Consider the following 144,179-nt stretch of genomic DNA (forward strand, 5'->3'; position numbering starts at 1 on the left):
TCAGGATCACTGCAACAGGATTTTAGGAGCAATGAATGAAAGGATAAAACAGCAGGGGAAAACATTGATTAAACATGCACAGAGCAGAGACGTGCCTGAATAATGCTATTTTAGTAGGATAAAGGGGAGTCAGGCAGGATGCTCAGTTGGTGAGCTTGTGTGGCCTGCTTAACAGAGGATCGGCTATCAAGCTGCAGTCCTCATGATCTATGATTGATAAAGCCGCTAAGACTGGAAGGCTTATAACATTATGATCATCAAAGCCCATTAAAACACTGAAATATTCTACTATCCACTTGTAACCCAATATTAAAATATTTAAAAGACACATCAATAATTCACATGGGATAAAACATATTTGATGTCAACACACTTTAACACATTACTTGGCATCATACCCATGCCTCTTTTTAACATTGCAATCGACTGTAGTTTAATTTTATCTTGAGCAATGCAGATCACTTTTTCCCTTTCTGTGCACTAAGAGGCAAGCATATAACAGTTATTATATCAGTAATTCTGGTTCCTAATTTTGACAGGAAGGCAAATTTAGGCAACTGTCATCTTCTTGGAAGCAGACAAATTTTGCAGCAGCTTCTCATGCCCACAGGACCCTGCTCTGTGCCTCCTTGACATCACACTGGCTTCAGCTCTGACTGAGGAAAGCAGACAAACAGGCAGCTGACTTCTCTCTTTTTCTCTTTCGGGCTTACTAGACCCTTAAAAAGCTTGAAAGCAACTACAAGCTAACACATTTTTAGTGGATACAATCATGAAGCCCTTTTAGCAATTGCCTCAGTCTATGGCCAAAGAATTACACAGAATCATGGAATAGCTAAATGTGTGTTTCATGCAGCATGAATATTAACACACACTTAAACATTTGGTTTGTTTTGTCTGTATATTAACTATATTTGTATTTCAAATGCAAGGTGTCACAAAGGGAGTAAATTAAAGGTTTTCCATAAAGAATTTAGTAGGTAAGCGTCAAAGCAGTAGTACTGATGTTCAAAGGCATACTTTACTGTATCTGAATATTAATGGAAGCAGAAAATGCAAGAATTGTTTTTCATTCTCTCCTTTGCATAGAAGAAATGTTCTAAACCTTTTAAAAACTGAAAAGTTTAAAAGGTTTTCTATCAACATGATCTCCAAATTCAGGTCTACCAGTCACATAGCACTAGATATCCATAGATGCTGCTGCAGTAAGGATACAACTAGCCATTCACTAAAGGTGGCTTCATCAATTAAAAAACCCAAGAAGTTGCATTATGTTTTGCCCAATATTTCTGATAGGTATCTGCTAGAATATTTATGCAGTAAACATAGATATCTACAGTAGATACAGTACAGTACAGTAGATATACAGTGGTGGAGGCCCAGTAGATTGGGACATTTTAAGCAGTAAAAGGAAGCACGGTATATAGGCAGGGCCCAGTATGGCCCTAGGAAAGTGTATAAAGCATCAGGAGCAACACATGTCATTCTAGTGAAAAAGAAACAGCATATCTGGGAGCAATGTATACTCTTTCAGAACTGGATACCCTAGAAGAGCTATGGACAGAAGAACTATGGAGTAAAAGACAATGTGTACATTAAAGTTAAGAGGGATGTCATGCATGAAAGTGAGCTACCAGATCAGATTGCTGGTTAAATAGAGATCCCCATTTAACCGAGTAGTACAACCAGCAGTTGTAGACTTAGAATGTGTGGCCGATCTTACAGATAGACAGACAAAGAAAAGAAGAGAAAGAGAGAAAGGCCATATAGGGCTGGAGGAAATCTTGGAGATTATCTTTAATAGAGTGCACTCTTTAGCCATCTCTGTACAAAGAATTAAAACCAAGGAGACCAAAGTACTAGAAAAAATGGTGTTTGATTAACAAAGGAAGGGAATAAACACAATACCAGCAGAAGAGTAGAAAAAATAAAACCAAACAAAGCTCTGTCTATCCAACTGGGCCTAACTAAACACAGGCTTTATAAAGTGAACTTTGCAGTGGGTATTGACTGCATTTTATTCTTGATCTACTCACTACCCAAGTAAATGTTCAGTTAACAATGGACAGAGAGCATTTTTAAATCCCAGGCAGACACTAAGTTCAACATCCCAAAGATAACCGGCAAGAAAAGGATTAATCTAGGGCTTAGAGGGTGCTGGAGCTGTCCTTTCAAGACTCCCCCTAGCACCCTTAGGACTCCTTGCAAACCTGAACTGGATTTCTCATTTAAAGATCCAGGTCACCCCCAAGGTAGTAGGGGTCCATGTGGGCATAGGGCCTCCCTGCTGCCATCTATCAGAGTACAGGACACCTACACTCTTAATCAATGCTTCACAAAGTTCTTTTGTGTTGTTGTACCCAGGACAACACTGTGATTTCAGTGTTTTATGACCAGAAATGTTTTTTGGGCATCTTACAGCAAACAACTACAATCCTGGACCCTACTGGACCTGGCAAGTAAGGGCCATTATGACCCATGAAACTGGGCGTAATTTCAGAGATAAGATGGAAATGACCTTGGGAAAGGTTGAAGGTGAAATAAAGGAATGTTTGTAAGTATTTAAGGTGAGCATGTGAATGAGCCACATCATTTGGTAAAGATAGCTGATCACCAGTGAGAACAGAGCTAGGGGAGCTACAGGTTTTGTTCCTTTGGAAAGCAATCTCCTCAGTCATGCACAAAGACAGCAACTGAATTTAAACTATCACTCATTTTTCAAAGTGCTACAGTATCTCTGCACTGAGATTTGAAAATATTCAACAGTTTAATTTACAGTGTAATACTATATGACTTCTATCAAAGCAGTTCACGTACATGCCATGATAAAAAACAAATATAAATGTAAAAATTCAGTTGCATTCATTTTATTTACTAACACTTTTTATTTACAGCTCACAGTGTTATACCAAACACATTTTCAAATATACTGTACCAGTATGTAGTACAAAGTTGAAACAAAACACAAAATGACATTGTTTTCTTCTACATTTCACAGTCTCACAGCCTGGATTTTTAATTCATGACTTTCTTTCTTCTTCTCTCTTTTCCATCCTTTTCTCTATTCTAATCTGCCGCCTCGTCTCCTCTCCTCTCCTCTCCTCTCCTCTCCTCTCCTCTTCTGCATGCTCTGTCCTCTGATTCTGGCTCATTGAAAGGAGTAAGGCAGCCTCTTTTATAGTTCACCCAGATGTGCTCCAGGTGCTCCTTGATGACCTTCCTGTAGCACTTCCTGGTATGGCGGAAGTGCTCCACTCCATGGACCCGTAACCATCTGGGCACCCCCTGGCAGTGGCCACAGGCACCAACAGGGTTGAGCTTCTAAGCTCCGATCCCATGGCCCTGATGTAAACCAGGGAGGCTGGCCTCTTGTGTCCTGGGGGAGGTATTGTCCCTCTCCGGGTCCTTCCACTTTCCAGGCATCCTGGCTTGGCTAGGCAGAAGCCCCAGCTGTCCACCACAATATATATATAAAAGAAAATCCTGGAATGGAAAGCAAATGCAAGGCTACGATACGTGATAATCTCGAAAGACATTTTAAAGACCCGCAAGACCAAGGAGACTTGCCACGATGCGTCTCGTGGGGATCGTAAACATGAGACTTGGAGCCAAGAGATTGTCCCAGGGCCGTAGCAAAAAGGACAGCGGCTGTAACGGCTTTAAAAAGATCGAAGGGCAGCGCGACAGCAGCTACCCCAACCGAACACGAGCAGTGTTATACATCCTGCAAGAAAGAATTCAACCACGCCCGGGGCCAGAAAAGAAGAGACAGGTATTGCTTTTACAACGTCACGTGAGACCAGGCAGTGAGCCATCATTTAAAACAAGTCAACAGACCTCTGAGCTAGCAGTTGTTGGATTGCTTTTGGCAGGCAAGCATCATGTACTCTGAGCTCTTAAAACAACGACATGCGACAGGCAGAAGAGGCAGCTAGCAAGCAGCAAAAAGACAGCAAATGATCCAAAGGCATATCCTTAGCGTACATTCAGCCGCAGCACCCTTCACAACACGAGCAGTATTATACAGGGCTCTCAGCGCATATATAAAGCGTATAAGGACTGTACGTTATAAATTAAACGTCGACATCTGAGCGAAGAAGAAAGCAGCGCGGAGAAAAGAGACTCAAATGCGTTGGGACAGACAAAAGAGCAAAAAAGAATAATCGAGGTGCAAATTCAGAAAATAAGGAAAGTAATTATCAGCCCGGAACAAGTGGAATTGAAAAAAAAAATCACGTCCAATCCGGCTCAGAATTAAAAGACAATGAGTAAATGACAAAGTAGAACTTCATAAAGACGTTTACAAACGTTGGCGCTGAACACATGCAGAGCAGGTTAGAGACTATGAAACCAGTGAAATTAGAAAGGCTCAAAAAAAAAAAAAAAAAAAAACGCCATTATACACATGTGGAGAAAGTTAAACGATATGAAAGTAGGAAAATTAGAAAATATAAAAAAAGAAAGTAAAGATCGCAGTAGCGCAAGCAAACAAACTGCCTCATTTAACTATGCACCAGTCTAACTTTGGTTTTGCACAATAATTACTACACTATTGCACCTTAACACTTAATTTTACTTTATTCACATAATTTTACTCATTTATTATGTTCTACTATACTGTTATCTTTCAATCTATGACTTTTTGTTAATCTAACTGATATTCTTCTAATTTTGCACAGTTTTTGATAAGCGTATCAGGATGCATTTCACTGCGTGTTGTCCTGTATAACTATGCATGTGACAAATAAAGAATCTTGAGAATTTCAAAAACGGAGTTTACCACACATGCATTTATTGGTTACTTTGTTAATGTATATATATTTATCTGTCTGCTTATTTAAAAACCTAAATTTAGCCCAGGAGTCAAAAACGTTCTGTCTAGCCCTTGTACAAAAACCTAGACAAAAGCTGGGGTATCACCTTGGTAACCCCATGTACTTTTGGAACTGTGAGAGGAAAATAGCACGACTTTACAGACAGGAGTCCAATGCAGAACTCTACTTACTTTTTTACTTTGTAAAAAAAAAAATTATTAACTGCTGATGATATAGATTGTTTTGTCTGTGCTGAAATTCCAGGGAAACCTATCCTGACCTCATTAAAAAGATTCAGCATATTGGGACTTGCAAGATTACAAATATTGTTTTTACAGAAGTTCTGAAATAAAAGTGAAAATAATGAAATAGCAACAATTCAAAGAAAAAAAAAATCTTAAAAGTGTGTATCCGCTAAACCAAACATGGGGGTTGGCGAGCGAAGTGAGCAGGGGGCGAAGCCCCCTAGTATATATGTATATTGTGACAGATTAAGGTCTCCGTGACCCCTTGAACCCTCAGACCAGATGTCAGACACCAGATAAAAGTCCAAATAATGGTTTATTATTAATAATAATAATAATAATAATAATAAATGTGCACAAAACACCGTCCACTCCACAATACTCAAATAATAATAATTCCAATAAACAATACAATAATCAATCCTCCACTCCCAGACGCGTTGCCACCCTTCCACCCAGCTCAGCTCAACGTCTGGGATTTCCCATCGTTCTTTTATATTCCCTGACCCGGAAGTGTTTCCCAACTTACAGTCCATATGATTTCTTATCCCTTCCGGGTCAGATAAAGAGTCCTTCTTTTCAACCCGGAAACACGTCGTTCCCTCTGGTCATATGATTATGACGTGCTTCCGGGTTATAGGGCACGTATAAGTCCTTGAGCCTCCCTGCAGCGACTCCTGGCAGCCCCGACGTTATCCAGCAGGGCTGTGTATTAAAACTCCATAGTCCATGATGCCCTGCTGGAATTCGGGGCATCTCCACGTTGCAAGGACAGCTCCATCTACCGGCCTGGGGGTATTGGCCGGGATGAATGGCCGGCCATCCCTCACAATATATATATATATATATATATATATATATATATATATATATATATATATATATATATATATATATATATATATACACATGGCATTCATAGTGTGAATCACAATCTGATTGTATGGGTGGTTACCTACCAAGTAACACTTGTAGTTGGTCAGCAAGGCGACTGTCAAATAATGCAAAGAGTATGCGACACGTGTTTCGCCCTAATTCCGGGCTCATCAGGCGTACACACTCACTGCACTCCCTCTTGGGAATCGAACCTCGGATGTCAGCGCTAGAGGCGAAGCCCCTAACTTTGTGCCACGGCGTGTGGTTTGTTCATTTGACAGCATGTAGATCAGGGTAATTACATTCATGGCATTCGTAGTCTGAATCACAATCTGATTGTATGGGTGGTTACCTACCAGGTAACGCTTGTGACCAACCACCCATACAATCAGATTGTGATTCAGACTACGAATGCCTTTTATATTATATATATATATATATATATATATATATATATATATATATATAAATAAATAAATAAATAAAGTGGTCCAGATCTAACTATGCAACTTTTAATGGAATGCAATGCAATAACTGCATAATTATATCTAGACCGACCTGTATATACTAGGTGGTTATAGATAGATAGATACAGTGCATCCAGAAAGTATTCACAGCGCATCACTTTTTCCACATTTTGTGATGTTACAGCCTTATTCAAAAATGGATTAAATTCATTTTTTTCCTCAGAATTCTGCACACAACACCCCATAATGACAACGTGAAAAAAGTTTACTTGAGGTTTTTTGCAAATTTATTAAAAATAAAAAAACTGAGAAATCACATGTACATAAGTATTTACAGCCTTTGCTCAATACTTTGTCGATGCACCTTTGGCAGCAATTACAGCCTCAAGTCTTTTTGAATATGATGCCACAAGCTTGGCACACCTATCCTTGGCCAGTTTCGCCCATTCCTCTTTGCAGCACCTCTCAAGCTCCATCAGGTTGGATGGGAAGTGTTGGTGCACAGCCATTTTAAGATCTCTCCAGAGATGTTCAATCGGATTCAAGTCTGGGCTCTGGCTGGGCCACTCAAGGACATTCACAGGGTTGTCCTAAAGCCACTCCTTTGATATCTTGGCTGTGTGCTTAGGGTTGTTGTCCTGCTGAAAGATGAACCGTCGCCCCAGTCTGAGGTCAAGAGCACTCTGGAGCAATTTTTCATCCAGGATGTCTCTGTACATTGCTGCAGTCATCTTTCCCTTTATCCTGACTAGTCTCCCAGTCCCTGCCGCTGAAAAACACCCCCACAGCATGATGCTGCCACCACCATGCTTCACTGTAGGGATGGTATTGGCCTGGTGATGAGTGGTGCCTGGTTTCCTCCAAGCGTGACACCTGGCATTCACACCAAAGAGTTCAATCTTTGTCTCATCAGACCAGAGAATTTTCTTTCTCATGGTCTGAGAGTCCTTTAGATGCCTTTTGGCAAACTCCAGGCGGGCTGCCATGTGCCTTTTACTAAGGAATGGCTTCCGTCTGACCACTCTACCATACAGGCCTGATTGGTGGATTGCTGCAGAGATGATTGCCCTTCTGGAAGGTTCTCCTCTCTCCACAGAGGACCTCTGGAGCTCTGACAGAGTGACCATCGGGTTCTTGGTCACATCCCTGACTAAGGCCCTTCTCCCCCGATCGCTCAGTTTAGATGGCCGGCCAGCTCTAGGAAGAGTCCTGGTGGTTTCGAACTTCTTCCACTTACGGATGTTGGAGGCCACTGTGCTCATTGGGACCTACAAAGCAGCAGAAATTTTTCTGTAACCTTCCCCAGATTTGTGCCTCGAAACAATCCTGTCTCGGAGGTCCACAGACAATTCCTTTGACTTCATGCTTGGTTTGTGCTCTGACATGAACTGTCAACTGTGGGACCTTATATAGACAGGTGTGTGCCTTTCCAAATCATGTCCAGTCAACTGAATTTACCACAAGTGAACTCCAATTAAGCTGCAGAAACATCTCAAGGATGATCAGGGGAAACAGGATGCACCTCAGCTCAGTTTTGAGCTTCATGGCAAAGGCTGTGAATACTTATGTACATGTGCTTTGTCAATTTTTTTATTTTTAATAAATTTGCAAAAATCTCAAGTAAACTTTTTTCACGTTGTCATTATGGGATGTTGTGTGTAGAATTCTGAGGAAAAAAATGAATTTAATCAATTTTGGAATAAGACTGTAACATAACAAAATGTGGAAAAAGTGATGTGCTGTGAATACTTTACAGATGCACTGTAGATAGATAGATTAGTCCATAAACACAGAGGTACCAATACTAGGTGGAATTTTACTGCAAGGTTAAGATATCTGGGTTGTCATGTTATTTCTTCTAAATTAAAGTGGGGCGTGATTAGTATCTTCAGCTATGGTAGTAATCAGAGCATGCCTTTGCGGAAAGTCTTTTTATAGCTCTTAATAAGAACTTTCCATTAATCCATTCTGATGTTCTTTAGGTTCATCATTACAGATTTGGAAGCCCTGTTCTTTTGGTTAAGACCCTATATGAATAAATACGGGGGGACCCAGAATTGGACTACGCAAGTTCGACTGGGTATGATTATTCAATCACGAAGATACCCTTTTTCACGAGACTTACCCGTGCTGGTATTCAGACTTTGATCTGTTTCGGGTAGAAGCGCTCCCCCCACTTTGTTTTGATCGACTTCGTCCGTGCTTTATGTCACCAGGCTGAAGGCGAGTCCTATGCTAAACACGCGACGCGCTCTGCCCGCGGATGAAGCCGAAGACACGAGTTTGGGAGAAGTGCGCCTCCCAGGCGTAGTTGCTTCACTTCCTGCTGTAGCTCACCGACCCTTCTTTCACTTTCAGTTCACTGTGCGTCGTTCGCGAACTGGTCGGAAATCTAAGTGCTCTGGAGGTCAGTGTGAAAACAAGCGAACAGCTCGGGACACTCAACTGGCATTCGTCTGTGGCAAACCCCGCATTCGTTGAACGGCGACAGCTTGAGAGTGCATGGCGTAGGGAAGTGTGCCCACAGTTTACCTGTGGATTCTGAGCGACGGTAATCTATGACACGAAGTGCAGGTATTGCTCAAAGTTATAGCTTCGTTTTACTTTTCCAGCTTCAAGCTGTTTTTTTCTTTGTATTGTCATGTCTTTTTCTCACTTTATTGCCTCTTTTAGACATACAGTGACCAACGATGGCAACTGCTCAAAGTCCAGGAATTTCCTCTTCAGAAACGGCCTTATCAGGTAAGCCCTCTGAGTTTCATGTCGGTGTTTTGCCTGGAATAGGAGTTGATAATGGAGAACAGGGGGCAGACACAACCCTGATACACTTCAGTCTATCAGCCACATGAATAACAACAGAAACACAAAGGTAGTCCCACCACAAACAGACTGAACAGTAAGTCTAAGTCCAGTCTGATCATTTGTGTAGAATGGGCGTTTGGCCCCAGTTATCCTGGAAAATATACTGTATGTATGTATGTATGTATGTTGAGGGGGTCTCTGGGCTTTAACTATTCCTAGGATTTTTTTGCCTTATTAGTGGGATACCCTTTTTTTTCCCAGAGTCAATTGGACAGTTGTACATAAAATCATTTCCAATCAGACATGAAAGGTATTTGTTTATTTGTCAGAACAGATGAGTGAAACAGATTAAAAAAAAAACAAAAAAAAACTTGCCATTTGATGTAAACCATCCAATGAATATGGGAATATCAAGTAACCCTTTGAATCTTTTATTGAGAAGTACAGCATCCTTTTGCAGGAATGTAATGGGTTTTCGTTAAAAGAGGAGAATTTAATTAAGCAAACTTGTACTAATCAGTAAGTGGTGAGTAAAAAAATCGGAGCCTAGCAATAATAGCACTAGATCCAGGGTCATCAGTAGCTTGTGGGCCAGGACCTCCAATAAACATAATTTTTCAGGTATATTTACATTATGTAGAATCTATAAACACTGGGCATCAATAAAGTCAGACCAGACAAAGGGTTTGAAAAGAGCAGGTGCTGGATACACATTAGCAAGGGATGCAAGGTATTGGAGAGAATTTGTAACAAAATTAAATAATTCACTCAGTGTTTGCTGCTTAGATTTCGGAGTCTGTGCTTTACTGTTTACAAGTTAATTAAATATTCACTCCATGTTTGCTGATCCAATTAACAATCGATTGCCTAGAAGTGGGATCCCTTCTGAAGCAATAGGTGCAAATTGCTCAAAAACTGCACTTACAGCAATAGGGGCAGGGTTTCAGGGACCCTCAAACCCCCACCCCAATCCTCTCTGAAATCTGCTACATCAAAATAGTGGACATAAATGGTTTGTCCCACTACATCTGGGTTGCCTTTTAGTTTATCAAAGGTTTAGTCTGATCATACATCTATAACCAATCTACTACCCAACTTTGGATATTCTCTGTTAATACTTGACCTGAATGTGGTGTCATATCAGCTGACAGGTATCTGTTTTCAACAAGATTCAATTAACTTTATCAATGAATTTGCACTCTGGTAAAATGCATATGAAAAAAACATACAAATTTTAATATGTGAAGGCTTTATTATGCTTAGCTTGTATCCATGTAGCTTGGGGGGAAGCACTTGTTGCTCACGTTTGTTCATTTATTTAGCAACATGAAGTTGTGCCATGGAGACAGCAAAAAAAGGGGAACATTAAAGGCAGAAAGAGTTGACTTTTTATGGTTCTAAAACAAAAATCGGAAGCAAAGTAAATCAGCTGAATCAAAATAAAAAAGCTGAAGGAGATTTTGTAAAAGACCAGGTAATCCATTGCTCTGGAACCTCTGCTTGTTTTATTTACAGTGTACCTCCCTATCATATGACTGCTGTACATTTAATTGTGCTGAGCAATTTCGGTCACTAGTATAATATCAGGGGTAGTGGTTCAGGGTGGTTAAAGACAGATCTCATTTGCCTACCTGACAGAAGTAGTCATAAGCAACACATCCATCTTAAGGAAAAAGAGCTATCATCCCATTCCCATGTCATTCTCATTATTTTTTTTGGCCATGTACACAGTACTGTGAATGTCTTAACTTGCCTGTCTTTACTGACTAGTGACAGAGGTATAGTCTCCATTTCCAGAAGATGACATGCTTTCCTCCAAAAGGGTGTGGACAACAGCCATTTCTGGAGCATTTTGATTTCTAGCTCAACTCTAGTACCAGAAGCTGATTTAGTAAAGTAAATTCACTTAATTCTCAGGAATGTAGTTATTTTTTTTATTTTTTGTCGAATCTATTAAAAACATATAACATTCCATGCAATCAAGTCAAAACTTATAAGACTAAATTCAAATCATCCCCCACCCATGAAAAAGAGAAGGCGGCCAATAGCCAGAGTAAAACAACTGAGAGAAGTAAAGAGAGAAATGAGTCTTTTCCCCAATATAAATGCTTATTCTAAAATATTATTGAATAAGTCCTGCCAGGTTTTAAAAAAGTTTTGATCAGATCCTCCAAGTGAAAATTTGTGGGTTAGGGTTAGTCTACGTGCTAATAGTGAAGTAAAGGCAATTACAGTTTGTCTGTCCTTCTCCATGTTAAGCCCGTCTGGGAGTACACTAAACACAGCTGTTAATGGGTTAGGTGGGATTGTGATCCCAAGGCTGTCTGATAGGCTTTAAAATTTGTCCAGAGAGATGTGGCCTAGTGAAGCTGGAGCTCTATAGCAACGTTTGCAGGTTGGATCTTGCCCTGGAAACATTTTGGACAATTTTAAGCAAGATAGATGTGCTCAATAAAAGATTTTTAATTGAATAAATAAATGCTTTGCACATACAGAATGAGCTAGAGTGAATTTTGTGCCTGGCTGCCTTCCACTCTGTTTCTGAAATGTCGAGTAAGAGATCCTTTTCCCACTGTACTCTGGGATCTTTAAAAGGAGGGGACTTTAAAATGTTTTTATATATTATAGAAATGCTGTCTGAGTCCCCATGACTGATCAGTATCACTTCTGGAATAGAAATAGGTGGGCGATAAGGAAAATTGGACAGATTTCATTTAGGAAAGTTTCTAATTTGGAGATAGTCTCCCATCAACACAATTTTTCCACTAAATTTGAAGTTTCATTGTTCATAGGATGTGAAGACATTAGTGCCACAGATACAATATTCTGTAACTTAAAGTGCTTCCTACATTTGTTCCGTATTCTGAGTGAATGAAGGATAATTGTTGTTAGTATATTGACAATACCTTGTATTTACTGGTGTACAAAGTAAGGAATATAAATTAAGTACTACAGGATTTCATTTTTATTGCAGACCAAGCTAGTGTGTGTTCAACTGTTTGTGTCAATGTCCATGTTGTTATAGCTTGTATGTTTGCTGCCCAGAAATAAAACTGAAAATTAGGTAGAGCCATGCTGCCTTCTGATTTAGGTCGTTGTAGAGCCGCCTTTTGAATGCATGGGTTTTTCAAATTCCAAATAAATGAGGTTATGATTGAATCTAATTTCTTAAAAATGATTTATTAATGTATATGGGGATGTTTTGAAATAGGAACAGAAGCTTAGGGAGGATACTCATCTTGACAATGTTAATTCTCCCTGCTAATGGGGGCTAGACCATCTATGCATGTGTTGTTTAATTTTGTCCATGCAAACAGGAAAATTTTGTTGAAAAAGAGCTTTATATTTACTTGTGATGTGGACCCCTAGGTATTTAAACGGATCTGCAATTATAAAAGGGAAGGTGTCCAATCTAGTGTTGTTTGCTAGAGAATTCACTGGAAAAAGCACACTTTTGTTCAAATTAATTTTGAGTCCAGATATCTTTTGAAATTCTATCTAGTACATTTAAGGGCTTTAGGCACACAATTATGTGGGTCTGATGTATACAGTATCATATCATCTGCAAATAATGATAGTTTCTGTTCAAGTCCTTCTCTAAAAATCCCCTTTATCTCTGATGCATTTCAAAAGTCCAATGGCTCAATGGTGATTGCAAATAGCAGTGGCGACAAGGGGCATCATGTCTAGTACCACGTTCTAGTTTGAAGTTGTCTGAAATAATGTTGTTAATACAAAGTGAAGCTTCTGGACTGGTATACAGTAGTTTGATCCATGCACATATGTTCTGGCCAAACCCAAATTTATGCAAAGTGGTAAACAGGTAATCCCATACAACCATATCAAATGCTTTTTCTGCATCCAAAGATAATATGATCTCTGGAGTGTTTGAATTTATGGGTGAATATATTACATTAAATAGGTGTTGAAAATTGGAAGCCAAATGTCTACCTTTTAATAAATCCAGTTTGGTCTTGTGATATTACTGAAGGGTGCACTTTCTCACTCCTTCTAGCTAGAGTTTTAGAGAATAGCTTAACATCATTATTCAGAAGTGAGATTGGTCTGTATGATGCACCTTGTAATAAGTCCTTGTTTGTCTTAGGGAAAATGGTAATTAATGCTTGGCAAAAAGTTTGAGGTGGAATTTTTTTGTCTCTGGCTATAAATGTTGCTAATAAGAGGGGAGCTAACTTAACTGTCGAGATTTAAATATTAGTTGTTTTGTTTCTTTTGTTGTCAAGAGATTGAGTTCTGATTGTAAAGCCTGTCTTTTCCTAAAAAGTGCCTCATTTGGAGACCTGGCATGTTCTTGGTTTATTTTTGTAATTTCAGTGATTAACTCTGAGGCCTTCTTGGTTTCCGATTTATGGTTTTGGGAAAGATATGAGATAATCTCTTAAAAATGCCTTTAGAGTTTCCTAGAATATTCCTGCAGAATCCTCAGAGGATGCATTTGTCTGTTAAAAAAAAAAAAAAAATTATATATATATCTCAATTTGCTTGGAAATAAATTCTGTACAGTTGACAGGGGGTTATGACGTCAGCTGCGAGATGGGTATGTGGGGCATAGTATGTGAGCTCCATGATCAGAAGGGCATGGTCGGAGAGAACAATAGCGTCTAATTTGGAAGATTTAATCGTGGGCAAGAAATTATTATCTATAAAGAAATAATCAATTCTTGAGTAACAATGATGTAATGGTGAGAAGAAGGAATATGCTCTTATGTATGGATTTAGTAACCTCCATGGGTCTGATAAGTTATGATCAATTAAAAACTGTGATTATTTTTGCACTGTTCGATGTTGTCACTCCTGTAGCTGAAGACCTATCCAGGTCTGGATTTAAAACACAATTAAAGTCTCCGGCCATTGTAATTTTGTGAGTGTTCAAATTAGGAATGGATGCAAATACATTTTGGATGAAGTCTCTATCATCCACATTGGATGTGTAGATATTTATCAAAATCACTTTATAATTAAATAAATTAGCCATAACCATCACTAATCGCCCTTCAGGATCTGATACTACATCTGATACCACAAATTAAATTGTTCTATGAATTAAGATTCCCATACCTCTAGTTTTCTTTGCATAGCTGGAGTGGAATATTTGTCCAGTCCAGTCTCTTTGCACCCGAAGCTGATTCTTGTTGATTAAGTGAGTCTCCTATAAAAGTGCTATTTTGACATTTAGACCTGTTAGGTGAGAGAATACTTTCTTCCTCTTTAGTACGTGATTGAGACCTTTGACATTCCAGCTCACAAAGTTTACTGTTTGGTCATAGAGGCATTTCCTGTGATGTTTTGTTGTCATTTTATACTCTTTAAGGTTGTACATTATTACATATGAGAGCTTTTAACTTTAATGTCCAGTATTGCAAGGAGTTGTGGCTATGAAGCCTGTTGTTGTGTTGGCACTAACAATTGCAGGGATGAAAAAGATAGATCAGAAATAGCTTGCTCTCTTTTTCTGTCCTCCGCCAACCACTCCCTCCCCATTTTGCCTCCCCAAATGAAGCAAGATCACACTTCCCAGTCCTCTGACATGCCTAGAGACAGAGCACGTCCAGAACAAAACAAGCCCCCAAGCAGTGGTGTAGAAGGAATAAAGTAGAAATATCTATTGGCAGTACAGTCTAAATACTATAAGCCTAGAATAATATCTTAAACAGTCTTGAAAAATAAACCCAGGATATACTGTTAAACAGTACCCATAGAGATGCAGATAGTGTATGATAATACACTCCTAATACAATAAACCAAGGGTGTGAAGTTAAACAGTCCCGTTTTAAAAAGAAAAAAAAATGTGTACATACACATATATTCATGCACACAATGCATATATATATATATATATATATATATATATATATATATATACACATACAATTATAATTGTATTAAAACATTAAAGTAGCAGGAAAAGAAATAAAATTTCTAATAAAATGTATAATTACAGCAGAAGTCTCACTGCAAATAGACCAAATTTCAGGTAAGTCTTCTTTGCCTTGCCAGGACACAATGTGATTCACAATCGTATTTCAAAAAGTGTCTGGATCAATTTTTATAGCTCTTTTTCTGCTTCATCCGGAGAACTAAAATGTAAGACTTGCTTTGAATATCCACTCTCAATTTTGCAGGATGCAAGAGGCTGTATCTGATTTCGACTTTGCGTAAATGCTGTTTAATGCTTTAAAATGCGGCACATTTAGTAGCTGTTGAAGGTGAAAAATCAAGGAAAATGTGAATATGGTTATCTTCAAATATAATCTCTTGTTTCAGTCTGAAAAGTGACATCAGATTAGTCTTTGATTGTAATTCATTGAAGCGTACAATGAAGCTTCTAGGTTTTGAGGCATTCGATCCACGTAAGCTGCTGATATCCTGGTGTCTAATTTGAAGTCCTCTCCAATTATTTGAGAGAATAATTCTGCAATGAATTTCACTGGGTTTGGGCATTCACAGTTTTCAGGGAGACCTTCAATTCATTTGTTTTATTTTTAGTATTCATTACTTTCAGTTTTAGTAATTCTGGTGTGGTTAAAAAGCAACTATGGAGTTTAGTTTTGTGTCAGTCAGGCAGAACTGTACGCTTAACGGGTTTGAATATAATAGAAGTTTAATGTTAGTGGAAGCTTACTACACTACATGGGTTACTACCTTTGTTTTTGTCTGATTAAAATCAAGCATAATTAAAACAAGATACTGAATATGAACAATTATATACAATTTTAGCATTTTTAAAATATTTTTGTATGTAATTTGTGCTAAACAAATGTGAACTGACTGTTGGCATTTTTCACCTTTTCCTTTTTCTTGTCTAGAATGAGCCAGTCAGTAAAGAAATTTAGGTGAATTGTAAGGTTTGAGGGTTTTTTACTCTAAATGTCTACAGCACACAACATATGCTGCTCCCAGACAATGTGCTTATAATTAATGTCTTCAATATTGCATTCAAAAATCTCCCATACTAGGTTTTATTTTCTATCAGCCATATTGATGTCTGATTCCATTTCAGGCACATAAAATTTATAGACAGAATTTTGCCACCCGAAGGCCTGAACAGATATCAAAAATCAGAAAATAGCTTCTACTGTGTTCTGACAGGTGTAATCATGAAAAGTATGGGGGCTTAGGAAGAACAGAACTCTGAGGGTTGAATCAGCACTCCAACCGCCATAAAAAAACCTCACACTGTTCCAGTGTGGTGCTGAGGTGTTACCCAATGCACTCGGGTCCCAATCCAAGTATTTCATCGTGCGGTGGGTGCAGGAATATGCTATTAGCCCTTGCTCCCAGCCATCCCATTTACTTAACTTGCTTAAGGCAGATTACATGGTTAAAGGGAATGTAAAGTCTACAACAACAGTATTGTTCACCAGGTAGGAACAATTCCTGGGCAGGATACTATTCTGTCACAGGGCACACTTTATAATTAAGAGCCAGTTTAGAATGTTCTATCAATTCTTGATAGAAGGGGTGGGTTGAGCATACAGACATGAGGAGAATGTGCATACATAACAAGTATAGCAACCAGGCCAGTATTCATACTTTGTGAAGCAGTATTGCTAACCATTCTTTCACAATGTGCCTGCCTATTACACTTTTACTTCTGTATTCTGCTGTTATTGCCTAACACCACAGTTAAGACAGTGTATTTCTACCACTGAAAGAACCATATTATACAGAATACAAAAGCATTTTTGAAACACAATTTGATAACTCTGTAGAGGATTAAAATAAGACCGGCAGCTGAAGCAAACATATCCTGTAACTAGAACCTTGCAAGCATTTTGAAGGGAGGTGTGTGAATGATACAGTTGATGTTCATACAAACCAGTATTGTATGTTAATAAATTGCTTGTAAGAAAACTAATTAATTATAAATGTTAGAATAATTTAATTATACTTTACCAAACACTCCTGAAATTATTTTCAGTAACAGGATGTGCTAATAAACTGCCTTGATCAATAATAATTATATACAGTAGCTGAGATGGGCTGAGATTCACAACTGCACAATGTAAGAGATACATGGGGGAAGCTACTGAATTCTCAGCACAAAGCTTCCACCTTTACTGTCATGATGGACAAGTTTCTTTTTGGAAAGGGATGAAATAGGCAGGTGTGTGGGTTACTTAACAGCTTTCCTGAGACCTTTTTTTATATCAGCAGAGGCACTGGCAAACACATTTTCACAAGCTGTAAAACTAGGTGATAAAGATGAAGCCCTACGATGTGCAACAGAACTTGCAGAAATGCACGCTTCACTGACAGTTAGCATTGCCAAGGAAATGTATCCATCATATGAAATCAAGTAAGTGAACATGTATTAGTTGTGTGCAACAATGCAATGGTTCACCTCTGTCTATGAGATTTAAGTATTTCGTTGGGTCTTCTTTGTGAAAATACCTGCTGCTTAAACACCACGTAATTGGGCTATTTCAGACTGAAGGTGGGTGTGGAAGATGCTCATTCAATGGCCACTGTACCAGTCACAATGGTAGTTCAACCCGACATGACAATTGAAGCCCTCAAGAATAAGGTAAATTCTAAACATGCAGTAGCAGTGCAAAATATGTTTTATTGGCCAGATCTTCTAGTTGCACTGTCTCATGTTTACTTCTTAGAATAGTTGTATTTCACTTTGTATACATTCTAATCAGTTCAAAGAAACATATAAAGAATCAGTTAAACCTAGTAACTACTGCATGTTTCAGTCTCCATCCAAGTTTTGTTCTACAGGTGCAAATGTTGACATGAGTTGGAACAGTAATGTCAAAGTTCCACTTATACACAGGTTATGCATATTTGAGAGTTCCATTCATTTTCTATTGCACATTACATTGACAAAGTGAGCATTTTACACATTATAAAAATAATTTGTGTAATATTCAATAAAACACAAAACAACATATACTGCGATTTGCACACTTATTTACAAACATACAGTGCATCCGGAAAGTATTCCCAACGCATCACTTTTTCCACATTTTGTTATGTTACAGCCTTATTCCAAAATGGATTAAATTCATTTTTTTCCTCAGAATTCTACACACAACACCCCATAATGACAATGTGAAAAAAGTTTACTTGAGGTTTTTGCAAATTTATTAAAAATAAAAAAACTGAAAAATCACACGTACGTAAGTATTCATAGCCTTTGCCATGAAGCTCAAAATTGAGCTCAGGTGCGTCCTGTTTCCCCTGATCATCCTTGAGATGTTTCTGCAGCTTAATTGTAGTCCACCTGTGGTAAATTCAGTTGATTGGACATGATTTGGAAAGGCACACACCTGTCTATATAAGGTCCCGCAGTTCACAGTTCATGTCAGAGCACAAACTAAGCATGAAGTCAAAGGAATTGTCTGTAGACCTCCGAGACAGGATTGTCTTGAGGCACAAATCTGGGGAAGGTTACAGAAAAATGTCTGCTGCTTTGAAGGTCCCAATGAGCACAGTGGCCTCCATCATCCGTAAGTGGAAGAAGTTCGAAACCACCAGGACTCTTCCTAGACCTGGCCGGCCATCTAAACTGATCGATTGGGGGAGAAGGGCCTTAGTCAGGGAGGTGACCAAGAACCCGATGGTCACTCTGTCAGAGCTCCAGAGGTCCTCTGTGGAGAGAGGAGAACCTTCCAGAAGGACAACCATCTCTGCAGCAATCCACCAATCAGGCCTGTATGGTAGAGTGGCCAGACGGAAGCCACTCCTTAGTAAAAGGCACATGGCAGCCCGCCTGGAGTTTGCCAAAAGGCACCTGAAGGACTCTCACACCATGAGAAAGAAAATTATCTGGTCTGATGAGATTGAACTTTTTGGTGTGAATGCCAGGCGTCATGTTTGGACGAAACCAGGCACCATCCCTACAGTGAAGCATGGTGGTGGCAGCATCATGCTGTGGGGATGTTTTTCAGCGGCAGGGACTGGGAGACTAGTCAGGGTATAGGGAAGGATGACTGCAGCAATGTACAGAGACATCCTGGATGAAAAACTGCTCCAGAGCGCTCTTGACCTCAGACTGGGGCGACGGTTCATCTTTCAGCAGGACAACGACCCTAAGCACACAGCCAAGATATCAAAGGAGTTGCTTCAGGACAACTCTGTGAATGTCCTTGAGTGGCCCAGCCAGAGCCCAGACTTGAATCCGATTGAACATCTCTGGAGAGATCTTAAAATGGCTGTGCACCGACGCTTCCCATCCAACCTGATGGAGCTTGAGAGGTGCTGCAAAGAGGAATGGGCGAAACTGGCCAAGGATAGGTGTGCCAAGCTTGTGGCATCATATTCAAAAAGACTTGAGGCTGTAATTGCTGCCAAAGGTGCATCGACAAAGTATTGAGCAAAGGCTGTGAATACTTATGTACATGTGATTTCTCAGTTTTTTTATTTTTAATAAATTTGCAAAAACCTCAAGTAAACTTTTTTCACGTTGTCATTAGGGGGTGTTGTGTGTAGAATTCTGAGGAAAAAAATGAATTTAATCCATTTTGGAATAAGGTTGTAACATAACAAAATGTGGAAAAAGTGATGCGCTGTGAATACTTTCCGGATGCACTGTACATGTGTCCACTTCCTGGAACTTCTGAAGTGTCCTGTAATTAACAGTGTAACATTGTCCATGATACTGGTGAAATATTAGGAAAGTCTAATACCTCAATCCTGATACCTTGAGCAGATATTTGTCAATTGTTTAAATTTCTCCATCCACATTTTGTTAAGCATAATAGCAGGGTTTTTTATATTTATACATTTAGAGTAATGGTACTTTTACAATTGATACACCTTTTTGAGCTTTATATTGAGACAGGAAACCTTGAGTTATTCATTTGTACAGAAGCAGAAACAACGTACCTTAAATCATCTGGAGTGACTAAATTCTTCTGTAATTTGCAAATCATGTATGTTAGGACAGTTTATTTTAGGATTTTAGGGATCAAGTGCTGTTCTATATTTATTTAAGTTTACTTGTACTTGTAACTCATTTTAATTACACCTTCCTGCCTTTGTTGCCAGTGAAGAATTCTCTGAAAGGTAAAGTTACTATCTCAGATATCTGGCCTATGTACTGTAAAACAGAGAGTGCATTTTATCTGCTAAGAAACAGTGTTAGAACTAGCAACAGCACTTTGGTAATATATTTCAAGTGAATGTACAAAGAATGGTAAATGGGGTTGGTCTCAATGATTATTTTTAATTGTTAAAGAAGGATATGCTAAATCTCTCTTTTTTTTTTTTTTACCAAATCAAGTTTTTATTGCATTTTTATTAGAATATGCCTGAAATAAGTTCCAAGTATATGGGAAACTTAAATTGCTTTTCTACTTTTAAAATGTACTTTTGCAAGAGGAGGAAACATGCACAGCAAAATTTGGAAGTATTACATTTTTTATTTTTTTTGCATCCAAACAAGGTGTGCGAAGATTATGGGTTTCACCCTTATCTTCAAACCTGGGTGATTGGGAAGCGGCTGGCTAAGAGCCACGAAACTCTCTACAGCCATGGTGTGCACAGAGATGGCGACTATGCATTCCTTTACATCCAGACAGCCAAGAAAGCAAAATTAACTAAGGAACTTCTTCAGCAGGAGAAACAGCAGAAAGTCCTGGGAGGTGTGTACTGAATATCATAGGGTATTTCATATGCTCCAACCAACATTCAAGATGAAAGCACTAAAGTACTGTTCATATTGGTTCACCCTTTTATTTGTTTCATTTCAGAAATTATAAAAGCAGTGGATGGAGTTTCATTCGAGCAACAAGCCATGGGTAACCTCCCTGCCAAACTGAAAAAAATAGATTTGAGAGAGGAAGCTGGTAACTGGAGTTCTGAACAAGTCTCAGGTGTGGATGCAGAACTTGATGTTGTGTTGCCAATAGTAAGTGCAATATAATAACTTAAAAGTTGTATCTGGCAATGGGCTCTATGGTTTTGGCAGGGAAATAATATTTGTGGTTTTTGGTTAACTCAGTGGGGTTCTCACAGTATAACTGGATGTGATGTACTGGGAGTGCTGCTGATCTCTAAATGATGAAACAGAATGTATACACTATATTAGCCATGCCGTATAACTTCATCAAAAGGTAAAAAAATTTGTTTTAATACTGATTTAGCAATTTGTAATTAAGATTATACTTTCAAGAAATCCTCAGAGATTGAAAAGCATGATACCCTAAGTTCTTGTCTATAAGCCGGACTCATGTATTAGCCGGAGACCAAAAATCATACGAATTTTTAAAATAAAATCGTATCATAGATAAGCCGGACTCATGGATAAGCCGAACGTACTATAACCTATAACTAATAGAAGGGAGGGAGGTCAGTGGTCTCACTCGCGCCCATTTAATTTCTTTAAGGGGGGAGAGAGTGTGAGATATTGCCGTCTCTCTCACTCCCCGCATGGCGCGGTTGGAGCGGCCGGAGCGCGTTCTTTCTGCTCTGGGCGTCGCCGAGTCAACACGAGCGCGTAGCGGTCATTTAAATTGTGATTTTATATGTAAGCATATTTAAATATATATCGCGGATTTCTGCGGACAACGGGTCTTTTAATTTCTGGTACATGCTTCCTCAGTTGGTTTGCCCAGTTGATTTCATACAAGGGACGCTATTGGCAGATGGCTGAGAAGCTACCCGGCTTACTGTTCTCTCTCTCTTGCGCTGACTATCTGTGATCCTGACGTATGGGGATTGAGCAGGGGGGCTGTTTGCACACCTAGACGATACGGACGCTCGTCTAAAAATGCTGAAAGATTATCTTCACGTTGCTATCTTTTGTAAAGCTGACTCCTGAAAAGACATGCTGCACAGTGCTTCGCATACTTAAAAGCTCGAAGGGCACGTATTGATTTTTGACTGAAAAACAAACTCTCCCTCTCTCTCTCTTAGTCTGCTCCTGACGGAGGGGGTGTGAGCTGCCGCCTTCAACAGCTTTGTGCCGCCGGTGCTTCGCATACTTAAAAGCCAAACAGACATATTGATTTGTTTGCTTCACTCCTTTGAAGAGGAAGATATGTTTGCATTCTTTTAATTGTGAGACGGAACTGTCATCTCTGTCTTGTCATGGAGCACAGTTTAAACTTTTGAAAAAGAGACAAATGTTTGTTTGCAGTGTTTGAATAACGTTCCTGTCTCTCTACAACCTCCTGTGTTTCTGCGCAAATCTGTGACCCAAGCATGACAATATAAAAATAACCATATACACATATGGTTTCTACTTCGCGGATATTCTTATTTCGCGGGTGGCTCTGGAACGCAACCCCCGCGATGGATGTATAAGCCGGACTTATGTATAAGCCGATATTCTATTTTTTCATTTTCACAACTTTTTTCCTTAGATAAGCTGCGGCTTATTGACAAGAACTTAGGGTATTATTATATGAAAGGTATATTTGAAAAATGCTTTTCAAAACTGTGTGACACCTCTGGAGCTTCTGTACAGACCGTGTGAGGTAATTGTAATAAATAGGGAGAAAAAATTTGCTGCACGTCTGACTTGTCAAATTTAGAAATTCGGGAATACAAAGAATTTGGCATGTTTATACATCTTTGCATTAAAAATGGATCCTGAAGTGGATGACTAGGGGAAATAGTAAAGTAGGCTTCCCAAAAATCAACTGAATAGCTGCAAATAAAAGGATCAGTTCATACCATGTGATTGAAAATATCAACCCCACGCTGACAGCTGGAATAATTAAATGTTAGGAGTTCAAAAGATTTAAAAAGTATAATGTAAAAGGCTCACATTAAATTCTGTTACAACATAAGATTGTACATAATGATATGACATACACTCTGTTGAATTTAATTTCTAGTGAGAAAAAGACTTCCAGTAGACTGTTGTGCTGTATGTCCTTGCCTATACCTTTTTAAAACCATAATCCAGTTCGTTTGTATTTGTTTCAGATTTTTAAACTGAGACCAGTATTATGTTTAAGTATCTTGCTATGTGAATTCTTAGTCCATGAAACTATTCAAAGAGCTTTTGTAACTTTGCTACCTGACAAGATATGCAGCATTGAGACCTTTTATTGTAGACTGGCTGGAAATGTGAAAAGTGCACATTCATCAACAAGCCTAGCAGACCAGGGTGTGAGATTTGCAGTGCTGAGCGACCCAAGAACTATGAAGTGCCTGAAGAGTATGAGCTGGATCAAGAAGAAATTAAAAGGATGCGAGATGAGGAGATATCTTTGATGCTGTATAAGCAAGTAAGAGTTTATTTGATTTTACAACATAGCTGCAGCATGCAGCATCGTGGTCTTCTGTAGTTTCAAAAATCTAATTTCTTTTCTGCCTTACCTGCAGGCCATGGAACTGGAGAGAATGGAGAACTTCAAGAGGCTTATTGACACTGAAGATCATGGTCTAGTCCCCAACTCGGAGGAGATGGAGTGCCCCATCTGTTACTCCATCATAGAGCCGGGAACAGGTGCAACACTCCGGGAGTGTCTGCACAATTTTTGCAAGTAAGTGAGTATGGTAAAGAGTACAGATTAGACTGAGATCTTCTGAGTGATCTACTGATAATTCGGGCTCCGGGCTACAGAAATGTATATGTATATAAAAACGTATTTATTTTATTAATCCCCTGATACAGAGAATGCTTGAAGGGAACAATCATTAACTGCTTGGATGCAGAGGTTTCTTGCCCCTATAGGGACAATGAATATGCCTGTGACAAAAAACTGCTTGACCGGGAGATCAGATTTGTAAGTTTTTCTCATGAAATCCATAAACATTTGGTGCATCTCTATTACTAGCGGTTCCTTACTATTCTGCTTGTATTTGCCCTGCCAGATTCTGTCTCCGGAGGAGTACCAGAAGGTTCTAGCAATGCGTCTTACTATTGCAGAGAACCAGAGTGAAAACAGTTACCACTGCAAGACTGCAGACTGCACAGGCTGGTGCATCTTTGAAGACCAAGTCAATGAGTTCATGTGCCCTTTGTGTAATAAGAACAACTGTTTGCTGTGTAAGGTCAGTAAGTATAGACACCTCAGTCCACAACATAGGATCTAATGTGAAATAACCAGCATGTACATTGTAGATAAATGAGAAGCTTGCAGCAATGCCTAATAATAAAAAAAAATCCAGCTTGATATTGTGCTGGGCCTTCATGATGAAAGACATGGCTACTGTTGGAACTCACCTAGTCACCTTCTTTTCATTATTAGTGTAATGCTTGTGCCTCTATACATTTTAAGTATGCTATATCAAGCAGTATAAAGGGGGTATAGACTTTTAATATTTTAAGCTTTTACACTATAGATTAAGGGCACCTTTTTTATCACTTAATATTTCTTGGCTATAGGCAATCCATGAGGGAATGAACTGTAAGCAATATCAGGATGACCTAAGAATCCGAGCAGAGAATGACTTAGCAGCCAAGCAAACTAACGACATGTTGCAGGTAAGTAGTCCACTTTAATTTTGCTTGCATAAGTTTCTGCTTTTGTAAAATACCAAATTGGTAATTGACATGTACAACTTGTGTGGGGAGTCTAGTATAGTTTGACATGTAAACTAGGAAACGTTGTAAGCAGAGAACAGAAAAGGGTTTTGCAACAAAGTAAATGATTCTGGGGAACAAGACTAATAAGATCAAATTGGAAATAGACATTCACTGTAAGCTATTCTGGAGGATCACCACAATCTAAACATGTTCATTATTAAATGTCTAACATCTGCAAAGTAATTGGATAAGGATTTTTTAATATGACATTCCAAATTATCAGTTTGTCAATTTATTATAAAAATAGATGCATTTGGTAATAAGATTTTTGTCTACAAAATTAACAAAAGCTTTTATGTACCTACTGTATATAACTCTCCTAAAACTAACCAATTTGCATAATTTACTGTTAAAGTTTCATATTTATCTTATTTTGCATTTTATAATTTTAAACAACACACATCCATGTGAGCTGTTTGTTGAGTTATAAATTTGTGTAAAATACCAAAAAAAAAACTTCTTCTTTTTAAAGATTTAAAAAATTTTAAGATAATGCCTGGGCGGCCCGGTAGTGCTGCTGCTGCTGCCTCGCAGTTAGGAGACCCGGATTCGCTTCCCAGGTCCTCCCTGCGTGGAGTTTGCATGTTCTCCCCGTGGGTTTCCTCCCACAGTCCAACAACATGCAGGTTACAGTAGGTACATTGGCGATACGGATATTAGGATATAGCGGGTTGGATAATGGATGGATGGAAGATAATGCCTTTGTAAATCCTGTAGTCAGGCACCTGCTTGGGCAAGAGCATTGACATTTTTTGGGTTGACCAATAGCATACTGCTTAAGATAGCTTTCTTTATAAATGTCATTTTGAAAGGAAACCACAAAGTTGGACAAGCGGGTGAAGGACAGTTGTATATGAAAGAACATGTTGTTTTGCTTTTGCTACTTGCAAGTGCCTTTCCAACACTTTGCTTCATTGTGTATCACCTTCTACCTTTGAATTTTTGCTTTTCCATAAAGCACTGCCTCTTGTCTTTATTTGACTCCGTTGTGTCAGAATTTTATCACCAAATCACCTTGAGGTTTTGGTGATCCTTCTGTCCAACCGAAGTACATCTTGCACTGTTTTTTCATTTACACCAACTACTGAAATGTCATTTATCCAGTTTCCGGTCCTTCATCCTTAGTGTTACTAAATCATCAAACTTTGAAAGTAAGCAATGAAAGATGCATGAAAGACGATTATGAAAAGAAATAGGGGATCAAGTGAAAGACAGCAAAAATACATTTTGGTTTTGTGTCTAGGAAATAGTTACTCAAATATTTATCAGGTAAATTAGCCTAAGGAAAGCTGAACTTATGTGATAGGCTGCTCTTTGGAAATTGAGGCGGTCACTGAAAAGTATAGTTTGTACAGTGATGTAACACTGTTACAAATCGTGGTTAGAAGGATGGCAGATGGGAATAGTGCAAGGCTGAGGATTCGTCTGTAATTTGTCTGATATTCATAATAGTGGGTGGAGGTAGTAAAGTGAAATATCTGTGAAACTTGATTGTAATAATGATAATAATAATTCTTTGCATTTATAAAGCGCTTTTCTCACTACTCAAAGCACTCAGCAATTGCAGGTTAAGGGCCTTGCTGAAGGGCCCAACAGAGCAGAATCCCTATTGGCATTTATGGGATTCGAACCGGCAACAGTCTTGTATGCTCATGCCAACTAAGATAATGATAACCAACCCCAGATTTAAGGAATATAATGAAATGGTGATATAGGGGTGGGCGGTATGACCAAAATTCTATATCACGGTATTTTTCTAAATTATCCCGGTTTCACTGTATTCTACGGTATTTTTTTCCCATGCATGAGTGGATGTTAACCACATTTTCCACTGCAATTACTGCAGTAGACTGGCTAAGAATAACCTATTCCACTATCATGAGAATTGTACATTGTACAAAAAAAAAAAAATTTAATGTGCACACAAGTATTAATACAGGTTTGCATGGCCCCATAAAGTGATAGTTTTCAAGGAGGTGGCACTATGGCACTAATGAAGAGAAGGAATCGCATTGCATGACAGATACAGTCAAAATATAGAACCTTTTTATGGAACAAATTTTGCAAAAACTTAAACTATAATTTTGACAACATATTTTCAACCATCCAAAGAGGCATTTAGACTTAGTAAAATATCCAGAGGTGCTTGTCAAAAGTTGTATTGCACTGAACATGTCTTAGAAAAGGATAAATAGTAAGTATTTTTTGTAAACCAACTACACTTTCTGTTAATGTTAACCATCTCTGTCCACTGACATGTTAAAGTGACTTTTTAAACAGCTTTACCATCATTAAACTGCATATTTAAACTAATAAATAATAACAATAAAATAAATAATAGTAGTATTATTACTGATAGTTGCACTATTATTTCAACTCGGTGATGACATCTTTACCAACTGAACCATCATTAAGACAAAATGCATTAATAAGGACCTTGCTTCAAGCTAAGGTATATACATAAATAATAAAACTGCAACTTGCATTTATAATGCTATTTGTGGTATAGCCCTACGGAATCGTATTGGGGCCACGGTGAAGAAAAAAAAATACGGATACAGGGAAGAAAAAAAACAAACTATATGTCAAGAATAAAGTTGACATGTTGACTTTATTTTCGACATTTCCACTTTAATTTTGATGTTTATGTCGAGATTAAAGTTGACATTTCCACTTTATTCTCATAGTTTATTTTATAATTAAAGTAGAATGTCGAAAACTAAACTTCATCCTAAAACCAATGTGTAATTTACTAGATTTTCTCAAACCCTGTCATAAGTTAATGCAGCACATTAAATGCTTTGTGTTGTGTTCCCCGACCCAGTTGTTAATCACTATGCTTCTTAAACTGACTTCCTCCGCACTAAGAGGAGGCGCCGGCAGCAGTCACCGCACAGAATCCATTCACTTCATGATATTTCTGCTCTCTGAATATTTAGAATGCTAAGATAAATACTTGATATCATTTTCATGATGAAATGCATTAAAGCAAGTATTAAACATGCAAGGTAGTGAGGCGGTAGTGCTGCTCCCTCGCAGTAAGGGGTCCCCAGGTGTAAGTTTAGTGTAAAGAACTTTATGGCAGGTGTGACGAGGCTCGAAAAAACTGGATGTATGAATGGGCATCGCACAGGTTTAACTTAAATATTGTGTAAATGTTGGGTTTGTGATCTGGTGGTCGGAGACAACGAACACAGAATTCAGTGGATGTTCTTCTGAGCAGGCTTTCTTTATTGCACGCGTGCTGTCTGTCTGACGTACCAAAACCCCAGTTCCTATCCTTCCTTTTTCTTTCTCCACATAACCAATCACCACACGATAAACGTCTTTGTGAAATTAAAACTAGTTATACATTTAGCCCACGGAGTGTTCAGAACTTTTAAAATATCTTCATTATACATGTTTAATTATGCCATCCATTCAGGGTTGCGCCCATCCCAGTAAGCATTGTGTGTGAGGCAGGAGTAAATCCTGAACGAGTCGCCAGCACATCGCAGGGTGAATATGAGCAAAACATACACTAGCAGGGTCAATATAACTTAACAAAACCCCACATCCTACATGACTTTGAAAGGAAACTGAAGCATGCCGAGTAAACCCACCAGAAAAACATGCAAATTCAACGCAGGGTACACCCGAGACACCCTTGCTGTTGTGAGGCAGCAGTGCAACCTTCATTCCACCGTGCCCCCACATGATTAATACATGCTTTAATGCATTTCATCATGAAAATGATATCAAGTATTTATCTTAGCATTCTAAATGTTCAGAGAGCAGGAATATCATGAAGTGAATGTATTCTGTGCGGCGATCGCTGTGGCGCCTCCTCAGTACAAGAGGAAGTCAGTTTAAGAAGCACGTACCGATTTAACATGGCTCGGGGAACACTTAACAAAAAGCATTTAATGTGTTACATAACTTATGACAGGGTTTGAGAAGATCTAGTAAATTAAATATTCATTTTACGATGAAGTTTAGTTTACGATGTTCTACTTTAATGACAGATTACGAGAATAAAGTCAACATGTCGACTTTAATCTTGACATAAACGGCGAGAATAAAGTAGAAATGTCGAGAATAAAGTCAACATGTCGTCACACTATTACACAGTACCCAGGTACATTTCACTGATTGAAGCAAATAAAACAAATGCAACTTGGCTTGCAGTGTTATCCAGTAGTATAGAAACAGTATGTACACATTTGAACATAATGGTCCACATCCGACCTTTTAAAACCAAAGTATCTCCAGGCAATGGATGTGACTCCTTTTTTTCGGCAAAATTTCTTCTGTATCATCATGTTCAACTTTATCATCCGCTACAGCTTCAGTTTCGGAATGTTCTCTGTCCATTTTCACCGCGCAATACCTACACAACCTATTCAGCGGTGTAGCAGTGAAATAGAGCCCCCGCGCAACACCTCTGTGATTAGTGGTGTAGAAGTGAAAAAGGTCCCCACTTGAACAGTTTCCCGCTGTGCCACGTTCCGAACGTCGTTTAGGCAATTTAAACCGGTGTTGTGGTATAAGAAAAATCCATATCATAACAAAAATAAAAAATGGTTTTCGGTATGAACCGGTATACCGTCCAGCACTATAGTGCTGGCTTGATGATAAACAGAGGGAAAAACTGCATGCTGACAATTAAATGTCAAACGTAACGGGCATGGAGAGGATGGACGTAAACCACTGTGGCATGTGTAGTAAAGCTGTCGAAAGGAACTTTTTCTACTATACAGACCATTTATATTATTCTTTTGTGACTTGTGTGGTGGGTGAAATGATATAAAGTTAAATGTAGCTATCAACAATGGAGCTGTTTTGGACAATTAATATGGGTGTAAGTACAAGGACTGAGGTTTGAGCAGAGGTGTAATGTTTAAGGATCTGGAAGGCTGCCTTTCATTCTTACTTTTAAAATGACCTTCTCTGGCACTAAAGAAATGTATTCAAGTAGCTTGTGATACAAAAGTGAATCAGATGTGAGCATTGAAAAGAGAACATGAATGAGAGTTACAGAGGTGGAAAAAACAAGAAGGTCTAAGAGTGGTGAGAATTGCATAAAGACAAATGAGTTGAAGTTGTTTTGGTTTGCGCAAAAACACTGAGCATGATGCACTGAAATAGTATAAGGAGTAAGAAGCAAGCTAAGGATCACCAAAACTGCACAAAATACTGGAAGGCAGTTTGGGAGATATGCTGCCGATCTGTGTTAAACTAATGGTAGTTTTGTATTATTAATTAAACTAATTATTATCCATCCATCCATTTTCTAACTCGCTGAATCCGAACACAGGGTCACGGGGGTCTGCTGGAGCCAATCCCAGCCAACACAGGGCACAAGGCAGGAAACAATCCTGGGCAGGGTGCCAACCCACCGCAGGACACACACAAACACACCAAGCTAATTAAACTAAAAGTAGTTTGTAACATGTATGTTTATAGCATGCAAAAATGGAAATGGTGCTTTCTTATAATTGGGGGAATTTAAATACTGTGTCCAAGATATTGATTCTGCATTGCACAGCTGTGCAGTATTCTATCAGCACTAACTATTTTGTCCTTAATTTTTTTACGCAGAATTACGGGTCTTTTACAAAGACACTATTTTTACATTCAAGCAATACAAATACATTTATTATGTTACTAGGCTAATGCCCTATTACTTGGAACAACACATTATTAAAATGTAGCTTTTTCAGTATAAAATGGTTTATTGCAATTAATTAAGTAATTTGTAGTATGATTCAGATTTTTGCAATTAACAAGGCTGTACTAATTATCCTACACTGCACAGCACTTACATTACATTTATATTAACCACTGTCTGTATGTTAAGAATACGCGGTTTTAACGTAAACTGAGCAGCAAATAGTTTCAAAGAAATTCCCAAGCCACACAACTTGCAACATCCAGCAGAAGAGAGGAATTTTAGGCATCTTTGTATTACATTCTTTCTTCATACTATGAACTTTAATACAAAATCTGACAAGAATAAAAATAATGGGGTTTTTGTATTGTTTATGAAATAAGATGACATTAAGGATATGCAAGTAGGAATTTTACTTAATATGTTAAATACACTTGGTATTCTTTTCAGTAAGCAATCAATTTTCTGTAGCATTAGCTTATACAGTATTATACATTGTAGTTAAGTGATTTTAATATGCACTGATTTACGCGTGCGTGACCTTACAATAAGTAGACCTTAGAACGTCTGTTTGATATTCTTCCATCCAGCTGTTGCAGTAAAGTATTTGGGGGGAAAAAATCATTACCCGAGCTACCTACTGTAGGTATTCATTTATATAGCACAAGAAGGGAGTGTGGTAAGGACTGAACTGTTCTGGTGTAGTGGAAATGTGACATTGCATTTGGCAAAACAGCAAATAGTAGCTCACCAACACATAAGTTGGAACTTAATAAAATGAGCTCCTTTCCAGTCTATCTTGGCAGTGATCTCATCAGACCTGCCTCTACTGTAAAAAATCTTGGTCTCATTTTTGATTCCTCCCTCTCTTATTCTGCCCACATAAATCACATTAAGAAACTTTCTTATTTTCACCTCCGTAACATATCCCATGTTCGCTCCTTCCTCTCCTTTTCTAACGCTGAGAAACTTGTCCATGCTTTTATCACATCCCGCATCGATTATTGTAATTCCCTACTGGCAGGTGCCCCTTCTAATCTTATATCACAGCTCCAGCTTATTCAAAATTCGGCTGCAAGAGTCCTTAAATGAACCAGCGCATCACACCCAATCTGCCTCGCCTTCACTGGCTCCCTCTGTCTTACAAAATCGAATATAAAATCCTACTAATAACTTACAAATCCTTAAATAACCTCGCGCCAAACTACATCAGTGACCTTCTCCATCACTATGTGCCTGCCCGCCCACTAAGGTCCTCTGATTCTGGCAATCTTGTTGTGCCCCTCACTAATCTACATTCCATGGGTGACAGGGCCTTCAGCTGTATAGCGCCCAGACTCTGGAATGACCTACCGAAATTAATCAGGTCAGCTGACTCCATGAATTCTTTTAAAAAACAACTCAAAACTCATCTGTTCAGGAAGGCTTTTAGCTCTACTTGACTTTATTACCCTTCTCTCAGTTTACATGAGCATCTTGATAGAGAGGTAATCTGTGTGTGTGTGCGCGAGACCATCAATTATGTTGTCTGTTTCTTTTTTTTTTTCAGAATTCACTGTCTTAATCTTCTTTATTTATTTAGCTGGTTTGTGCAATGCTATATACTGTATATGCTGCCATTCTTTATTATATTCTGTAAGTGCCTTGAGCATGGGAAAGGCGCTATATAAATAAAATGTATTATTATTATTATTAAGTGGCCTTAGCCACTTAACTGTGTGAGCAGGACAGGTGTATGAGGAAGGTATCTATGAAATCTGCCTGTGCTTAAAGCAGTAAAGGTCAACCACTCTCCTTCATGTTAAATAAATATTTTAGATCCCAAATTGATTCCAGTTCTGATGTGTGTCTTGGCAGACCCTTGTCCAGACTGGGGAGGCAATGCATTGTCCAAAGTGCAGAGTCATTGTCCAAAAGAAAGATGGTTGTGATTGGATCTGCTGTCTCATGTGCAAAACCGAAATCTGCTGGGTGACCAAAGGTCCACGCTGGGGCCCAAATGTAAGTACCTATTGTGTAGAAGGAAAATGCGCTTCATATCCATTGTTTTCTAATGCCAAGTGTTATTGAGAAACAAGTCTATTCAACAAAATAATGTCACCAAATCATGGTTTGATAAATGGTAGTACATGTACATTCTGTGAAAAATGAGGTGTACACAAACACTGGATTCAGTTTCATTAGCTTATTATTTTTAATACTACAGATACTGTTTGTGTTTCTATGTCCAAATATTTTGACTGTGGTGGGTGTTTGCCAACCACCATTCCTGAGCTGTGAACCAACAACTTTTGGATTACAGATGGGACAGTTCACAAGTAGCGAGGGTGACATAAGGCCGAGTTCTCTGTCAGTACCCTGCTCCTTTGTGCATTGCCAGATAGTAACACTGTAAATATGATCTACAGTACATGCATCTGTATAACACAAGTCTCAAACCTGCTTAATTCAGTTTAGGCTCACGTGGCTTGAAGCCTTCTGCAGCAGCACTGAGAACATTTCAGGAAGAAACTGTGGGCCATGTAAGAGTCTGTAATAGGCCTGTTCACTCACTCACTCTATAAACAAACATAACATTTTCAAACCTGCTTAATGCAATTCAAGATTGCAAGAATTGACCTTGGACACAGTACTGGGCAAAAGATTAACCTACCATAATTACAGAGAGCATGATTGCTGTTGAATTTCAAAAACATAAACATTCTCTTGCAGTTTTTGTTATTTTTATATATGCAATAACAGGGAACATCCAAATAATGTGTTGGGTTAAGGAAAGTCTGTTGGTTTTACTTAAAAATCACATGATTTCTCATTATATGAAGTAGTAATAAAAAATTATTGCTATGGTCAAGGAAGGAGGAAATAAGAGAGTTTTAAAACTGTTATTACATAAGCATGCTAAAAGTATGTTAATTATAAAATGCCAGCATTGCTTAATTTCACCCACCCACATGGAACCAAAATATCCTGCAAGAACCTGGCCAAAAGGATATTGGCCAATTAATGCTACCAATGATATTGCAGGTATAATTTGAAGTGGGACCAGAGATGAGATGTAGTACATTTGCCTAGCCAGGTTCAGTCCTATTATTTACCAGTACCAAATTAGAATCCATAGTTGGCAGCAGTAACTCAAAGCACTAAACTGGGAATTGGAAAGCCTAACCAAAACAAAGAAAACCCAGTTACAATTCTTGGAATGTATGCAATCTCAGATGATCAGGAAGTGCACAGTGCTGACCTTTATACCATCATGACAATGATATAAAGGCCAGCACCTTTATACTAGCAGCCACCAAAATTTAAGAAAATGGAATACCTTTGGGTGTTAAAACCGTATTTCAAACATGGAATATTTGTCTAAAGCATAAGGGGAACCCAGAAAGATAAAACTGCTAATCACAAACGAATGTATCTGGGTGAGCTTATATTCAGTAACCTTATTTTAGAATAAAGCCAAGGACTATAGAAAAACCTACAGTGATGCAGTCAGTTTGCATTATATGGGAAAAGCCTTAATTGTGAATGACAACTTGGAGACCGTTAAGGCTGGTATCTAAAGATTTAAGAATATATTTGAAAATCTCAGAAATCTACATTTGTTTTTTTATCATTTTGTTTTGGAAGTTAGTTGACATGTTTCAAGAGTGTATACACAATACAACCAGAACAAGCTTCCATTTCCATAACCTCAAAAACAAAAGCTGTATCCCCTAAGCTTAGACTGGTGGACATAACTTGGTAAGGACTTTTTCTTTTCAATTTAAACTGAGTAAGAAACGGTACTAGCAATGAAGAGGCAGCTGTGAGGTGGGCAAAAGTATTTCTTACTAGCCCAGCAATGGAATTTTTTACTTTATTTAAAACAAGACAAACTCTTCATTGTGTTTAAAAAAATCATTAGTTGCTGTTTGTAAGTACAGAAAACACTCATTTATCTCTGACTGGTAAAATTCTGGTTTGCCTTCACTACAGAGGTTCTGTGCTAAATTTAAAAGAACACACTACTGGTCAAAAGTTTTAGAAGACCTCGGTTTTTATGGGAATGCACGCAGTTTAATGTTTTGTTTGCTTTCACTTACTCAGAACCATCTTGCCTTTGCAGGGGGCTGGAGACACTTCTGGAGGCTGTCGCTGTAGGATTAATGGAGTGCCATGCCACCAAAACTGTCACAACTGTCACTAAATTCTACATGTATTTGTTTGCTCCATGCCAGCTATTGTTGGTAGTGTTTGTACGATGGGGTCCATGCTACACTGCTGAAAAACCTGGAGAACAGATGTGTAAACACAAGACCTTCTTGCTTCTAGACCTTCTTGCATTCTTGGGGGAAAAAACTGCTTTTGTTGCAAATTCTGCCTGGCATGGTGTTTCGTTTACGGTATTGGACATTTAGAAAACTGAGGATATTTAGTTCAGGAAACCCCCATTTAGAATAACAGGCGTAATCAGGGCGGTACGTGTGTTTTTGTCTTGTGTTGAATGTGGTGGTCACTGCATTTGGAGACTCTGTGCAGACGTACTGGATTGTCCAAAACCTGGGAGTGGTCTTATTGAGATCACCAGTGCTAGGTGCATCTGTGAGAGTATCAGCTGTAGCTGCTACCTGTATATTTTAACAAGTCACTGTTCTGTGTTAAAGACAGATAAACACTAATCAGAATAAATGGTGACCTACTCCTCAAACGTGCTGTGACATGGTGAACCAGCTGGAAGTAGACCTTAAATAACTTTAAAAGTGATGCACTTTATCAACGCTAAATTACCTTGTTAATGTAGACTTTTCCAAGTCACTGACATTATATATTTTGGTAATTGAAGAATTAACACTTTGGCTGTTTGTTTTATTATTTATTGTGCATCAGTGAAAAAAGTCTTTGTATCTGGGGTCTGACAATCACAGAACATAGCTAGGCTGAGGAAGTGAGTCAGATTTACATTATATACTGTAAATAGTTCTGAAAAACTTACATTTTACCTTGACTATACATAACTGCAACAACAAACCAGCAGAGATCACTGACTTAATGCACACCTCCAGGATTTACCACTGGACAAAACAATTACAGTATAAAACATTCTTAAAATATCAACAAGCCAGATATGTGCTGGCAAACCTCTTTTCTAATGTCAAAAGGGGGCAAGGTATTTATTGCAGCAGACTGCTTACTTGGTGAAATGGGTGAACCTTTTTATGGCATTTTTTTTTTCCTTTGACTGTTCAGTATTTAATGAGTTGACACTGCTTAAGGAAAGTAAAGCCTCACCACTGCTTAAAAGTAAAAATTAAGAGCAGTCTAGGCCCACTTCATGACAAGTAGTTTTAAAAGAACCAAGCAGTGGATGACAGTGCCCAAATCTGAGTGACCGTCAGACAAAGAAACAGAACTCTGTCTTTATGTGACTTAGATGATGTTTGTAATGGAATGATTCCACAGAAAGGGAACCTGCTGCTTGCACTGCTCCATTTTCTTGGAGACACGCACGGTAATGTTTTCACACAGGAAACCAATTAAAATAGGAGGTCTGAAACCTTCAACGGTTCCACGGCATCAATTTTTGCATTTCTGAGAGACAGTTCTCTGCTAAAGAATCTGCACCAATAAACCATATTACCATTCAAGAGCAGGCGCCAACCCATATTAAAAATCCTGCAAACTTATTTTAACAAACAGGAGCAAAAAGAGTAACAAATGATTGCCAGGATGTCTATAGCTACTGTGACTTGCCTAATTAGCTTGCGGACATGCAGAGAGCACTAAGCAAGAGTAGCTGCCTGATAAGGTCCTAGCAACATGGCCAATAAGCAAAAAATGTAAGTTTGCAGGACATAGCCTAGATAATGTCACTCTTTAAATGATACATGATAATTCTTCCCTTGCAGAGCATACTCAGAATTGTGAAGATATACATATAAAGTGCACAGACAGTGTGATGTGGAGCAAAAAAAATGACGAACAGTGCTTATTGTGTCAGTGAAAAGTCATCAAAAGGTACAAAAGTGAGACACAAAGCTTCCTTTGAGATGAAGGATAAATTTCAGTTTCATTGTCCTCTCAAGGCAAACTGAGGCATTTTATTTTAAAATCAAGAGAAAAAGGAAGACAAATTCCTGCTGTTAAGGAAAAATCTGCAGGTCAATCTTGGGTGCCCACTCCAATGCTGTATTGACCACTGCAAGTGCTGCTGCACCCAGGGCCACGGTTAGTCCCATAACTGCCAGTTTCATAAAGCGATTAGTCCGTGGCTTTACTATGACACCTCTGGCTTTAGCCTCTTGACTAGCCTGCTCCCGAAAGCGCTGTCTGAGAACCATGTCTGGTCTCTGCTGGGCAGACGCCAGCTCAAAGTCTTTGAAGGTAGATGCTGCAGTCCTGTCAGGAGAAGCAATGCACACAGCATTAGGTATGAAAAGAAAGTTGTGCTTATTTGTTGTGAGTTTTTAGGTATAACATCATAGGTAGGGTAGAAAGATAACATACATTCAGCTTTACAGACGCATTATTAGTATTATCGCTTGTTGTTACAAACTGAACATACTTTATATGGTGGTAAGTAGGATTTCCACAAAAATGGAAGCTACTGAGCCTTTGAGGCTTAGTACACACATAATAAAAATGAGCTGCCATGAAAATTACTGCCATGTTCAGTTTTTTTTTCTGCATTATAGACCCTAACTGCATCTCACTGTGTCTTTGAGTATGAGCTTCTATATTTATACCCAAATTTGTCCTGCTGCTTTTATTTTCTTACCGTTGACTCTGCTGCAGAGCAGCCTCTCGAGCAAGCTCAGAAGGGGGAAACTGGACAAAAAGGTCTCCCGCTCGACTGATGAGGGTCTCATAAGGTAGGTCCTGAGGAATTTGTGAGAGGAGATGATGAACCGCAGCCATATCACATTCACTTTCCAAAACTTCATTTTCCCGGTACAAAACAATCTGGGGGAAAGAGGAGACATTAAACAGACTGAAAAATGCAGTTCATCATAAACGCATGACAGACAACACTTGCATGCAGCTACTGGTCTGTTAGCTAGTCTGGAAGCCAAAGCAAAGTGTGAATGTGACTCTGGTAGATGACTCACTTGAGCCAGACTTTTTGCCCAGTTTTAGAATTTTTTCAAAGAGAATTAAAAGCATGTCCATCTTCCAAAAATAGCACACATTCCAAGAATTTTATCTGCACTGACTTTACCGATTACTGCCTACATTAGTAAACCTTCCCCCAAATTAATATTATAGACAGAAAACAATCCTTTTGCATTTAAGTACAGTGGATCCTTGGATTGCGAGCATAATTCGTTCTGGAAACGTGCTTGTAATCCAAAGCACTCATATATCAAAGTGAATTTCCCCATAAGAAATAATGGAAACTCAGATGATTCGTTCCACAACCCAACAAAATAGAAAATAAAAATACATAAAATAAATTAACCTGCACTTTACCTTTGAAAAGAATCATGGCTGGTGTGAGGGAGACGAGAGAGAGGAGGGTTATTGCGTGGACAACTTTCACGCTAACTAATGGAATCCCTGCTATCTGTTGGCTCACTGGAATCTTCTTTTTTTGCGACTTTAACAAGGAAACCTATCCAATGACCATTACTTTTGCCTGAAGAGTCACTACACTTGGGCACAAAATTAAAAAAATGCTTTATGCACTATAAGGTCTCTAAATGCTTTTGGGATTCCAGCCAACAGGATGACACACAGAAGAGCATCCTGAAGCAACCGCAGGCTCCCAGCGCTGTAGCAGTTTCCCGTAAAAGCAAATCCGAAAAGATCGTAGACATGCTATAAGCACCTGCTGTTGATGGGCGATACTGTGCCATGCATTTATAATATTCCTTGTATTACTCAGCCACTAACCTGGGCATGACCCTGACTACTGTGTCTGTGTATTGGAGAGTGGCAGATCCCGCTCCAATAAATAACCGTGCTGTTCCTGTTTCAAGCTGAATTAAGCTGGTGTGGCTAAAGTACTGAGACTCATCTTCGTGTTTTGGGGTGCAAGACAGGGATTCACCCGTTACAACACACACATGTCGTCACAATGCTGTAGTAAATGGTATACACTTGTACGGATGTTGACTATATGATGCTGGAGTATGTGAATTTCCCCTTGAGATTAATAAAGTATCTATCTATCTATCTATATGAGTGAGACACGATGACAGAGAATGGGAGACGATTATGCACAATTCCACAGCGAGAGAGAGAAGAAGCATTAGCTTAGTTGTGATCACGTGACGCTCGGCAGACAAAGCGTACATGTACTACTCGTAGTGCAAGACTTCGCTCGTTTATCAAGTTAAAATTTATTAAAAATTTTAGCTTGTCTTGCAAAACACTCGCAGACCAAGTTACTCGCAATCCAAGGTTTTACTGTATATAACTCAAAATAATTCTTTTTAAAACAGTCAAGATAGTTGATACATATCCATTGTACTAAATGTAAGTATCAAATCTTGCATATTTTTTGAGAACCATGTATTACACACTAAACCAGGGGTCGCCAAGTCCGGTCCTGGAGGACCACCGTGGCTGCAGGTTTTCATTCTAACCCTTTTTTTAATGAGTGCCCTGTTTGTGCTACTAATTAACTTCTTGTGAATTAATTTTAATTGAATTGCTTTTTTAAGATTTATTCCCCTGATCTTTCCTCTGAATTGCTTCATTTCTTTCCTTAATGTGACGTGAGTGAGCCAACAGAAGACCAACTAAGTCAGGGTCTCAAACTCCAACCAGTTACTTAATGGGTCTTGTTGTTAATTAAACCCGTTCTTTTATTCCGTGGCTTGTTGCTGCTCTCCTTGTGCAATGGCAGACATTTCTGAAATTGTTGATTTTTATCTTTTCTAAGAGCTCTGTTAAAATGTTTTGGGGACCTGAGCAGACCAACATTCCTGAGACCTTCATCTTTCTTTATTTTCAGATATTGTATAATGGACACCAGTTGTTTTGGCTCATTTTGTATCTCATTGTTTGGCTGCTAATTAAGGAAAAAGAAACAATTAAGGCTGCGGTGGGTTGGCACCCTGCCCGGGATTGGTTCCTGTCTTGTGCCCTGTGTTGGCTGGGATTGGCTCCAGCAGACCCCCTGTGACCCTGTGTTCGGATTCAGCGGGTTGGAAAATGGATGGATGGATGGATGCAACAATTAAGGGGTCTGAGTCTTCAAGTTCAAAAGAAGTTCATTAGCAGCAAAAACAGGTCACTCATTAAGAAAAGGGTTAGAATGAAAAACTGCAGCCAGGGTGGTCCTCCAGGACTGGAATTGGCGACTCCTGCACTAAACCAAATCACACTGTGGAAGTCTGACTCCTTTTTTTTAACTTGTACTTTGTGAGTTTGTGGAAATTACATGATTCAACAATTTTACTTTTTCTCCTGTAAATCTCCAAAAAAGTTGCTTAACAACTAAACAAAACACAAATTTTACGATCAGCATTGACACACATTTTTTTCAGTGCTGCTAAAACTAGAAATACTTTTTCAGCCACAAATTTCCATTTTTTAGGCACCATCTCTCATCTGGTTCAGCTTCAGAACTGACAACCGAGGCATTTTTAAATAATGATTAATGCTTTTACTAAACAAGTGATTCCAGTACATCATCTGAATCAGAACTCCTATTTCTAAATATCCCCGTTTACTATCTATTAATACATACATTAACATACTCCAGGTTTTTTTTTTTTTTTTTTTTACCTCAGTAGATTAAAGCCAAGCAAAATGACACCTTTTATTGGCTAACTAAAAAGATTACAATATGCAAGCTTTCGAGGCAACTCAGGCCCATTCTTCAGGCAAGATGTAATCAGTAAATTCTTTACCTCAGTAAATTCTTTTAAATTGTTCCAGTTTTATCAATTTACTAGTCATAATAAGAACAACAGTCATAGTTAAACCATCTTATGAAAAATGGTAAGAGTTTTCAGGCACAGAGCTAGGAGAGGAGTGACTATGGAATACCGGCAACTGCCAGCAATGCTAAATCGGATATTCTCAGTGTTTACCTAAAGTCATCTAAGCAGCATATGAATACAAAATACCTACCACAGCAGCAAAATAAATAGGCATTAAGGGGTGACAGGCCAAGAAGAAATCGTATAACCGCACAACATGCCTGAAGTCTGAAAGAACATGTCCAAACCAAGTAATAAGCCAACTGAGAGCAAAGATGGTGCCCACTTCAGCTCTGGAACAAAGAATGAAACAGATATTTATTACATGTTGTCTACTGTAATGGAGATATTTTTAGTAAAGTAAGTATTTTAGAACTCCACATGGTGTGCACAACATCAGAGTCACACTGGGAGACAGCACCTGAGCTATGAGATGAATAGCCGCTGAATGAGGCATATTGAAACTGGAGCTGCTTGGGATTAATTCTGTTTTTCTACCACTACATCACAAATGCAATTAAGAATAATAATTTACTACGTCCACTCCTGGTAGTAAAATCTAATACATTTTTAAAACTCTACATACATTACAGAAACCTATAACTTTTTACCTCTGCATAAAATCGTGCACTTCTGGATTCACTCTCTCAATGATGGGCATGAGATAATTTAAAATATGCTTTGTGTTGTCCATTGTGGGGTCCATAAAATCCCTAAAAAACAAAATGTGAGGTGCACAGGCATCTCTGTTACTGTTTAAGGCTCTTCAATTGGATATATTTCCCAGCTATACAGCACAAAACAGGCTCATGTAAGGCATCAGATTGATTGTTGTGCTAAGCAGAAACAAACTGAACAGAAACCAGCAGTGACTTATGCTAGAAATAGGGCAGACATGACAGAGTTGGGGAAGAAAAGAAGAAGAGGTGGTCGTTTCACAGGACAACAGTTAACAAAAAAATCATGGGCCGTGAAACACATGGCAAACATTTTGTATAATGAGACTCAATATGACATGTCAGAAATCCAACAAAATTACATCAAGAAATTTTAATGCTTTCAGTTAATTTACACAGGGTGTATAAATTGTGAAAAGAACTGTTGTGGTCAAAAAAGTGACTTCACAAATAACTGAAAATGGTGCAAAATGTAATTAATAAATACCAAAGATGCACATATTGGAAGAATCAGTGAAGAAAATATGATAATTCCATGTTGGAGATTCAAAATGCATGGTAAACAGATGGGCTCTGCAATCTGTGTGCGGCCCTGCTTTATTTAAAAAATGCACGCACACAAACAATAAAACATCTGGCCACAGGGAATAAAGTTTGTGCTGTTCCCTGGTGCATGGCCTTCACTTGTGCTTGCCTCCAGTACACCATACTAAGTTGTGAAAAGACTTGATACACCATGATACCGAGAATCAGATATCACTTTAAACACAAGTGGGCCTGAAATACCATTAAGTAATCTAATTTGAAATCGCAGTAAAAGGTTGTATGTTTGCATTGCTTTTAAAAGCCACATTGATTTAAGGTGAAATAAAGAAATACAGCACCTACTAAACATAGGAAAAAGAACATGAGGCATAATCCTATGAACATTAAGTGCATTCAATAACAAAGATGATAGAACTCAAAAGCTTGAACCCACCAACATGGCAATCAGTGCATCCTAAATGATTCTTTTACTCAAGACAAGCCGGATGCTTACTTAGTAAGGAACTGAAATACTTAAACAAAAAGGAAAAAAAAAAACGTACATTTCTTCTACGTATCTGTCGAGATTGTAAGGAGGACATGACCAACTAGCTTTCATAGTGTTTTATCACCCCATGAGGACATCCTTGCATGGTCTCCTAGCAGTATCAGCTCCGTGGAATCTAAACCCCTTGGAGAGAGCTGTGTGCATGTGTGAGATGTTGACAGATATGAATTGGTGATTCTGCATATTATATATATATATATAAAAAAGTATACTGTCATGTGAACAATGCAAATTTGAAATGGGGGGAGTTGTATTTTAGTTACTCTCTAAAGCAGCTACAGCCAATACCTGAGATGATGAGTGGACAGTTTCTCCACCAGTGGGGTTGCCAGCTCCTCACCTAGTACAAGTAGGAATGTGACCACTATATCATGGTAGCCCTGATAATAGTGCAACTGAGGGTTCTTCTTTAGAACCAACAAAATGATATCTATTAGCTTCTCCTGTAAATCCTCTCGCTGGTCATCTGGCATTCCTGCAGACCAACCAAAGAAAAAATGTAAAGGTAGAGATTAATTACTCTGTCGAAGTTGAAGAAAAATTGTATCCGGATTGAAAAACCAAAAATTCCACCATATCTATGTCTCACATCATATGAAACAAAAGAGAAGACCTTCAGCTCTGCTGACAGTAGTACTGACCAGGAGGAAAGCGGCGCAGGGAGCGACGTACATCTAGAAGAACCTGGTTGTAGTCCTTGTTGTTTTCCCGTAACTCCTTTCCTAAATAAGAAACAAAGGTCTGTCAAATAAGCTAAATCTTAGCTTGTCTAGTTGATTACATAAAAAAAGAAAATCACAGCAGCTAGATGAGAAACACTCAAACTGAGCTGCCACTCAGCAAAACAATTTCAGTGAAGAGGAACCCAGCATCCTTATCGTGATGCACACGCACTGTAATAACACATGGAGAAGTATGTGGGAGTCATAGTTGAAGTCAATAATACAACAGCAAGCCTTAAAACAAACTAAGGCTACTATTGTTCACCTTAAAATAATGAAGAATTATTTAATGAGTTTTGTCTCTCAGACCAGCCACAATCTAAGCAACCTTTGTAATCTCCCCCATGTATGTAAGCATTCCAGATCGCTCTCAATTCCCAGAGATACATGTGTTAAGTTAATTGTTGAGTTGGATGGCACAGTGTGAGCTGCAACAAAAGGTTATCCAGTCCAGTACTGGTCTCTGTGTTGTGCTTGATGATATGCCAAGATAGGCTATAGAACCCAGCTCTTACGTGTACAGGCAGATACTTGAAATGGATGGATTTGTTGTATTAAATAAATAAATACATCAAAAGCTTACCTACTAACCATTTACAATTTCCCTCTACCCTCCAAGTCTTGAGTGTCCTAAGCACCATGACCATGAAGCACAGACAATGGGAGAAATAGGAAATAGCACCACCTTAGACTTTACTGCTTTTCACGGTCCATTGTCCAGGCAAACAAGCTAGCACAGGTCCAGCAAACATTAACTTGAATTTTTCATCAATGATGCAGTTACCATTTCATCTATCTATCTATCTTCTCCATTGCCACCTGACCTTACATTATGCATGCGGGATGTTTTCTGCTATTTTTTCTGTGTTTATTGCTAACATCTGTGTTGCTTTCTGCATAGTAATTTGTGCACTACTCTGATTCAACCAACAAAAACCAAACTGAATATTAAATAGTATGTTTACATAAACTGAGCTGAATATTAAATAGCACGTTTAAGGACGCTATTGTGCTGAGCAGCAAATCTGGGACAAAAGGCATTAACAGATTTGAGGCCATGCTTGTTAGTGGTGATGAAGAAATGGAAAGAGCGACTCATTTTGCAACAGGCAATGTGGGTAAGATTATGTAAGCCCTCTAGGGTGATGGGGATGCTGCTTTGTGAATAAGTTTAAATTGATTTAAAATTTGTCACATCAGGTGCTTTTACACAATACTGCATAAGAGTAACATACAAGAGCATTAAATACTCCTGACTTCAAAAAAATTAGGTTTACACTTTCAGCTTGACCATATTTAATGGTTATGACTGCATAATGTTGCACATTTATGGCAATACTTTTCTCTTTTGAAGTGTTGCAAAAGAGAACACTAATCAGGTTTAAAGAAACAAAAAAGGCTAACCTGTCCTGGTCTGTTCAAATTATTACCAGACACAGAGCCATTATGAACTGAACCAGAGTCTGGTGACATTTAGAAAGAGAGAGAAAGATATGTACTCCAGAATGAAATCCTTGGTAGGTTCTGTTCAGTACAAGGAAAGAAAGACTTTTTAGCCAGCAGCTGTATCACATGTATTTCAGAAGAGATCATCTACCTGGCGGCATGGTGGCGCAGTGGGTAGCGCTGCTGCCTCGCAGTTGGGAGACCTGGGACCCGGGTTCGCTTCCCGGGTCCTCCCTGCGTGGAGTTTGCATGTACTCCCCGTGTCTGCGTGGGTTTCCTCCGGGCGCTCCGGTTTCCTCCCACAGTCCAAAGACATGCAGGTTAGGTGGATTGGCAATTCTAAATTGGCCCTAGTGTGTGCTTGGTGTGTGGATGTGTTTGTGTGTGTCCTGCGGTGGGTTGGCACCCTGCCCAGGATTGGTTCCCTGCCTTGTGCCCTGTGTTGGCTGGGATTGGCTCCAGCAGACCCCCGTGACCCTGTGTTCGGATTCAGCGGGTTGGAAAATGGATGGATGGATGGATCATCTACCTGAAGCTAAGCATGTTCGGATCTGGCCAGTACTTATATGGGGGACCCACCAGGAAAAAGCTTGAGTTGCCACTGGAAGAGATGTTGGTGAGGCCAGCAGGGGACACCTACCCTGAATGTGGATGTTAATGTCCCAGTGCAGTGATGGGGACACTGTGCTGGAAAAATGGTGCATTCCTTCTGAGGAGATGTAAACTGAGGTCCTTTGTAAAGAGTAGGATGTACCCTAATGTCCTGGCTATGTCCATCAAGGTCTGGTCATTCTGCTCCCCTAATCATCCCCTGTCTCTGAATGTCTAACTATCTCTCACCCTTCACCACTTAACAGCTAATGTGTGGCGAGCGTTCTGGCTCAAAATGGCTGCCACCACTTCATCCAGATGGCTCTCCACTCACTGTGTAAAGCGCTTAGAGTACCTTGAAAAGCACCATATAAATGATAGATAGATAGATAGATTGTTGTTGAGATAGATAGATAGATAGATAGATAGATAGATAGATAGATAGATAGATAGATACTTTGGTTTCACCCTTGTCTCAGAGTATACCCTTCAATATTTAAACATCAGACTTGCCCTCTCACTGAACAAGCACAAAGATTATGAAGTTATGTATTGGATTTTTTTGGCCTCCTAAGTCTATTTAGAATTTCCAGGTAATGTTTTTACCTGTTCCAGGCTAAAACAAAAATTTAAATACATAAATGTATATGGAAAATAAGCAATAAGATTAAAATCGGTTGTCACAAATACTGAGAGAGAAGAGAAATATTACTATACCCAATTTAACAATACATTGTTGCTTTAGCATTTGTAAATCTTCATTGTTATCTTTAATTATTAACATTTTTGAATGAAATAATTGTTTGAACAGAGCTGGTTCTTTCTATCCAAAAAAAGGAATATTCACAAAATGTATGTATTGATTTGGGTAGCTAATGCACACAAAAAATAAATAAATAAGGTTCATTGGCACAATCAACAGTATAACTGGGAGTTAAAATAACTAGATATTCATTTATCCAATGATAAAGTTAAAACCAGGACATTTTAATTTTGCCCGTACAGGCAAATGCAGCAGACAAAACCATAGCTTAGGATGTCTGAGATGAAGGTGTTTCAAGACGAGTGTCAGAAGTTGTCCTCACACTAGTGAAGCTTACTAAACCATAGTACATTATCAGCCCACTGTGACACAGTCTGCTAATGAAGAATATCTACAACCTGTGCAAGCCAACATAGGTGGAGGACTCTACAAAATTATCCCACTGAGTTGCTAGAAAAACAAAATCCTATTTATTATTTAGGAAGAAAAAGCAAAATTAAGAGCAGGGGTCATAAATTCAGTTCCTTTGTGGCTGCCAGGTTTCATTCTAGGCAATTTCTGTATTAATAGCCAATTAATCTAGGTAAATTAACATACTCTGCACTACAAAGCCACATAAATAAAATGTAAGATATACCATTAAAATCTGCATTTGCCTTTGAATTATTAAAATTGCTGCAACAACTACTGAAACTATTGCAGTCCTCTAGGAAATATTTTGAGACCCGTGCAAAAGAGGTTGGCAGAGAACTCGGTTAGATATATTAGACATTTATTTTTTATTTTAATTGGTCCAAGATAATTGTCCAAATGCTTTTTGACCATAAGTAACTCAATACATATTGTTAAACAGCAGCTGTCTATGGAAAAAATAAGCAATTTAGGTTTTGGAAACATAAAAAAAACAACTCACTTAAAATCAACGCAAAAAAGTATGTTCCATTAGCAGCAGTAAACTGGCTACTAATTCAGAAAGTGGCTGAAATGAAAACCTGCAGTCCTCCACAAACTGAGTTTGAGACCCCTGGGTAACAGTAATGGCATCCAAGGAATGTAGCAAGAAGAAAGCATTTGCTTGCAAAAAAAAAAAAAAAAAGAGTATTGCTGCCATAACATGTTTAATAAATGACCACCTAGATATCCATCCAGACTACTTCAAGAACATTCTCTCAATGGGATAACTTTAAAACTGGTCTTTGGGGCCACAATAAAAAAGAAAAATCCGAAATGGTTTGGGGCTGTTTTTTCACCAGTACATGAATGTCCTAACATAACTAAGAGTAGAATAAATTTTGTCATGCTAAAATATTTTGGGGGAGAGCATTCATCAGATTTAATTAATCCAAAAATGGGAAGTTTAACACAATATTCCAGCAAATAAAAAAAAAATAAATTTAATAGAGAATTGTTGAGTTTTAGAATGAATATGACAAAGTAAAGATCTCAGGAAAATTTAAAAAAGGTCGTGACAAGCAGAGCTGTGGAGTAGCACTTACTGGGTTACAGGAATTGGAGTCGGTAAAAATGTACCAACACCAACTCTGACAAACGGAGATAGGACTAAGGCCTACATATGCAAGTCTCAGCTAAACTTCGAGTTTCAAGTTATAAAGATTATATTCAAGCAAGTCAAGTCGAGTCACTGGTTTTAAGCAAGTCAAGTCAAATCATAGCTGAATAGATTTGAGTAAAGCAGTGCTTCCATTTTCACTACTCTCTGTAGCTGGTCTCATTATGATAAATGTGTGTGATGTAAACTAACCTCAAAGCTCAGAATAGACTTTCTCAGTGAAAACAATCCTTAGTAAGAAGTAACAGTGTCTAGCATATAAAATAATTGTTTTACTTTGAAGTAATCTACATACTGTATATACTATCAATTTTCCAGTTTCCTCATAAGTGCAGTATGTCTAATTACATGCAGCATTTAAAGAGAATAAATGTTCAAAGGCCTTGTCACTTCAAAATATCCATCCATCGAATTTGTTTAAAACTTGTGGAGCCTACCCCAGCAAGCATAAGGCACAAGGCAAGATTAATCCTTGGAAAGGGCACCAGTCCTGTGCAGGTTGAACACACAGACACACACTAGGGCCAATTTACCATTTACCTGAATTTTTTTTGACCGTGGGAGGAAACAAACACAGACATGTGGAGAGCATGGAAACTCCATATTGGGAAAACCCGAGACATAAACCCTGCATGGAGCTACCACTACATTACTGTGCCACCCACTTTAGAGTATCATTACATAATCAACTCTCATTTTAAAGTAATTTCTTTAAACAATTTTGCATATTTATTAATTAACAAAATATTTCAACAATCCACAGTCATTTAGAATGTATAATACATGTCAGCTGTAGATTTTACTGTATACCTCTGCCAGTGTTTGTATTTTCTCATCTCCCATGAAAAAACTTAAAAGCTACCATGTTACTGTGAAACAACATGAGGGCCGTGAATGTGAGCGCTCTATAATGGCATGCAGCCAATGAATTAATGAGTAAAAGCAACTTTAATTTGAACATCATTTAGTTTACATGAGGCATCTTCACATTATCTAATTCAGCAATCCTTGAAATTTTTGGGATTGTGGAGCTATGTACAAGAAAACGTTGATCTGCGGAACTACTAATATAAAAAAAAGTGTATATATCACACATATACATATATACGTATATACAGTGAACCCCCGCTACATCACGGTTCAGCTATCACGCCCCGCTACATCGCGGATTTATTATTATTGTTATTATTATTACTAGGGGGCTCTGCCCCCTTCTCGCTTCGCTCGCCCACCCCCGGGTTTGGTTTACCGGATAAACAATTTAAAGAGATTCTTATTTTCATGGAAATTGTTACATATGCATTATTTTTATTTTTACTTTAAAACTTTTATAAAAACAATATTTGTCCTTTATTTCCTGCCCCGGGTGTGGTTAACTCTCTTTCTCGCGGGACTTATAACACTGCTTGCGTTGTGAAGGGGGGGCCTGAATGCACGATAAAGAGATCTAATCGGTTCAGCTGCTGTCTTGCTGCTGCTGGCCAGCTGTTTGTTCTGCTTGTCGCACTTTGTGTCAATCATTTAAAAGCCTGTACAGCAGCTGTCCTTTTGCCACTTCGTGTCTCTGCCACTAGTGTTCTGAAGTAGGGGGGGGTGGAGGCTGAACGCACGCTAAGGAGATGCGCTTGGATCATCTGTTGGCTTGCTGCAGCTGCTGCTGGTGAGCTGCATGTTCTGCTTGTCGTTGTTTTAAGAGCTGGGAGCACCTGAAGTGTGTCTCCCAAAAGCCTTCCAACAACTGCTACGTTAGATGTCCGTGAACTTGTTTTAAATTGTTTGTAAATAGGGCATGACGTGCAAAAAAGTCACTGTCTCACGGGTTTTGCTTCCTAAGGTTGTAATGTCTAGTCTTGTGTGTAGTCAAAAGTGTCTCTCCGAGATGATATGAACTCGATCACTTCACTCAACCCCCCCGGAGGCGCACTACTGTGTGTTTTAATAAGTTTACATGTGTTTAAAGCATGTGGGAGGGGTATTTTAAGGCTTAAACTATAAAAAAATGTTTATTTATATCGTCTTTCTATATTGCGGATTTTCACCTATCGCTGATGGGTCTGGAATGTAACTTCCGCGATAGGCGGGGGAATCACTGTATATACACACACACACACACACTAGGCATCCCCCGTATTAGTGAAACAGGAGGTGAGGAAGGCCCCGCCCAGCTCTCTACTACTAACCTCACTCTTCCCCCACCCCTCGGCCCGCAGCCTCGGTCTCAGATTAGTGTGAATATATCACTCTTGCAAGCGAACTATGATTCTCAGCGCAATGAGGGAAGTCGCAAAATCAACCGGAATGTTCAAGCAAATTATAGAAAAAAAGATCTAAATCTGTTAAGTAGTTCTCTTGTTCACGAACTAGGCGAAATTAAGGTTACGCCCTGAGGCAGACGTGTGAGTGAGGAGGGCCCCACCCCCCTCCCCGCAGCCCGATGAGTCTCTCTCGGATTTGCACTAATAAATCTGTACCACAAGCGAACTATGATACTTAGCGTGATGAGAAAGTCGCAAAATCAACAGAATGTTCAAGCAAATTATAGGAAAAAACCCGATCTAAATCCATTAAGTAGTTCTCTCGTGAAAAGCAGACAGACATACAAATGGGTCTAAAAAAAACTAAGAAATTTCGCTCTTGGACCACGAAATTTTTAAAACTGTTTCTTAGCGAGCAGCTATGGACCAAGGGAACCTACACTCCAAATTTCAAGTCCCAAGTCCTCATGGTTCGGGACACTTCATGATGAGGGAGTCAGTGGTATTTGGCTTTAATATATATTACAGTCATATGAAAAGGTTTAGGAACCCCTCTCAGCCTGCATAATAATTTACTTTCAACAAAAAAAAAGATAACAGTGGTATGTCTTTCATTTCCTAGAAACATCTGAGTACTGCGGTGTTTTCCGAACAAAGATTTTTAGTGAAGCAGTATTTAGTTGTATGAAATTAAATCAAATGTGAAAAACTGGCTGTGCAAAAATTTGGGTCCCCTTGTAATTTTGCTGATTTGAATGCCTGTCACTGCTCAATGCTGATTACTAGCAATACCAAATTGTGTCCAATCATGAGATATAAAGGTATTTAAGGTGGTCAATCGCAAGTTGTGCTTCCCTTTGACTCTCCTCTGAAGAGTGACAGCATGGGATCCTCAAAACAACTCTCAAAAGATCTGAAAACAAACATTGTTCAGTCTCCTGGTTTAGGGGAAGGCTACAAAAAGCTATCTCAGAGGTTTAAACTGTCAGTTTCAACTGTAAGGAATGGAATCAGGAAATGGAAGGCCATAGGCATAGTTGCTGTTAAACCCAGCAGGTCTGGCAGGCCAAGAAAAATACAGGAGCGGCATATGAGCAGGATTGTAAGAATGGTTACACACAACCCAGGAGATTACCCCAAAGACCTGCAAGAACATCTTAATGCAGATGGTGTATCTGTACATCATTCTACAATTCAGCGCAATTTGCACAAAGAACATCTGTATGGCAGGGTGATGAGAAAGAAGCCCTTTCTGCATTCACACCACAAACAGAGTCGCTTGTTGTATGCAAATGGTCATTTAGACAAGCCAGATTCATTTTGGAACAAAGTGCTTTGGACTGATGAGACAAAAATTGAGTTATTATTTGGTCATTACAAAAAGCGCTTTGCATGGTGGAAGAAGAACACCGCATTCCAAAAAAACACCTGCTACCTACTGTCAAATTTGGTGGAGGTTCCATCATGCTGTGGGGCTGTGTGGCTAGTTCAGGGACTGGGGCCCTTGTTAAAGTCGAGGGTCGGATGAATTCAACCCAATATCAACAAATTCTTCAGGATAATGTTCAAGCATCAGTCACAAAGTTGAAGTTATGCAGGGGTTGGATATTCCAACAAGACAATGACCCAAAATACAGTTCGAAATCTACAAAGGCATTCATTCAGAGGGAGAAGTACAATGTTATGGAATGGCCGTCACAGTCCCCTGACTTGAATATCATTGAAAATCTATGGGATGATTTGAAGCAGGCTGTCTATGCTCGGCAGCCATCAAATTTAACTGAACTGGAGAGATTTTGTATGGAAGAATGGTCAAAAATACCTCCATCCAGAATCCAGACACTCATCAAAGGCTATACAGGAGGCGTCTAGAGGCTGTTATATTTGCATAAGGAGGCTCAACTAAGTATTCATGTAAATATCTCTGTTGGGGTGCCCAAATTTATGCACCTGTCTAATTTTGGGATGATGCATATTGCACATTTTCTGTTAATCCAATAAACTTAATGTCACTGTTGAAATACTACTGTTTCCATAAGGTATGTCATATATTAAAAGGAAGTTGCTACTTTGAAAGCTCAGCCAATGATAAACAAAAATCCAAAGAATTATATATAAACTACACAGAATAAAATAAACTATACTCTGACCAAACTCCGAAATGGTAACCGCCTGGATGTACAGAACTTTCACAAAATGAAATCTAATGATGCTAACTGCCCGGAATTTTATGGACTCCCAAAAATACATAAAACACCACTGAAATACAGACCAGTGGTTAGCCTAATAGGCGGACCATCATACAACTTGTCAAAAAGACTTTTCCAACTACTTAAACATTTAACTTACGACTCAGATTATTCCGTCAACAGCGCGGAGTCGGCATTACAGCGGTTGAAAGACGTATCCATCGCCGAGGATGAGATCATGGTCTCGTTTGATGTTGTATCGCTATACACCATGATCCCGATCCAACTGGCCACAGAAACACTATTAATGAAACTGGATAGTGACCCCACCATAGAGACAAGAACCAAACTGTCCATCAAAGACATAATGCACCTAATATCACTTTGCCAAAAAACTCACTTTCATTTCAATGGCAAGTATTACTCACAGAAAGAAGGCATGCCAATGGGATCACCGTTATCTGGACTCCTAGCGGAACTGGTAATGCAACGATTTGAAAACACAGCTTTATCCCAGATTACACCCAAAATTTGGATACGCTATGTAGACGACACATTCGTCATACTAAGAAAGAACCAGCTGAATGAGTTCTACAATCATATCAACACAATATTCCCTGCAATCCAGTTCACAATGGAAAAAGAAATCAACCGACACATCAGCTTCCTGGACATTTACATCAAAAGAAATAGTGACACCACCCTGGCCACAAGTGTTTACCGCAAACAATGCTACGCAGACAAGATTCTACACTTCTCCAGCAACCACCCGGTATCTCATAAACGGAGCTGCGTGAAAACCCTATTCAAACGAGTCCACACTCATTGTAATACCAAGGAAACAAAAATTAATGAGAGACGCTATCTCTTCCACCTTTTCACCTCGAACGGATACTCAAAAACATTCATTAATCGGAGTCTACACAGCAGACGCCAAATGAATCAGCAAACAATCAACTTAAATCAGAATCCCCACCCCACCTGGCACTCACTCCCTTATCACCATAATGTGTCAGAAGGCACAGCACGGACCCTGACCAAGTGGGGCATCAGAATAGCACATAAACCCACGAACAATCTGCGCACGGTCCTATTTAATGCTAAAAACAAGAAATCGACAGCCGAAACACGAAACGCAGTTTATAGTATCCCATGCAATTCTTGCTCAGCGGTATACATAGGACAAACGTCAAAAAGAATCTCAACACGTGTACAGGAACATCGCAACGCCGTCAGAAGAAAGCACGCACTATCTTTGATCTATGCACATACTAAATCGACAGGACACACATTCAACTGGGACAACGTAAAAGTAAAATTTAAGGCCAGTACTAAAAGTGCCAGAGAGTTGGCCGAGTCTTGGCTATCAGATGAAAACGCCATCAACAGACACTTGGACATAAATCCAGCATATGCCAACTTAAGAAGAACATGTACACAATAAATAAACTATACAACCCCCCCCACCCCCCCCCCCTTGATCATACTGACTTAGTCACCTCCACCCACCCCCCCACTGAATGTGTTGCTATATATTGCCTTTGATTCTTGTAAGTCTAAGCATTATCCTCTGATGAAGACCCCTGATAGGGGTTGAAAGCTCAGGAATAAAAAAACTATTTTATGATACGCGATTCTTTTTTCTCCCTTCGTGGATCTCCAGATGCAAATATGCAAACCGTATCACAGACCTTCTCTTCCATATTATATATATATATATATATATATATATATAGGGTGGTCCAGATCTAATTATGCAGTTTTCATTACGCTATAACTTATTAAGTTTATTACATAGAGAATTCACAGCATCTGCCCTGCGCAGAGATTTCACTTAAAATTCTTTTTGTTGCCAATAGATAGCAGCACCTGCCCTGCATTCCAAAATGGCGGGGAGACGGTTGTCAGTCGAACAGTTGATATAAACAAATGCATATTTATACAAGTAATAATAAACTGTTTTTTGTTTCAAGCACAATAAATGTAAGTGAAAAGGGCACAAATCATCAATATTAGCTATACGGTTTGTTAAAGATAGCTTTAATGTAGGTGTCCTATTTGGCCTATTTTGATAACTTGCTTTTGCAGCGGTGACAGTCAAAATCTACTTTCACATAATCAAGTAAAAGCACAGTGGATTAAGAACCTAAATACTTACTCCCGTAATACTTCACATTCACTATGATTTTGAACTAAAACTTATCAAGATGTAAACCGGTCTTCAATTTTTTTTAATGTACCATATGAAAGATCAGTCAACATACAGTATTTTCTTCATTCACCGATAGATCAATCTTTATTTTTTCATTAAGATTAAATGGACCCAGAACCCACCAAAACCTTCTCTTGAGTCCTTCCTGACTTTTAGGAAAACAAGTCTTCAAAATTTAATTTATGAAATTTTGCAAAATCTTGATCACAACAAATTTTAGTTAAAAATTGTAATCTTTATTTTTCTTTTTCATCTCAATAATTTGGTCAGTTAAGTTTTGAAGTTATCAAAGAAGCTCTTTTCAATTCTTTGTATCCAAAGTTTAATTGTCTTTATTGGATCTTCTATTTTATTGGAACTGTTCAATGTTTTATGTGTTTCCTGAAGTGACAGATTAAACTTTTTCAAAAGCTAAAGTATGTCTGCAGGTAACACAACTTCATGTTCCAGTCTGTATCATTTAAGAATTGTACAAGTTCACAGTTTTTGTTTGATAGGAATATAATTATCTCTGCTCTTAGATCATCACAAAGTGTTTAAAAAAACAGCAAACATCCACATGTAACAATAGCATAAATAATAAATCAATAAATGTTGTGTTAAAGAGGGTCACTATAGCTAAAATACACCGAGGGGATAGGTGGCGGGTTCCACAGCTTCAGTGGCATGTTAGTTGGAACAATGAAGCATCCATCACAGTATTTAGGGCCAACCCTCTAGTAAGTGTAACTGCCTTTACGGATCTTGAAATGACACAGTTTGAAGATGTTGTTGTGTCTGTGATTCTTGACCCTCACAACTTGCCGACGATCAATCTGTTCTTTGCAGTGTAGTCTGCAGTAAACTAATAATATTCGAAATACATAATCTCCAGTGCTCATCCCTCCATTGCTATTGCTATCTAACACACTACATAGGGCAGGTATGGAGCGCTTACAGTATATTAATGCAATGTAAATTAAAGGAATGCAGTGTCAAAAATAGAAACTGTGGCGCTATAACATGAGACTTTGTAAGTCGTACACCCCAAGTCCAAGCCAAGTCACAAGTCATCAATAAGGAGGTCTAAGTCATGTTTTAAATATCGTCAAGCAAGTCATAAAGTCACTAAAATTGTGCCTTGAGTTGTCCTCCTCGAATGACAATGCATGTTGTAATACAATTTGTTTAAATGTTCAATTTCACATATACTAATTCGAGTATTTTTATGTCTAGCCTTTAGATAAAAAAAATATAGCCTTTTCTTAATTTAAAAAATTTTGTCTTATGGTTAATGCTACTCAATGTTTGTAACTTCTTTAATACATAATAAGAAAAAGCCACAACAGCATCACTGTGACCTTTAAGCCCAAACTTAACAGGCTAGGGTGCTAAAAAGTAGCCTGATGATTCATGTTAGCAGTAATGAAAATGCCTTGTATCTTGTATATTGTGTGCTTTCAATCAACACAGTAAATGTATTAGTGTAATTACAAAATGAAGAGTCTGAGTCGATGATGCCATAAATTAAGGAGTCAGAGTTAAAGGTTTTGTGTACTGACTCCACAGCTCCGGTGGCAAAAGATGAACTTGACCGTTTATACAAGGCAACCAGCAAATAGATTAAGGAGATCTGTGTGGACAAATGGGCACAAAGTTCTCTAAGGCCTGTTTGCACTCTGACTTGACCTGACTCCTATTCTCCCCATTTCTAACATAAATAAGATTTTTGTGTAAATACCCAAAACTACATGGTATCCAATTCTTTTAGATCAGATACAGGTTTCTTTCATATGTGGTATTAAATTCTGATTAAAGTCTGGTTGCCCATATCGGATCTGTGATTAAACAAGAATGGGGCTTGATTACATTTTTTTGCATTGTTAAACATGTTAAAACCATTATGTCGGACAAAACAAACTGTTGGAGGAAACTGTGCTGTATCAACATATTTAGATAATGAACTATGCTTCTAAAATATAAAAAATAAACAGTATCAGCAGAAAAAGTCTTTACTCCATACCTATGCATGTGCAGCTCATACCGTACAGTTCACATAAGCTGAATGTGCACACAGTGTGCCTGCATTTCCTAACCTTTCCTCATAAATTATTACCCATTTCCTGTTCTACTGCATGAATCAGTTACCCTATATAATGAATATGTAAGTCCATTCTTTGTGAAATATGCCTGTTTTGATTAAGCAAAAACTCCACACTACAAATGAATTCTTTAAGAATCAAAATAGAAGTTTCACAAATTTTCAAAGATCAATTCAAGTAATATATGAGACACGATTGACAATAAATGTTGTTGCTTTGCAAACTTGTTTGTATATGTATACAAAGTGGCAGGTTAGGACAAACACAGGTGCTATGTCAGTACTGATAAATAATTTGTGTCCCAAAGGAGAGAAAAATAAGGATATTCTGTGAGTTTCATTGACATTCTAAGTATGATTCAGAAAACCATTTAAACCATCACCCAAGACATATTAAATACTACGGCATCCAGCTGATCCAGTTCCAAATTAGAACAACAGAGCAAACATGCTGCTGTAGGCAGGAAGTGTTTAGCCTGAAATTTTATGCATACATAGTAAATGTACAGTACTACAAATGTGATCTAATCCACATTTGCAATTCTAATGTAAATACACTTAACATTTCAACCTGAAATACACATTCACTATTATCCTCTGATCCACACCTGAGGCTCTAATCCTCCATTTCAATACCCCCCCGCCCTTAGAATGTGTGTAAACAATTTATTTGGGTTTGTGGGGGTCACTCTTCAAAATTTTAATTTCAATGCTGATGCAAGAATTAAAGCCCTTCCTAAAATAGAATCTTCTGTAGGAGGAAACACTAATCAGCCAAAACAGTAAGTAATGTACATTTACTGCTTACTTCTGTTTAATAAAAAAAATTTAAAAACATGTCTGCTAAAAAAATAAACAATGCCTGCAGATAAAGAAATGGTTATTTTTGTTGAATAATATATTTAGGGAACATGTTGTCATGCTATACTGACATTCAATGCAATATCTCCCAACTGCAAATGAGTTTTCTGATACTGAAGCCATGTGAGTAATATTTTTAAAATTAAGTAAAATCACAATAAAAACAAGGAGAAAGAATAACTGACAGTCACTCTAACATATACATATTTTTTTATGTGCATACATATTTTTTAACTAATGCAATGCAAGATGATACTTATCAGCAACTGCAAACTAAAACATGTGACATAGAACAAGGACAGATTTTATTTCACAATGTTTTCACTTTAATTACTGCACCCAGCAGCACTGCTCTGTGGTACTTAAGCATAAAGATGCTTTGTTACCGTAGCAATTCTAACAGCCATTAGTACACACAATTAAGGCATGACTATATCCATTTTCAAAATGATATTCTGACAACTCTTCAGGTTAAGAATCAGTCCTCCAAATTGTGAACTGCTGTAGTTAGCAAACCTCCCAAATGAGAAGCACTGTTCTGCCTGCAGGGCTCTCCCCTGGATAGAAAATTATTAAGTTTTCAAACTGTTCATCAGGTTTTTTAAAAGGCAATATGAGAATGAATAAACTGACCACTTTTGTCATATACTGTATCTATACACAAGACCCAGAGCATTTTTCTTACCTGGTTTTCCGGGCAGATTAGTGGTGTTAACATTGAGCAGTTTGGGCCACACCTCACAGCGGATCTCATCTGTCAGCAGTCCTCCTTCACTTATGGACATGCGTCGCAATGCTGCAATGTCCACTGGCACAGAGTTTAGGGCTTGGAAGATATCTGCAATCTTTCTCTTCCGCTTGGACTCAAAATCTGTTAAAAGAAATTTAAAAAATGATGATGGAATTAGAGCATTCTGTGCCGAATGGAATGCTCCATCATTACAGCCAGAGGCTGATGTTCATGTACTGGGAAGACATGCTCTATAGAGGCAATAAACTGGTATATTTTGATATTAGTCATACTTACATCAATGATCATTGTAAAATTACAAGTTTCCTCCTAATCAAGCAGCACCCAATATTTCCTTGTGAACTATCATCAAAAAGTTAACAATCTGGTAAATAGGGCTCACTATAGAGTTAGTCTAAAGAACTCTTGCCATTTGGACTTTACATACCAACCCACACTCCATCATTCAGGTGAAAAAGTTTTTCCATACATCCACACAGCTGCACAAACAGCATTATATATCTAGTTTATGTAAGTTTGGCATTACAAAGCAGGCAGTGAGGCATAGTGGGCAATTCATGGGACTTCAAACAACTACTTTGTTCATATAAACAACTGTACATGTAAAGACACCTTGGGATGGTTTTCAGTGCAGAAATAAAGTTGTACAAAATTTAGATTGTTTTCTTGTAATGACAATACATACTGATTAATAATAAAACCTCCTCCGATTTACAAACATCACAAACATTTACAAACTTCCAGAAGTGACACAGTGGTTAACATTACTACCTCAAACACTGAGCTCTGGATAGGATTCCAGAAGTAGTCACTGACAGTGTACGGCTTTTGCACAATACTACCATGTCTCATGCATTTTAAATTGGATGGTAGTGTGAAACTGGTCCAGTATAAACATGACTGGAGTTAGCTAAAGTGTGCCCTGGAATGAAGACAACTAGTTCACACCATGCTCTCAATATTGCTGAACTCCTGCGCCACATGACCCTGAACTGGATAAGCAGATCTAAATTCCAGGGTACACAAAGGCGGCCACCACCACCTAGAGGTATAAATAATTCCTTGCACTGATGAAGCAAAATAAGACACAACTAGACACACATCCAGTGCAACAAAAACAGAAGACTTTCCAGCAATTTGGAGACATTCTGCTAGGGCAGTTTTTTTGTGCCTAGGCCAACAGAGTAGAGTAATTGTTACTGCTGCTTTTGCACAGATCAAACATATTGGGTTTGAACCCCACTCCCTAACCATGTCAAATTTTGACATCTCCCCAAGGTCTAGGTTGGTTTTCCTCCCAAATTAACAAAGATGTGCAGATTAGATTACCTGGCAATTCTAAGGTGTGCCATGAAAGTATCAGCATGTGTAGGAGTGTACCTTGTGATGGACTGTCACTCTGTTCGGTGCGGTTTTGTTGCCTTTCACCCACTACTGCTAGTGTAAGCCCCTTGCAACCTTCAATTAGATTAATCAAATCTGAGAATGTTCTGTGATATTGTTATGATGGTTACCTTTGGTAACATTACTATAATGATCAATAATAATGTGGTACTTGTGGGAACGACAACGTTTTAAATTCATGAAATTCCTCTCATAGCACTATATATACTGCTGTGACATACTTTTAAAGTCTAGAGTATCATCTTTGAATCATTTTGTTGAGACAAGTATTTCTGCTTCATTTCTTCAGAGTTCTAGATTTTTTAAACAATCATCTCAAGATTCATTCCATGTTAGGTTAACTATCAGCTGCAAATGGTTACCGCTAAGAGTCACTGCAAACATGTACGCATGAAGTGCCATGCTTAAAAGAATGATTCTTGCACAAGCTTGGTTCATTCTTCACATCCTATACCATCAATTCAGACTCATTCCAGGAACAAAAAGAAAAACTATTCTGAATCAATCACATTTAAATGGCTTTTAAAAGTTGCAAAATTATCAATTTCAAGATTACAATTTCAAAACTACTAATGTTAACATCTCTTCACTTTATGTCAAAGATGCTCGTCTGCATTCCAATTTAAAGACGGACTTTGAGCGGGCCTGGTAGCGTGTTTCCTCGGCACTTTGGACGATAGCGTATATCACGACTGACGAGAAAGGGCAACAGAAGCAGAGAAGTTGAGGGGCTTTTATAACCACATGTAAACATCTGGAGCAAATCCTCACCTTCCGTGCGCTCTCGCACACGATACCCAGAGGGTTAAATCACCCGACGTACGGCTGACACTGGTACTGGTACTGTACATAAATCAAGCAGACACAATGGGAACATCAGCAGTCCCAAGAAGGCAAAGGCTTGAGAGATGAGGCCCTTTCTTTCTATCCTTAAGACACACATAATACACAAACTGGTACACAGGTCACGCTATACCAAGGCCAGCACCCCGAGAGAATGCCTTAATATAGTTTAGTCCATCATGAAAGATGGTGAAACACAGTTCTTGGACTACAATATTCTCCTTGCATAAAGAATGCCTTGTTCCTTAACCGCACAACCCTAAAGAACAACTTAGTGTTTCACATCTGTAAGCACATACGTAAGCCCTCCCCTCCCTAAAAAAAAACCACTGATGACGTTTGCCGCTACCTGTTTTTCCCAGGCCATTCAGAGGAGACGTAGCGCCGACACTTCTGGATTTCTTCATATACATCGTCTCGTCGTTAGGCTCATTTTACTCTAAATGTATGCAGGTCGCGATGTAACGGTATCATGGAGTCACCAAACCTCTACTACTTAGACAGAAGCTCATAACCACCCCGCAACGCACAGCATTTACCCGTACGCGCTCCGCCCATCACGAACGTAGTGCTGCCCACGAAACAAACCCCACTCCTCACGCCGATGCGTCATTTCGCCAGTTCCGCCCTCCAAACGAGCTGTTCACCAATCCTGGTCTTCTATCTGCTCCGCCCATCAAGCCTTTGTAGGACGCACAGACTCCACCCATCGCGCTCAAAGATAAAACCTGGGCTCGTCCCACCCAGACAGTGGTGTCATCAGTCTGCATTTGTTTTTTTAATCTCCTATTTAAATTAAACCCGCCTTTACAGTTTAAACGGAAGGAATGCACTAAATTCCTTTTCGGGATCGTATTTATAGTGTCACTGCTAGCACATATACAGAGTATAATGACATTTTTGTAATTTTACACTATTTTTACGGAATAGTAGTCCATCTTTAAAACAGCCCACAAACCTTTCCGTTGAAAATAGCGAGGCCCTTTATTTCCAGCTGTGGTTTTATTGGTCACATATCCAGTACATAAACGCGTCATGTCAAAAATTATTTTATTGGGTATATACGAAATAAACCAGTTCAAGGTGACAGAACATCCATAAAAAACTGGCTTATATGAGTTATAATAAATATATGACTGTTAATACAGTAGAGTCTCGCTTATCCGACGTCCCACCGCAAAAAAAAAAAACAAAGAAACGCATCAATCGGCAACAAGAACTGCAAGTTGCGAGCGTAGTCTATTTTTTGTTAAGTTCATTTTTTCAGTGAAAATTTTCTGTTGTTTTGTTGTAAAACATGATTACAGTGGATTATGTGGCCAGTCCTCTCTCTCGTGTGTGCGTGTCTCTCTCCCGCTGCACAACCCGATTTACGCGCACATGCGCACAGACAACCAGAGCCGTGTGCGCATGCGCACGCACGCGCACGCCCCTGTCGGATCTGCGTTTTTCTTCGTGACACGAGTCCCCATCTGATTTATCTCGCGCACACGCTCTCTGCTTAATTAAAATTAATTTCACGACGCTGCCCGATTTGTTCTGCGCATGTTTAATGTTTCACGACACACGTCAGGTTTGAATTGTAGTTGTGAGTAATTTTTGTGTTGACGTTTATCTCCGTGTGTAAGTGGACGTCTTACTGGAAAAGATGACAACTTTTGAATTGTATAACGTCTTGGAAGAATATTTGTCGCATGAAAATTTTAACTCCATTCGAATGAAGAGGGAGCGAAATGAAATGCGATGTATGTCTGTGAACTTTATAATGGATACGTATAGCTTTTTGTAAGTACATCGTATTGATGAAAAAGGCAATTAGGATTTTCCTTTTTAGTTGCTATACGACATTCGTAATCTCGTGGTTTAAATGTGAAAGTCGCAGCATTTTCCGTATTTGGGTTAATGGGTGCATTTAATTTATTTCCTAACACCCTATTAAAATTTGGTGGCATTTCTTTTAACATTTATTCGCATTTTTCATCCTAAAGAGTGAACGGCATGCTAATACTTAAGCAAAACAATGTAATCGAGGTGTCGAATTAGGAATAGAAGTAGGAGAGCACGTCTGACACTCGACCGGTGTAAAGTGTGCCCTCCAAAGCCATCGGTATTTTTTATTATGTTGATATCAGATTGCATCATTTCAATAGTTTTTCCATAATAAAGTTAACAAATAAATAATAATGAAGGCTAAATTACATACAAGAGTAGCAACAGCTAAGTTATTACAAGAAAGCGAGATGCAGATAATAGCGTTACAAACTGTTAATGAAGCAGATCAGAATCTTACACGTTTTAATTATTTTAGTGTGTTTTCCGTTTTTAAAAGCTATTTCTAGCATATTAATGTCCATACAGAAAGATGTAACAGAGGGTCTAACGTTCTGAACTTTACACTTAAGAATATGAAATTTATGAAGGAAGGAAACCACAGTTACTCCATTTTCAAACATTTAGCCTTCAAAATTGTATACAGTATAAGAACAATACTTAAACAGTGAAATATTGGTTTGTCATTCAAGAAAGTAACAGAAGTAAATATTTATAAAACATTTTGGAATAGGAACAGAAGTAAAAGAAATGTGAGAGGGGATTTGTCTTCATTTGTACATAAACTACATTGTGGCGATATATTAATGTCATACTTATGAATTAATTTGTTAGCTGGGTACTGTTTATTCATAATTTTGAAATGGATTTCTTTAACTTTGTTTGGTAGAAAAAAGTCTATGGCAGAAAATAGGCAAATTTAAAATGTATATCCAAAACCATCAGAGAAGTGTGGTGTGCGTCTGATGTGGCACAATGACAGGCTGGGCACCTGCTGTTGTCATTTGTCATTAGCTTATCATTTAAGATGTTGGTTTAGGAGGAGTACACACACACAAACACATTTAACTGAATATAATGGAGAAGGCTTGCTCCTTAGAAATAACTTTTTTTATTTCTGCAGTTAGAAGTACAATGCCCCTTCATTGTATTTTTTTTCTTGACCCTACAGGATGCCTGGTGGTAACCAGCTTTCCAAGTGGCTGAACAGATGCCAGTGTACCCAAATTCTGAGACACAACTGGATGTCCTTTTCTTCTACTTTTTAAGATTTCCAATTCGAGATGATGTGCAGTTCATGTTAGATTTGCAATTTCTACAGGTAAGACTACTGAGGCTTTCAGTTTCAGAAGTAATTTGTGCACAATTCCCGCAAAGCCTCCCCATATTTATTACTTGATCTGTAATATTTTGCTGCCTTGAATACTGACCTCTATGTCTGCTCACTCTGGCCAGTAACTAGTACAGGCTTTTTATTTTAGACAGGAAAGCCCCAGAGTGTGAATCCTCACAAACACAGAGACTGAGGAGCAGCAGTCACTAAACAGGGATGTTGTTCCGTTTGCAAAATAACATTTATTTTCTTAAATTACTGTGCTTTTGTTGCTGGATTTTGAAAGAGCTGACACTTAATTTTAACTTAAAACAAAACTAAGGCAGGAGAGAAAAACAAAGATGTTTTCATGTAAGTAATGACACCTGAGCACATCACATTAGAAGTTCAGATATACAGAGATTGTAACTCAACATCTACTGTATGTGTAATGTAAAAGGAAAAAAATGTTGCTACATATAATGACAGTTAAGTTGGGGTTCTTTCAACTTCCAATAAAAAAACCACAGTAATTTAAAAAAAAAATATATATATTAGTCAGACTTTTTACTCTAAGCAGAACTTTATCTATTGTGATGGTAATAATTGATCTACAGGTGAACCAAGAAAGGAGGCAGAACAAGAAGTAAGAGTACACTTTATTAATGTTTGAACTCCGTGAGTGAACATCGTGTATTTACTGTGTTTATGTTTTTAACAGTTACAGTGAAGTAGAAGAGTCCAGTCGTGTTATGGGGCAGCAGTTAAACAAGAAGGAAGGAGAGATGTGTGCCATGTTGAAGTAGCAGCTGCCCCTCTGACCGGCACTTCTAGAATCCTCCATCTAAACCTCTGCTCTGATCTGCTGTGCCTTTGCCAAGTGATCACGAGGTATTGGCCTTTTTTTTTTTTTCTTCTGAAAACTGTCTTGGTCTCATTACACTGGCTGCCTGTCTCACATAGAATTGATTTCAAGGTTCTATTAAATACTAGGGGGCTCCGCCCCCTGCTCGCTTCGCTCGCCAACCCCTGGTGTTGGGAATGACAAAGAGCGTGATGTATGAATGAGATATAGAATAATGTGACGGTGTAGATGATGCAAATAGAAAGCAAACAATAAAGTGTGTGGCACAGTGTAAAGGTTTATTTGAAAATGTCTTTGTACACGCCGTTTAAGTGTAAAAGGTAATTCCAGCTCAGAACTTGTAAGGTCATTTAAGATGGTTATTGTTGTGATCAGAGTCAAGTTTGTCAGAGCTTAGAAAGAGTTGTGTCTCTCCAGGAAGTAATGGAATGACTTGAGTATTAATGTTTTCCACATTAATATTTTTTGGACATAATATAGTGCGTTGTGTTAAAAGGGGCATTTGGTCTAATGAGATTGCTGTTCCAAATGTCTCTGTAACTAAGTCGTCGCAGATAAAGGCTTGAGGAATTGTAATAATATGTGGCTGAAGTCCATCTGTATTGGTGAGTGCACCATCTCTCAGTTGTAATAAGCAATTGTTATGATCTGGTTCTGGACATCGCATCTTTTTTACTAACTGTATCTTTTGAAAGCAATGCCAATTGTCTGCGTATTTTAAGGTGCACTGAACAATAGCTGAGTGCATGGCATCTGGAAGAATAGCTAATCACTGTCTAAAATCTCCTCCTCATAAAAGTACCTTTCCTCCAAATCGAATATTATTATTCATAAACGTTTGTAGAAGTTTATGAATGGTGTTGAGTAAGTGACTTCATGTCATTGAACATTCATCAATAAACAACATTTTTTCAAGACGGATGTCACGTACAGTGCCACCGTTAATGTTCATAGTGGATACCGATTTGTAGGATCTAATGCAGTTGATAAAGATTTCACTTTCAGGTACATCGTCAGTTAGAAGCTTCTGTAGATATTCAGTATATGAATGTAAAGAAGGCAGTCTAATTTGACCCTTTTGACAACAACGTGTAAATGTATTACTTGTATTGCCAGTTGTTTCTTCAGGGAAGTGAACTGAATGACAATGATTGCAAATGACATTCATTAATCCGAATGAATTTTCCTGGTGTATGTTTTCCTTGTGCCGTTTGAGAGGCGCGTTGTTGCATGTGTAGTATTTGGGACGTGTTGATTTGGAGCTGTAATCGATTTGCCTGTGCTGTGTGAGAAGCCCGTTGTAGCCTTCGCTGCCATTAACGTATGTCTGAGACGGGAGGTGTTTCGTTTTGAATCCGTGCCTGTTGCGATGCAGCACTTTGATTGATAGATTGCGTCATGTGGATCTAGGATGTAGATTTGTGCATATTTGCGTTGTTGATTTGTTTCAGGGTGCACTGTTCCAATGCGATGCAGTATTTGTGCACATATGCGAAAGCAGTATGGGCCATTGCCTTTTGGTGGCCTGATATTTACTCCGGTATATGGAAAAGCAAATGAACTATTGTAGGATCTAATGCAGTTCATAAAGTTTTTACTTTTAGGTACATCGTTAGTTAGAAGCTTTAGTTGAGCTTTGCGTTTTTGGAGTCGAGACATTTTTTCTTTTAGAAATATGGATAAGTAATAAGGAGTATTGCACTCACTGTTAATATGGAGCCTTTTCTGCAGTTGAACGGTTAATAGTGCCTTATTGTAAGGAGATCCACCAATGCTGACACCTATGCTGTCTAGTGTGAAGGTGTTGACGTTCACTTTAGAATATGTGGCTTTGGGTGTCACTTCTTATGGATGTGTGTGTGTGTGGGGGGGGGGGGGGGGGGGGGGTGAGGATTGTTGTTGCGCGAGCGTCTTCTTTCTTTTTGTGTTCCTGTGTCTTGTTTGAATCCCCCTCTTTGTGTGTGTCCCGTCCGGTGCCTGTGGGGGGGGGGGGGGGGGGTCGGTGCTTTGCTGTTGTGCGCGGGCCTCTTTTTTTTTTTTTTTTTTTTTATGTCTAGTTTCGTGTGCAATGTGTTTCGTGCTTTGCTTGCGTTTGAATACTTTTTTATGTGCCTTTTCCTTTTTTCGTTGCTCTTTGCGCCTCATTTCTCCATTTTTCCTGTGCTCACTCCTTTTTTCTGTGGTCTTGTCCGCCTCTCTCGCCCTCTTTTGTCCGTCTTTCTCGGCTCCTCAGCCGACTCTCGCGGACTGTTTTTAGCGCCTGCGCAGTACGTCTTTTTGCAGCTACGGCCCATTGCCGGATGTGCCTGCGTCCATCATCCGGTTTAGCATTCTCGGTTAGTAATATGGATATTAGAAGGCTTTGAGTATTTTAGACCCTGCCTGTATTTTGAAGTGTCTGCTCCCAGCATTTCTTTTCTGAAATGTTGCTTTGCTTTTTATTCCAAGATCAACCATAAAAACTGGCAACTTTCTGTACTTATGCAACAAAATCTGGAATGCTTTGCCAATAGAAAAGTGCCAGGCTACAAATGTCAAGCATTTCAAAAAACTTCAACAAGCTCACTTTTCTAATTTGGCTTTTTCTTAATTACTTGCATTGTTTGTAATAGATTAGAAATGGTACTGTGTACTGGGCACTAATGCATGCTGTTTTTTTCCAGTTTATTGCAATGGTGCCCCCCAGCGTCTCCACCGTCTGTTACATCAACTCCAACTGCCTGTGATAGAAGAAAAGTTCACAAGACGTCCTAAAATGGAATTGTGATTGGAGTGAGATGGCCACAATTATGTATGCTGGGATGTGCAGAAGGGGCTGTGTGGGCTTTGGCTTGGGACCCCCAGAAATTTATTATCTCCAGTATCCTTGAAGGCTACAAGTTTGTCTTTGTCCCCGACCATTTTACCAGGCAGTGTATTTATTACAAAGGACAAGGACCCCTCCATTTGCTTCTTATTTACTTTTATAATGCCTTCAATTTTGTTTGTAACTGTATATTTTTGTAGAGCAATTTGAGCAACACTTGTAAGCAAAAGTGATATAGAAATATTATTAGTGAACAAATGTTAAGGGACAGATCAGGAAAAATATCAGTTTAAATAGAACACATTTTTTATGGAGTATTGCTGGATAACAACTCTTTGACTCTGAGTAGCATCTTGTTCATAAAGTTAAAATAGCATTTTTCCTTTTTTGACAAATTTAATGATTCACTTTTACTTCGTTAAAAGTGTTTAAATAATTAGGTAAAAATATTTATGTAAATATATTTGTTCTCCTTCCCTAATAATTTAACACCTCTCCTTGTTGGCCATTTTCATTGTAGTTGTGTTCTAGTTAAATGCATTTACCATTTATACATCTTTATGATTGCTGAATTTTCTACTCATAATATTTATACAGTATATATACATATAAATATCGGTGTGTTTATAATTTTTTTTTTAGAAACATTGTTCACAGATCTTTCACTTTTATTTTTAAATATACAATTTATTTCTTCAATAAAAAAATTATTAATAAGTGTATTGTATTTCCTTTTTTTAAAGTTATAAAAATGAACTGGCTCTGTATCAATATGGGTGAATAAAACCATTGACATGAGACAAGTCTGCACACAAACAGCGGTGTGTTATGTTGATTAAACTTGTAAGAATGAATATCACTGCCCTCTGTCCACATGGTGTTCATCATAAACTGAACTATTTCATGCTGTTTAAATTCTACTCAGTAGAGAATATTTAATTTTACAGCTGTTAAATTCAGTTTAGTTTTATTATATTAATAGGTAAGTTGGTTTCTCAGTGGGTTTTACAGAGACGCCTTGAAATAACATCAAAACACATCACTAAGAACAAACGTATTACAAATATGAACTATAGCAGCTGTAAAAAAGTTGATCAAATAGATTGATTCAAGTGATAACAGCTCACTTCTTTAATTTAAGTCTGTGGATATAAAGTTAAACAGATTAATACCATTGGAATAAATGAGGATTTGAACCAGTGCCTTTATGCTCTTCATTTCCTCAGCATCTGAACTGATTGCACAACTGAGAACGAATTATAGAATTTTTAACAGTTGACAGTAACAGCACTAAGGACAGGGACAGTCAACACAATGCTATGCAACACAGTGTTAATTCTTTTCTTTTTTTGAAATTGGACCATATATTTCTATAAAACTGGTTGGATACATTCTGTTTTGTAAACCTGATGCCTTAAGACAAATGGCAATTTTATTAATAATTATGTCTAAAGATATTTTTAAACAATTTGTATATAAGAGGAAAATTGCAACAATAGATCAAAACGGAAACGAAACTTTATATGATTTATTACGAGAGTGGGAAAATAAAAACACTACATACTTTATATAACATATATATATATATATAGTACCTGCCAAATAATACAAAGAGTACACAGCATGTGTTTCGCCCTAATTGGGGCTCATTAGGTGTGCACACCTAAGTTTCCTCTTACGACGATCGAACCTTGGACATCAACGTTACGCTACGCCACAAAGGCTGCTTCATTTATTCATTTATTTTGCAGGATGAATATTTTCATTATGGTCAACTGATGTGGAACTAAAATGAATAAACCGTAATGTCAAGTTGTACTGCATGCACAGTTCCGATCGGGCCGTGCTGTAAAGTGGATTTTTTTGTTTTTAATGTTTTTTTCATTAAGCGCATGCAGTGTGTGTCACTACCTGGTCCCCGTTGCTGGCCCGATCCGTGTGCGTATTGAAAGGCTACATCATTGCACACTTTACGGTGCTGCCCAATCTGTTTAACGCATGCGTGAACACGTTACGGCATGTTAGGCTTTCAATACACCTGTGCGCTCAAATCGGGTAGGCGCGCAGATCGGGTAATGACAAGGCTGAAAACGTGCGGAAATCATCGGCGCGCACAAACCAAAAGGGAAACTTAGCTTGTTGGTATACTTAGTGTGTGGTTGTGAACAGAGGCAAAAGTTTGGCGAACATTTTGGTCGTAACCCGATTTGTACGTGTTCAGAGACGTTTGTGAACCAAGGTTCCACTGGATTTGGTTTGTAATGTGTAAAATTATAACATAGTTTGACGTTTAATGGGCTTTTTCTTAACATCTCCTATTATCCGACATTTTTGCTTATCCGACGTTCTGCTGGCCCGTTTATGTCAGATAAGCGAGACTCTACTGTATCTTAGAATTTCGGTGTTACCACATACTGTAAAATATGTTCTATATACTTTAAAGATCCGTTACATTTTTCTATGAAATTGCATAGAATTAGAAGAAGATAAATATTGTGATACATCATTTGTACTAAGTAGAATTAGTAACAATAGTTGAATTGTAACTTGTCAGATAACTGCAGTTCTTTTTATTGCATGGTAGTGCGCTCTTTTTAAAGTAGTATAATTGTCGTGATTGCTTATTATTCCATTTACAAGGAAAAATAAACTAAATTAAAACATACGTGGATCCCCAAATGAACCTATTATGCCCATGCTCAGGGGCTTAAAGATGAAGAAGGCCCTCAGGAAAATAAAATCAACTGAGGCCCAGAAACTGAACCCATAAAGGGTCTGTTTTTGGGTAATATTACCAACCTTGTCTTTTAGGGCCATTGTGAACTCTGGGCACCCAGGACCATACATGGGTTTCTCCCCATTTATAATGACACTAGCTGTGCTCATTTCTAATTCTGTCCATGCTTGTCACACCCAATGCATATCTTTAACTCTGCCACCTCCAGCTCTGTCTCCTGCTTTCTGGTCGGTGCCACCGTCTCCAATCAATATAAAATAGCTGGTCTCACTATCGTCCTGTAGACCTTCCCTTTCACTCTTGCTGATACCCGTCTGTCACAAATCACTCCTGACACTCTTCTCCACCCACTCCACCCTGCCTGCACTCTCTTTTTCACCTCTCTTCCACAATCCCCGTTACTCTGTACTGTTGATCCCAGGTATTTAAACTCTTCCACCTTCGCCAACTCTACTCCCTGCATCCTCACCATTCCACTGACCTCCCTCTCATTTACACACATATATTCGGTCTTTTTCCTACTGACCTTCATTCCTCTCCTTTCTAGAGCACATCTCCACCTCTCAAGGGTATCATCAACCAGTTCCGGTGGGCCTATTCTCACTACAGATCACAGTGTCATCCTGAAACATCATAGTCCAAGGGGACTCCTGCCTAATCACATCTGTCAACCTGTCCATCACCATTGCAAATATGAAAGAGTTCTGAACCAATCCCTGATGTAAGCCCACCTCCACCTTGAATGCGTCTGTCAAACCTACAGCAGACCTCACCACTGTCACACTTCCCTCGTACATATCCTGTACCACTCTTACATACTTCTCTGCCACTCCCGACTTATTACAATTATACAATACCACAATTCCTCTCTAGGCATCCTGTCATATGCTTTCTCCAGGTCCACAAAGATGCAATGCAACTCCTTGTGGCCTTCTCTATACATCTCCATCAACACCTTCAAAGCAAACACTGCATCTGTGATGCTCTTTCCTGACATGAAACCACACTGCTGCTCACTAATCATCACCTCCCTACTTAACCGAGCTTCCAATACTCTTTCCCATAACTTCATGCTCTGGCTGATCAAATTTATCCCTCTGTGGTTACTACAGTTCTGCATATCACCATTATTCTTAAAAACTGTTACCAGTACACTTGTTCTCCACCCCTCAGGCATCCTCTCATTTTCTAAGGTTGCATTAAACAATCTGATTAAAACCTCCACTGCCATCTCTCCTAAACACCTCCATGCTTCCACAGGTATGTCGTCTGGACCAGCGGCCTTTCCATTCTTCATCCTCTTCATACCTCTCCTTACTTCCTCCTTGCTAATCAGTTGTACTTCCTGATTCACTATCTCCACATCATCCAACCTTCTCTCTGAGAGGTTGATGAATGAAGAGAATGACAATGTACTCTTTCCATCTGCTCTACACACATTCCTTGCTTGTGAGTATGTTTCCATCTTTATCCTTTATCACCCTAACCTGCTGCTCATCTTTCCCAGCTCGGTCCCTCTGTCTAGCCCAGTGGTCCTTTTCTCCCTGCTTAGTGTCCAACCTCTCATATAACTCATCATACACCTTTTCTTTAGCCTTCAGCACCTCTCTCTTCACCTTATGCCTCATCTCCTTATACTCCTGACTTCTCTCTGCATATCTCTGACCATCCCACTTCTTCTACGCCAACTTCTCCCTCTATATACTCTCCTGTGCTTCCTCATTTCACCACCAGGTTTCCTTTTCCTCCTCTGTCCAGATGTCAGGCCAAGCACTCTTCTTGCTTTCGCCCTTACTACATCTGCTGTATGGTAACTCTTCACTGCCACCCAGTGCCTGTCTTACCTCCTCCCTGAACTTTGCAGTCTTCCTTTTTCAACTTCAATCATTTGATCCTTGGCTCTGCCCTCAATCTCCTCCTCTTCTTGATCTCCAATATCATCCTACAGACCACCATCCTATGCTGCCTAACTATGCTTTCCCTTCCAATAACTTTGCAATCTACTATCTCCTTTAGACTGACTCTACAATCTACAAACTTTAGACTGACCTCTACCTGTGTGTCTCTTCCTCCACTGTTGTATGTTATCCTGTGTTCCTCCCTTTTCTTAATATACATATTCACCACAGCCATGCCCATCCTTTTCACAAAATCCACTACCCACTGATCATCTGCATTCCTCTCCTTGACACCATACCTACTCATCACCTCCTCATCTTCTCTGTACCCTTCACCAACAAGACCATTGAAATCTGCTCCAATCATGACTCTCTCTACCTTGGGCACACTCTCCACACTTCATCCAACTTACTCCAGAAATCATCTTTCTCATCTATTACACACCCATCTTGTGAGGTATATGCACTAACAACATTCATCATCACACCTTCAGTTTACAGCTTCAGAATTATCACTCTGTCCAACACTCTTTTCATCTCCAAAGCAATCTTGACATAGTTCTCATTAGACATAGACATATTTCTCATCAAACCTGATCAAGTTAAAACCTCATTAGGGATCCTGGAATTCTTAATGGAATATGGTCTACAGTCTGCTGTTCCCAGCATTTACATACCTGCCACCCATCAACATGTGTGAGGTGGAGCAATCACTTTCCCTTTTGACAGGATAAAAAATGAACTGTGGACAAAGATAACATAAAAATGTTTGAAGCTGCCCTCTTGATGGCCATTGAGAGTGAACTGAATGATAACTTGGGTTTTGATGAAACTGTTAATGAATTTGCCAGGAGAGAAGCAAGACAAAGCCCTTGTAAGGCAGCAGAACTGATTTATCAATTATTATTGCATATTTCTTCTCTAGTTGTGTTTTCTACTGTATTTAGATCTGGTGATAGGCATTAACTATTACTAGTTAGTTAATTTAAAGTGTTAAACGGAGATATTGTAAATGGCTATACTGTCACTTTATCATGTGCAGCTCTAACCAACTCGGCTTTAGTGAGGACAGTCTCAGTTCGAGCAAACTAGTGACTTTAGTAATCACTTTTTAGGACAGAAGGCAACCATATGATGATCACATTCCGGTTTCTGTTCTTGCAAGGCATGTTATCAAGGATTTTACTGTATCTGTGCTTTAACATTGAATGCAAAATATGCTATTCTGCTTTGCTTAGTCAGGTCTTCATGTAAAGCATGCTATACAAACACAAAATATTGTGTGAGCTCTCTGTGCAGCTAATATACAGTTAGGTCCATAAATATTTGGACAGAGACAACTTTTTTCTAATTTTGGTTCTGTACATTACCACAATGAATTTTAAATGAAACAACTCAGATGCAGTTGGAGTGCAGACTTTCAGCTTTAATTCAGTGGGGTGAACAAAACGATTACATAAAAATGTGAGGCAACTAAAGCATTTTTTTAACACAATCCCTTCATTTCAGGGGCTCAAAAGTAATTGGACAATTGACTCAAAGGCTATTTCATGGGCAGGTGTGGGCAAGTCCGTCGTTATGTCATTATCAACTAAGCAGTTAAAAGGCCTGGAGTTGATTTGAGGTGTGGTGCTTGCATGTGGAAGATTTTGCTGTGAACAGACAACATTCGGCCAAAGGAGCTCTCCATGCAGGTGAAAGAAGCCATCCTTAAGCTGCGAAAACAGAAAGAACCCATCCGAGAAATTGCTACACTATTACGAGTGGCAAAATCTACAGTTTAGTACATCCCGAGAAAGAAAGCAAGCACTGGTGAACTCAGCAACGCAAAAAGACCTGGATGTCCACGGAAGACAACAGTGGTGGATGATCGCAGAATCATTTCCATGGTGAAGAGAAACCCCTTCACAACAGCCAACCAAGTGAACAACACTCTCCAGGGGGTAGGCGTATCGATATCCAATTCTACCATAAAGAGAAGACTGCATGAAAGTAAATACAGAGGGTGCACTGCAAGGTGCAAGCCACTCATAAGCCTCAAGAATAGAAAGGCTAGATTGGACTTTGCTAAAGAACATCTGAAAAAGCCAGCACAGTTCTGGAAAAACATTCTTTGGACAGATGAAACCAAGATCAACCTCTACCAGAATGATGGCAAGAAAAAAGTATGGAGAAGGCATGGAACAGCTCATTATCCAAAGCATACCACATCATCTGTAAAACACGGTGGAGGCAGTGTGATGGCTTGGGCGTGCATGGCTGCCAGTGGCACTGGGACACTAGTGTTTATTGATGATGTGACACAGGACAGAAGCAGCCAAATGAATTCTGAGGTGTTCAGAGACATACTGTCTGCTCAAATCCAGCTAAATGCAGCTGGGCGGCGTTTCATGATACAGATGGACAATGACCCAAAACATACAGCCAAAGCAACCCAGGAGTTTATTAAACCAAAGAAGTGGAAAATTCTTGAATGGCCAAGTCAGTCACCTGATCTTAACCCAATTGAGCAGGCATTTCACTTGTTGAAGACTAAACTTCAGACAGAAAGGCCCACAAACAAACAGCAACTGAAAGCCGCTGCTGTAAAGGCCTGGCAGATCATTAAAAAGGAGGAAACCCAACATCTGGTGATGTCCATGAGTTCAAGACTTCAGGCTGTCATTGCCAGCAAAGGGTTTTCAACCAAGTATTAGAAATGAACATTTTATTTCCAATTATTTAATTTGTCCAATTACTTTTGAGCCCCTGAAATGAAGGGATTGTGTTAAAAAAATGCTTTAGTTGCCTCACATTTTTATGCAATCATTTTGTTCACCCCACTGAATTAAAGCTGAAAGTCTGCACTTCAACTGCATCTGAGTTGTTTCATTTAAAATTCATTGTGGTAATGTACAGAACCAAAATTAGAAAAAAGTTGTCTCTGACCAAAAATTTATGGACCTAACTGTAATGGTAAAGTTTTTACATTAGTTTTGATTTCCTATAAATACAAGTAAGCATCAGCATTTGGCTGAAAATCACTATTATGAAGTGTGCCTGTACGGTGGTTCTGGCTGGAGTTGGGGGTGAGGGGAACAGGTCTTTATGGACTTAGGATCTGTCCTAGGATAGATAGATAGATAGATAGATAGATAGATAGATAGATAGATAGATAGATAGATAGATAGATAGATAGATAGATAGATAGATAGATAGATAGATAGGTACGAGAGTGTAACATTGAGAGGTCACAGATTGGCATCCCATCCATAGTTCCTCCCTTTGGTCCCATAAATGCTCTAACTCCTTGTTACATAAGAGAATAAGTGTTAACAAAATAAAGAGATGGACAGTCCATTCATTTTCATTCAAATTGGTTCATTCCGATTTTTTGTCTCATGGGACCAGGGGCATAGTCAGGAATAGATTTTAGGGTGGGTCCATGTAAAAATGGATGTTCTAGTGGTTATTAGAATATAAAGGGCACTTTTTAAAAAAAAAAACAAAAAAACAAATACATGTATTCATACTGTGGTACCTTCACATAACTGAATTATTATAAGACCATGCAAAAGCTGAGCAAAAATTTTCACTGTAATCAAATGTTGTTGTGTCAGGGTGGACACACACACAAACCCTACCTGTCCTGTAAAAGCTTTATGTCAAACACAGGTGTCAGGGCTTTAGATTGAACTGGTCAATTACTTCGTCACGATCAGATTTTTAGCAAGATCGGGTTCAAATGATTTCATAGTCAAATTGCTGAGACGAACTGATGATACTGATGATCTCAAACATGTCTTGATCCGATTTACGGATTAAAAAACTCTGTCAACAGTGCAAGTTGTACTTCGAAACCGAAGGGAAGATAAAATAATGAATACCCAATCAATTACAAAATTGAAATTTTGAAATTTCATATACAATGAACTGATTGGCTGGGCCTATGGCCAGTCAGAGGGGATTCTTCCCTACACCACTACAGGGGACTAAATCTAAAGATTTAAAAATGGCCGCATTAAAAAGTAACTTTTTTAAAAAAAGAATTGAAGATATAAAATAATCCTCACATATTAGGTATATGCAGAAATGAGAAAGGACAAAAACGTATTATTTAGAAGTATTCTTTTAATTTGTCACTAATTCCACTGTTTTGTTGGACCGGTTCGCTGTCACAGTTTGCTGAGCTAAAACCCAGAAGTTAATCGATGATTTTGCATACACCAGCATTTACTAAATAAAACTTTAAGCAGAGCTCTGTAATCATTGATTATATATCCGATTCTGTAAATAGTTTAATAAACGGTCAATGCCTGCCACGGGATGATGCAAGACCCTTTTTCAGAGTAACCGATTGGTGAATGTTAATCAGTGTACCGTATTTGCGGACACACCTATACTCAACAAAACTTACTTATATGATATAACTGGTCACAATAATCAAACTGATTCCTAATGTCTAAAGTTGCAACTAAAAGGACACTTTCTGGCTCACATGATGAGTAAACCCGAGTCATTTGCGATAGATGCGGTGAAACAGTGTATTAAATAAGCTAAATAAATAAACCCTTATTTTTGGTGCCATCGCAGTTTTTTAAGATATAGATCATGGTTTGGGCAGTAAGGTAACTTACAGATTCAGAGGTAGACCTTCAGTTATAATTTTAACAATCTGATAGAAATGCACAGTGGGTAGAGTTTCGTATCTACTGGACAGCACGAATCCCCAGGGCCCCGTGGTGTTTTCACGTTCTTCCCAACTTTCTCCAGGAGCTTCGCCCAAATACATTTGTGGAGGGGTGGAAGTCGAATAGATAACGTAAACCTGGTTTGCCGTCGGTAAATATGTCTGCTTTTGTGAGTGGGTGTGTGAATGTGCCCATTCTCCTTGAAGCTTTTTTATTGTACTTTGCGGATTAAAAAAATGGATGGAATGGAAGTGCTTGTTGTTCATGCATTAAAATAAAATAAAACACAAAAAAATGAAATTAGATATATTTCATCATTTGACTTTAAATCAAGCCAGACTATCCATTTTTGAATCCAATTTAATTGTTTATTTATATTATAAAAGAAAATCTTGAGAGGAGACGAGACTATTGCCAAGAGATTTTTTCAAGTCCCGCCCTCCTCTCAACCAACGGCCCTCGCCCACAGTTCTCTCACCTCTCATTGGTGTGAATGCTTTTGTCAGACACAGTTCCTGCGCTCTCCGCTCATATAAATTTATACATTTTCCTCACTTTACATTCCCAATAAAAAAAGACTTATTATGTCAATAGAAGAAATGAGTACACGAGCAATCCTAGCACAGAGAAACAATGAAGTCAAACGAATTAACGCGAAAATTGTCGTTTGGTTACACGGCAAATTAGTTAAATGCGTATCAATAGACTATGCTGAAACAGTTGGTGGTGATTGTGCCGAACATGTAAACTTTCAATATCCTGTAGAATATCTACAGCCATTAACACTGTCCAGTTTTCCACTGTTGAAAGAAGGATGTATCGTGAAGTTATTGCATAGTTTATGTATGAGTGATGGGCTATGCAATAGGACAAGATCAATTGTATTCAAAATTGGTCGAACAATTCTGACATGTAAAATTTTAACAGGCAACAAGAAAGGTAATGTAGTACATCTTCAGGGGATAACATTAGACACAAAAGGAGATCTTGATACTGTATGTCATTCGTATTATAACGTTTACAGTTTCATGTTAGAATAGCTTTTGCTATGACAATTAACAAATCACAGGGACAAACATTCGAAAAAATTGGTTTATTTATTAGAAAGAAAAATGATATTCACTCACGGCCAGTTATGCATTGCGTCGTCACGATGTAAATCCAAACACAGAATCAAAATTCAAAGAGAATATTGATGAGTTGTCAAGTTTTACACTAAAAGTGTACGTTTGAAAAGTATTTGCGTGTTAATTCAAAGCCAAACAAAACAAAAACGTATAATGCAATGAATACTTCTAATGCAACATGAAACTTAATTTTCTTTCAATTTATTACATTTTACTATTTTTCACTATGGTTAATTACTCGCTGCAGTGTAAAATAGTTAGGTATATTATGCATATGTAACAATTCCCATGAAAATAACAATCTGTTCAAATTCTACATCCTCTTCCCCGTACGTGAGCGGCAGAGCCACGAAGTGGGTAGCATGTAGCACCTGCATGGGGGTTTGCAAGCGAAGCGAGCAGGGGGCAGAGCGCCCAGTATATATATTCATTATAATTTTAACAGAAATGGTATTCAATAAGCGGGGAAGTCCGAGTCCATCTAGTACCTGTTCTGAATACAACGGTTACTAAAGCAACCTGGGAACGGTAGTCTTTTAACATATAAAGGAAATCATTGCGGCTTAAAACATGATGTCAGAGGCACATGCCTATTGTAATGCACTTTTTACTTAACTACTAGCAATGGTTCCGGAAAGTAATGTGAAAAAATTGGGCTAAACAGTTTCATGTTCAAAGTTAAGCTAAAATTTGTTGTCACATGTCCGCAGTACTGCGTGTCTGACCATCTGGGTTGGAAAGACCCATTAACAACTATGTTTGGTGGACTCCCAGATGGGCTTAAAGTGGAGCAAGACAAGTTGATTATAATTGATTATACTGCACTGCTGGCACGTGGATTTATCATGATTAACTGGAACAATCCCAACCCGCCTTTTATAAGTAAGTGGGTAACTGGTGTTCTATTCTATTTTAAATTTGAAAAAAATACATTCTTGCTTAGTGGACCTGTTCCAAACTTAAAAAAAATATATAGCAAGATTTAATTAATATAATTTTTGAATAAGCATTTAAATTGAATGAAAAGGACATTTTCCCAACTTTTTTTCCTTCTTAGCTATTTTTGCCCGTGCTGTTGGCAGTCCTCACTACCCCTTGGGTGGCGGATGAATTCAATTTTGACAAGTTTTGACTCTTTTTGTTCCTGCTTTCTTTTTTTAACTTTCTAATATTTTTTCTTCTTTTTTTTAATAGTTTGACTGTGAAGTCATTTGATGTATATGATTGACTTGATTGTATGCAGTGTTATCTTCATCAAGTTAATTAAATAATAAAATAAAAAACAAAGAAAGAAAGATTGATGGAAGTTTAGGTACACAAGGACCATTTCTGTCTGATCCCTGCACGGTCATGCTCTTGGTTTATAATTCAGCTCAAAAAGCATATGGGAACACTGCTTGTTGTTCTTTTCATGCCACAGTTATTGGTCATTGTAATTCACCAACATTCAGCTCCGTTATTAAAAAGTGTGCCTGTATTTTAAGAAGCCATATACAAAATAAATTGGAATGAGTACACCACGGTTACTTTCACCCTATGAAGCTATAAAGATGTTTGCTAACTTAAATACATGTAAAGATGTTTCTTTTAACTGCAGAAGCCATAAACAGTGACATCTGAACACTTTGGAGGAAGCAAAGGAGAGAATGAAAACAAAACTGAGTGCCATTATAAACAATTCTACACATCTATCTATCTATCTATCTATCTATCTATCTATCTATCTATCTATCTATCTATCTATCTATCTATCTATCTATCTATCTATCTATCTATCTATCTATCTATCTAATATAATGCCTTTCATATCTATCTATCTATCTATCTATCTATCTATCTATCTATCTATCTATCTATCTATCTATCTATCTATCTATCTATCTATCTATCTATCTCATATAGTGCCTTTCATATCTATCTATCTATCTATCTATCTATCTATCTATCTATCTATCTATCTATCTATCTATCTATCTATCTATCTATCTATCTATCTATCTATCTATCTATCTATCTATCTATCTCTTATAGTGCCTTTCATATCTATCTATCTATCTATCTATCTATCTATCTATCTATCTATCTATCTATCTATCTATCTATCTATCTATCTATCTACAGTGCATCTGTAAAGTATTCACAGCACATCACTTTTTCCACATTTTGTTATGTTACAGCCTTATTCCAAAATGGATTAAATTCATTTTTTTCCTCAGAATTCTACACACAACACCCCATAATGACAACGTGAAAAAAAGTTTACTTGAGATTTTTGCAAATTTATTAAAAATAAAAAAATTGAGAAAGCACATGTACATAAGTATTCACAGCCTTTGCCATGAAGCTCAAAATTGAGCTCAGGTGCATCCTGTTTCCCCTGATCATCCTTGAGATGTTTCTGCAGCTTCATTGGAGTCCACCTGTGGTAAATTCAGTTGATTGGACACGATTTGGAAAGGCACACACCTGTCTATATAAGGTCCCACAGTTGACAGTTCATGTCAGAGCACAAACCAAGCATGAAGTCAAAGGAATTGTCTGTAGACCTCCGAGACAGGATTGTCTCGAGGCACAAATCTGGGTAAGGTTACAGAAAAATTTCTGCTGCTTTGAAGGTCCCAATGAGCACAGTGGCCTCCATCATCCGTAAGTGGAAGAAGTTCGAAACCACCAGGACTCTTCCTAGACCTGGCCGGCCATCTAAACTGAGCGATTGGGGGAGAAGGGCCTTAGTCAGGGAGGTGACCAAGAACCCGATGGTCACTCTGTCAGAGCTCCAGAGGTCCTCTGTGGAGAGAGGAGAACCTTCCAGAAGGACAACCATCTCTGCAGCAATCCACCAATCAGGCCTGTATGGTAGAGTGGCCAGACGGAAGCCACTCCTTAGTAAAAGGCACATGGCAGCCTGCCTGAAGTTTGCCAAAAGGCACCTGAAGGACTCTCAGACCATGAGAAAGAAAATTCTCTGGTCTGATGAGATTGAACTTTTTGGTGTGAATGCCAGGCGTCATGTTTGGACGAAACCAGGCACCATCCCTACAGTGAAGCATGGTGGTGGCAGCATCATGCTGTGGGGATGTTTTTCAGCGGCAGGGACTGGGAGACTAGTCAGGATAAAGGGAAAGATGACTGCAGCAATGTACAGAGACATCCTGGATGAAAACCTGCTCCAGAGCGCTCTTGACCTCAGACTGGGGTGACGGTTCATCTTTCAGCAGGACAACGACCCTAAGCACACAGCCAAGATATCAAAGGAGTGGCTTCAGGACAACTCTGTGAATGTCCTTGAGTGGCCCAGCCAGAGCCCAGACTTGAATCCGATTGAACATCTCTGGAGAGATCTTAAAATGGCTGTGCACCGACGCTTCCCATCCAACCTGATGGAGCTTGAGAGGTGCTGCAAAGAGGAATGGGCGAAACTGGCCAAGGATAGGTGTGCCAAGCTTGTGGCATCATATTCAACAAGACTTGAGGCTGTAATTTCTGCCAAAAGTGCATCGACAAAGTATTGAGCAAAGGCTGTGAATACTTATGTACATGGGATTTCTCAGTTCTTTTATTTTTAATAAATTTGCAAAAACCTCAAGTAAACTTTTTTCACGTTGTCATTATGGGGTGTTGTGTGTAGAATTCTGATGAAAAAAATGAATTTAATCCATTTTGGAATAAGGCTGTAAAATAACAAAAGGTGGAAAAAGTGATGCACTGTATCTCATATAGTGCCTTTCATATCTATCTATCTATCTATCTATCTATCTATCTATCTATCTATCTATCTATCTATCTATCTATCTGAGATATTGTACTTTTTTAACTTTCTGATGTTTTCTTTCTAGTTTGACTATGAAGTAAATTGTTGTATAAGTATCTTTCTTATTATAAGTAATAAAAATGTTTATGGCAATTAAAACATTAAACAACGATTGTGTTTTTTTTGCAAATAAATGTATTTTTAACTGTAATAAAAAATACAGTGTTGATTGTAGTATTAATAACAGGAAATTAGAAAGAAATAAAAATAGTGACTGCTGATTGCTGCTAATAGCAGGACATTTAAAAGAAATTTAAAAATAATTATTGTGATTACTAATTGCAGTACTAAGAAAATTCTAAGGAAATAAGGATGTAACAGTAGTACCTGCTTAATAGCAGGAAATTATAACAAAAAAAAAGTATAATTGTAGTGACTGCTGATTGTAGCACGTATCGCTCTCTTTCTTCTGAGACATACATATTTCTTCTGTTCATACAGTAAATCCGGTTTATAAACATGATGTATATGGCGCACATACTGCACATTCATTAAGTAGTATTACTGCTGTTTGCTTGTAATTTTGTTATTGTGTTATTTAAAGAAGCGTGCTGTTGTATATTTAGGTCACTGCAACAAAGGAATAAAAAAATACCTTCTAGAAATGAATGTCTTTTTTATTTTTTTTATTCCTTTTTTGCTTGTTTGTTTGTTTTTATACAGGAAGTCATTAAGAAGGAAGCCAGTGCTGAGCACATGTTACAGTATAAGTACAGTCAAAGAACTGGTTTGGCAGCTTTGCTGTTTGATACCAACATGGAGTGTTTAGTGTGGAACAAGGTGGCTGACAAAGGTTGGGTCAGCTGTCAAGTGTAAGCAGAGTCAGTGATTTTCCACTAGGCTGCAACTAATGGAAGCACAGAAGCAGGAAAAAGGAGTACATCTGGTAAGATGATTAGTTTATTCTTTTCATTAAAATAGATTTTTGTATTGTAACACATTCTTATTTATCATAGTGCTGGAGAGTGTTGGTAAGATATGGAATTATGAATTTCTCCCTATTCTGCACACAGGATAAAGCTGCTACTTCTACTACCTACCAACCTGCTTCACTAGTAGTGCATTCTTCATGGAGTAAATGAAGACTTGAGGGCAGTGCTTCCCAAACTCAGTCCTGGGGACCCCCTGTGGCTGCAGGTTTTTGTTCTAATCAGATTCATAGTCAGTGACAACAACCGATAACTCTGATCTCCTTTAATAAGTTGGTATTTCTTTTTCTCTTATTCTACATTCAGAAAAGCACAGCAGCAGGATTGTTACATTTATGACACATTTAGTAATATTTCTGCTTTTGCTATAGATTTAAATGCTTAACTCTCTTTTGTTCATTTCATTATATTTTGCCCTTTCTCTGTGCAGTTTCCACCCTTCGTTGTATCTTAATAATGACAATTAAAAATGAGCAGAGCAGACACCCAGAAAAACAACACTGAATCATGAGAGGCTGCAACTACTTTAGTGTTGGACCCACTAATTTACTCTCTATATATAAATAAAATCCTAAGCCTAAAAGTGCAACAATTTTATGTGACATTTTTATGTCATGTCTTTTGTCACGCTTTAAATTGGGCTTATTTTAAAACTAACATATATATGTTTGGTATCATTCTTTCCAGAATTTATCAAACTTTAATGTGATGTTGCTAGATTTTCAGATTCTTATTCCATTTTTAAATTATAAACTAAAAAATATCAAGAACTCACATACCACAAGACGAGACTTAACCAAGAGTGCCAAGAGATTTAACCACACCCGGGGCCGGAAATAAAAGACAAAGAGTAGGACAGCTGCTGTACACACGGCATGGCAGCAGCAGCAATCTAGCAGCTAATCGAGCAAAGAGGAGGTAAAAAAAAAAAACTGCATTTGTTTCCCATTGAATCACCATTTAAGAGGGGGTTTCAGGGGCATCGACCACATCTCCTTAAGGTGCATTCAGCCCCCCTCTTCACAATGCGAGCGGCCCCTAGTTAGTAAATTATGGATTCATTAAACAATTAGATAGATAGATAGATAGATAGATAGATAGATAGATAGATAGATAGATAGATAGATAGATAGATAGATAGATAGATAGATAGATAGATAGATAGATAGATAGATAGATAGATAGATACTTTATTAATCCCAATGGGAAATTCAAATTCAAAAATTAGAACACCTGGAAAAGTAGAATGAAAATATTGTTAAAAAGAAAAAAATACATTATTCCCACATAACTGCTTGGTACGTTTTATTTTATTATTATTATTTATTTTTATTTTTTTTACTACTTTTCTAATTTCTATATTGTTCCCAAAACACAGAACTTGGTAAATAACAGTTCACTTAATTAGCCCAGGTGTCCAAATAAAAACAGATGCTGGTTGGAACAAAAACCTGCAGCCACAGTGGGTCCGAGTTTGGGAAACACAGCTTTTCATTTTAGAGATGTAGTTTAAAGCAATGACCAGCAAGCGGCGCTACAATCCCAGAGAGTGTTCGATTTAAGGGCGCATCCTCGAAATCTTTTTCACATCGCTGGAAAATGTCTCTGGTGAGTAATTCAGAAAACATCAGGTGTCCTTACTCTGAAGCTTTCAATATTTTCTGAAGCAAATATAACACGAAGTGCACCATGTCTTATTTTATAATTAGTTTTCTTTCATTTGTGGTTTTTTTTTTTTAAGCTTGGCCTACCTACACTTTATTTTACCAAAAAAAAAAAAATTACGTTTTGAACAAACAATACAGGGACGTTTGACCCCATTTATACATGCGCCACACTCGCGTGCTACTCGGATTGTCCTGGAAGTGCTAATATAGCAATAGTTTAGCAAAACGTGCAAGCATTTTAGACATTGGAAGCATTTGTGACTTTGACAGACAAATCAGAATTTGTAATACTTTTACATTTTCTTGCTTTATAGTCATTCTGGTGTGTTTTCAGACCTAAGTGTGTGTGCATATTTTATTTGCTTTACTTACTTGTCTATCTATTTAGGTGTTTGTTTATTTAAAGTGTTTCTGTAAATAGCCACATTTCACCCTGGGGACAAATAAAGTTCTATCTATCTATCTATCTATCTATCTATCTATCTATCTATCTATCTATCTATCTATCTATCTATCTATCTATCTATCTATCTATCTATCTATCTATCTATCTATCTATCATATAGTGCATTTCTATCTATCTATCTATCTATCTATCTATCTATCTATCTATCTATCTATCTATCTATCTATCTATCATATAGTGCATTTCTATCTATCTATCTATCTATCTATCTATCTATCTATCTATCTATCTATCATTTAGTGCCTTTCACATATCTATCTATCTATCTATCTATCTATCTATCTATCTATCTATCTATCTATCTATCTATCTATCTATCTATCATAGTGTCTTTCACATCTATCTATCTATCTATCTATCTATCTATCTATCTATCTATCTATCATAGTGTCTTTCACATCTATCTATCTATCTATCTATCTATCTATCTATCTATCTATCTATCTATCTATCTATCTATTCTATCTATCTATCTATCTATTAGTGTCTTTCACATCTATCTATCTATCTATCTATCTATCTATCTATCTATCTATCTATCTATCTATCTATCTATCTTTCACATCTATCTATCTATCTATCTATCTATCTATCTATCTATCTATCTATCTATCTATCTATCTGAGAGATTACAATTGATAAGTATGTGCAATTCTGATCATTTAACACTTTATAAATACTTAGGCCTTGTCAGTATACTCAGGATTATTATTATCATTCTTGTTATATGTACATTTGTGTTTTTCAGTTGTTTTTTTTTCTCTGCTGCTGTTTCCTTCGATATTAACGTTTCTGTCTGTGTGTCTTGACAAGTCTGAATTATAAGACACTAGTAACTTGAGATTTTCTCAGGTATTTTAGGAGTATTTACTGTGGAGTGCAGCATTCATTTAAAGGGCGCACCATTACCATAACTCTTGGATTATTGCCCAATCTGACAATTTGCACATGAAAATATCTCAACATATAACCTCTGTGTAATCTTGTTTATAAGGTCTGGAAATCTTAAGTAACTTCTCCTTTAGTAACTCAAACATTAATGATTTTCAGAGGGTAGGTAATTACTAAATACGCTCAAGTCAAAAATTAGAAAACCCCAAAGTAAAGCAAGTGAACAATCACCAAAATTTTGTCTTGGTCTTCCCATTTTCAAAAAAATAATTGTTTTAGATTTTGATTGTTTTTGATTCTGTTTGTTTTTTAAATTTGGTTTTAGAACTACGGCAGCATGGTGGCACAGTGGTAGCGCTGCTGCCTTGCAGTTAGGAGACCCGGAGACCTGGGTTCACTTCCCGGGTCCTCCCTGCGTGGAGTTTGCATGTTCTCCCCGTGTCTGCGTGGGTTTCCTCCGGGCGCTCCGGTTTCCTCCCACAGTCCAAAGACATGCAGGTTAGGTGGATTGGCGATTCTAAATTGGCCCTAGTGTGTGCTTGGTGTGTGTGTGTGTTTGTGTGTGTCCTGCGGTGGGTTGGCACCCTGCCCGGGATTGGTTCCTGCCTTGTGCCCTGTGTTGGCTGGGATTGGCTCCAGCAGACCCCCGTGACCCTGTGTTCGGATTCAGCGGGTTGGAAAATGGATGGATGGATGGGTGTAGTGTTTTAGTATTAAGCCAGTTTTTAAAGGTCCCAGGGCTTGGGCCATTTGGGTTTCACATCCTCTTTAAAAAACCTGAATGTATTTTAAGAACTTGGAGTTTTATGATGTATTTGAAACAATGTTTTGCTTTTTAAAAAAAAATTCTTTAGTGTAATGTCCCAATATCAAATTTCATCATTCTGTGGGAACTTCTCTTTTCAACAATTGTTAGACACACATAACAATAACAATACCAATAATGGGAAGTTCCCCCAGGGGGCAAATATCCATTTATCGATCTGTCTATCTGTCTATTGATGTATCTATCCGTCTATAAAAAATAAGTAAGCTATGCGTGCTGTTTGTGCAGTTTGGATGTTCCCTACTGCTCCATTATTTTGCACCTACTATTAAACGTTTTGGTGACTCTAAACGGGCAAACCTCCACCCCTTCTTGCATTCTGACTACAAACACATCTTTTCTAAACTGAAATGACGCAGTCCTCCTCCCAAATCCATTGCTAGGGTCCCGGCTCCTCTGCGGTGTCTCATTTCCAATCTCTTGCACGTCCGTGTAGAAAAAGGCAGAGCTGCTTAAGATCTCGGGCACGTAGGAAGGAAAACTGCGGCCCAGACGCGCTCAGGTGAGGGGGCGCAACAGCTTTCGCTGTTAATAAGGGCTAGGCCACTTCCTGCTACCCCCCAACCGCATAACTCACACACCTCCGCCACATCGGCAGCCATTCACATCAATACAAGTGGCGGCTTTGGGATACGCATAATAAAGCCCATCTCTGATGCGATTAATTCGCCAAGACAGGCAGATCGGAGCTTGCGTGTGAGAGTTGAGCGTACGCGCGCGCGGGCGCGTGCACTCACAGAGCTGCTCTCACCGCTGCCATGGAAACCGTCAGAAGAAATCTCTGCTGGTCCTGATGCTGCGTTGCGGAGAGAGGCTGCTGCAGATAAGAATTCAGTGAGGACACAAGAAGATTTGCCGAAGTTTAAAAAAAATAAATAGTGGGGACACCGATGGGTAGAGAAAAATGAGACAGAAATGAAGAAGCACCAGGGGGCAGTCGCACTGAGCCGGAGACACTAAACGCAGAAGACGCGGAGGCAAAACACAAAAAAGGAGGCATCGGAGCCAGTTCGAAAGAATGGAGCGGCGATAATTCAGGTAGGTGAGTCATACGTACTACAATCAGGAGGGAGATGAAAGCTCTGGTTAAAATTGGTATTCATTAAGATTATAATTGTTGAGTTAAATAACTCCCCGCGGTCCTGAACTGGTTAAAAAAATCGATTTATGCAATATATTGTTACTATTATTATAAGGATGATTCAAAACCTAGAAGGGCGGATTTGTATTATATCGATCATACTGGGCACACTCTTTTTCACTCTGATCACAAGTAACGTCCTTTCGTTCTTAAGCTTTGTTGATGGTGCTAACAGGTTTAGTTTGATTTCTTCGGCATCAGCACTGAGTGCTCAGTGAGGGCCCCTTTTTGTGACGCGTGAAAACCTAAATCGGAACGGGTGGGGGGGCGACTGACTAGGTGGACGGTTTAATCCTACTGATCTAAGCTTGATCCCGTGACACCTGTGTCTGGCAGAATAAAAAAAGCAGTAGAAGAGCGGACGTGACTCCTCTTTTCGGTCGGCGTTGGGGCGTAATGATAATATTTACAATAATCGGCTTTTTCCTGAGTTAGAATGGATGGCCCTGTACTTCAGTGTCAAACAACTTAGACTGGTTTTGAGAGATGCACTTGAGGTAGACTTGGTTTTGCACTTCGTCCAACGACAGTGACGCGCAACCCAAATGCCCTGCACAGAAGATTAGTATGCAGGTCTGCTTCAGCCTCTTTGAGAAATACGACCTGCCGTCTGGGCAGAGCAGAGGCGTCCCAAGACAAAAGGCAGCGCTTTATGGCAAGCCCAATGGACATTTTGAGATCTCGCTAAATGGATGTTCAGGTATCTTAAAATGCAGGTCAGCTTTTAAGATATCTGAAACTCGTTTTTAGAAATCTCAAAATATGTTCTTTTACATTCTAAGATATCTGCAGTACATTTTGCGATACCTCAGCGAATGCAGTTCAAACATATTTTTAGATATCTCAAAATAACTGCCAGTGCAATTCAGGATCTTTCAAATAGATATATCTCAAATCGACCTTGCATGTTTTGTTGAAAACTGAATCTTCGAAATCACTTCCTGTAAAATTACCTATTCTTTCAGTAAGACTTCCTGTCTATTTTAAGACATCTAGAAATGTATTTGATACATCTTAAATGAGCTGGAAGTGAGTTTGGTATTTGGTCATCTTGAGATATCTAGAGATGTATTTGAGATCGGAAAATAGACACGGGAACTTCTCTTTTCAGCAATTGTTAGACACACATAACAATAACAATACCGGTAATTGAATGCTTCCCCAGGGGGCACGGTGGCGCAGTGGGTAGCGCTGCTTCCTCGCAGTTAGGAGACCCGGGTTCGCTTCCCGGGTCCTGCGTGGAGTTTGCATGTTCTCCCCGTGTCTGCGTGGGTTTCCTCCCACAGTCCAAAGACATGCAGGTTAGGTGCATTGGCGATCCTAAATTGTCCCTAGTGTGTGCGCGCCCTGCGGTGGGCTGGCGCACTGCCCGGGGTTTGTTTCCTGCCTTGCGCCCTTTGTTGGCTGGGATTGGCTAATTGGATAATGGATGGATTGATGAAAATAGACAAGGAGCTATCTTGTGATCTCTGGAAATGTATTTGAGATATCCTCATTTGTACTGTAGATATCTGAAAATGCTCACTGTAGATACATCATCTCTTGAAATAATTTCATGTCTTTTTAAAGATATCTTAAAATGTAGAGATCATATCATGAAATGGATTTGAGATGTGTAAACATGTACTTTAGATACTCTCAAACATCAGTGAATTTCAAGATATTTTAAATGTTTTTTTTTCCCACAATATCTTAGTTATATTCTGAGATATTTAAAAATAACTTCCCACTTATTTTAAGATATCTCAAATACGCAGCCAAACTGTCAGTGTTAAATTTACACTTACAAGCGCAAATATAAAAACACTTTCTCCATTCAAACACTTTTAAATGTTATAGTTTAACACACAAAACAGCAATTTAACACTGGTGATTTTGCTGTGTACATTTTCAGATATCCCAAAACAACTTGCTGTGCATTTCAAGATACATTTCCAGATATCTTAAGATAACTTCCTGCACATTTTTATAACATCTCAATGGTGTTTCAAGATATTGCAAAAGAACTTCCTGTCCAATTACATTTTAAGGTATCTCAGAATAACTGAAATTGCAGATATTCATGAAATTCATATAAGATAGCTAAAAAAAAAAATCCATTTATTTGATATGAAAGTCAATATTAAAGTATCTGAAGTACATCTTGATTACATTTCCAGACATCTTAAAAAGCCTTCTCTCCCATGTGACATACATTTCTTAAATTACACAGGACGTCCTATTGAAAGCATAGACACTTTTAGAGGAAGTCATTTTAGGATGTCTTGTTTTGCATTTCAGATATCTCAAAATGCTTCAACTGTATTTTATGATATCTAAAAACCTCACTGAGATATCTCAGAAAGCACAGGAGCTTATTTCAAGATACCATGAATTGCGTGTCAGATATCTTGAAATCTATTTGAGTTATCTTCTCTTGAAGCATACATATTCTCACATACCTCTAAGTCATTTTACGATATCTTAAATGCTTCTCCAGATACCTTCAAATGCCTTTTGAGATATCTCTAAATTCTAACTCAGCTTGCCGTAGCTTTCTTTGTATTAGAAGTTGTACAGATAGAGTGTGCTCACATCGATATCTCTGCAGTTTAGCCATGTCTGCCCTTTTCACAGTTCATTTATTATTTGTTTGCCATTATTATTATTATTATTGATATTGTTATTATTATGGTAACCCATCCAGGGCTGGTGTTCCTGCTTTCCACCTGATGCTACCAGAATAGGATCCAAACCTATACCTGATCCTGAATTAGATCCAAAAGATAATATGTGTATGTTATTATTATGGGTTGGTGGCCCGTCCAGGATGGCTTCCTGCCTTCCACTCAGCACTGCTTAAATTGCCTCCTGCCCCTGCAATCTTGAGTTAGATTACGCAAATTCCAAGATGGTTGGATTCTTTCTGTTTTATCGCAGAGCACCCCCTTCTTCTTCACTCAAAGTTCTTTATTTGCATCTTCATCGCAATACAGCTTTCTTTGCTAGTTCACTATATTCTTCTAAATCTTCTCCGTTCTTATGTATAATCAGCCCCCAAAGTCTTCTCCGTGTCCCTTTTCTCAGTGCCAGCCCATTCCACTCTTCCTCACATCCAGTTGTACATCATGTCACCCCAAGTCTCCCTTTGATCCCTCTTCTCTTCCACAATGTTTGGCCAGAATGCTCTGCCCAGATCATTTGCCCACAATTTTCCCAAATTTACTTTATGGGAAAATGTCAAACAAGAAAAAGCGATGTGTCTCCAGCACTGAAAAATGGTAAGGGAGATGTTTTTATTGTTTGCTTTAGCCAGTGTGAAAGGTGCTCTGTAAAGGTAATGATGGCTTGAAAGTAAAGATCCATCCATTTTCCAACCCGCTGAATCCGAACACAGGGTCACGGGGGTCTGCTGGAGCCAATCCTAGCCAACACAGGGCACCAGGCAGGAAACAATCCCAGGCAGGGTGCCAACCCACCGCAGTACACACACAAACACACCCACACACCAAGCACACACTAGGGCCAATTTAGAATCGCCAATCCACCTAACCTGCATGTCTTTGGACTGTGGGAGGAAACCCACGCAGACATGGGGAGAACATGCAAACTCCACGCAGGGAGGGCCTGGGAAGTGAATCCGGGTCCCCAGGTCTCCCAACTGCGAGGCAGCAGCGCTACCCACTGCGCCACCGTGCCGCCCTTAAGTAAAGATCCAGTATGCAAAAGCTGCAGGTCTTAGAACTACGAGGTGAAAGGAATTAAAACTTTTTAAATGCGAACCACAGAAAATGATTGACGAGATGCTTAGAATGAGTGTACACCTGGACTTTACAAGGAAGTGGTCATGTTAGGTGTTTACCGAAATGTGTTCATGTCTGCTTCTCATGTTTGTGAGTGTCCGGTGCCAGACCTTTCACAACCCATTTTGTTCCTGAGGACAAGCAGTAGCTAAAACAGCATCCCCTAGAAGTGAAGTCTTAAAAGCTGGCCTCTGAGGACAGCTGTCAGATTTGCATAGACAAAGTACCTTGATCTTGTAATAACAACATTAAAAAACATTTGCAGAAATCCATTTGTGCCATTTTGAACCCTGATACCCATTAACAAATTATCATAGTGGTAGCAGGATCACGAGGAGACCACACTCTTGAATATACCACCACTGGCCCATCACAGCAGTGTAGCAGACTTGAAAATGTTTTATGATCATCTTCCCCTAAAGAAGTTCTACCTGGGTGAGCACAGCGGGCAATGGCACCCGGGACTGGTAAATACTCGTCCCACCGAGCTCCTTCTATTTATATAATCCTCCTTTTGAGCTGTGATGCTGTGACGTTTCTGGAGACGAAAGACGGCTGTCAGGGCCGTTATGTAAAAGAGCCTTGCTGTCCGCCCTCCAGCGGGAGAGCTTTCTATATTTAGATCTCGTTCATTCGGAGGAGCTGGCTGCCAAGCAGTGCGGGTGTTTCGTAACCAGAAATGACAGAGGAGGCGTTTGTGGAGATAAACAAGAACTCCTTCAGGGTTTTACATGGGGATGGAGAATAACACGGTAGTTTTCATCTCTCAGTTATAAATTGGATCACGTCAGCCGGCTGGAGATTTTTTGCATTTTAAAGGGAGGCAGGGAGGGCTGAGTTTGGAAAGTGTCCAGACGGACAGACAGACGTGCTGCAGTTTTTCTTTAAGTTAATCTGCTGTATCCACATTCAATTACAATCAGGACTCTGCTCCTTTAGAACATAATTGTTTTCATGCTTATAGAGCACCTTTCCACATGGGATGGGTATTTGTTTCATTGTATTTCACAGTTGTTTGTGATATTTACTTAACTCTTTCAGGGCTGATGTTGACTTCTGTCAAAAGGAGGAGTTGACGATGGTAATCAACAGTAAACTGTGACAAAACCAACCGTTATCTTTTAGTTGGACTCTCGTTGCTAGAAGGAAAGTTAGCTTCATTGGTTTGACCGAGATTTCCTGGGCTCGTGTGAGTAGCAAGGTGCAAACAATAGCAAAAATGGCACTGAAATAATGGCGAGAAATCAAAGCGAATGCGTAAACCAAAATACTGCGTGGACAAAGTTCTGCCTATTATCTCTGAAGTGGACAATGACTTACCAGACTCTGATTTTGATACAAGTGATCGAAAACGAATGTGAGGTTCCAGCTTCAGCTGACTATCCATCCATCCATCCATTTTCCAACCCGCTGAATCCGAACACAGGGTCACGGGGGTCTGCTGGAGCCAATCCCAGCCAACACAGGGCACAAGGCAGGAAACAATCCTGGGCAGGGTGCCAACCCACCGCAGGACACACACAAACACACCGACACACCAAGCACACACTAGGGCCAATTTAGAATCGCCAATCCACCTAACCTGCATGTCTTTGGACATGTGTGAGGAAACCGGAGCGCCCGGAGGAAACCCACGCAGACACGGGGAGAACATGCAAACTCCACGCAGGGAGGACCTGGGAATCGAACCCAGGTCCCCAGATCTTCCAACTGCGAGGCAGCAGTGCTACCCACTGCGCCACTGTGCCGCCCACTTCAGCTGACTAGTCCCCAATTAATCGTGGTGGTGCTGAACAGGTTCATGTAGTTGACACGCCTACGGCAATGTTCACCAGGAAGACTGCCACTTAATAATGGTAAGAGGTAGAAACCAGATTGCAATGCACTGCGGCCGTGACCCCTGCTGCTGCTGCCGCCCCGGCCACGCCAAGACAGCCTGGCAGCAAGCCTGCAGCACATTCTTAGCAAACAGGCAACCGCAGCATGCAGCAACAGACGTTTAATGTTGATTTCTATATGAAACCATTGCTTTTCAGAAGCTATGTTTTTTTGAAAAAAATATTCAGCCCTCAAAGAGTTAATAGAGACTTGGCCACAATGCTTTGTAGAAATAGAAGGATGAATTCCCAGGTCTTATGGTTATTTTTGCTGGTCCCAAGCCAAAATGTGCCTTTTTGGTGTCTCTTACCACAGCTGGGTACAACCAGCAGACATCTTCTTCTGCCCTTGTATCATTTATTTAGTTGCTTCCAGCTCTTGATGATCTGACGAATAATATCTCTCAAGACATCTTTGTTGAAGTTGGTGTTTTTTAATCTTTTGATGGTATTCACACCTGTTGTGCTCTTTGTCTGTGTTTATGCACGTTGGTGGTTGCTGTCTACCAATGGATGAGTGGATGAGTGTGCTAGACTTGTAGTTAGTTCCAACCCTTCCAATCACTTGAGTCATTGACTTGGAAGCAGCGGCCACCAAAAAATATGAGAAGGTTAACTGATAATTTAAAGTAGGACACTCTGTCCTTCTGTGGTGTGCTAATGTTCTTTATTTTCTATCCTAGGATGTCTGCATTATCTCCGTGAGGCACCCACAGTTGTGCAAGCCTTGGTCTTCAAAGTGGAGATCCCTAGTAGACCTTCCACCAGGTCACTTCATCGCTGAGTCAAGCAGCAAACAAGAAATCAGGGTGAGGAAATCTGAAAAGATAAATGCTGAAGTACGCAAGGCGTGAGACAGAGATGCGCTCCTCTGTGTTTCCAGCCCGGATACCTCATGGGAGACCTTGTGAAGATGACTTATAAGTAGCAGAGAACCCTGGTCTGCCTCTGAGGAGAAAATAAATGGAAATGGCCTTTGTTATCACCCTGCCTTTCGGGGATGAAGATTCTTGCATAGTAAGCCAGTCTGCTCCACATACTTTGATGAGGCATGACCTGGCATTACTGGGCTTTGTATATGTTTAGCCTGTTTCTGTTTTGAAGCTGATTTCTGGAAACTGGGCATGACAATTCATGTTAACGTTGGATCTACACTTGGGAGAAACTACCTATTAGAACACGAGGCGTAGTGCTTCACCCAAAGCACCAGACTAGGACACCTATATGGACAGGGCCAAATCTAATCTCCTGATGTGTGCAAGGTTCCATGTCAGCACTCATGCATTCAACCTCCCCCAGGAATGGATGCATATGCATGCCCATCGATGAATACCCACCGAACTGTCAATTCACCCATTCAGCATAGCTGTCTGTAATAGCTGGATATAATCATTGATTTAAATTGCCTCAAAACTTCCCAGACGTCTGGGCCTGTAGCTTGGTGAACTTCCTGTGTGCCAACAAAACACCAAGATGAGTCTCAAGCTTGAGTCGGACTCAGAGTCCTGTCAGCCACTGGTGTACACCGTGGAGGAGCTGGAATGTAAAATATGCTACAACCGCTATGACGCCCGGCACCGCAAGCCTAAGGTACTCAACTGCCTACACCGCGTCTGTGCCAAATGCCTGAAGAAGATTGTGGACATCGGAGATTCATCTCCCAGCATCATCAGCTGTCCCTTCTGCCGCCATGAGACTCATGTGCCTGATGAAGAGATCTGGCTCCTGCAGGATGATAGCAACATCCTGGCTATCCTCACCTACCAGGACAAAGCTAGGAAGAGTGGCTCCACCACACCAGCTGAAGTAGTCCTTACCCCCAACAGCCTGAGCGGTGGTGGGGGAGTTGAACAATCCCACAGTTCCTCAGACTGCTTAGTCATCACCATCATGGAGGTTCCTGGAGAAACCCCTCCGGCAGAAACAATGAGCATGCTCAACATGGTGCGTTTCTATCGACCACCCAGTCTGGACTCGCTCCCATGCCACCTGCCCATGCAGAAGTGTCGCTCATGGACTTCTAGGACTTTCCCACGCTTCATTATCGGCATCTTATGCCTCATCTACTTCAGCTCTCTGCCTCTGGGCATATATCTTCTCATGATCCAGCACCTTACCCTGGGGGTGATCTTAGTCAGCCTGGTACCTTCAACCCTGGTCCTTTGTGTACTGTATGGATTCTGTCAATGCCTGTGCCATGAGATTTTGGAATCCATCTCCACGTGAGGCTCATCGATATGGAAGCTACAGTACATCCAGTACACCCCCACATCTTGAATTTTGCACTCCAAGGGAACTTAGATGCCCATGTTGTGTATCCTATGCCATGGACACTACATCTTAGGCTCAGTGGCCACCTTAGTTCAATGTGGACTAACCTCCATCAAGCCCCTTGCAGTCCTAAGCAATCAGGTGTGATGAACCCCACAAGCTTGGGCCATCTTGCTTAGGACACTGTGGGGTCACCACTCTGCTGGATTCAAGTTCTCAGCACCTCGGGCCAGACTGCAGGGTGTGCATTTCCCATGCTTTCTGTCTGCACTGCCCATACGGCCACTTTTCACATGTGTCCGCACCCAGAGCTGCCATTTTGTTGCCAATTGAGTTTAATAAAGCTCAAAACCCTTTCCACCAGAGAATGGTGTTTGCCTTTTGATTCCAAAAAGACTTGAGTCTTAATGGCTTCATCCACTAGGTGTCTGGATCCACAAACAGTACCCATCGACTCTACAAGTTTCGGATGGGTCACTTAAGAATCTTGTCTTTGTCCTACAACTAATAGGACCTAGTACCCAGGAAGCCTTATTGCTTTACCCACATTTGGGTTTTATTATTGACCATTTGTTGACTCCTTTTGAGGTGACCTGTCTGGCTCTAATGCATCACGCTCACCTAGCTGGTCGGTGGGCTCATAATGAGGAATGCAGCATGATGGACTTTATTGTGTGCTTACAGTTGCCAGACCTTATAAGCTGACCACCCAACATTTAGTATGGCAAACCAGTCTCTGACTGTCTCGGTTAAACAACCACTAACTGAGTGCTGACCGAATTCTTTAAAGCAGTCATTTACTGAGTGCTGACCATGTTCCACATAGCAGTGGCTCCTGACCACATTCAGTACTGCAGGCATTTTCTCAAGTTTTGGTCACGCTCCTTATGGAGATGTGACTGAGTGGGGACCATCCTACATATGACAGCCACACCCTGCATGCTGGCAAAAATGACATGGGGGTGCACCTCTGAATGATGACCATTCACTGTGTAACATTCACTCCAAGTATAATGACCACAATCATTACACCAGCCACACTTTGACATCTGACTACACTTCCTGTAGTGGCCATTAAACTGAGCACTTACCATGTTCCATGTAGCAGCCACCTTTTAGTGATGATCGACATTCATACAGCTCTTTTCTTTCCCTGCTAACCACACTTCTTTCAACTGTCACTCCCAGAGTTCTAACACTCTTCTTATAGAAGACACTCCCTGTGTATTGACCATTCAGTCTTTGACATCTGACCATACTCCATAAGCCAGTCTTTCCTATGTATGCTGACTACACTAAGCATGGCAGCTGACTATCCTATTTCTAGCGGGCACCCCATGAGTTTTGACCTTGCTCTATATAGTGGTCACTGAGTGCTGACCAGCGTCATTTATAGTAGTCCCCCACTGCGTGGCTTAGCATAACTTTTCTAGGAGGTGTTCATCAATTTTCATGTAGCAAACATTGAAAGCTGTCCATAGTCCATATAGCAGTTATTACTCATCCACAGACCACATTTGATACAGCAGCCAATCTCTGTGTGCTGACTGTATTGCAGACTGCATCCACCTGTGTGTGTTGACCACACCTAATACAGAAGGTGCCTCCTGCGTACTGAGCACGTTCAATTTAGCAAACAGTCTATGAGTTCTGTCTACATTCCATATAGTTGTCTGACCACACTTCATATACAGTAGCAATCCTTTGCTTTGTATTGGCCACACTCAATCCACGTGCCAGTCTGCAAATGCTAACTATAAAGCTTCTAGTCTCCTAGATCTGGATGATGACCACACTGAGAATAGCAGTCACAGGCAGAGCTGACCACAATCGCTACAGCAGCCAATCCTTTGGCACTGACAACACTCCATAGAGCAGTCACTTCCTATATGTTGACCACACTTTGTACGAGGGTAAATCAAAAAATTGACCTTGGCTTCAACTAAACTATGTTGAGCAGCACTCTGTAGTGAAATTTCTTTTGGCAGAGGGAGTGGAACCTGCTGAAATTCACCCAAGGGTGTTGACTTGTGCAGATCAGTAAGCTGTTTTGGTACTCCTCTTACACAAAAAATCATCATGCACTATGGCATGTGCAAATCCATAGCTGAGATCCAAATACACAGTAACAGGAGACAATGCAATCCATCAGTCTCCTCTGATGAAGGCATTCACCATGTCGATGTGGGCTTCTGTGTGCAATGTTGATGGATAAGCAGATTGAGCTTCGTTGGTTATACTTGTTCTTCCCGCTCTATATCTCACTAACCATTCATAAACGTTTTGCTGAGTCCTGCTGTTTTCACTTCCATACTGAGCCAATAATCTTCAGTGAATTTCAGCAGGTTTCACTCTCTCTGCATAAAGAAATCTCTCTACGGCACGTTGTTCAACAATGGTACAATCGCGCAGTAGAGTATCCATGTTGATTTGACCTTGGCTTCAACTAGACTAATGGGAGAGCGCTGCACTGTGTATTTTTGAACTACCCATTACTCATCAAGAACATGTATTGCATCCGCTTCTATCCATTGTGGTTACCATGTAGTTTTCAAATTGCCTTTGCTTTTTGATTTACCCTTGTAGAGAAAAGCCAAGCAAAATGACACATTTTATTGGCTAACTAGAAAGATTACAATATGCAAGCTTTCGAGGCAACTCAGGCCCCTTCTTGATTTACCCTTGTATTTTAGTCACATGCTGTGATCTGACCACGTTCAATATAATCCTCAGTTCTGATGTCCACATTCCGTTATAGCAGTCAGCCCTTATACCTTGGCCACACTGTATGTCAGTCATTTGTCTCAAACTGAATATTCTCAATACAACAGTCGGTCTTTTTGTGCTGACCACCCTCCCTACAGCAGTCATTTCCTATGTACTGCCCTCACTGAATGCCACAGGCATTACCTGAATGCTGACCAAACTCTTTATAGCTGCCAATACTTCAGTGCTGACCACACTCTGTACAGTAGTAACTGTCTATGTGCTGACCATTCCCACTATTACAACCACCCCTGTTTACAGACCCCACACTATATAGCACAACCAGAGCAGACCACAGTGATTACAGCAGTCGTTCCCTATGCCAACACAAACTCCTTTAAGTCACTCTTCCCCGTGAATGCACCATGGAGCTGCAACTGCCGGAGTGTTATCCATAACCCTCCAGGGCCATGTCTGCTGCTGGGATCTTAAGAGCCATCTGGCTCCTTTAGTAGTAAATGACTCCCCAGTGCACTTCTAGTCTCCTGGTGCTAATTAATTTTAAATAACAAATGAAGAAAGAGATCCCACTGAGGAGATATGCCTTCCCAGTAATGTAGATTTATACAGGACTTGATGACTGAGACTGAGACAGCAGATAAAAGCTGATCTAATGGGAGGAAGTGGGTCTGACTGAGCTGTAGAAGAAAGATAAATTCAAACAGGCTGTGGGGAACAGTCCGGACACAGACAGGTAGACACGATGGTTTCACCACACACACGTTTATTTATCATATTTACAGTGCACCCACCCAGTGCCGAAGCACCAATCACCCCTTTAAGTCCTGGCCACAACACAATGCCTTATGAGTCTCTGGACTGCCTCCACTCCTCTCTACCAAGCTTTGTCCTTCTTCCACCCGACTCTTGCCCCTGACTGGAGGGAGGTGGCCCCTTTTATTCACCCCGGAAGGGCTCCAGCTGCATCCTGGGGCTCATAGCCACACCCCTGTGTGGCGGAAGCACCAGCGGTAAAACCGGAAGTCCACCAGGTGTCTCCAAGTCTCTTCCCCCCAGTACTTCCCGGTGTGGCGGAAGTACTGAGGTCCAACACTCCCAAGGCATTGGGGCACCCCCTGGCGGTGACCACGGGCCCCTACAGGGATGAGCTTCCAAGCTCTGTACCCGTGGTCCCCACAGCAACCAGGGAGGACGCCCCATCGTGTTCCGGAGGATCCACAAGCCCTCCTCCGGTCCTCCTGGGTGTCCCGGCCGGGCATGAACGCCCACCAGGCACCACACAGGCGTTCGGCACACCACAGCCAGATAGGAGGGCTTCATGGGGTACATATAGACTTGAATGGCCTCATCCTGCTCATCCTTCTCTTTATATCAATATTAACATTCTGCTGTTGTTAGTTCTTTTTCTACAGTCCAAATTAAGTTCTAGATGCCTCTTGCCTGCCATAGGGACCCCAACATGAGGATGCAATCCAAGGACTGATGGGATGGACCTAAACACAGTTTTATTTCAGGATGGGAACTGGTCCTAAGGAGGCAGTAACAATTGGCTCATAAAAATTAGGAAAGCACCAAGCAGTCTTGGAGGGGATTGGCTGAAACTGTGATAAGCCCCCTGTGTATAGAAGGGATGGAGTGCTGATGAATTCTTTTGTGGACATAGTCAGGTAGTGAAAGGAGCACTTTGAGGACCTCCTGAATTCCAGCTTTCTGAGGAGAAGCAGAATCTGGGGACTTGGAGAGACACCCACTCATCACTGGAGCTGGGTTTACTGAGGTATTTAAAATGTTCTGAGGATGGATGATGTTGGCCTGGAGTTCCTAATGGCTCTGGATGTTGTTGGTTGTCTTGGGTGACACACCTTTTCAACATTGTGTTTTAAGTGTGTGACAGTGCTTAGGGACTGGCAAACTGGGGTGGTGATCCCTATTTTTAATAAGGGGGACCAGAGGGTGTATTCCAGCTTTAGCAGGGTTTACGTTACTCGGCCTCTCTGGGAAGATCTATGTCAGAGTGCTAGAAAAAACAATCCATTTGTTGGTTGAATCTTGGATTCAGGAGGAACAATGTAGATTTCTTCCCAGTCACTGAATATTAGACCAGCTCTTTCAGCATGAGGATCAGCACTTCCAAGTCTGAGGTCATGTTTCTCAGCTGGAAAAGGGTGCCATGCCCCCTCCAGGTTGGGGAGTAGGTGCTACCTCAAGCAGAGCAGTTTGATTATCTTGGGGTCTTGCTCACAAGGGAAGTAAGTACAGAGAGATTGACAGGCAGATTGGGGAAGCATCAGCTGTTAATAGGTCATTGTATCAGTCGGTCATGGTAAAGAGAGAGCAGAGCCAAAAAGCAAAGCTTTTGATTTACAGGTCAGTCTAAGTTTCTACCCACACCTATGGCCACAAGCTTTGGGTGGTGACTAAAAGAACTAAATTGTGAATACAAGGGGCAATTATTAACTCAGCCTTAGAGACAGGGTGAGAAGTGCAGACATTCAGGAGGAGCTCAAATTAGAGCCACTCCTCCTCCGTATCGAAAAAGAGCCAGTGGAGGTGGTCTGGGCACCTCATTAGGGTGCCTCCCTGATACCTGCCTGTTGAGGTTTTTCAGGCATGTCCAACCAGGAGGAGATTTCAGGGCAGACCCAGAACATGTTGGAGAGATTATATCTCCCAGCTGACCTAGGAATGCCTTGGTATACCCCCGGAGGAGTTTTAAGAGATGGCAGGGAAAAGGGACATCTTTGCTTAGACGGTTGCCCCCATGACATGGATAAGCTGTAGAAAATGGATTAAGGGATGGTGATAAGCCCTACTTTCTCATGACCAGTACCCAGTACTCAATCCTACCCAAACCAAAGAATAATAACATCTCTATTCCATGGGCAACATGGATTTCTAAAGCTTTAGCTCTGTGGTCATTAATCCTCCTGTCCCTGATTGCAATGATCTGTTTTACGTGTAAATTCTTATTAGGTCCAGACAGCAATCTGTCATTCTTGTGGACTGAACGTCATGTGTCTGTTGTCTCCAATGGACATTTATAAGGTTTTATCATTTTATTGAGTGTAATTTGCTGATGTTGTTTGTCAGCTTAACCTGTCGGCTGATGGCAGGGTTCTGCTTTTGGGTTTCTAGTGCCTTGTAGAGTAATTAGCTACTGAGGCTTGACTTGAATTGCAGAGTTCTCCTCTGAACAGAAATGAACAGCAGCATATTGTGAAATCACAGCCTGCTTTTGCTATAGCCAGTGTTTGTAGGGTCTGTATTGTCACATGTTTAGAGTACAGGGAAATTATTTAACACACAACACATCACCACTCTCCAGTGTCATTGTTATTGAGTGAAACTACCTTACCTCAAAACAAAACAATCACACATACTCACATAGTAGGAATTCACACTCCCACAAGTCTGTGAGCACACTGGTAGTTGCAGTCCGGTTATTCAGCCCCTAATTAATCAGTGAGCAAAATAAGAATGTGCTTATGGCACTAAGGGGGGGTGGGGGGGGGGGGGGGTTTGGGACCACAGAGATTTTTTTCCCCAGTTATCGTGCCCTTAACTCTTTCACTACCACACTCGGCTTTGATTGAATTTTTTGTAATAATCTGCAGTGTTTTACTTTAATCTTAATTGCTAAAGAAACATTTTCTTTGGCCTAGTGAGTCTTCTTCTTCTTGCTCTTCATTTTGTCCCATGTCTGTGTGGGGTTGGTATGCTTAATCAACCTTCTCCATACAGCTCAGTCCTGTATCTCCTCCTCAGCCAAACCCTTATTCTTTAAATCTTCATTTCCTGTATCCATCCACCTCCACTTTGGCCTTCCTCGCATACTTTTCCTGTACTTTCATTTCCATTACTCTTTTGCCCACATGTTCATTGTCTCTTCTCATCACAAGTCCATACCACATCAGCTTGTACTTTCTTAGATATTTCTCCCACTTTTGTTGTACCTCTGATTGTCTCATTTCTTATTCTATCCTTTTTTGTAAGTCCACACATCCATCTCAACATTCTCATTTCTTCTACATCTAACTTCTTCTCCTGCACTCCCTTTACTGTCCATGTCTCAGCTCCGTACATCATCGCTGGTCTCAGGGCCGGCCTTAGGCCACTGCAACCTATGCGGCCGCAGTGGGCCCCGCACTTTCATAGGCCCCGCGCTAATTCTATGTGTAAATTATTGAATTAAACCATTATGACTTATAATCATGTATAGGTCAGCGTGTTTATTCTGTTTTTATGTTTTTACAGTGTTTTTTATCTATTACGTCGTTGTTTCAAGTGATTACGACAAGTAAATAAAATTGAAAAAAAATTGTAGCTGCTCGGGGGCTTTATCTCTAAACTCGTCATTTAGGGGAACTTTGGTTAAGATGAAACAGACACCGTTCTTAACCTTATGATGGCTCAGCTCAGTGAAACCAATCAAATAGGAGGAGCTATTTATGGAGATGATGTTATCGATTTTTTGGATGAATAGTTTGAAATTTACCGGCAGTGGTTTAAATTTTCTCTTTTCTGCCAGACGAAGATTTTTTCACCGGTGAGTAAAGCTTGTTCCTCAGAAACAAGCGTTGTATAAAATTCGAAGATCCTGTACATTGATAACCCACCCTATGTTAACAGTCAGCCATAGAATCATCGGCACGTCAACTTGTATCTTTATACAATTTGTTTTATGAATAGTCTCTCATTTCAAATGTTTAAGATAGTTTTACAAAATAAAATAATGTGATTCGTCTACCCAAACGATTGTTTCATCTTACCCGTAGTAGGGGTAAGATAAAAAAAAATTTTTTTTTCACAAACACTTGCTCAAAACGTACCGATTCATCCCTAAGCGACAAGCGCATGCATATGCAGATCATTAACAATAATTTGACTGAAAATTACTGGTAAAAAGCAAAAAATGTGGATTTGACAAGGAATTTTAAAAAGTGGTTCATCTTACCTCAAGTTCCCCTAAATTGGTAGACTTAAGGTATTTTTTTAAATTTTATTTACTCGTAATCAAATGCAAACGTGACATAATCAAATGCAAATTGTCGTTCAAACGTTAAATCACGTAATCAAATGCAATAACGACGTAATAAATCAGTAAATACTTTATTTTGTTCATTTTTCATTTTTTTAACTGTGGCATCTGGTGAAAGAAGCTTCTCGCGCCTCAAACTAATCAAGAATTACTTGAGTTCAACAATTCACGAAGATAGATTGAACAATTTGGCAATTCTTGCTATTGAGCGTGATCTATGTAGGAAACAAAATTTTGATGATATACTGTATAACTTTGCTACACGCAAGGCTCGTAAAGTAAAGTTAATTTGATCGTGCTTTTGTACTTAGTAAAGAATGAATAAAATGCAAAGACGAATTTATTTTCTAATACAAAATCTTAATTTTCACTTATTATCCTTATCCCTACCCCGACTGGGCCCCGCACAATCCGTTTCGCATAGGGCCCCGCAATTGTTAGGGCCGGCCCTGGCTGGTCTTACCACTGTCTTACCTTTAACCTTCACCTTAATTCTTTGAACACACAATACTACTGATGTCTTCTTCCAATTCTTTCATCCACAATGCACTCCATGGGTTATCTCTGTATCTTATTTTCCATCTTGGGCTACCACTGATCCTGATATTTAAATGTCTCCACTCTTTTCACTAGATCTCCATGCACACTATTTTCTGAATCCTGATCATCATTAAACCAGATATATTCTGTCTTCTTCCTATTTATTTTCAAGACTTCAGGAAGATCCCTGATTGCAGACCTACTCTAACTGGCATCTTGTCTGTTACCTCAACTCTGCTTTTAACCCGAGTCCTCACTTTCTCATACATATCCTGGACAATCCTCACACACTTCTTAGGTACTCCTTTCCTTCTTGTACACCTCCAGACCACTTGATGTGGCACTCTATCATATGCCTTCTACAAATCAATAATTACCATATTCAACCCTTTCTCTTTTACTTGATGCTTATGAGCTGTCTCAATGCAAAGATTGCATCAGGTGTTCATCTCCCTGGCATAAAACCAACTCTGCTCCTCCCCTATGGTGGTCTCTTTGCTAAGCCTTCTCTCTATAACCCTTGCCTAAAATTTCAGTGTGCTTGACATCATCTTTTTAGTTTCTACCATCCTGAATATCGCTTTTCTCCTTATACAGTAAATTGGTACAGTCACACTGTTCCTCCACTCCTCTGGTATTCTCTCTTCTTCGCAGACTTCTGAATTAGATGTCACAACACATCTACTCCCTCTTCTCCCAGACTCTCCAAACGTTTTCTGGTATTTCATTCAGTCCTGTTGCTTGTTTCAGGGCCTTCTTTACTTCCTCCCTCCTTAGTCTCAGTACTAGCCTTTCATTTTGAACTCCATAACCAAATACTACCCTTGGATTTTCTTCATTCGACAGTTTTTCAAAGTATCTATTCCACCTACACTTGATCCTGTCATGCTCATTTAAGCTCACACTTTGCTCATCTTTCATTTGCTTTACCTGACTAAAATCCTTTCCAGCCTTATTTCTAGCCTTCATTTATCTCCAATATTTTATACACCTCCCCCAAAGCTTGTCCCTTGGCTCTTGCCACTGCCATCTTTGTCTCTTTGTTTGTCTGCCTATGCAGTTCTCTATCTTCCTCCCTCCCTGATTGATGCCATGTCTTCTTTGCCTCCTTCTTAGCCTTTATCATATCCTGTACATCTCTGCTCCACCACCATGTCTCTTTGTCCCCAGGTGGGCTCCTTCCTTTCATCCCACCCATACCTCTTCACCTGCTCTTAATACAACTTTGCTGTTCTTCTCCCACCATTCCTTCACACTCCCAAATGACTGGACTTCATTTAAAACTTTCTCCCTAAACCTTTTCCTACACCCTTTGTCTTTTAGTCTCCACCACTTTTTCCTTGGTGCTACTTGCTCCGGTTGTATTCTTCTGCTGATTCTGATCTCCCAGTCCATCACTAACATTTTATGCTATGCTGTCACACTTTCTCCATTTATGACCTCACAATTCATTATCTCTTTCAAATGAGATCTTCTGCACATTAGAAAGTCTATTTGGCTTTCTCTCCCTTCACTACTGTAAGTCACAAGCTGGTTTACTTTCTTTTCAAAAAATATGTTAAGTATTACTAAATCAGATGCCTTGGCAAAATCTATGATCCTCTCCCCTTCCACATTTCTCTCTCCTACTTCCCACTCTCCATATACCCTCTATGTCATGTCTCTACTCTTTCCCACATGCCCATTTAGATCACCACCAGCAATCACCTTTTCTCCCTCTTGTAGCATCCTAAGCGCTTCATCCATTTGTGTCCGGAAAATGCCGTTCTCCTGTTCCTCACAGCCCACTTGAGGAGCACTTGCACAAATGACATTAACTTCAGCCTCACCAAGGTCCAGCTTGACACTCATCACCCTATCAGTCCTCCTATTCACACTGACAATACCATCTTTTAGTTTTTTGGATGCTACTATACCTACACCATTACTCCATTGCCCATTTGCTCCTCTGCACACTTAAACCCTCCTCCCAATTTTCTTGTCTTACTCCCTTTCCACTTCGTTTCCTACACACACAACACTAACCTTTTCCTCCTGTCCATGAAATCTGCCAACACTCTTCCTATTCCAGTCATTGTCCCAACATTCAGAGTTCCCACTCTTACCTTTAACTTACCCCTTTCTTCATCCTTCCTTGTCTTCTTCTGATTCTTCTGGACTATCTTCCTTGGCCTGATAGCCATCGCTCACTTCCCAGTGAAGTCAGACAAGGCCCCTGCACATCACCTACGGGGTACGCCGCAGCATTTTCTGATGCTGATTGGATTGATTCCATCATTAATGTTTTGGCTAGGTTTTACATCCAAATGCCCTTCCTGATACTAACCGTCTCTGTTTACCCGGTCTTGGGACTGGCACCAAATTGGGCTAGTAACTAAGTAAGTGACCAAAGATTAAAAGTTTGGTCTGAAGGTGTCATCAGATATCATCTTCTGCCAAGTGTAAAGACAGCTGGCTGGTTCAGGCTAGCATTAAACCTCATCAGCTAATTTGTGTAATGGACCCATCAGCTCTTTATTTTATTATCTCATTTACTTATTTTTCATATAAACAAAGTAAGTTTTAAATTCTTATTTTGCCTTAGAGTCTTAATGTCTTGTCAATTCAGCAAAGGAAGGGCAGAATGGGCACTATTTTTGGCCTGCACTTAGGGCATCAATTGCCCTTAATCCTGCCCTATGGCCATCAGTAAAATCAGGTTTATATGCTGCAGGTTTACTGCAGAAAGGCTCATCCCAGCAATGGCACTTAAAATAACTCCTGTTCTGTGGCCAGGAGGTGACCATCTAGAGAAGCGTTTGGTCTTACAGGGCTGACACATTGATTCAACAGTGATTTAACAGTGTGGCTACTGGTCTCCTCTTACAAGTCATCCTGCCTCCCTTCCTCTTCACACTGTGAACATCCAGTTTTGTGTACAACTCCAGTGTTTATTAACTATATGGATGGATGGATGGAAAATAATGAAAAGATACATAGTCAGGAATTGTTCAAAATCATTAACGTCACTGTGTCAAAAAATCGAGGTCAAAAAATGAGTGGCAAGAGTCGAACCCAAAAGGAAACTAAGCAAAGAGAATAACTAATCACAAAGTTGGGCATGAAAAAACACTTCTGGAATCCATAAATTCATACAGGGAAATTATCTCATGGGTGACATTTTATACCCATCATGTCATTAACTACAGGTCACGACCTCTGAGGGCTGCCCTAATGACAGGAAGGCAAAATAGTGGCAATTGTAAATAACCAAGATGATACAAAATAATTCATAACAATAAAATCTTAATGCAAATTTTAAATGAAAGAAACTATTTCAGAATCTAGAGCATTAAGTGCTGTACCTCATAAATTTATGCAGAAAAATGCCTAAAAATTAATATTGAACTCATTTGTAATGTACATGCTTTCAGGTGGAGGACTCTACTGTAGACTACATTGACAATAGAGGTAAGGAGAAGCATAGAAGGCTGGTGGAGGACTTTGTCGTGTGCCGCCAGGAGAACCACCGGGAACTAAGCACGACAAAAACAATGGAGTTAACGGTGGACTTCTGCTGTGCCAAGGAGCCCATGAGGAAGGAGGCATAGCCCTATAATTAACTAAATATCAGACATAACTCGGTGAACAACACAGGCCTGCAGTAAAGAAAAGAGCAGGCCATTCATTTTCAGGAGACTCAGTTCTTTTAATGTGTAACAAGCTGCTGGGTTGGTTCTGCCAGTCCATAGTGGCCAATGTACTGGTCTACATTGTGGTCTGCTATGGTAGTAACAGTGGCTAAAAAAACTGATCAGACAGGCCAGCTGCGCTACAGGCTGACTCTCGACTGACTAGGAAATACAAGAAAAGACAAAGATGTCACAACTAGACACCATCAGGACTAAAGCTGTCAAATTCTTCTCACAATGTGTTGTCCTGCAGCACCTTTAGTCACTGGCTGTGCTAAGAAGTGCTACTAGGGGTCTTTTTTTGTTTACAACCAGAAGATAATGAATTGCATCCTTATACCCTGCCCTTGTTTACCTTAGCCAGTTATAATAAACATATTACCATTTCTTTATGGTACTTTACATACAATGTACACTGGGTATACAGTGTCTACAGTTCTGGGTCTTGCACTTGTATATTGGTATTTTCATTTTACTAGTTTGTACTATCTATCTATCTATCTATCTATCTATCTATCTATCTATCTATCTATCTATCTATCTATCTATCTATCTATCTATCTATCTATCTAGATAGATAGATAGATAGATAGATAGATAGATAGATAGATAGATAGATAGATAGATAGATAGATAGATAGATAGATAGATAGATAGATAGATAGATAGATAGATAGATAGATAGATAGATAGATACTTTATTAATCCCAAAGGGAAATTCACATACTCCAGCAGCAGCATACTAATAAAGAAAATATTAAATTAAAGAGTGATAACAATGCAGGTATACAGACAGACAGTAACTTTATATAATGTTAACGTTTACCCCCCCGGGTGGAACTGAAGAGTCACATAGTGTGGGGGAGGAACGATCTCCTCAGTCTGTCAGTGGAGCAGGACAGTGACAGCAGTCTGTCGCTGAAGCTGCTCCTCTGTCTGAAGATGATCCTGTTTAGTGGATGCAGTGGATTCTCCTTGATTGACAGGAGTCTGCTCAGTGCCCGTCGCTCTGCCACGGATGTCAAACTGTACAGCTCCATGCCTACAATAGAGCCTGCCTTCCTCACCAGTTTCTCCAGGCGTAAGGCGTCTTTCTTCTTTATGCTGCCTCCCCAGCACACCACCATGTAGAAGAGGGTGCTCGCCACAACCATCTGATAGAACATCTGCAGCATCTTATTGCAGATGTTGAAGGACGCCAGCCTTCTAAGGAAGTATAGCTGGCTCTGTCCTTTCTTACACAGAGCATCAGCATTGGCAGTCCAGTCTAATTTATCATCCAGCTGCACTCCCAGGTATTTATACGTCTGCACCATCTGCACACAGCCACCTCTGATGATCATGGGGTCCATGAGGGGCCTGGTCCTCCTAAAATCCACCACCAGCTCCTTGGTTTTACTGGTGTTCTGGTGTAGGTGGTTTGAGTCTCACCATTTAACAACGTCCTTGATTAGGTCCCTATACTCCTCCTCCTGCCCACTCCTGATGCAGCCCACGATAGCAGTGTCATCAGCGAACTTTTGCACATGGCAGGACTCCGAGTTGTATTGGAAGTCCGATGTTTATAGGCTGAACAGGACCGGAGAAAGTACAGTCCCCTGCGGCGCTCCTGTGTTGCTGACCACAATGTCAGACCTGCAGTTCCTGAGATGCACATACTGAGGTCTGTCTTTAAGATAGTTCACGATCCATGCCACCAGGTATGAATCTACTCCCATCTCTGTCAGGTTGTCCTTAAGGAGCAGAGGTTGGATGGTGTTGAAGGCGCTAGAGAAGTCCAGAAACATAATTCTTACAGCACCACTGCCTCTGTCCAAGTGGGAGAGGGATCGGTGTAGCATTTAGATGATGGCATCCTCCTCTCCCACCTTCTCCTGGTATGCAAACTGCAGAGGGTCGAGGGCGAGATGGACCTGTGGCCTCAGATGGTAAGGCAGCATCCGCTCCATGGTCTTCATCACATGTGACGTCAGAGCGACAGGCCGGAAGTCATTCAGCTCACTAGGATGTGATACCTTTGTCGTTTATCTATCTATCTATCTATCTATCTATCTATCTATCTATCTATCTATCTATCTATCTATCTATCTATCTATCTATCTATCTATCTATCTATCTATCTATCTATCTATCTATCTATCTATCTGTTCATAGTCTGATGATATTGCAGTGGTGAGGCCTCATCTGAAGTCCTGTGTGCAGTTTTGGTCTCCAGGCTACAAAAAGGACATAGCAGCACTAGAAATGGTCCAGAGAAGAGCGACTAGGCTGATTCAGGGATACAGGGGATGAGTTATGAAGAAAGATTAAAAGTTTAAGCAAAAGAAGATTAAGAGGTGACATGACTGAAGGGTTTAAAATTATGAAGGGAATTAGTCCACTGGATCGAGACTGTGACTTTAAAATGAGTTCATCGAGAACACAGGGACACAGTTGGAAACTTGTGAAGGGTAAATTTGGAACAAAAATTAGGAAGTTTTTCTTTACACAAAGAACAATAGAAACTTGGAATAAGCGACCAAGTAGTGTGGTAGACAGTAACACTTTAGGGACTTTTCAAAACTCAACTTGCTGTTTTTTTGTAAGAAATAAGTGGATAGGACTGGTGAGCTTTGTTGGGCTGAATGGCCTGTTCTCGTCTAGAATGTTCTGATGTTCTAATGTTCTAATAAAAGATGCAGAAAGAGCAAAAAGAAAAATAGAAAGAAGAAGACTACAAAAGTAACCAAGAGGATTCGGAGCATGGCCCAAGAGTGTCTAACAGCAGTAACCATTATTGCTGCGGTCAACTGACAGATGAAAATGCTCAAAACTGTGTACCTTCTGCACCTGATGGGAATTTCTTAAGAACTTTCTTCTCTTGCCAATGAAGCTTAACAACACCTCATTAAATTCTCAGTCCTGCATTATGCAATTTGGAATTGTAAGGTGTCAGAGTCTACCTGGCATTATGGGCATATTGCTGGGCAGGGTGCCAGTCTATCGCAGAGCCTCTTCACACACACACTCATACTGATACAGGTCCAATTTGAAATTACCATTTAACTTAAACCGCATATCTTTGGGGAGGTGGGATGCAAACTCCATTCACACTAATAACCTAATAACTCTTAGCTGCTGGTGAAGACTGCTTTTAAAAAAGTAGGTTTTATAAATGGACTGAAAAATGAAAGGAGAGATGAATGAATTATTCACCAGTATCGGCTTTCTCCCTAAATCTGCTTTGCACCATTTTGTATTATATGCTGTGCAGAAAGGTATCAATGTCATATTTTGAAGTCTAGGATGTAAGAAATGATTTTGTCCTTCTTAGTCTGTTCGGGGAGTTTGCTAACACCGGAGCACACAGAGTTAAAGCAAATTTGAGTACTGAAAAAAGCTCTATATAAATGTAATGAATTATTATTATTATTATTATTATTATTATTATTATTATTATTATTATTATTATTATTATTATATGTCTGCAGTTCTTTGGGATATAGCCAATATGATGGTGCAGGTTACTTGTAGTGGATATTTTGATTTTCTGAAAATTAACAAACAGCTTCTCTAAGTTACTGCTCACTAGTTGCTCACAGTCTCCCCTTCAGGGTTTCCCCCATTTATATCCTCCTTGCCACCCTAACCTAGAACAATGAGTGACAAAAGTTCAAATATTTACAAGATTTTTAATCAGGGAGGGATAATCAAATGAACATGAGACATCTAATGAAACAAACCTTAGCTGTCCCACTAGGCTTTGCCATACAAGGTTAGTTGCCCCGACACTCCGATGTAATGGCTTACCTACATCCTCAAGCAATCTTGCTGCTCCCTGCCCTTCTAAGATTTTTCTGTCTCATTCACTCCCTGCCATTTGATCCCTTGTTCCAGTTCGTCTTCAGGCTCTGCGTTTAATGTGCCAAAAGCAATCAGCTGCCTTTAAACTCTGTCTAGGAAAAAGGATTTTCTTCAAATTATTTTTGGAATTGGGAAGTCCCTCCAAGGTCCTAGTACCATCCCATAACGACTCCCTCTGGAAGCACCAAGTGTTCCCACATCCCTGAGCCAATCAAATAGTTAATGTGTGGTCATCGTGCTTGCAAAAAATTGCTGCAGAATCCAGGTGGCAGTGGCGTTGCTCGAGTTTGTGCCACTCAGGGCGAGGAGGTGCTTCAGTTTGCCACCCTCGAATATATCTGAATATGTTAATCTATTTAAATAGAAAATTTAAATGACGTATAGAGAAAAATTAAGATAAACTTTACATAGATTTATTCATATATAGGGAAACAGCAATAATTTTTCACAAATAATTATTTGTAAGCATCAACTAGACAAGAATATACTATAGACACACTGAAAAGCTGTGTTCTAATTATTAGTTTAATATAATTACACTGTGAAAAAAGGAACCCGTGTAGTGTACAAGTGATAGGTGGGGATGTTTTCTGCGCAGAGCAAGAACACATTCGGATTGATAACGAAATTATAAATTGTAAATTGGTTGTTTATCTTCTTAGAAATTATTATCGGTGTAATGTTTATGTTTATTTTTGTTATTGCCTCATATATTTCAACTACTGTGTCTGATGCTGTCACAGAAGGACAGTCTGAACATTATTTTTGAAGCATTTGTGGATAAAAATCAGAGACTTTTACTTTTTTCATTCATGAGTGATATTGTTCTGAACCCTGCTGCTTACACACGAATTGTACTGAGCCTTTTGGCCAATAATACCGCCTCCAAAAATGTGCTGCCCGGGATGAATCTCCACTGCTAGGTGGATGCTGCACATTGGTGATGGTTGAAGTGGCTCCCCACTCTACAAAAAAACACTTTGAGTAGTGAGAAAAGTGCCATATAAATGTAAATAATCTACTCTCTATATATAGAATCATAAGCCTAAAAGTGCAACGATTTTATGTGACGTTTTAATGCCACGCTTTAAATTGGGCTTATTTTAAAACCTACATATATATGTTTGGTATCATTCTTTTCAGAATTTATTGAACTTTATTGTAACGTTGTTAGATTTTCAGATTCTTATTCTGTTTTTAAATTATAAACTAAAAAATATTAGGAACTCACATCCCGCGAGTCTTAACCAAGAGCGCCAAGAGATTTAACCACGCCTGGGTCCAGAAATAAAAGACAAAGAGTAGGACAGCCTGCTGTACAGGCTTTTAAACATTTGGAGCGCTGTGTGAGATGCAGATCACGTGACACGGCAGCAGCAGCAAGCCAGCAGCTGACAGAGCAAAGAGGAGGTAAAAAAAACAACTGTATTTGTTTCCCATTGTATCACCGTTTAAGACGGGTGCCCCCTAGTAACAACAATAATAATAATTATTATTATTATTATTATTATTATTATTATTCAGTGTTGTTTCCTCTCACATGATGTCTTTGCAGTTTTAGCTGGTAAATCCAGGCTATAACAAGAAGCCAAAGTGATTGACCCCTAACACCTTTCTAAGGATGTGTGCAGTGCCCATATATGTGATCTTTTGCACTTCACTAGCTGGTGGATGGCCTGGGAGCATCTTCAAGTTTTCATCATGATCTTTCTTTAATACTTTACAGTTCCACTTCCTGCTAATCTCGATTTCCAGGATCCTTGTATCTACTTATCTTCTCAGTTTCTTTTACATGATGTTCATGTCATCTGGGATGGCCATATGGATCAACAGGTGGGTTCTCTCTTCCTTATTATGCAGCACAATATCAGGACAATTTTCTATTATTATTATTATTATTATTATTATTATTATTATTATATAATTTTTTAAAGGGCCAGGAGGCCAAGGTCTGCTTGTCCCCCATAATAATCAATAGGACCCCCTTATCAAAAATGAGCTGTCAGAGTGCAGATTCTTATTTTTTATTGATTTTATTGTAATCACACTACTTTCCATACAGATAGATCAATTTTTACGAAAATAGGATTGAAAACAAATCAACCCCCACCCCTAGAGTGCAGATTCTCTGTTGACATTCTGCCAGTCCTTTGTGGGCTCTCTCTGTGTCTCACTTAGCTGTCGTCAGAGCGTTTATTATGTCTGGATAAGCCTCTTTATTGATGGTGGAGTCTTTATGGATTCTTGCAGACATCTTTAATTTAGATTCTTTAATCAAGTGGGAGCCAATGCCAGCCTGACCTAGGCATAGCCATCAAAGCAAACAGCAGTATTCTTTATTTTACTGGGGTGCTGGAGGTGAAGGATGGGAGAAAAGGATGAAAGATCTTCAATGATCTGCTTCTTTCTCTGTATCCGTCATTATGGTCTTGGCCAGACATCATGAAGGCATTCCACAAGGCCATTTTGGACTTATGTGTTTTATAATTATGATATACACAGATCTGTTTTCACTTTGCCATTAAAGAGTCTTTGTCTGTTGATCAGTTTTAAAAGAGCCAGATTAAATCCACTGTGATTCAATGTTGTAATACAATAACATGTGAAAACTTCCAAGGGGGTGAATCCCTTTTATCGGACTGTATCTGCCTTGTTTCATGGACTTTATTGATCATATTTCATTTTTTCTCCTGTATTAACTGCTGTCTCCTTTTATTTGTATATCATCTGAATTATTTATCTGTGTGTCAGAAGCACAATTCCACTCAAGGAAGGCATTCAATGCCATTCAAATGCTAGTACATCACTTCTGAAAGACGTGAAGATCTGGCATAAGTAGCTCCTTGTAAGTTCCAAGTTGCCTCTACTAGGGGCAGGGGGTTTTCATTACTGGTAAGTGAAGGCATTTTGGGATTCCAGTTCCCTTTTCAGCCAAATGCCAAGTCCTCCTACAGAGCTACTCACCAACCCAAATGGTAGCACATCCTCCCCGTCCATCCATTTCCTAAACCAACTTTAAGTAATTCTAGGACTTGGGGAGGCAGAGCCAATGGTGGCAGCATCAGTTGTGCTGCTTTGGTCAGCCTGAAGATGGCGCCACTCCACTGCAGGGCACACTCCTTCACACACCTGCATCTACAGTAGCATGGAAAGTCATCAGTCAACCCTGTCAACATGTCTTTGAGATTTGGAAAGAAATAAGGGAAGAAAAAACAACTAAACATTTGAAAATTTGTACAACTCTGACACAGATTGTTACCAAGCTGGAGTTATGAGACAGCAGTGCTAACCATGATATTGAGGACAGGTGACACTAACATGGCAAAAAGAGTGTGAGACCTCCAAAGACTCACAAACCAGGCCAGGACTTTCCTGAGTCTACCAAATGATAGCCTTGGCTCCAGGCAGCCTGACAACAAACTCCACAGGTAGGCTTTGGCCTGCCTAGGCCCAAAATGGGGAATCTGTTTTAAAGCAATACTCCATCCAAAAATAACATTTTTATATATGGTTCTTACCCCATGTAGTTAGTAGTGGAGGCAGAGAAAAAAAAATGAATGTCATGTTTTCATAGAGAAAAGAAAATTAATGAATGAATAAAATTGAACGGGACCCAGCAGTGACCAACTCTGGACCACAGCAAATGATTCGAAAAATGTCCATGGAAAAAATAAGAAATAAATCTCATGTAACTTGTATCTGCCTCTCCCACATTGCACCTTCAATTCAAACACACGGTATTGTGGGAATGTGCCTTTCTTCTCCATCTTTTGTGTTGAGTTTTTCAGCAGTATTAGCAGGATTTTAGCAAGAAATGTGTCTCGACTCGGGAATCCCAAAAGCACACGGCTTTCAGAAATACTTGCAAAGTTTCCCTCTAGGGGAGGAATTACTACCCAAACCCTGACTAGAAACTAATAGGCCCCAGTTAATCTTTATAAAATAACTAATTGTGTAAGCCCATGCTGTGAAAAGCCAGGGATCTAGAAACTATTGAAATCGTCAGAGAAAAAAAATGAAACGTAGAGATGTCAGGTAATTGAAAGGAACTCCTCTAGGCATCTCTGTCCGAGGAGGATTCGTTTTCCCAATGTGCTCACCTCACTTGTGCATTAGCAGTGGGAGGAAAAGTAAAAGGGATACCATTTTGCTGATGTTAGCAGCTAAGCAACTTTGTCATTCCTTGGAGGTTTTGTTTTGCTGACGTGCTCGCCTCGCTTGTGTTATTAGCAGCTAAGCGAGTTGTCTGTTTCCTTACCCCGACTCCACCTCTCACTTCCGGGCTGGACAGACACACACACTTCCACACGTAGACGTTTATATATAAGAAAAGGTTTATTTACCAAAAGGCTCTGCAATACATAAAGAGTACAAGGACTTGCCTGAAAAGGCAAGGCAATCCACAGTGAACAAAGTCCCAATACAGAATGCAAAATCGTAGTTAAAAAACAGCACAGGCTCAAAAAATCTAGAGAATACAAAACACAAGGCACCATAAACACAAGAAACTCTCCACTCCCAAGTGCATTTGCTAATGAAACACCAGGAACTACAGAGGGCCCTCCCATAAATAGTATGGAGAGTCGTTCCTGGCGGTGAGTGGCAGGTGGCCCCACCCCTTGGGGAACCACCCACAAAACACAGGGACATAACCTGGATCATTGCCACTTATGAACAAACACAAAGAGAAATATACATAATAAACAAATGAAATATGAATACAAATAAATGATACAAAAGATATAACAGACCAGAAACGACTTTGAACCCCAGGCCAGGGGAGAAATACTGGCTGAAACTTAACAGAATGCAGGTATTGTGCACATTATGAGAATGCAAATGGATAACGGACAGGTGAATTGTGCGACACATGTTGCTGGTGTTCAGAGTTTGTCACCATTGGGTCCTTGTCAATATGAATCTCTGTTATGAAATATCCCCACAAAAACACAAGCCTAAAAATTTTTCTCGCCCACCACTACTAACTACATGGGATAAGTAACATATACAAAAATATAGTTTTTGGGTGCAGTGTTTCTTCAAAAATATCTTAAAAATCCCAAAATATGTCAAAAATTCCCCTCAAGGGAGAGGAAACGACAAACCTCTAGCCTGAGAGGCAAGTCCAAACACTGAATCCTTATAAGTAAAGGAATTTAGTTGTAATAAACAAAAGAAGAAGAAAATGGCAAAGAGACGCTTTTATGAATGGACTACATATTTAATTTCTTAATGTTTCTTTGTATTATGGAAAATGCGGCATGGTGGCGCAGTGAGTAGCGCTGCTGCCTCGCAGTTGGGAGACCTGGGGACCTGGGTTCGCTTCCCGGGTCCTCCCTGCGTGGAGTTTGCATGTTCTCCCCATGTCTGCGTGGGTTTCCTCCCACAGTCCAAAGACATGCAGGTTAGGTGGATTGGCTATTCTAAATTGGCCCTAGTGTGTGCTTGGTGTGTTTGTGTGTGTCCTGTGGTGGGTTGGCACCCTGCCCGGGATTGGTTCCTGCCTTGTGCCCTGTGTTGGCTGGGATTGGCTCCTGCAGACCCCTGTGTTCGGATTCAGCGGGTTGGATAGTGGATGGCTGGATTATGGAAAATCTAATGCTTATTTTTTGGACATAGATTCTGAATCTTGTTTGTTATTTATTTGCACCATTACCGCCATCATTTTCTTTAGTTTTGATCTTTGCCGTTTCTTTTTGTCATGGAAGGCCTCACCCTTAAAATATAGTTCCCTTTTCCGAGTATTTCATTTTCTTTTTATGGATACACCACTCCTACTCCACCATACATGACTGTTGCCATGCTCAGTTCTTGTGGAATACAGCCTGGCTTAACATCAGTCGTTCCTAAGGCTGCTACTGTGATCCACTTCTTCCTGCTACTGGATTCTTCCTCTGTGACGGGAGACAAGTAGTAGTAGTAGTACATCCTACTTCTGGGACTACAAGCTTGCACCCTATCAACAACGACCAAGTGACCCCACACCTCATAGGGGACATTTCACGCCAGCCCTTCTTACCTGATATCAAGTTAACTCACTTTGTCACATCACTTAATGTGAATGTACAAGTGAGTGAAAAACATGCTGTAAGGCCCAGAGTAGTAGGGCAATTTTAACACAACAGAGTGTACACATAATAGTAAATTTAAATATGAATTAACAAATCACACAGTGTGCACAAATAAACACATCACATAAGTAAACACTTAGGCCGGGTTTATACTTCACGCGATGCGACGCATGCTCCAGTGGACGCTCCTGCTACGCAAGCGTTGTACTGTTCATACTTGCATGTGTACTTTATGTAAATCTGGAAGAATCCACCAGGTGGCAGTGCGAGATATTATCACGGTGAGAACAGGTTCGGCTTCGCTGTGTTGTGAATTGCCTGGAACACCCATTAAGTTCTGATGACACCTTACCGTAATACCTCTGAAAAGGATGTTTAATGACTAAATCCATCAATCCAGGGATGTGTCCATTCCAGCTAGCATTGGGCACGAGGTAGAAACGATCCCTACACGGGGCCTCAGCTCATCGCAAGGTGAATGCAAGCACACACTCACACACACTGGCGTCATTTTAGTGTCACCAAATCTGCATGTCTTTGGAAGGAATCCGGAGCACAATGTGGAAACCCAGCAGGAAAACATGTAAAGTCCAGGCAGGGAGCACCAGCAACGTGACTCCCTGCGAGACAGCAGTGCTACCGCTATGTGTATAATTATTAACAGTATTCATTATGTAAACAAAATTAACGATTTATCTGCAAAATGTAACATACTTTAATGCATTTCATCATGAAAGTGATATCAAGTATACATCTAAGGATTCTAAATGTGCAGAGAGTTGGAATATCATACATTTAATGTGTTCAGTGTGGTGATCTATTGCTCGTTGCCGCTGCTGTCAGGTCAGGGCGAAGCCCCAGAAAAAAAAGACGGCATGTGAGACTTTTAAAATGTATCGTGTCATTACGATCGGGAGTATGCAACGCTTGAATATAAAAGCACCACAAATGCATCAGTATGTCGGTATTTTGCTTCACCACATTGAACCGTTCATCAAACATCGAAGCGCGCACATCGGTCCCGTAGGATCTGCATAGAGGCTTTCTGTCACATGTCGATAGTACATAGAGACTCTGACGTCATGTTCCAACTTTTATCACACTGCGCCCCCCGACTTTTTGCTGGTACTGCAACTCCCGCAAACGTCGCGTTAATTTCTGAGGGCCTGCTCAGAGGACGCGTCAAATGAGCGCTGGGAACGCGTGGCATCCATTATGCGCGTGCAAGCGTGTTCTGGGCGTGAAGTATTAACGAGCCCTTAGTGTCACACACGCGTGCAGGGGAGGCAGCTAAAAGGCTCAAAAGACGGTAATCCCTCATCAGACCAGGGGATGGCAGAGTGCACTAATCCTTGCTCTTTTCCATTAGCAGACCGATCATGGGAAATTCCGCTTGGATCCGATGAACTCACTTCCGGTTCTGGCATCAAATGGGTAACTGGGTAAGGTACCTTGAACCACATCGGCCAGCTCAGAAACAAAATACTTACAAATGAAATGATTAAACAAAACATAATCAAAGAAAACATGATTTTACATAAAGGCAAATGTAAAAAAATAACAAAGATATCAAACACATAAGGAATAAACCAGAATACATGGCACCCCAATCACAGTGCAATATTTAGGGCTGTGTGAGGATCTTCTTAGCTGTTCCCTGCCACCGGGATCACGGTTGGCCTTAGACTGCACTCTACATTTACGCTCTTCTCAGACACACATCCATAGTGCACCTTCCAGGAGGTGTGAATATCCTTTACCCTTATAAATGGAAACGACTGTGGCCAGACAGTGCCAGGCAGGCACCTGGACCATTATTTTATTTATAGACAATGTTATTCCTGGCAGCATCATCCCCAAGTGTTTTACACACCTGGCACCACGCAAGAGTGCAGTCCTGCACATGAAACATCTTAATCAAACTCTGCGGTGCAATCTGAGCCATTGGACTTATTGTCAGTGGAGCCCATGCTGACCTCACAGAAGTGCAGGTGTTGATATGTGGTGTGTGCCAGCTGTTTGCTTTCGAGCTGCTAGAAATGCCTCCGGGAGCAGGGCAGCATCAGAAGCTCTGAGCCGTGATCTCACAGCAGCGAAAGGCTGCTATAATTAAACCTGTCAAGATCAGGAGTTTCCTAACTGCGAACTCTTTGGCAAGTGCTGGTCCTAATTTTTGCTAGTGCTGCTCTGAGGGTTGAGATCTCACTTCGCCCAATTGCTTGTCTCCCAGTTGTTTCCCTACCCCTAGTGCATTGTGGCTTCATCACATAATTAATTGCTGAAGCTGCTTACAGAATTGAGGATCCATTGGGGCGTAAGTGCTGGTTTGTGAAGATGAACGCAGTGCAAACTCAAGCCTGATCCCGAGCAGCAGACTTCCTTTCTTCAACTTCTTCAACATCTTTGCCCTCCATGCCCTCATTGGCTTTCTTCCCCAGGTCAGCCTGAACTTCTTTCCATACATTCCCAGGAGACCGTCAGCTCCAAAGCAACAAGTAGAAGCCTCAGGCCTTGCTACTGAGCCTCTTTGCCCAGAAAGCTGTGTGCTAATGACACTAACAACGCCCATGATAGCCTGGGCTGGCTAATGTGTTGAACCCATTAAAGCTTTTAGCAAGACTCATCCATTTCCGGCTCTCTGCCTGGAATCAAAGCCCACAGAGATACTGTCTCATTTGCGGCTTCCCTGGCTTTGCACAGCAGAAAGCAAACTGGTGAAGAAAGATGCAGTGCCTGGCGCCCCGAGACAAAGAGAAGAGCTCGGTTATGGGAGCTAAAGTCTCGAGGGAGGAACTCACATCATGCTGACAGCCATAAGACAAGTGAAATTCTAGTTTGCCAGGTTGCAGCCCTGCCAGGGGTGACCCCGTCTGTTGTGGGCATTGGTGCCAGGCAGCTCAGGCCTCTTTCACCAGGTGGTAGGTGTTTTTTTTTTTTATTTTGAAGCATAAATGGAAAATAATGTAATGAAAGAAAACAAGGCTGTTTTTACGTGGCTCGATCATCCCAGTAGCATTGTTGCAGGGGTTTCCTTGGGGAGTGCTTGTGAAGATCCCCGCCCTCTTCTCTCTAATCAGTAGAGCGACGGAAAGGTTGACATCACACGGCCAAACGCTCCTGCAAAGATTTGCAGCCGTGAAACATGCCGCTCGGTCAAGACGTTCAAAGTCCAAGCAGCCAGAAGGCTTGAAGTGCAGACCAGGGAGAGAAAAAAAAGAAGGGGCTAAAAGCATAAGAAGTCAGGGGGACAAGAGAGGCAGCTGGAAGATCCAACAAGTGGACCAAGAGGACAAGTTCACAGCCTCCCACTTTTCTGAAAGTAGACTGCAGGACCAGAGGCAAAGTCGAGCTGCTGAGGACACCAGAGCCAGAGAAGCTGAGGGGTGTCACTCCTCTTGAGGTAATCACTTGGCCTTCATCTTCATCTCTGTCTGTAGGTCACTCCGGAGAACTGAGCAGTGGTTTGACAGGGTTACATGAGCGGGTCACTTGCTATACAAGGCACCTTTGTAATTTTACTTGCACACATGTATGTTCAGTTATGTTTGTTATGTATGTTACACGCATGTGATGTCTCTTTCATACACACACACACTCAAAAACCTATCCAAAATCACCTGGACCTGTGTGATCATGTACCTGTGATCACATAGACCTGTTCACGCTTTTGATCACTCACATACAATTTAATTGAGTTAAATATTTGTGATCATACAGATGAAAAGTGATAACACGCACAGAGAGCTGTAAAAAGGCAACAGTAGTCATATGTACATACTGGAGAAGACTGACACACAAAATGGCACTGGTGATCACATGCACACATATGGGAGCATGTAAACAGATGTAACCACACGCAAAGATGAACATGGACGCTAGTGATCACATTCAAGTAAAAGGACACTGGTGATCAAAAACCAAGGAAGAAGGACATTACTTATCACGCACATGTAAAAGGATACCTGCAAGTATCTGCATATACGAAATCCTTTGCACACTTGTGATCATTCATACCAATGGACTTCAAATAATGCAAAGAGTACGCGACACGTCTTTCCCCCTTATTCTTGGCTCATCAGGCGTACACACTCACTGCACTCGCTTACGGTAATCGAACCTCGGACGTCAGCGCTAGAGGGGCTTCGCAGCGGTGAAGTATTGCTTTTAAATTTTAATTAAGAAGAAAAGAAAACCTTTATAAATTAAGTCTTAAAAAGAGGTGTAAAGATATTGACAATAAGCTACGCAAACCCACCAAGACATGCAATCGTTTAAATCAAGGCACGAGTCGAAAAACACCATCCCATAATATTAGTTAACGATTAACACATTTCTATATGTATTGTAAGCATACAATACAACTGATAATATGTTGCGCTTATTTATCTGGTGTACTGACATTTTTGCGCGTTTAATGGCTGAAATCTAACGTGGTTTGTGCCCTTCAGAATGAAAAGAGTTTGCATTTACCTTTTTAATAAAAGGCGAGCTTTTAAGCCTGAGAAATCACCCCGTAAATGCACACGTTTAATTGCACATGTTAATATGTATGCTTACACAGTATTAAAAGACAGTCAACAATTAACGTCATTTACCTTCGTTCCCGCGTTTGACTTGTGCTGTAAATCTCTTCCTCGTTTTCAGTTCACGTGATTACGTAGGAGGCGTAATACGTGATGACGCAATACGTGACTCCGCCTCCTCCATTAGAGTATATGGACAAAAAACAGGTTCCAGTTATGACCATTACGCGTAGAATTTCGAAATGAACCTGCCTAACTTTTGTAAGTAAGCTGTAAGGAATGAGCCTGCCAAATTTCAGCCTTCTACCTACACGGGAAGTTGGAGAATTAGTGATGAGTGAGTCAGTCAAACAGGTTCCAGTTATGACCATTACGCGTAGAATTTCGAAATGAAACCTGCCTAACTTTTGTAAGTAAGCCGTAAGGAATGAGCCTGCCAAATTTCAGCCTTCTACCTACACGGGAAGTTGGAGAATTAGTGATGAGTCAGTCAGTCAGTCAGTCAGTCAGTGAGGGCTTTGCCTTTTATTAGTATAGATATATATATATATATATATATAGCACAGTATAAATATAGTAATAAGAAGACAGAGATATCATAAAGCATTGGGGCATCAGTTGGTGATGCCTGTATAGCTGAAAATTAAAAAATAACAAAGCAGTTTAACATACATAGTAATAACATCTTTCAAGTACCATGTGTGTGGGTGTGTGTGTGTGTGTGTGTGTGTGGAGCAGTCTGCTCTGTTCACGCTCAACCACAGCCACGAGAGTTGGTGTGAATTCTATGGAAGATGTAGAAGCTTATACAAGTGTGACTTGCATTTGGTGAGACGGCGCATGCCTGCACTTTTATATCTTTTTAGCACTTGCATGCACCTCACTTCTCATTCGTCCCAAGCAGATAGTCTCAGCTGTGCAGTACATGCATGTTGTACGTTCACACAATGAGCTACGATAACACAGAACTCTAGTCTGTCCTGCTCAATTTGTGCCACAGCTGCACTCGACTACATGTACTTCTAGGACAAGATACGACCTGCCACGGCCCACTTAGCTGACGCCTCTGCAAGCTCACCAATATAGTAAAACTGCTAGGGAGTGTTTGGATTGTTATTTGTCCTGAAGACCACACACAGCTAGTGTATATATATATATATATATATATATATATATATGGTTGAAAATAGTTTACTGTCAAATAATGCAAAGAGTACGCGACACGTGTTTCACCCTAATTCTGGGCTCATCAGGCATACACACTCTACTGCACTCCCTCTCGGGAATTGAACCTCGGACGTCAGCGCTAGAGGCGAAGCCCCTAACGTTGTGCCACGGCGTGTGGTTCGTTTATTTGACAGCATGTAGATCGGGGTAATTACATTCACGGCATTCATAGTCTGAATCACAATCTGATTGTATGGGTGGTTACCTACCAGGTAACGCTTCTGGTTGGTCAGCAAGTCGGCTAACATCCGCCACAATGCCCTCAGGCAACAACGTTAGGGGCTTCGCCTCTAGCGCTGACGTCCGAGGTTCGATTCCCGAGAGGGAGTGCAGTAGAGTGTGTACACCTGATGAGCCCAGAATTAGGGCGAAACACGTGTCACGTACTCTGCATTATTTGACAGTAAACTATTTTCAACCATTCTATGATCTGCTTCTCACAACTGAGGGCATTGTGGCGGATGTTAGCCGACTTGCTGACCAACTACAAGCGTTACCTGGTAGGTAACCACCCATACAATCAGATTGTGATTCAGACTACGAATGCCGTGAATATATATATATATGTATATATATATATATATATATATATAGATATATATATATATATATACATATATACTTATACTACACCCATACTATACACCCCCTGTTCGCTTCGCTCGCCAACCACCCCGGCCTACACTACACGCCAGTCACTTGTGTCTCTGCCACTTGCATTGTGAATAGGGGTGGCTGAACACACCCCAAGGAGACATGGCCGCTCCTCCAAACGGTGATGCAATGGGAAACAAATATAGTTTTTTTTTTACCTCCTCTTTGCTCACTCAGCTGCTGATTGCTGCTGATGCCGTGCCGCGTAATCTGCATCTCACGCGATGCTTTGAACATTTAGAAGCCTGTACAGCAGCTGTCCTACTCTTTGTCTTTTATTTCCGGCCCTGGGCGTGGTTAAAACTCTTGGCACAAAGTCTTGTCTTGCGGGACGTGAGTTCTTGAAATTTTTTAGTTTATAATTTAAAAACGGAATAAGAATCTGAAAATCTAACAACATCACATTAAAGTTCGATAAATTCTGAAAAGAATGATACCAAATATATATGTAGGTTTTAAAATAAGTATGATTTAAAGTGTGACAAAAAAGTGACATAAAAACGTCACATAAAATTGTTGCACAAATTCATTGCACTTTTAGGCTTACAATTTTATATCTAGAGAAAGTATTCACAGCGCATCACTTTTTCCACATTTTGTTATGTTACAGCCTTATTCCAAAATGGATTAAATTCATTTTTTTCCTCAGAATTCAACACACAACACCCCATAATGACAACGTGAAAAAAGTTTACTTGAGATTTTTGCAAATTTATTAAAAATAAAAAAACTGAGAAATCCCATGTACATAAGTATTCACAGCCTTTGCTAAATACTTTGTCGATGCACCTTTGGCAGCAATTACAGCCTCAAGTCTTGCTGAATATGATGCCACAAGCTTGGCGCACCTATCCTTGGCCAGTTTCGCCCATTCCTCTTTGCAGCACCTCTCAAGCTCCATCAGGTTAGATGGGAAGTGTCGGTGCACAGCCATTTTAAGATCTCTCCAGAGATGTTCAATCAGATTCAAGTCTGGTCTCTGGCTGGGCCACTCAAGGACATTCACAGAGTTGTCCTGAAGCCACTCCTTTGATATCTTGGCTGTGTGCTTAGGGTCGTTGTCCTGCTGAAAGATGAACAGTTGCCCCAGTCTGAGGTGAAGAGCGCTCTGGAGCAGGTTTTCATCCAGGATGTCTCTGTACATTGCTGCAGTCATCTTTCCCTTTAACCTGACTAGTCTCCCAGTCCCTGCCACTGGAAAACATCCCCACAGCATAATACTGCCACCACCATGCTTCACTGTAGGGATGGTATTGGCCTGGTGATGAGCTGTGCCTGGTTTCCTCCAAACGTGACGCCTGGCATTCACACCAAAGAGTTCAATCTTTGTCTCATCAGACCAGAGAATTTTCTTTCTCATGGTCTGAGAGTCCTTCAGGTGCCTTTTGGCAAACTCCAGGCGGGAGTAAAACCAACGTCTGGCCACTCTACCATACAGGCCTGATTGGTGGATTGCTGCAGAGATGGTTGTCCTTCTGGAAGGTTCTTCTCTCTCCACAGAGGACTTCTGGAGCTCTGACAGAGTGACCATCGGGTTCTTGGTCACCTCCCTGACTAAGGCCCTTCTCCCCGGATCGCTCAGTTTAGATGGCCGGCCAGCTCTAGAAAGAGTCCTGGTGGTTTCGAACTTCTTCCACTTACGGATGATGGAGGCCACTGTGCTCATTGGGACACCTGTGTGTCGCCCTTTTGAAGCTTGCCTTTGTTTACGCGCGCCTTTATTCACCGCGCCCAATTGAGGTCGCCCTTTTGAAGCTCACATTTTTGTGCGCACCCTTATTGAAGGATACCGTGCTTCCTGGGTGAAGAAAAGAAGGATTTTTTACCTGACCCGGAAGTGTTCCTGGTCACATGGACGGAGGGTGAAACGCTTCCGGGTCAAGGACTATAAAAAGGACAGTGAAACACCAGAGCGTTGAGCTGAGCTGGGTGGAAGGGTGGCAATGCGTCTGGGAGTGGAGGATTGATTATTTTATTGGATTATTGTGTTATTATATGAGTATAGTGGAGTGTAGAGTGCTTGGTGCACATAATTATTATAAAATAAAGTCATATTGGACTTTTATCTCTGCGGTGGGTTGGCACCCTGCCCAGGATTGTTTCCTGCCTTGTGCCCTGTGTTGGCTGGGATTGGCTCCGGCAGACCCCTGTGACCCTGTGTTCGGATTCAGCGGGTTGGAAAATGGATGGATGGATGAACTTTTATCTGGTGTTTGACGTCTGATCTGAGGGTTCAAGGGGTTGACAGTGCCTCTATTTGCACAATATATATCCCCTTGCGCCCACCTAGCACCACCTTCCTTATTTACTATTTATTGCCTTTGATTCCTGTATGTCTACAAATATGCAAACTGTATCACAGAACTTCACTTATACATATATATATATATATATATATATATACAGTATATATACTGTATATACTGTATATATTATATAAAAAAATCCTGCAATGAGAGGAGACTTTTTGGTGGATTTTATCAACTCCCACGAGATGAGACTTTGGTCGTGAGATTTTTTCAAATCACGCCTTCCTCTCAACTATTTTCAACCACACACACGGTCCTCTCACCTCTCATTCATGTGAATACTTTTGACAGACACAGTTTCTGCTCTCTCAGCTCTTATAAATTTTAACGTTTTCCTCACTTTAATGCCAAAAATGTTGATTGGTTACACGGCAAATTGGTTAAATGCGTATCAATAGACTAAGCTGAAACAGTTGGTGGTGATCGTGCGGAAGATGAAAACATCAACTGACAATATCCCATAGAATACCTACAACCGTTAACACCATCTGGTCTTCCACCGGCCGAATTACTGTAGAAAGAAGGATGTATCCAAGATGGGTAATGTAGCACATCTTCACGGTTTAACATTATACACCAAAGGAGATCTTGATATGCCATTTGTATTAAAACGTTAACAGTTTGCTGTTAGAATAGCTTTTGCAAAGACAATTAACAAATCTCAGAGCCAAACATTTGAAAAAGTCACTTTATTTAATAGAGAGAAAGAAATGAAATTCAATCACGGGCAGTTATACGTTGTGTTTTCACAATGAAAGTCCAAACACAGAATCAAAATTCAACGCAATAGTGCCAAAAATGTAATTAAAAAAATTGTTTTTACTGAAATTTTACAGTAAAAGTGTAAGTTTAAAAAGTATTTGCATGTTAATTTCAAAGCCAAACCGAACACAATTGTATTATGCAACAAATACCTCTAATGCAGCATGTGTAACAGATAGAGGGCGCTATCACTCCTTTGAACCCTTGTTCGAGATGCCAGACACCAGATAAAAGTCCAATATGACTTTATTTTATAATAATTATGTGCAGCAAGCACCCTCCACTCCACTATACTCATAAATAACACAATAATAAATAAACAATAACCAATCCTCCACTCCCAGATGCATTGCCACCCTTCCACCCAGCTCAGCTCACTCGTCTGGGATTTCCCATGGTCCTTTTATAGTCCGTGACCCGGAAGTGTTTCGCCCTCAGTCCATGTGACTTCTTAGTACTTCTGGGTCAGATCCAAAAGTTCTCTTTTTCATCCCGGAAGCACGTCATTCCCCTTGTCGCTGTGACTAAGACGTACTTCCAGGTTATAGGGCACGTAATAGTCTCTAGGCCTTCCTGCAGCGAACCCTGGAGGCCCCCATGGTATCCAGCAGGGCTGTGATGAAAAACTCCATTGTCCATGATGCCCTGCTGGAACTCGGGGCATCCCTATGTTGCAGGCAGGGCTCTATCCGGCAGCTTGGAGGTGTTGGCCAGAATATATGGCCGGCAATCCCTCACACATGAAACATAATTTACTTTCAAATTATTGCGTTTTACTCTTTTTTAATATGATTAATTACTTGCTGTAATGTAAAATAGTTAGTTCTGTTATACATATGTAACAATTCCCATGAAAATAAAAATCTGTTTAAATTGTACAACCGCATCCCCATGCATGAGCTAAACAACCGCAAAGAGGTTAGTGCATAGCACAGGCTCGGGGGGGTTGGCAAGTGAAGCGAGCAGGGGGCCCCCTAGTATATACAGTATATATACTATATATACAGTATATATATATATATATATATATATATATATATATATATATATATATATACTATATATATATATATATATATAATACTGTATATATATCATTGTACATGATATCACAGAGTGGGGGCATAGTCCCCCTGAAGTCATGTGATGCAATACACTGACATTCAATCATAGTGTAGGGAGACCTATGTGTTGGCACCCCCAAAGTCATGTTGCTCCCAAGCTGGTCTTGCCTCATCATTGGTCTACCAAATTCTGCAGTATGTCACATTTCCTGAATCTCTCCCAATTGCTTTAATCTCCAGGGCTCCACACTCACTGGAATGGACTTTTAAGATGCTGAGTCGCTGGCGACGCTCTGTGGGCGAGCTCTTGGCTGCCCAGGAGGCAGTAAAAGAGTGCAGGAAAGGCTGGTCATCTCTAACCCAAGTGACGGCCTGTTTCCAACAGTTGGCACTTTGTCTTGGAGGAAGTTCTGACTGTGGACCCTTAAGGGAGGAACTTGAAGAAGCTCGTCGAAAGACTCATCAGCTTAGCAGTGGTGAGTAACAGCTAAAAGAAGCCACACATTTCAGTTCAAAACATGAATTCTGTTAGTTAACCAAATCCTCCAAGTGGGATTCTGAACTGTTTGTCTTCTCCTACCATCATCAAGCCAGTCTTTTGTAGGGTCAGCCTAAGACTGTCTCCTCACATAAGCAGTTCATCCACCGGTTTAGCCCTTCACTCCCAGCATGACTCTGAGCAGGTCCCCTCACCTCTCATTTAATCCACTGGCACCCCCATGTGACTCTGACAAGGTGTCCTCACTTCCCAGTCACTGATCCGTGTGACCTCATGAGGTATTCACAGCTGCTGACCCGGCCTTTGAATCCCATTGTGACTCTGAAGAGATCTCCTTCCTTGCCATTTCCCCCACAAATGTTCATTGTGACTCTAAGCAGTTCTCGTCTCAATAATTCAGTCAATGACTAACAGCATGAATGTGCCTTGGTCATTTAGTCAAGTGACTCCCAGTATAACTCTGAGCAAATCTGGATCGAGCTGATTTGAAGGCATCTTCCCTTCCCAAGTCACCCGCTATTTGCTGGTGTCTCCCGCATCTGCTCACCTTTCAATGTGCTCCTGCTGCATTTCTGAGTTGGGTTGTTTCACCTCCAGGTTGGTGTGGGTCTCCTGTTGTGTTTCTTTTGAGCTTTTCTCACCTCTCCAGTTTAATGACAGACCGTCAGTGTGACTCTAATCATGCCTCCTCTTCTTCTCGGTCAGTAACTAACTCTGTGTGTAACAATGAGCAGGCCTCCTCACCTCCCATTTCAGGTGTTGACCCCCCACTGTGTCTCATCCCCTTCCTGCTCAGTCATTGACTCCCACCCGTGACCAGGTCTCTTTACTTCCGATATAGTCCACTCACATCCCCACACCCTATGACTCTACCAAGGTCTCCTCACATCTTAGAACATGCACTGCCACTCAGTGTGACTCATATCAGATCTCCTCTCTTCTTGTTCAGTTGCTGAGCCTCGCTTTTGACTGATTAGGGTCTCTTCTTTTCCCATTTAATCTACTGAGTCTGACCACAGGTGAATTCAATGGGTTTAGAAATGGATGGATGGTGGACTCATCCCCTCCCAGATCAGCTACAGTTTCCTCAGAAGGTCCCTCCTTCTTGTTCAGCCACTTACCAGTTCATCTCATCTTCCAGTTCACACATACTAATCCTTCATGTGACAAAGTGCAGCTCAGCCACTGACTCCTTGCGTGAAAAGCCATCTGCCCATTTTATTCAGTCAACGTGAATGCTCAGCAAGACTACTAACTTGCATTCCATGTGAACACATTAAAGGATTACTGTATAATAAAGGAGATATGAGGCAAAGTGATAAGTCTGTACTGAGGCCAGGAGACTAAATGACAAGTTGTGTCTCTTCACAGGCCTACAGATCCGCCTCACAAATCTACTTACCAATGGGAAGCTTAACACACGGGATCGAGAGGACATGGAAAGACTTTGGGTCCTCTTTCTATCCAGCATGGAACTGTTTCAACAAGATCTCAATAAAGCATTCCACCTGCTCATCATTTTCCCTTTAAATTCTTCCAAGGACACTCAGGCATTGGTGAGTACTGGACTGGGAGCATATCGAACTGATGGGGGCAATAGAACTGCCACCATCCAGTTGCCCTGGGGCACAACTGAGGGTGAGGAGCTGCCAGATATCTGCATACACATTGTAAAGCTGGATTCTATGATTCAGCAGATGATGCAGACAGTTAATATCCCAATCTGGGCAGTTGAAGCTACGCAGGAGGTGAGTGACCAGGCAATAGAGGCAGACGGGACCACGTCAGAAGAGATTTTAGCCATAGAAGAGGAGAGCAGTCGTTGCCGTCGGTGGTACTGCTGTGACAGGCGCTGTCGGCTTGGGCAGCTTTCCTGTATGACGTCCTAATATTACACAAGCAAACAGCAAGAGTATAGCACAATTTAGTTCATAATCAAGAGATGCTGGAATGCAAAGATGGGGAGGAAAACCAAAGCAGGCACAGGGAGAATGTTCAAATTCCATAAGGCTAGTATTCTAATCTTGTCTCCTGAGAGTGATACAGTGGTTTGCTCTGGTTAGTAATTTTATTTATTGCATGTATCTACAGTTTTCTATGTAATTGTTGAAGAACTCATTGTATGCTAACACCCAAAGTAATAATTCCTTTAATGATTTCAAAAACTTCAATCATGTCACTTCAGAATTACAACCTGCCTGAAGAAGGGGTCTCAGTTGCCTCAAAAGCTTATATATTGAAATCAGTTCAGTTAGCCAATAAAAGGTGTCATCCTGCTTGACTTCTCATTACATCATGCCACCTCTTAATCACTAAACTGATAAGGTTCAGCTCTTTCAGTCTCTCCTCAAAACTCATGCGTCACAGTCCTGAAATCAGCCATGTTGCTCTTCTTAGCACATTCTCTAGTGCTGCTAAGTCTTTTTGTAACATGTAGAACAAAACTCGACACGGTACTCCAGGGTGAGGCCTCACTAGCACGTTATATAACTTAAGCATAACCTCCCTTGACTTGTACTTCACAACCTGACACCTTATTAGTCTTCATAAAGGATAAGTTTGGTATTTTTCAAGTCAAAGTTATTTCTTCTCAGACTTGGTATGTATGTATTTGTCATGAGAAATTGTGTTCTAAAGTTAACCGTTTTCAATAAATTAAAAAAAAAAACATTTTGCCCGCACTGCCATTTTACATTGGAGTTAATGGGGTACAGATAAAGGCAAAAAACAAGAGTCTGAAAACTTTTCGTATATGTCAATTTTTCAAGGAAAGGCAGTTGTTGAGTATTAATCTATATCTTGTGATTACACACACATTGTGAAATAGCTTATTCCTTTAATTTTTGAACAAAAAAAAACACCAATGTTATGAAGTGTGGCAATTTTTAAAGAAGACCAGCTGTGCGCGCTATCTCAGAGTTTGTCTTCTTGTTAGTTTTCTCTAGAAAGACCAAATCACAGTAAACTGTTTGTACCACATGTTTGGTTTTGTTTTGATTTGCTCCTGTATTCATTTGCAAACTCAAACACGCAAATAGAAAACGTATTCTTACCTTGATAAAAATAATACCAGGAAAATGCAATAAAGTGATTTTTTTCCAAATCCCCTTTGATGTCACAAACTTGAGTCGTAAACACAGAAGACATATTTTGTTTAACTGAAACTCAAAGTGGCAGTATTCAGGAACTTTTAGGCTCTTGTTTTCTGATGGTGCTTCATGCCCCATTGCGTCCATTGCAAAGCATCAGGATATTTTTATAAATTTATAGAAAACACTGGGCTTTGAAACACAATTTCATGTGGCAAATGCATACATACCATGTTTGAGAAGAAATATCCTTGACTTAAAAAATACCAAACATCCTTTAATGGAACATTACTGTATGTTCTATAGATGTAGATAGTGACAAGTCTGATAGGACTTCCAGGTTCCTACTCATAAAGTGGACTTTGAAGATTCAAATATGCCATTGCATACTCAAATCTAATACCTCCTACATGTTATACATTACAATTACTTACAATACATCTCATATACAGTACTATGAATCTGCCCAAGCTTGCATTCATTCTAGGTCCCTCTTTAATGATCGGACTGATTGTAGATTACCTGCCCTTCCACCTATTGTAGTTTGGAATCATCTGCAAACCTAACCATCCATCCATCCATTCATTTTCCAACCCGCTGAATCCGAACACAGGGTCACGGGGGTCTGCTGGAGCCAATGCCAGCCAACACAGGGCACAAGGCAGGAACCAATCCCGGGCAGGGTGCCAACCCATCGCAGCAAACCTAACCAGCCTACTGAAAATGTTCTTGTCGAGATCATTGATGTTTATTAAAAAGAGAAGCAGGTCCAGCACTAAATCCTGAGGGGCACCACTTTTAGCATTACATAATTCAGATAAAGTTCCTCTGACCATCACCCTTTGCTTCCAGCGTTTAAACTCATTTTGCACCCACCAGTGCTCTGAATTCCCACTTACTGTATCTTAGCTGGATCACTAACATTTCATGTGGTATCTTATCAAAACTCTTCTGAGAAACCAGATAAATAACATCATGTGTACCTCTATGAGCATATGCTTTTGATGCTTCCTCATAAAATTCCAGCATATTAATGAAGCATGACCTCAGTCTCTAAATATTTCCAAATATTCCTGTTCTAGACATGTGCTGCTCGATCTTTTTTGTTAATAATTGCTTCCATCCACAAATCTATGATGCATATTACAATCACCGGCCTACCTTTACTTGGACCTGCCCAATCTTTCTTTTTATCAACAGGATGCTAGCTTCTAGTCCTTAGCAGGGTTCAATTCTTGCCCATGTCATTGTATCCGAATGGTGTCTTCAGGTTTTCTTCTATCCCTCGTAAGATTTAAAGGCAACCCTCAATTATCCTGTTTTTACTGAGAGTGGTCAATTCGGATCCCTAGTTTGGTTTGTCCTTCTTCTCCCAGAATTACCTCTAGGCCCCCGTGACCATATGTACAGTATAAATAGAAAATGGCAAAATGTCTGGCATCCATGCCCCTGGCGTCATGTCATCTGGCATCCACAAGAAGGCAGCAATGTTCGATGAACAAAGGCAACAAGACGCGCAAAGAAAGAGGGATGCAAGGGCAAGCATATCCAGTGAACAGAGGTTCGTAAACGCACGAACTTATCACTTTACCATTGCATTTGTTTAAATAAACAAGTGTTTTGCTATGTTAGAAATAGCAGAATAAATGTCCAAAATGTGACACAACCTAAAGATGAAATGTAACCGCTGTTTTTTTGCATGTTATATATCTATATGAGGGACATTCAAAAAGTTTCCACACTTATTTTTTAACTCTATTTATTAAAAATTTCAAAAACAAACTACATCAATTTTCTACATAGTCTCCTTTGTTTGCGATGTAATTTTCCCAGCGTCATACCAACTTTTTAATGCCCAATTACTATTCCTTCCGTCTTCACCATTTCCAACGAAAATATAAAAGTGCGGAAACTTTTGAATGTCCCTCATATGTGTGTATATATATATAAATCCAACATCTGTCTGTCTGTCTGTCCACTTTTTACGAGAGACTAGTTAATCTATTTAGATTTTTTTTTCTATAATTTGCTTAAACATTCCAGTTGATTTTTCACTCTCTGAACATTATAGTTCGCTTGAGGTACTGATTTATTTACTGGAATCCAAGAGAGAGACGCTCTGGGCTGAGGGTAGGGGTGCGAGGTCCTCCTCACTCCAGTGATATTTTCATAACGAAAACGAGAACTAGAACTAAAAATATTGCTTTTCGTTTTACAAGAATGAGACCTGAAATTAAGGCAAACAGAGAAACTAAAACTAAATAAAAATAAAAATTAGTGATATGTGAACGAACTAAAACGAGAACGAAAATTGAGTAAAAATGAAAAAAAAAAAGCAATAGCATTTTCGTTCAGTCTGGTTCAGTCGTGCAGAGCAGTTGTTTGAGCCTTCGGTTACATTGCGCTGTTCACTATGCGGTGCTTGTAACTTGGGCCGACTATAGTCACATGGCGCAACTTCCGTAGAGGACCGCTGTTTGTTTGTTGAGCTCGTCGGGTTGAAGCAGTAAGCACGTGTGGTTGGTGATGGCGAGTTTTGCACAGATATTTGCGGGTAGAAATCGAGGAAGTAACATGTGAAAATACTTTAATTACAGCGCAGACGGTTATAAAAGCAACTATAGCGTGCGAGAAGAAGAAATGAGTCTTAGAGTTGCAGTGCAGGACCAGCTGGATCAGTACTTAGTGGAAGTCCAGCACTTCTCTGACACCATGACTGCACATCAGGGCAACAGAGTGAAGCTGCAGACCGCAAAACCTCTGACATTAAACAAACAAATAATGGTAACATAAAATACATTTGTCCACTGGTCTGTGCTATAAATTTGTTTTCTGTTTGATTCCAATAACTTTGATCATTTTTATAGTCAAAATCGCTGAATTGACGCATTTCCTGTTTAAATACTTTGGAGAAACATGAGGTGCGGCACCTTCGAGTCTCACCTCAACTCGGACTGCGCTCTCCCTCACACTCTGGGTTGATGCATGCAATTGGCGCCTGCCTCTTGCTGTCTCTCTGTATGTCACCAATATAATATTTGCAGACACGTTTATTATACACCCTGACATTCCACAGTCTGGCTAATATCTTTAATGAATGTGTGTGACATATCTAGTCTTGCTTGATCGGCCATAACACCGCTGTGAAAAGGCACAAGGTGAGGCAGACGGTACCGTGCCGCATTGTAAGGGGCGCATGTGAGCCCAACAGGTTCTTGCTGCTGCTGTTCTTCTACGCAGAGGCTCTGGGCGCCAATAAGTTAACGATATCAGAAAGTCATGGCACTCAGCGGTCCGTTTATTTTTATTTTTTATTCCGACTGACTGCCAAAATGGAAGATTAAGACTTTTAACACTAAAGGAAAACGAGAAGGACTTTTATAAGAAAGTGATGGAGATTTTCATGGAGAAGGACAGGCTCATGGAATCCATTTACAAATAAAGGTAAGACCATAAACGGTTTTCAGTTTTATAAAAAGTGGGATCAGACTAAGAAAAAAAATCCAATAATTAAAAACTAAATTTTGACTTTAAAATATTTTTTCGTTTTTCTTGTTATCCTTTTGTTGAACAGTCTGTGTTAACATTCATTAAAGCATCAGAACTAAAAGCTTTTAAAAACAACTAAATATTTCAATTAAGGTCAAAATTGAAATCTGTGTTTTTTGTTCACCACTCTGTACTTTCATTTGTATTGAATGAGTATTAATTGAGGAATTGCAATGGCAAATTTAGAACACATGGAAGGTTGCAGGACAAATGCACTCTTCTCCACTCTATCCCGCTGCTATAAATGTAACGTTCTTTCTTAGCCAAATATGTACCTTACCTATCTGTGTGTAAAGAATGCCGATGAGATATGAAACATAAACACTAGTCAATGTGCATGCTTCAAGCTGAATAGTGAATAAGCTGCTCTTTTGGGTTCCTATATTTGTAAATCTGACTCTGAAGGAGTCAGTGCCTCACCAGCTTCAGTACTGGCAGCAGGAATCGCCAAAATACAGTCTGCTACCGCCAGGACCTCATCTGTGCTCATGCATTACGGGCGTTAGTCGAGCGAATATTTTCACTGTGTGACATTAAGAAATCTGTCAAAATGCCTGCTTGTTTAAAGCTTAACAGTAACTTGCTTGCACAGACTCGTTTCTTGAGTTGAAACATTTTATATCGTTGACTACACTCATTAGGCCACTTAATCTGTTTGCTCATTGATAGTCATGCTGTGTTTATCGGCATTATGAACTGTGAGTGTATTTTGTTGACTGAAAAATAACTTGCATTGAAATATGTGTAGGCCATCATTTGTGATCTTGCAACAGAAAAAAAATCTAAAATTGTACTAATATTATGTAAAAAGACCAGAACTAAATAAAATAACAACTAAAATTTTAAACACAGAACTAAATAAAAATAACAAATTTTTGACTCCACTGAAAACTAGAATGAAATAAAAATAAAAATTAATTTTATAAAATAAAATAAAACCTATACTTAATATCAGAACTGAAATATCACTGCCTCACTCGTGTGCCAGCCTCCATTCGAGTTGCTCTACCTCTCGCCACATGTTTTAGTGTACCTTGCCACCGCTTAGCTAGCAACACCTGTTTGTTCAACAGACATTGTCATCTCTAGATTGTTAAGGAGTAACGTTTGACGTTTTTTAAAGAGAGATCAGAGCTCCATGTGTTTTAGAGGGTAGCTGCTGATTGCCACATATATCACGGCCTCGTGTTTTTCTCCCCATGCAGGGGATGCTCTTCTGTCAGAGCTGAACACGATCAGTTACAGTGTCAAAGTTTGACGTTAGGGCGTACCTACCTTCCGCTTGGCCAGAAAAACATTTTTTACATTTTTTGTTGCCTTCTTAAATGGACATTATAGCTCTTACATCTCACTTTCTTTGTGCTTCTTATTGGCTTTGGTCATCAGACATTCTAGCCCTTACAGCCATCTTTTCTTTATATTTCCTGTTTCCTTTGGTTATCAAATATAGCCACCCCTCTTTTAGACACTGGACAACATCACAAATGAGCATGGATGACTGACATTTTATCACTTTATAAACTGTAAGAAGCCAAGGGTCACTGTTGCCTCTTTAAACCCAATAGACAGACGCACAGGACACAGGTTAAAAGCACAAAGAAGTATTTCTAATTCTTCTCTTCTCCAATAGTGCTCCCCAAGCACCACAGCCACAGTCAACAGGAAAGTAAATAAGTAATACACAATAATATTAACAATTCTCTCCTCCACACCTCCCAGCAAGCTTTGCCCACCTCCACCCCACTCTGGTTCGCTTGCTGGGTTCACAGTAGTCCTGTATATAGTCCTTGACCAGATGGACAACTTGCTTTTTCTTGACCCCGGAAGTACTTCGGGGCTTCCGTCCCCCAGACTTTGGAGTACTTCTGGGCTATGCAGACTGTAAAAACTCCCAGTTCTCCCTGCAGTGTCTCCTGGCAGCACCCATAGTACCCAGCAGGGCTGTGAAGCTGAACTCCAGATCCTGTGGTGCCTTGCAGGAATCCGGGGCACCGCTATGCTGCAGGGAAGTCACCATCTAGCGTCCCAAAGTAGCTCCCTTCCCCCATCTTTCCATTCTTTAGGCATCCTGGCCGGATTGAGCTGCTGGCCATCCATTACAAAATATAGAGATACCCTTAGCTGAAAAACAAAAAGAAAGATTTCTTGTTAGAGACAGAGTTCCTTGGAAAGTGTCCAGCACCTAAGCAGATAGCAAGCTTCATTTAAATGTCTATGTCTTCTCTCAAAGTGTCAGAAAGGTATCAACCAAACACTACACCTTTTTAACAAAACACCAACTGAATTAAACTAAAAACTGAACTGAGGCTCTTATTGACAAAAAGGTCTGATAAAAAGCGGCCATTTTCTACTTCTATCCTGCCCAGATTAAAGACACACACACTTACTGTCCGCTAGCAAAGCAGCCAACACTTTTACAGTTTCTCAAAACACAGGAAAGTTACTACACAAGCTCAAGGCCACTTCCCATGGAGATCAAGGGCTGCACTAAGCTACAGCTTTCCCAGAATACACTTCATTCCTCTTCATTTTGATCATTTTCTCAGGTCTCGGCCATTTCCCTGAAATCTCTCAGCTGAAAAGGATAAAGCATCCCCCACACACTAATATATTCAAAAGATAAGCAAAATTATTACCTGTTAAAAAATGAGGTAGTACTACAAATTTTACAGGATGGTTTATAGGGTTATTATTGTCACATGGGCAAAGTACACTCAAACTTGCATGTGTTAATCATCATGCCAAACTAGGAGGCTTTGCCCACTGCATACTTCGCTTGTCAACCCCCTGGCCAGTGCTACATGCTAGCCTCTTTGCGGTTCTGCTGCTCGCGTATGGGGATGTGGATGTACAATTTTAACAGATTTTAATATTCATGTGAAGTGTTACATTTGCATCCATGCGACGTATAGCTGACCATGATTGAATTTCGTTTCTTTCTCTCTATTAAATAAAACAACATTTTCGAATGTTTCGCTCTGAGATTTGTTAATTGTCTTTGCATAAAGCTTTTCTAACAGGAAACTGTTAACGTTTTAATACGAATGGCATATAAGATCTCCTTTGGTGTCTAATGTTATTTGAGGAAGATGTTCTACATTACCTTTCTTGGATACATCCTTCTTTCAACTGTAATTCGTGTGGTGGAAGACCAGACTGTGTTAACGGTTATAGATATTCTTCGGGATATTGTAAGTTAATGTTTTCATCTTCCGCAACATCACCACCAACTGTTTCAGCATAGTCTATTGATATGCATTTAACCATTTTGCAGTGTAACCGATCAACATTTTTGGCTTTAATTCATTTTGACTTCCTCGATTCTAGGTGCTAGGATTGCCCATGTACTCATTTCTTCAGTTAATATCCCTTCGTGATGAAATTCTTCAATAAGATTTGGACATAATATGTCTTCTTTAATTGGGAACTTAAAGTGAGGAAAACATTAAAATTTATAAGAGCTGAGATGTGTCTGACAAAAGCATTCACACGAATGAGAGGTGAGAGTAACGTGATTTTGTTTGAAAATGGTTGCTAGGAGGACGTGACTTTTAAAAATATCATTGGCAATATTCTCGTCTTGTGGGACTTGAAAAAATCTTTTCCAAAAAGTCACATCTCATCTCCTAAAAGGTCTCATTGTGCCTCTATCTATCTATCTATTATAAAAAGAAATCCTGTCCCCTGTCCTGATAGTCTACGATACGTGATCTTTCTCGGAAGATAATTTAAAGACCTGCGAGACGAAAGAGACCTGCCATGGTGCGTCTCACGGGAACATAGAACGAGAGTCTTGCAAGACACACCCTACTTACAAGCAATATCAAAAAAAACAAATCAGTAGTGTAAAGGCAGTCATGCAGCACACACAGCTCCAGGGCTCAGTGCATATAAAGTGTATAAGGTCAATACGGTAGAAATGAAATGAATAGGGTAGAAATGAAACGTCAACGATTAAACGAAGAAGAAAGGAAAGCGCTGAGAAAAGAGACTCAAATGTGTTGGACAGTAAAAAGAGCGAAAAAGAATAATCGAGGTGCGAATTCAGAAAATAAGGAAAGTAATTATCAGCCCGGAACAAGTGGAATTGAAAAAAAAATCACGTCCAATCCGGCTCTTAAATAAATGACAGTGAGTAAAATGACAAAGTAGAACTTCATAGAGACGTTTACAAACGTTGGCGCTAAACACATGCAGAGCAAGTTAGAGACTATGTAACCAGTGAAATTAGAAAGGCTCAAAAAAAACAAACAAAAAAATGGCGCTATACACATGTGGAGAAAGTTAAAGGATATGAAAGTAGGAAAATTAGAAAATATAAAAAAAGAAAGTAAAGATCGCAGTAGCGCAAACAAACAAACTGCCTCATTTAACTATGCACCAGTCTAACTTTGGTTTTGCACAATAATTACTACACTATTGCACCTTAACACTTAATTCTACTTTATTCACATAATTTTACTTATTTATTATGTTCTACTATACTGTTATCTTTCAATCTATGACTTTGTGTTAATCTAACTGATATTCTTCTAACTGTGCACAGTTTTTGATAAGCGGGTCGATCAGGATGCATTTCACTGCATGTTGTCCTGTATAACTATGCATGTAACAAATAAAGAATCTTGAGAATTTCAAAAACGGAGTTTACCGCACATGCATTTATTGGTTACTTTGTTAATGTATATATATTTATCTGTCTGCTTATTTAAAAACCTAAATTTACCCCAGGAGTCAAAAACGTTCTGTCTAGCCCTTGTACAAAAACCTAGACAAAAGCTGGGGTATGACCTTGGTAACCCCATGTACTTTTGGAACTGTGAGAGGAAAATAGCACGACTTTACAGACAGGAGTCCAATGCAGAACTCTACTTACTTTGTTACTTTGTAAAAAAAAATTATTAAATGCTGATGATGTAGATCGTTTTGTCTATGCTAAAATTCCAAACAGAGAAACTTATCCTGACCTCATTAAAAAGATTCAGCATATTGGGACTCGCAAGATTACAAATATTGTTTTTACAGAAGTTCTGAAAAAGTGAAACTAATGAAATTGCAACAATTCAAAGAAAAAACAATCTTAAAAGTGTGTATCCGGAAAACCAAATACGGGGGTTGGCGAGCAAAGCGAGCAGGGGGAGAAGCCCCCTAGTTTTTTATATAATAGGGAGACGTAGATGCCATTCCAAATAAACAGGAAAGGGGGGATTTAATTCTACTACATCAGTTAATGAACATAAGGAGCATTTTTGTCACCCTATTTTACCCATGAGTGCCAATATTTTTCATAGAAGCTGGCCAAAGGTTCAGTTTAGTTGTGTTACTAAAGGTCAACATACTGCATACTGCACAATCTGTAGATTGAAACTCTTAGAAGGAGATTTTTAAATGTATTCCTAGTGTTTGACATCTTGCCACCCCTTAATTTCAGTATCTCTGTAGCAGTGGTTGCCAAACTCAGTCCTGGGGACCTTCTGTGTTTGCAGTTTTTTGTTCCAACCAGATTCAGAATCATTGATAATAATAATTAATAATAATTGATCTAATTTAGTTAACTGTTTTTTTCCTCTTCTCTTACTCTACATTTATATAAGCACAGCAGTATGATTTTCACATTATTAAACATTTAGAAATATTTCTATTTTTTTGCTAATGCTTAACTCTTTTTTGTTGATTTCCTGTTATGTTTCCCTTCTTCTGTGTAGTCTGCTCCCTTCATTGTATCCTAATAATGACAATTAGAAACAAGCACAGTAGACACCCGGGCGAACAACACTAAATGATGGAAGGCTGAAACTACTTCAGTGTCAAACCCACTAATTAGTCAGCAATGGAAAAGCAGAATGGAAATCAGGATGAACATAAATACAAAGTAAAAAAAACATATCACTGCCTAATTTTTATTATTACCACAGAAACTGGAAAATAACAGCTCATTTAATTAGGCTAGGAGTCCAATTAAGAACAGAAGTTGGTTAGAATAAAACCCTGCAGCCCCAGGGGGTCCCCAGGGCCAAGTTTGGGAACCACTGCTCCATAGATGTAAATATTTGTAATTGCTGAAGTCTTTACAAAATCCATCTCAAGTGTATATGAGAATCTAGAAGAGTCGGCCAAACCTCACGCCCTCCCTTTGCTCATCACACCATTGAAGTGCAGGTGTCTAAGTAACAGTGTCAGTATGAAGCCCCCAGGCCTCTAAAGAGCATATTGAACAGAAGTGACATTTTAAAATGGGGACTAGGTCTTTAATTGCATATAATGACTTAGTGTCCAGCCATTAAATGAGTCCACCAAAATCAAGGGCAATGTTAAAAGAGGGGCATGGTGGCCAGCTAGACGTTGACTTTGCTCTTCCTAAGGACTGTGGGCTGTTTTCTTTTCCTTCTGTAATGACTTGTTTTATTTATTTATTTATTTGATTTTTTTGATTTTATTAAAGTCAAATAGCATTCCATATAAATAACTCAAGTTTTACAAAAAAAGGTTTGAAACAAATCAACCCCCACCCCTGAGAAAGAGAGCTAGGCCGGCAGAGTAAAACTTAAAGCTAGTAAAAATAAGTAAATAGATAAGTTAATAAAATAATAAATGGAGTTAGAGAGAGGAGAGAACCTGCTTCCTCAATTTAAATGCTTACTCTAAAATGTTATTGATTAGATCCTGTCATGTTTTGAAAAAGTTTTGTACAGATCCTCTAAGTGCGAATTTGACGTTTTCCAGTTTCAATAACATCAGTTACCTACTGACTTAGAATTGGAGAGTTAGGATTCTTCCAGTTGACCAAGATAAGTCTACGTGCCAATAGTGTAGTAAAGGCAATTCCAGTTTGTTTGTCCTTCTCCACTTTAAGCCCCTCTGTGAGCCCACCAAACACAGCTGTTAGAGGATTAGGAAAGATTGTGACTCCAAGGCTGTCTGAAAGGCATTGAAAGATTTTGGTCCAGAATGATGTTAATTTGGTGCAGGCCCAAAACATGTGGCCCAGTGAGGCCAGAGCTTGATTGCAATGTTCGCAGGTTGGATTTTGCCCTGGAAACGTTTTGGACAATTTTAAACGAGAGAGATGCGCTGATATATAATTTTAAGTTAAATAATTGTATGCTTTGTGCATATGGAGCTCGAGTGAATTCTGTGCATTGCTACTTTCCACTCCTTTTCGGAAATATTGAGTATGAGATCCTTTTCCCACTTTTCTCTTGGATCTTTGAAAGGGACTGAAAAATAGTTTAATATATTACAGAAATGCTGTCTGAGTTCTTGAGACTGAACAATATTTTTTCCAGTATAGAGGTAGGTGGGAGGTGAGGAAAATTAGGCAGGTTTAGTTTAACAAAGTTTCGAATTTGGAGGTAGTGAAAGAAAAGTGTTGCTGGAAAGTTAAATTTGGAGTGTAATTGTGTGTAGGATGCAAAGACGTTGTCTATGTACAGATCTCATCATCCCAAATGTTTTTCAGACATTAAAAACTACATACGTTTGAGAGGGTGGGAAAAGGTAGTTCTCTTATTTTGGATTACATTGCTCAACCTTACTTGGCATTACACTTCTGTTTACTTTCACTACCACAATTAAGAGCCTTAAAACCTGCACAAAATGTCAATAAACACAACATTTATCTGCATATATGTATTTGTACATGCATGTATTATTTATAAATGTATAATGCATTGTGTTTTTGTTTAATTGTTAATTGTTAAACTCTGTTAATGTATATTTTAGTCTAAGCCTGTACAGCAGAAAGCATGTCATATAAAATAAACTGAACTAACGTGTTATGTGTCACCTTCTGTCCCATCTACAGTTTTGTCTCTTGCTTTTCATTACCATCTAACAGTAATTAGCCTGAAATCACTGGAGTCCATGCAGTTCTACTATTAATGGCACTTTTTCTGGGTCATTTACTTGCTTCTTTCTCCATTGGGGTCTCTCAGTATGTGCACAGGTACACATGGCTGCTGGTAAGTGCTAGAGCCTTCAAAATTCCACTCCGCAACATTTTTGATACACTTTGTCAGCGAGTCCAGGGACTTTGTCAAACAGTGCAGGACTTCTCTGGTGCCATCAATCCAAACACAGGTGGCCTGCCCTGCACCCCGCTAAAGTGAGGCACATATGCTGGTATCACACAGTGTTGCTGACATCTGAGAAGATATGTCACTGCATATGGTGCAGTTGTGAGACCAAGCTCCCTTCCTTTGGCCGACCAAGAACAGCGACCCCAGATCCCGTATCCATATTAGTGAAGTGTTACTGCTAAGAAAACATGCTATAGAAATATCAATAAGTGCCACTGCAAGGTTTGTACACTGAGGTGAAGATCATGCTGAGGTCATGCCCACTCTGTAGAAGTTTCATGAAGAGTCCTGTGTAGACATTGTCTTGAGCAACCACCTCAGGTCAGTGCACTTTCTTCTGCTCCACATCTGTGAAGATTTCAGTGAGACTGACGCACTTCGCCTCAAGCCTATGACAGGTAACTGGACCATCACACCAGCTTCAGGACAGAAGCCATTTGTACAGTAGATTTAGAAAGTATTTAGACCCCTTCACTTTCTGTAGACTTTATTGTGTTGTAGATTTAAATTTAAATTGATACATTTGCTATTTCTGTCCACCAATCTATACAATGCCCTATAATGACAAAGTAAAAACATGTTTCAGAAAGGTTTTCAAATTTATTAAAAAATCAAACACTGAAATCTCTGATTCATATCAGTACCAAGAGCCTGAATTCAACGTTCTGTAGAAGCTCCTTTGGCAGCCATTACAGCTTTGAGTCTTCTTCTTGGAGTCTCTACAAGAGTTGAACACACCTGGATTTGGCCAGTTTATCCCATTCTTCTTGTCAGATCCTCCCAAACCCCATTAGATTGGATGTGAGGTGTCGGTAAAATGCCATCTTCAGGCCTCTCCACGGATGTTCAATGGAGTTTAACTCTTTGCTTTGGTTGGCTCACTCAAGGGTAGTCAGAGACTTTTCCCAAAGGCACGCCAGTTGAAGAGTGAATTATCACTCTAGTCTGAGGCTGTGTGCACTCTGGAGCAGGTTTTCTTCAAAGACCTCTCTGTATCCTACTGCATTCAACCATCCGTCAATTCTGACCAATCTCGCTATCTCTGCCGCCAGGAAGCAATCATGATGCTGCCACCACAATGCTTCACTGAGGGGATGGTATTAAGTTGAGTTCAAGCTCAATTTTTGTTTCATCCGACCACAGACAGAGAGTCCAAGTGGGCTGTCATACACCTTTTACATCTGTCTTGCCCCTCTTTCATAAACATCTAATTGATGAAGAGCTGCTGAAATGGCTGTCCTTCCACCAGGTTCTCCCATCTCAGCAGATGATCTCTGGAGCTCTGTTAGATTGACCGTTGGGTTCTCGGTCACTTCCTTGATCAAGGCCCTTCTTGCCCAATTGCTCAGTTTGGCTGAACAGCTAAATCAAGGAAGAGTCCTGCTGGTCCCAAACGTCTTCCATTTCACAGTTTTTGAGGTCACAATGCTCCAGGGAACACTCAAAGCTTTAGAAATGGTTTTATACCCTTGCCTTGATCAATGCCTCCATACAATTGTATCAGAGAGGTCCGCTGAGAGTTCCTTAAGTTCACAGTTGGTCTTTGTCCTGATGTGTAATGTAACTTGTGTGACCTTTTATAAATAGAGGTGTGCATTTTCAAACAATGCTCAGTTCATTCAGCTTACCGTTCAAGTTCTAGACACATCTCAAGGAGAATTAAAGCAAACAGGATGGAACTGTCCACCATTTGGAGTGCCACAACAAAGGGTCTGAATACTTTTATGAATGAGAGATTTCAGTTTTTGACTTTTTAATACACTTGCAGATCTTTCTGAAAATATGTTTTCATTGTGTCATTATGGGTTATTGCAGCGTTTCTCAACCTTTAAGTATTTGCGACTTGAGTTTTCATAACAGTTTTAATTGCACCTCCCTAACGTTTTTTTGAAAGGA

The 144,179-nt window shown here is 39.8% G+C and overlaps 4 protein-coding genes and 1 long non-coding RNA gene across 9 annotated transcripts; 4 read left to right on the plus strand and 1 right to left on the minus strand.

The window, feature by feature from the left end:
* The first annotated feature begins 8,665 nt into the window (after positions 1 to 8,665).
* On the plus strand, positions 8,666 to 35,049 carry rbck1 (RanBP-type and C3HC4-type zinc finger containing 1). Of its 2 annotated transcripts, none has more exons than XM_028811990.2 (13): positions 8,666 to 8,976; positions 9,076 to 9,144; positions 17,383 to 17,524; positions 17,656 to 17,752; positions 20,621 to 20,819; positions 20,928 to 21,085; positions 23,241 to 23,414; positions 23,512 to 23,672; positions 23,804 to 23,915; positions 24,004 to 24,183; positions 24,518 to 24,616; positions 32,226 to 32,369; positions 34,474 to 35,049. In XM_028811990.2, exons 2-13 carry the CDS (start codon positions 9,093 to 9,095, stop codon positions 34,552 to 34,554), a joined length of 1,599 nt encoding a protein of 532 aa, XP_028667823.2. In that variant the 5' UTR covers positions 8,666 to 8,976; positions 9,076 to 9,092; the 3' UTR covers positions 34,555 to 35,049. The 2 variants fall into 2 exon arrangements, with proteins under 2 accessions (XP_028667823.2, XP_028667822.2); XM_028811989.2 differs by having other exon boundaries at positions 8,667 to 8,976; positions 17,380 to 17,524.
* Positions 35,050 to 36,388: 1,339 nt separating this feature from the next.
* tbc1d20 (TBC1 domain family, member 20) lies at positions 36,389 to 60,319 on the minus strand. Its single transcript, XM_028811991.2, has 8 exons — positions 60,083 to 60,319; positions 57,421 to 57,606; positions 42,688 to 42,768; positions 42,335 to 42,521; positions 40,888 to 40,989; positions 40,428 to 40,569; positions 37,123 to 37,307; positions 36,389 to 36,743 (listed from the first exon to the last, which is right to left on the minus strand). The coding sequence occupies exons 1-8, from the start codon at positions 60,144 to 60,146 to the stop codon at positions 36,488 to 36,490; spliced, it is 1,203 nt and encodes a 400-aa protein (XP_028667824.1). The 5' UTR covers positions 60,147 to 60,319; the 3' UTR covers positions 36,389 to 36,487.
* A 914-nt stretch (positions 60,320 to 61,233) lies between these two features.
* Positions 61,234 to 66,852, plus strand: LOC114659480 (uncharacterized). 4 transcript variants are annotated; one of them, XR_007936023.1, is made up of 4 exons: positions 61,234 to 61,518; positions 62,735 to 62,884; positions 63,603 to 63,766; positions 66,404 to 66,852. It is a non-coding gene; the product is annotated as an uncharacterized LOC114659480 (long non-coding RNA). The 4 variants fall into 4 exon arrangements; XR_003717554.2 differs by having other exon boundaries at positions 61,238 to 61,518; positions 63,597 to 63,766; XR_007936022.1 differs by lacking the exon at positions 62,735 to 62,884 and having other exon boundaries at positions 61,273 to 61,518; positions 63,597 to 63,766.
* Positions 66,853 to 86,030: 19,178 nt separating this feature from the next.
* LOC114658600 (E3 ubiquitin-protein ligase RNF182) lies at positions 86,031 to 96,659 on the plus strand. Its single transcript, XM_028810624.2, has 2 exons — positions 86,031 to 86,606; positions 93,052 to 96,659. The coding sequence occupies exon 2, from the start codon at positions 93,842 to 93,844 to the stop codon at positions 94,592 to 94,594; it is 753 nt and encodes a 250-aa protein (XP_028666457.1). The 5' UTR covers positions 86,031 to 86,606; positions 93,052 to 93,841; the 3' UTR covers positions 94,595 to 96,659.
* Positions 96,660 to 119,628: 22,969 nt separating this feature from the next.
* On the plus strand, positions 119,629 to 129,729 carry zgc:109913 (regulator of G-protein signaling 9-binding protein). Its single transcript, XM_028810516.2, has 3 exons — positions 119,629 to 119,929; positions 127,309 to 127,544; positions 128,939 to 129,729. The coding sequence occupies exons 2-3, from the start codon at positions 127,340 to 127,342 to the stop codon at positions 129,454 to 129,456; spliced, it is 723 nt and encodes a 240-aa protein (XP_028666349.2). The 5' UTR covers positions 119,629 to 119,929; positions 127,309 to 127,339; the 3' UTR covers positions 129,457 to 129,729.
* The last annotated feature ends 14,450 nt before the right edge of the window (positions 129,730 to 144,179 follow it).

Source organism: Erpetoichthys calabaricus, chromosome 10 (assembly GCF_900747795.2).
Source record: "Erpetoichthys calabaricus chromosome 10, fErpCal1.3, whole genome shotgun sequence".
NCBI classification, from domain to species: Eukaryota; Metazoa; Chordata; class Cladistia; order Polypteriformes; family Polypteridae; genus Erpetoichthys; species Erpetoichthys calabaricus.

Bases quoted from the DNA above. Each gene is read 5' to 3' on its own strand.
- rbck1 (XM_028811989.2), top strand. From the start codon at position 9,093: ATGGCAACTGCTCAAAGTCCAGGAATTTCCTCTTCAGAAACGGCCTTA. The intron at 21,086-23,240 runs GTAAGTGCAATA...CTTTTATTGTAG, and splicing joins TTGATGTTGTGTTGCCAATA to ACTGGCTGGAAATGTGAAAA. The intron at 32,370-34,473 runs GTAAGTACCTAT...TTGCCTTTGCAG, and splicing joins GTCCACGCTGGGGCCCAAAT to GGGGCTGGAGACACTTCTGG.
- tbc1d20 (XM_028811991.2), bottom strand. From the start codon at position 60,146: ATGTATATGAAGAAATCCAGAAGTGTCGGCGCTACGTCTCCTCTGAAT. The intron at 37,308-40,427 runs GTAGGTATTTTG...TCTTTCCCCCAG, and splicing joins CTATTTATTTTGCTGCTGTG to ATTGTTTTGTACCGGGAAAA. The intron at 36,744-37,122 runs GTAAGAAAATAA...TTCTCCTGACAG, and splicing joins GCTCTGCAGCAGAGTCAACG to GACTGCAGCATCTACCTTCA.
- LOC114658600 (XM_028810624.2), top strand. From the start codon at position 93,842: ATGAGTCTCAAGCTTGAGTCGGACTCAGAGTCCTGTCAGCCACTGGTG.
- zgc:109913 (XM_028810516.2), top strand. From the start codon at position 127,340: ATGCTGAGTCGCTGGCGACGCTCTGTGGGCGAGCTCTTGGCTGCCCAG. The intron at 127,545-128,938 runs GTGAGTAACAGC...GTCTCTTCACAG, and splicing joins GACTCATCAGCTTAGCAGTG to GCCTACAGATCCGCCTCACA.